Source organism: Eschscholzia californica, unplaced genomic scaffold, assembly GCF_041429995.1.
Source record: "Eschscholzia californica isolate CP2 unplaced genomic scaffold, dmEscCali1.0.p SCAF_1, whole genome shotgun sequence".
NCBI lineage: Eukaryota > Viridiplantae > Streptophyta > Magnoliopsida > Ranunculales > Papaveraceae > Eschscholzia > Eschscholzia californica.
Genome location: NW_028238198.1, coordinates 18,043,981 through 18,155,743, shown reverse-complemented (window position 1 = coordinate 18,155,743; position 111,763 = coordinate 18,043,981). Strand labels below are relative to the sequence as shown.

Genomic DNA, 111,763 nt, shown 5'->3' with positions numbered 1-111,763 from the left:
TTTTAACAAAAGAAATACAAAATTTGGGTTTTTAACAAAAATTTAAACTTGTCTTTTTAACTAAAAAAAAAATATTTAAGATTGGGTCTTCGGCCCAATTTCCTGTTTATCCAAGTCGAGGATAACTCTGTCCTTGGGACAATTTACACCTTGTATATTAATACCAACAGTAATGGCGTATGTCTCCCAAGATAGAACGCATCACCTATCAAGTTAAGGATGATACCTCTTATTTTTGATAGTTTGTCGAACTTTGTAAGCAATACGAACATCTGAAACAACGATCATTAAACTCTAATGCTTGAAAATGAATGCTCAAAAAATGCTAAAAAATTATCTTTTTATTTGCTGAATTCTCATGGTTTTTTTAGGGACAATGACAACATTTCGTATGGGTGCCTATAGACGAATGGATGTATCCAACAGTCACACTTGACATTTGGATTTCAGGTTTAATTTCGACTATCAACTCTTATCGGATCTATTTAGATCTAGTGCCTCGAACGCCTATTGTTAGATCCCAAACAGATCTTTCATAGAAGGCGCCAAACATCTTGACCGTCAGGTCGCCCAGATTCGTCACCGTCGGATCGAATCTCTGATCTTAAAAACCATTGGCTCCTAGTGATGATGCGCACATGTGTAGTGCAAAGTGCGTGTGGGCGCCTCTAAAGCGCCCTATACTCCCACGCCACGCGCTTGCGCAGTTTGCACCACGCGAGGCACCTCATCGTCTCAAAAGGAATCTACCATAAGTATCAAATTAAGTCTATATAATAAAGCAGAACTTTCCTTATTTATCCAATATGGTACCAATAATAAAATCACACGTTGTAGTTATCCTTATATACAAGGAATGAAATTTCAGTTTCGGTGAAAATTTCGTTTGGTACAAAAGTGGAAACGTTTCGGTCTGTGTGGGAAATTTACAATTTTACAGAAATGATAGGAATATAATGCGATTGTGCATAACGAGTCTCGTTAACCATAATTATGCATAAAAAGATGTAATCTTTACTCGAACAATAGTTGATTAAAGAGAAATGTCGATTAGTGGGTTTAACTACAATAAATTGTCAGCTAGAGGGCTAATATGCAATAAAGTCTATTAGTTCAGGAGTTAAAATGAAACCAGACAATAAAATTAGATGGCTAAAATCAAACCCGACTTTAAAATTAGGGGGCTAATATGAAATCTTACAAAGAAAAACACAAAAATCTTGATGTACGTGCTCAACATTAAAATAAAATCACTCCCTATTAGTTTTTTTTTTTTGAAGGTCGACTACGATCTACGTATTTGGCACTTGATACATCATAGATGTGATAAGCTCGATAATCGCCCACTTCAAACACTAACAAGACCGGGCCTATAGCCCAACTAGACAGGCCTAAAGCCCAACAACATTATTTACACCTAATTAATCAAATAACCAAAGATTTTACCTTCTCTGAGATTCGAACCTAGGACCTCTAGGGCTTTCTGGAGTTTATGTCAATACCTTGGAACCACTTAGGCTACCAACTGCTGACACTCCCTATTAGCCTCTTCCCCCCATCTCTATCTCTCTCTAGATTTCTCTATAAATTAGGCAACAAATTTCTTGAAGAAGACTAAGTTTCGATTCAGTGAAGAAAGATGAAGAATTTCGTTGAAGAAATTAGAAGAAAATATCAAGAAGAACCCTATTAGAGAAAAAAACTAAGTTTTTGATTCAGGGTTTCCAATTCTCCACGAAATCATACTATTGACCTCAATATTTTCTTTTTTTGAAAATAAAATTGTCAGAAACTCGTATCTTTCGAAGCCCTAATATCTATTTCAAAATTTCGTGTTAGATTTGCACGAAATCTGGCATGAAATTTTTGTACGTGAACTTTCGTGTCGGTGGAACGAAAAATTGACAAATCTCGCCCATTTCGGTTGAAATTTGTCGACATTTCGTTTTTTCACAAACTTTATGTCTAAATTCAAGAGCTCGACGAGACGAATCCAATGGTCCATCTTGATCCTGATTTGGACAATATCTGGTTGCCCAAATTGACCAAAAACATATCCGGTTTCTACAATCAATTCCTCAAAGTCTCTCTTTAACAATCGCATTAGCGATTTTGTTCAACTATGACAGAGAATCTCCCCCCACCTTACATAAATGGATAAGATGGGTTTGAAGACAATATCGTCATTTCTCTCCGTCATATTTTACTGTCACGTAGGAAATAAACTAAGGTAAGAGGTATCGTACCATTTTTCAAAATAAAAATAACAAATCAAAACCAAATTATCCTTCAAATAGTGGTGGATGGCGCGTTAGTAAATTACTTCATTCCCTAATTTCATTTCCCTTTTCCACTCGTATTCTTCATACATGTTGTGAAGAGACTAATGGTCTCTTAATACTAATGAACCAAAATGAGAAGATGATGAAACAAAAGGAAACCAGAGAACAAAGAGATGGATATAATTTGAATTTAATCTTTTGTATTTCTCTGTATGTATTACAACTAGTATTGGTATTATATATATAGGTATATATGGATATGGTAGAATATACATAAAATGGAAACTTACATGAAATGGAAACTAATAGGAAATGGTAACATATTATACATGGAATATTATCTAGTATGGTAAGTCTAAGCTATCAAGAATTTGGTTTTATCCTTATCTATTCTTGCCGAGTATAGCCGAGTTGGATGGGTTGGTGACAACTCTTGCGGTGTCCTTAATACTCCCCCTCAAGTCGGAGCAGAAATTGAGATGATGCCCAACTTGCCAATAGTCTTCTGAAAAATGTCGCCACCCAGTGGTTTTGTGAAGATGTCGGCTAGTTGATCTATTGTTGATGTGAAACGGGGAGCGATGGTTTTGTCTTTAATTTTTTCACGAACGAAATGACAGTCTATTTCAATGTGCTTGGTTCGTTCATGAAAAACCGGATTGTCGGCGATGTGAAGTGCCGCGCGATTGTCACAATAGACGGACATTGGTGAAGGATGAGTAATACCGAAATCTATAAGAAGGGATTTAATCCATTGGAGTTCACAAGTAAGATTAGCAAGTGCTCGATATTCAGCTTCAGCTGAAGATTTTGTAACTGTGGGTTGTTTCTTTGACTTCCATGACAAAGGGCTTGAACCTAGCATAGTAAAGTATCCTGTAGTGGAACGTCGAGTCGTGGGACAACCTGCCCAGTCAGAGTCACAATAGCCGGTGACGTGGAAGGAGCTATTGGCGGAAAGAAATATGCCATGGTTAATGGAACCTTTCAGGTATCGAAGGACACGATGTGCCGCTTCAAGATGAATATTAGTAGGATTTTGAAGAAATTGACTAAGATTATTAACTGCATAGGTAATGTCAGGACGAGTGACGGTAAGATAGAGTAATCGTCCAATTAGACGACGATAGACAGAGGGGTCGGGAAGAGAATCACCATCTGAAGGACTGAGACGGAGTTTTTGTTCCATCGGAAAGGAGGATGGTCGTGATGCAGTGAGACCTGAATCTGCGAGAATATCAAGTTGGTGAAGTGACCAACCCTTGATTGCGACAATGGAGAGAAGAATACGGACAGTGACCAACTTAGCTACCGGAGCGAATGTGTCATGATAGTCCAGACCTTCTATTTGAGTATAACCTTTGGCGACAAGCCGAGCTTTGTATCGTTCAACTGATCCATCAGAGCGAAATTTGATTTTGTAGACCCATTTGCAACCAATGGGTCGTTTTCCAGGGGGTAGATCAACGATGGACCAGGTTTTATTTGATTCCAGTGCCAAAATTTCTTTTGACATAGCATTTCGCCATTCCGGGGACTTCATAGCTTGTGAATAAGAAGTGGGTTCCACAGTTGAGATGACAGAAGCAAGGAATACTTGATGATTCTTTGAGAATACATCAAGGGACATGTAATTGGTCATAGGATAAGGAATGGATGAGTGAGTAGACGATTGACAAATGTAGTCTGATAAATGTTTTGGTGGGCGTCTTGAACGTTGAGGCCGCTGTGTGTCCATCTCGGAGTCACTAGATGGAACCGGTTGAGTGGGTGAACCTGCTAATGAGGTGTCGGAATGATGAGGAGACGTGAGGCGTGGAGGGGCAGGATATGCCCCATGAGACGGTGATGAAGGACCTGACGTATTAGGATGAGACAGGTGGGAGGTGCCTGTAGTCAGGTTTTGTATTGTTGAGGGGACAGGAGTGCCCGAAGTGGGTGATGAAGGACTTGACGTTGAAGGATGAGGCAGGTTGGAGGTGCCTGCAGACAGATTTTGTGTTGGTGAGGGGACAAGAGTGTCCGTAGTGGGAAGCTCCACTGTTGGAGCCGTTGGTGAAGTAGAACGGCTTCTGAGGGCAGCCACCCGATTAGAAACTGTGGTGGATGAATGTTGAAATGAGCCGTCATCATTAATTGATAAAAAATGCCGTTTCTTAGAAGCGGTAATAGAAGTCATTGGAAATCGGTCTTCGTGGAAAATAACATCACGAGAAGTAATTATCTTTCGTGTAGAGAAATCATATATACGAAAGCCTTTTTGGCCATTAGGATAGCCGATAAACATACCCGGAGAGGCTCGAGGATCTAATTTTGTCTTAACGATTGGATGACGGAAGTAACATAAACAACCAAAGACTCGAAGATGGTTGAGGTTAGGTGGAGAACCTAACAATTTTTCGTGTGGAGATTTTCCATGTAAAACGGGAGTGGGTAATTTGTTTATTAAATATACTGCGGTAAGGACACATTCACCCCAAAAAGAAAGAGGGAGGTGTGCTTGAAGGCGTAAAGATCGTGCCACTTCCAAAATGTGTCTATGTTTGCGTTCTACGACCCCATTTTGTTGAGGGGTGTAGGTGCAACTTGTTTGGTGGGAGATTCCATGATTTTGGAACCAACTTTGTAATTCATGGTTCATAAATTCAGAACCATTGTCGGATCGGAAGGTTTGAATTTTGGGAATCAAGATTGAACCATTGCCGGTTTTGAATTTGTTAATGTGATATTGAAATTGATTTGAAACAAATGTTGTGAAATTAGTGACGTACTTGGTAGTATCGGATTTATTTGGGAGAAGAAATATCCAAGTGCATCTAGAATAATCATCAACTATTGTTAAAAAATAACGACATCCCGAGTTTGATAGGACCGAAAAAGGACCCCATAAGTCGGCGTGAACGAGTTCAAAGGGACGAGAAGTAATGGAGGTGCTAGTCGGAAAAGGCAAACGTTTATGTTTAGATAAAGGACAAACATCGCACGGTTTATTATTTATTGAAATTGATTTCATACATTGAACATTAGAAAGTAAATACTTAAATCGACTAAGAGAGGGATGTCCCAATCTCCAATGCCAAATATTAAAATTAACATTATTACTACTACTAGGAAAGAAAGATGAGCAAATCCTAGGGTCCGTACGAAGAAAATAGAGTCCATCCGATCGATCACCAAGTCCAATCGTCGTTGCTGTCGCTAGGTCCTGAAAGACACACGAGGAAGGATTAAAAATTACCTCACATAATAAGGATGTAGTTATTTCCGAAACAGAAATCAAATTGATTTTGAAATCCGGAACATGTAGAACATTTTTAAGAAAAAATGATTTTGAAAAAGAGATGGAACCAATATGGAGAACACGTATTCGTGTGCCATCGGGAAGTCGCACATAATAGTCGGGAGGTGCCTTAACGTAAGAAGTAAAAGAAGATAATGTTGAACAAATGTGTTTGGCCGCTCCCGAGTCGACTACCCAAGAATGGTTATTAAAGAACATACCGGTCAGGTTGATGATGGGGTCGGTGGACTGTTCTGGTGTAGCAGGGGTGCCTGTAGACTGACGGTTTTGCTCCAAGAGAGTAATCAAAGTCTGGTACTGTTCCTTGGTTAGAGAGGTGGCTGGAGGCGCTCCCTGTTGGGCTGCTGTGGACGTGACAGAGGCAGCCATATGATGCTGCTGTGGGCGCCCCCGAGAACGAGATAATGGGCCTGACCGACTTGTGTTTGCTGGTGGATATCCATGCAATTGATAGCATTGGGCTCGAACGTGACCATGCGTGTGACAATAGTCACAATAGGGACGTTGTCGCTTTGACCGTTGTGGTTCACCACGGTCAGTACGTGATCCTTGGCCGACGGCTAAAGTAGCCGCTTCAACACCATTGGAGTTAGAGTTGACAATATTTTGTTGAACCTCCTCCTGCTTAACGAGTGAATGAATACGTAAAGTGGAGGGGAATGGATCCATTAGAAGGATTTGACTGCGAATTGCAGAGAAACGATCGTGGAGTCCCTGAAGGAACTCCATTGCACGATCCTGATTTAACCTGTCAATCATAGACTTACCATGAGTACAAATACATGGTTCAACTGTTGTAAGTGATTGAAGCTCGTCCTGGAGCGATTTTAACTGAGTGAAGTATGTGGAGACATCTAAGGCCTCTTATTTCAAACATGAGATGGCTCTTTTGAGTTGGAAAACCTTCGGAGCGTTGGTTTGAAAAAAACGATCATGGAGATTTTTCCATGTCTCAGCAGCAGATTCATCATAGAGAATTGATGACTGGATATCTGGAGTAACTGAATTGAGTATCCAGCTTGCAACAAGATCGTTGCAACGTTCCCATGAATGTAACTCAACGGGAGAAGTCGGTTTCTCAATAGTCCCATCCACGAAACCAAGTTTGTCTTTGGCACGGAGGGCTTTTGTCATACCACGAGACCAGGAGGCGTAGTTATCTCCGGTAAGAAGTGGTTGAATTAAAACAGTGGTTGGTGAGTCCGAATGGTGGACATCGAAAACTTGAGTAACATTAGTAGCGGATTGAGTGGTGGTATCAATGGTTGAAGACATTGTGTATTTAAAAAAAATCAAGTAGGCTCTTATACCATGTGAAGAGACTAATGGTCTCTTAATACTAATGAACCAAAATGAGAAGATGATGAAACAAAAGGAAACCAGAGAACAAAGAGATGGATATAATTTGAATTTAATCTTTTGTATTTCTCTGTATGTATTACAACTAGTATTGGTATTATATATATAGGTATATATGGATATGGTAGAATATACATAAAATGGAAACTTACATGAAATGAAAACTAATAGGAAATGGTAACATATTATACATGGAATATTATCTAGTATGGTAAGTCTAAGCTATCAAGAATTTGGTTTTATCCTTATCTATTCTTGCCGAGTATAGCCGAGTTGGATGGGTTGGTGACAACTCTTGTGGTGTCCTTAATACATGTTGAATCAAGTAAGGAAGATATGACTTTCAACAACAAAAAAAAGATATGGATAAGGTGACATGGATTGAGTTCATATGGTAAGCTACAACAATGGTTAAAGAGCCCAATATAGCCAGGTTGAAAGATAATTGTGGGTGCCATGGCTTATCTTAACAGACTAATAGGCGTGCCATGGCTTATCTTAACAGACTAATAGGCAGGAGGCCTGTGGTTAACAGGCTTATGCAGTGGGCCTCTTTGCAATGAAATAGGTGGCCTTTATAGTTGTTTTTTCAACGGTGTCTTTATAAAATCTTAATAGAAGAATAGATAAGAGGGCCCCTAAAAATTTGGTCGGTTCTACCCCTCTCCCATATACCTTTTCGGGGTTGGTTCTTCTTCCTAGTACGACGAGGAAGACGATGATGAAAAGACAACGATGTTCAGTACCGATCAGCCTCCTCTTCGACGATGTCATCACTGAAATACTTTTAGGGAGAAAGAATGGTAGAGAAATCATACCTCATCATCATTAATGATTCATTGGCATCATCTAGTAATAAACCTCTCAATTTTATGGATTACCCATTCATCTCTTTTAGTCAATCCACCAAAATCTCTATTTTGGGTTATTGTAATGGTTTAGTTTCCTACATTTCAAGTAGTGATAATAGGTTTTACATCTGGAACCCTTCTACTAATGAATATAAAACACTACCAGAACCACCATACCATGACCTAACAAAATTTCCTATTATCCATGTGTCAAGGGGGTTGGGTTATGAGTGCAAGCTTGATGATTACAAGTTTCTGATTATTTGTAGCTTATTGGACGGAGATAGTAATTTTTTAGTGAAGTCTTGGTTCACAGTTTAGGCTCTGGATCGTGGAATATCATTAAAAATATTCCTTATAAAGTCTTGACTCGTGGTCATGGTGTGTTTCTCAATGGAGCTCTTCACTGGATAGGAACTCGAGCCACTGTCCCAGGGAGATGCTCCTATGACGTTATACTTTCATATGATATGGTTCACGAGACTGTTAAGGACGTTCCATTACCTAAAGAATTGACCATCAAATCCTCATCCTCACTTAGTATGGGTGTTATGAGAGATCGTCTTTGCATATTTGATAATAACAAAACTCACATTCAAACTCAAGTATGGGTAATGAAGGAGGAGGAGCATGGTGACAGTGGTGGTGGGTCTTGGACTAAACTGTTCGCCATTCAAACAAACAATGACACTCCATTTAGTTATTACCTGAAGCCGATCAAGTGTTTCAATAACGGTCTCATGCTATTACAACAAGGTAAAACGGATCTAGTTTTATATGACCAGAAACAGAAAACTTTTACTAAACTAAGTTACTTGTCTCAAGATATCCAAGCAATCGGTTGTGTTGGGAGCTTAGTTTCACTAAATTCTAAAACATATTTGAAGAAAGAATATCATAACCCGGTGTAATTCTAAGTTTAAACGTGGAAATGAGAAATTTATGTGTTCCATTTGACTGTATTTTAAATGAAGTAATGCACAAAGTTACACCTGGCGTCAAGAATTAGTCCTTTAAGGTAATCTCTGTTTCTTGTTAGTTCTTGTTTCTTGTTAATCTTTGTTTTCTTGGCTACGCGTGTTCTTTCTCATTTTCATCTGGATGTGTGGGAGTAATGTTGAACTTTTATAAAGGATGTTGGGTTAGGGATGGTGTTGGAAAAAACAGAACCATGTAATTGTTAGCTTTTAAACAATGTGATAATAATGAAACATTACTTTGCCGGAAAAACATATGTTTGCTTTCCAAACGGAGGAAGATAAACTAGCACCTGATAGACACTCCGGAGGATATCGGCGATGGGGATGTTCATTTGACTGCTGCCATCTTTTGACGAACGAACTTATGTCATAGTGGCCCACACGCTACCTGCCTGCCCCGCATGTCCTTCTTTGTCTTTGATCAACTAACTTTTACCAGAACTCTGACCTAGTCTATTTTGCTCATCCAGACTCCGATCCGACTCCCGTTTTCGTAGTCGGGTTTGTCTTTGACTCTACATTTCATTCGAGCACTAAAATTTCTAGAATACCCTAACGTCCAAATGACCAAAATGCCCTCAGAAGTATCTTTCTCTCGATTTTATCCACTTTTGCGCTCAACTTCTTAAAAAACACCTGAGTAAGAAAAACAAGCAAATCATCAGAGTAACTGCTCGAAATAGACTAACTAACCCAAATTAAGAGACTCAGATAAGGCATTTTCATGACTCATCAGATACCGTACGATAAACGAACATAGAAGTTCGGAGGGGCAGGGGCATTAAAGTAAACAAGGAGAAAAGAGAACAAATATTCCTTGCCGCCCCGGAGTCGACGACCCACGGTTTGGAGTAATAAGACGTACTTGTCAAATTGATGGAGGGGATGGAAGGGTCGGCTTGAGGAGTGCATGTAGGCTACTTTTTCAAAAGCAACACAAGTTGGTGGTATTGCTCTACCGACATTGATGTTTCTGCATGCACCTCCATGTCCTGTTGGATCGTGTCAACCGAGTTTGAACGGGTTTTGCGAAGGTTTTTCGGGTAACCGTTGAGTTGATAAAAAGTAGCTCGAACATGGCCATGAAGACCACAGTAATCACAAAGTGGACGTTGGTGTTTCTGTCGAGGTTTGTCAACCTTGTCGGTGCGGTTTGGTCGATCAGATCGAAACCATGAGGACGAGTACGGTTGGCCGAGAGCAAGAATGGCAGAATCCGAGACCATAGGTGTGTCAAGCATGAGAATTTGCTGAATTTCTTCTTGGTTGACGAGGCTATGAATGTTAAGAAGAGACAAAAAGATATCCACGATTAAAATTTGACTACGGATAACCGAAAGACGGGCATGTTGTCCTTGCAAAATTTCCATTGCTCTTTCTTAGATGTCCAATTAACTTTGTTTGTATTATTGTGTATAAACATGATTACAATGTGGGTATTTATAGATGTCTATGAAGTAGAGTCCTAATCCTAGTAGGAATACAATTACATAAGATAAGTATGAGGAGATCAGTATTATGGTTGGTGAAGCGTATCTCTCTAACCCTTGAATCTTGGACGTGTTTGCGTAGGGCCTTGGTCGGTCTTGCATGGGACCGTCTTGGTTGCATGGCCTAACCCTAACGGTATCCATGAGTTCTAATATAAACAAAGATGGGAGGTATCCTACTACTTTTTGAAAAAAAAAAAACAAATTATCCTTCAAATAGTGGTGGACCTAAATACCTTATGACACTTCAGTGGATTACTTAATTTCTTTTCCACTGGTATTTTTCAAACAGGTTGAATCGGGTACGAGAAGATATTACTTTCAACAAAAAAAAGAGAAGAATAGGAAGATAAGGATAAGGAGACATGGAGTGCATATGGTAAGCTACAAGTCTGCAACAAGGGTTAAAGAACCGCTAGCTAGGTTAAAAGATGATTGAGCATGCCATAGCTAGGGGTGGGAATTGGGCGAGTATGGGCGTCCATGGGCACTTGAAGCATCGGGTTGGGCGGGCCGGACACCAAATTTGAATGGCTATTAAGGTATGCGAGTTAATCGGGCGGGCAATTTTAAAATTCGCCTTGCCCATTACCCGCCCAAGCCAATTAAGAAGCTTGGGTAATTCAGGTATGGGCGGGCGGGTAGCGGGTAATCTCATGACTTGAAAGAACACTTCTTCCTTTCTTTTTATAAAGTTTCCAAACACGTTTCCTGATTCTAAAGAGATTATGTGGGATTAAAACTAGACGTTATTTGTGTTGTTCCTTTTAGGAATTTAATCTCACATTGAAAACTAATGAAGAATTCTCATGAGTTATAATATAAACTTATCCCACTCTTTGTTTCCTCAAAGCCAAAGACTACTTCAGTAACCTACTAGGAATTCTCTTGTGCCATTGCGAGACAGTGCATTGGGTTCGTGTGATTGCCGTTAAACGTATTGTTTACCATCTCAACTAGGCCTAATAAAATGGACTATTGGGCTTCATCAACTCAAAAAGTTGATGTAAATTGGTTGGTTATTATTGGGTGAGGTTAAGTGGGTGCGGGCATGGGCGGGTGCGCAGGTAGAGGTTTGACCCATGCCCGCCCACCAAAACTTGGCGGGCTTGGTGGATTGTGTCTGAGACAGGCGTGGGCGTTCATGGTCCTCGTTGGGCTCAGGTGCCCATGGGCGGGTTCGGGCTCATGGGCGAAATTCCCACCCCTAGCCATAGCGTATCTTAACAAACTCAACTTTACTCAACTATTTTTGGATTTGATTAAACTCAACTATTTTTTATCCAGATCTTATATTTATCTCTTGCTTCGGCGTTTGATTTTTCCCTTGCTTAGGGCGTGCTTTTTCCATCTTGCTCAATTTTTGTCTGACTTGCAATCCTTTCTCATTAGCAGCAAAACAGGAGCATTAAAAGCACCAATCGCAGGGTCTTCAACAAGTACATCTTTGTTCTTTCCTCTAATTAAATTAGTTTTTACAAGTATTATGATATTAACATTGTTTATTGTTATAAATCAAATCAGTAGTAGTACAGTGTAACGAAATTTGTAGGAAAGCTAACTTTTTACGTGTTTTCTTAACTGCTGTATTTTACACACATGACACATCTACTTATGCTTAGCTCTGGTTTCTGTTTTCTTTTATACAGTCTATATTTGAGTTGCATTTTAAGTCGTCGTACATATAGTTTGATTTAAATATAAAATTAAGAATTGATTCAAATGTTGGTTGATTCATAGTTTCCCCCACTTTCGCACCCAAGGTCATTGCCTCGACGCCTTTCTCTCACAGGAAAAAAAAACTGACTCGGCTCTTTCTTTTGATCCAGGTTAGGTTACTTACATTAGTATTTCTTCAACTGTTTTTTATCCAGATGTTATATTTCTCTCTTGCTTACGAGTATACGAAGAAGGATTAGGTGCATTAAATTTGTTGTTTTCCTAGATTTTTGTTTATTAGTTTGTTTTCCTAGATTTCAAATTACATTAAGGTTATTCACATTAGTCGTCTGATTTTTGTTTATTAGTTTCACTATTCTCCAAAAGTATAAATAAGCTAGAATACAGTGCTGTTTTAGAATTTGGTGTAAAAATAGTTATGCGATGGCTCAATTACTTTGCCTTTTTTTTTTCTTTTCATCCAGTTAAGGTGGCTCACTATCTATTTTCTAAAACAGATAGTTGCCTTATTTCTGAATTTTTTGTGCTCTTTCATCCAGGTCTATTAATTGAGTGGGTTGCTTACATCGGCTGCCATTTCTTTTGATCCAGGTTAGTTATTCACATTAGTTTTCTGGTTTGTATATTAGTTTGACTGTTTTTTTTCTTTTCATCCAGTTAAAGTTGCTCATTTTTTTCTCTTTCTTAGGAGTTAGATTTCTCTCTTGCTTAGGTGTAATAAAATCTTAAGTGAATGGCTTCTAATCCTGAACAACTGAGTCCACCAACAGAAAGAAATGAAACACGTGCAAATGTAAGTATAAACATCACTCTATCTCCCTCTCACTCTCAGTCTCTCTCACTCACTCTCTAGCTATTAATATTTCAGCTATTGGTTTAACTGGTTTAATTTTGATTGTTGCCAGCTCTCAAATTTATCTGTTTGTACTACGTCTGGTCAAGTTCCCAAAGGAATTAGGAATGTTTGTACTACGTCTGGTCAAGTTCCACAAGGAATTAGAAGATTTACACGAGAAGAGAAAGGAAAAAAAGAAAAGCAACAGATTCTGATGTAAGGATTAACTATAATGAATTTAATTTAATTTATTTTGTTTAATATTTCACAGTGAGCTAATTTACATTCAAATATTTTGGTAGGATATTTCGTAACACCGCACACATTATCCCAACGAAGACGACGTGAAAGATAAATCTTACAAAGCAGAAACCGTTCATCCTTGACAATTCGTGAACCAAACAAAGCATCTGTACTAGCTTCCCGAGCTTATATCAACAACGAAGCTTTTGAAGAGGTTTTGACCTAAAATTGAAAACACATATATCAATTTGTAATTTTGAATTATCACAATTTATGGCAAAAACGTTAGTTACATGTAATTATTAACTTTTCCTTATTTCTTATAGATGGTAACAGATCCTCATGTTAATAATGATATTCCTGAAGAGGTGTCGACTGTGCATACTCTTCCAAATTCAGAACATGGGAATGGAATTAATGAAGTATCACCGGTCAACCTTGAATTAAATTCAAGTCCAAATAGTGATGACAATTCAATACCTACTGTTACCTCAAACAACTCCCGACACTCGAATGAACGTCATTTCGTCGGTGCAATGGACATAGTTTGTCCTCTGTGTCAGGCTTTACACTGGATTGAAGAAAGATTGGTGAGGTCGTCTATTGTAGACCAATTGGAACATGTTTCTTGCAAGGTAAAATACGTCTTCCGAGACTCTTAGAGCCACTTTTAGCTTTAAAATGATTATACGAAGGAAATGATCATCTTTCATCCTCATTCCGGTCAAATATACGATGTTACAATGCGGCGAACGCGATTACAAGCCTTGGATGCTCATTGCAGTCGAGAACTTTAAGTGGACGTGGTCCGAATTCTTTTACGATAAATGGAGAGTTGCGTCATAGAACAGGGTCTCTCTTACCAGATCGAGGCATGGAAGGTTCATATGCGCAATTGTATATTACGACAAATGTCGTCTATCCAGAAGTATTATTGCGAATTATTGTGATGATTCATCATTGAGATATTATTTTAGATTTTTTTTTTAAATTTCACTATGAATTACGTCAATTTTCATTATAATTTTATTTATTTTTACGATGAAATACCTGAAAACTAGATTTCCACTGTGAAATTCATGAAAAACTAGGTTCCCACCGCGCCATCCCTCTTGGCTAACGCCGTTGTGGTTTTATTACGTCCTGATTTTAGGAATAAAGTGTTTTCGAGCATTCCCCGAGTGAGCGTGTATTTTGGGATCATTGATCACACGCCGTTGACATCACGGTGGGTCGAGCTTACCCAAGAAGTGCATGCGCCATGATGCTCATTTTCACACTTTTTGGTGTCATGTGTTTACTTGTCATTCGAAATCAGTACGTGATTTCATTCGAAATCAGTACATGATTTCGGATGACAGGTACTCGCGTGACCCCATATTGTGTGAAAATGAGCATCATTGTGCATGCACTTCTTGGGTAAGCTCGACCGACCGTGATGTCAACGGCGTGATCAATGATCCCAAAATACACGCGCACTCGGGGAATGCTCGAAAACACTTTATTCCTAAAATCAGGACGTAATAAAACCACAACGGCGTAGGGTATATCCCATGCCCTAGGGCACGGACACTTGTATCAATCAAGTGTTACGAAATTTATTGTTAATTATATTTTATTGAGAGAGAGGGAGATTTTTATTAGTTATTATTATTTTTGTTTATTTTCTCTTAAATTAGTTATTATTTTATTGAGAAAGAGATTTTAATTTCTTTTTTTAACCCTTGAAATTTATTTTGTTTCTTTTTTTGTTAAAGTAGAATTTTTATTTCTAAGAAAGAAACGATTATTGTTTTTTAAATAGGTAACTTTATCTCTATGAAGGACTATATTTTAAATTTTGAGAAGGGCTTCTAGACAATATGCATAATTAAATAAGGATGTTTGTCCCAGTCATCGTTTTCCCTTCTGTTTTATATAATAGATAGTTTGGGGACCGACTGATTGTGTGGTTATTCTCTAGTACGAGGAAGACGATGATGAAAAGTCAACGATGTTCAGTGCCGATGAGCCTCCTCCCCGACGATGTCATCACCGATATACTTTTAAATTTACCAGTCAAATCCATCCATCGATTTAGGTCAGTATCCAAAACGTGGTGCTTTTTATCTTCTAACCCTAATTTCATTAAACTTCACCTTAATCGTGCTATTGAACAGGACAATTCTAGCATCATTCTAAGTGGCCGAATTGTAGAGAAATCATACCTCATTATCGTTAATGATTCATTGGCATCATCTAGTAATAAACCTCTCAATTTTATGGATTACCCATTCATCTCTTTTAGTCAATCCACCAAAATCTCTATTTTGGGTTATTGTAATGGTTTAGTTTCCTACGCTTCAACTAGTGATAATAGGTTTCACATCTGGAACCCTTCTACTAATGAATATAAAACACTACCAGAACCAGAATACCGTGAGATATCAAAAAATCTTTTAATCGCTTCTTCAAGTGGGTTGGGTTATGATTGCAAGCTTGATGATTACAAGTTTATGTTTATTTATGGTGGCCAATACGCGGACAACCGATTTGCTTATATGGACAACTATCTTATGTGGACAACGCAAAAAAATTTAATTTTTATATGGACATCAGTTTCTAAGGGGACAACTCTATATTATTTTCACTCAAGTCCTCTTAGAATCAGATGTATTATTTGATGACCTCCCTCTTTCTCCATAAACCCTAGGTTAGTTAGTCTTCATCTCTTCTATTACTTGTTCTTCGTCATCACCTAAATTTCTAGAGAGAGAAATTCCATGGAGAAGCAATATTGGTGGTTATGGCATCAAACAAAGGCAAGGGAGTTGTTGTAGAATCTTCCCAAAGACAAAGGTTAGAACCCTAAAACTCTAAAACCAACCATGAAGAAGAAGATAGTACTGATGGGAGAAAAAATCAGAGAAGATGTGGAAGACGAAGATGGATCTGTTGGTTCCGACTCTGAAAACGATGGTGAAGAGGAAGATGAATCTGGTAATTGGGGTTGTGCAAATATATGGCATAACAGAACATTACTTGCGACGAAAATCTGGCATAATCAGAAAACTTGCCAGATTTTCTGCGAAAATATGGCATAACAGAAGCTAAGTTGCTACGAAAATCTGGAAAACTGTCCGATTTTGCCAGATTTTCGTCGCAAGTTATGTTCTGTTTTTGCCTCATCAATTTCATTAATGTCTATTATAGAAACGTCCGGAAGAACTTCTTCAGGTGCAGATTGAGGGATTTTGTCTTCTTCATCCATCTAGGGTTTGATAAAAAAATGGTAGAAACTACAATTTACTTTTAGTAGAAGTGAAGTAAGAAGAATAAGACTAAGAAGAGATTTTGTCTTCTTCATCCATCTAGAGTTTGATTAAAAAAAATGGTAGAAACTACAGTTTACTTTTAGTAGAAGTGAAGAAAGAAGAATAAGACTAAGAAGAAGGAAGAAGATGAAGAAGAAGACAGTTTAGGTTTTCAATCTTTAACTATTATTTTTGTCCACAAGTTACTAATTATTAATATTTAAGACTTTATGGAGTTGTCCCCTTATTAAATCAAAGTCAACTAAGTCAAGCATAGTTGACTCACATCGGGCCCGAAAATAGTTGTCCATATAAGAAAAACGATTGTCCGCGTATTGGCCACCTTATTTATAGCTTATTAGATGGAGACAGTTTTCTTAGTAAGATCATGGTCTGCACTTTAGGCTCTGAATCGTGGAATATCATCGAAAACATTCCTTATAAACTCTTGAGTCGTGGTCGTGGTGTGTTTCTCAATGGAGCTCTTCATTGGATAGGAACTCGAGCCGCTGTCCCAGGGAGATGCTCCTATGATGTTATACTTTCATTTGATATGGTTCACGAGACTGTTAAGGACGACACCCCATTACCTAAAGAATTGAACATCAAATCGTCATCCTCACTTAATATGGGTGTCATGAGAGATCATCTTCACATATTTGATAATAACAAAAGTAAGTCTCAAACTCAAGTATGGGTAATGAAGGAGGAGGAGCATGGTGGTGGTGGTGGTGGTGTGATGCAGGCGCATAAAGGCGTGTGGGCCCACGTCCACGCGTGCCCACACCCTATTAAGTCTTAATAGTAGTCTATTTAGTAGAATAGAAGTTACTTTAATTTGATGTTTCTTTATTTTAAAGTTTCTATGTTTGAGTAGTTTATTATTTTAGGAATCCTAGTTTGAGTCTATCTAGGAAGGTTTATTATCTTATAAAAGGGGATCTAGTCTATGTTATTATTCACCTTGAAGAGAAAAACCATTGAAGTTATTAAGAATTTAAGTTTAGTTTATCGTTTCTTACAGTTTTCTTTAATTATTCTTAGTTTATTTTATTGTTCTTTAATTATTCCGCTGCGTCTACATCAAGTGGTATCAGAGCCATTTTTTTTAACCAATCACAATGGTTAATTCTACCGTTCCTACTCCAACAATCAAAGAGAAGACACCAACTTTTGCCTCCGAATGGGATAACATCAACAAGAAGTTATCCTCGGTTACAAATTTGGAAGAAGCTTTCGAAAATTTCAAGAAGGAAACAATGGATAAATTCGATCAAGTCAACGATTCAATCATGAAGCTATCCAAACAAATCGAAGGCATATGTAAGTCTCCCTCTTTTACCACTACTCCTTCTTCTTCTACTTCAATTCAAACATCATCTCAACAACCACCTCCAACCACCACAAACACAACCGTTGACACCACCACACCAATTCCAATACCCCAATTCGGTCACACTATCACCAACCCATGCCCGACTACAATCCTACCACCGATTTACACCAATCCTACAATCCTTCCATTCAAACATCACCACCACCATCCACCGCCCAACAACCCACTTCTTACCCGACTTCCATTAGTCCACCAACAGTACCCACCAACACTTTTCTCCCACCGATTCACATCAACCCTACATCACCACTCTTACCGGTTTTCCCACTCACATACATAAACCCCACAACACCACCTTTTTCCTTCAACGAACAACTAACATCGAACAAACCTGAATCGTTCTCCCATTATTCCACTACCAACCCAAGTACCACCCAAATAACACTACCCCAATATCACCAACATGTTCCTGGTTCCCACCCAATCTTTTGGTGTCAAACACCATCACCAACACAACAAACCTCTCCTTATTATTCCATATCCCCAACACTTCTACCACAAAATTTTGAATCTTCTCATCTAGTTGAAACTCAGTTATCAACACACCCAAGTAATCAAAACCCAGAATTTAGTGAAGGAAAAGAAGAACAAAAAGAAATTATCAAAACCCATCAAAACCAAGAAGAAGAACAACAAGAGAAACACCCATTAGTCACTACACACACTAAGTTTGATGATGTGAATGATCAGTCTTTAGTATTCGGTGGAGGGATTCATGATGGATTTTCGGATTCATGTGACTGGGATATGTCAAATATTGTTAAATTTGATGATTTGATAGTTCCATCTGGTTCAAATCAGGCTTTGCCACCTTATGATGGTTCTTCTTCATCTTCTTCCTACCGTATTCGCATGGAAGTGCCTACTTATGATGGTTCGAATCATAAAAATTTTCTGAATCAATTATGTCTCACATCGCCGCTTTCTCTATCAAATCTCTTCCTACAAAATTTTCTTCAAACAATTAAGAAAAAGAGGATCAATTTCCCAATTCTTACAATGAACCTATACTCAATGGTCAAAGATCACATACCAATTGAACAACTTCCATCTAGGTTTCACATATTAATTGAAGAAAACAAACAGTGGGCTTCAGGTATTGATCACGTTAGAGTACATAAACTACATGAAGATGAACGTGGAAAAGTCAATTTTGCGTGGCATATCTACACTACGTGGTTCCATATCGATATCTTAGTTGGTTATGCTTATACTTGGGCTATTGATGAAGTATTTTGGAAATTTGTTACAATTACTCTTACTTCACACTTGCTCATAGTACTTCACACTTTCTTGAAGATTAAGTGGTTGAGCCTACCGTGGGAAGATGGCGAGATGAACATTATTTATTCACTAAGGTTATTTTTGCGAGAATCATTGGCATATGAGTTTGGGTACGAGGTTGATGATTACTTGCACATTAGTATCCTTCCATTCCAGTGCAAACTTCGTTCGAAGTGGAAATTACGGATCGCCATGACAAAGTTCATCGTCTGCGGGTGCATCAACTTGTTTTCTTCATCGAAATCGGTTCGGGACGAACCTTCTGGGGAACAGGGTGCTGATGCAGGCGCATAAAGGCGTGTGGGCCCACGTCCACGCGTGCCCACACCCTATTAAGTCTTAATAGTAGTCTATTTAGTAGAATAGAAGTTACTTTAATTTGATGTTTCTTTATTTTAAAGTTTCTATGTTTGAGTAGTTTATTATTTTAGGAATCCTAGTTTGAGTCTATCTAGGAAGGTTTATTATCTTATAAAAGGGGATCTAGTCTATGTTATTATTCACCTTGAAGAGAAAAACCATTGAAGTTATTAAGAATTTAAGTTTAGTTTATCGTTTCTTACAGTTTTCTTTAATTATTCTTAGTTTATTTTATTGTTCTTTAATTATTCCGCTGCGTCTACATCATGGTGGGTCTTGGACTAAACTGTTCACCATTCAAACAAACAATGACACTCCATTTAGTTATTACCTAAAGCCGATTAAGTGTTTCAATAACGGCCTCATGCTTTTACAACAAGGTAGAACGGATCTAGTTTTATATGACCAGAAACAAAAAACTTTTACTTAACTAAGTTACTTGTCTCAATATATCCAAGCAATCAGTTGTGTTGGGAGCTTAGTTTCACTAAATTCTAAAACATATTTGAAGAAAGAATTTCATAACTCGATGTAGTTCTAAGTTTAAACGTGGAAATGAGAAACTTTTGTCTTTCATTTGACTGTATTCTAAATGAAGTAATGCACATAGTTCCTGTTTCTTGTTAATCTTTGTTTTCTTGGCTATGCGCGTTCTTTCTCATTTTCATCTGGATGTCGGAGTAATGTTGAACTTTTATAAAGGATGTTGGGTTAGGGATGGTGTTGGAAAAAACAGAACCATGTAATTGTTAGCTTTCTAAACAATGTAATAATAATGAAACATTACTTCGCCGGAAAATCATGTGTTTGCTTTACAAACGGAGGAATATAAACCAGCACCTAATAGACACTCCACAGGATATCAGCCATGTTCATTTGACTGCTGCCATTTTTTGACGAAGGAACTTATGTCATACTGGCGTAATAGCCAGACCAAACATGAACTTATGTTCTTTTGGAAGCGAAAAACTATGTTGTTTAAGTTCAACCTCATTATATCAAAATTGACAAACAAAATGATGAGCATTAGATTACTTACATTTTTAATTTTTGGGAATTGTTTGTGCCCTATGGGCATGGGGTTATACCCTAAGAATAATAATAATATTTGTAGAATTTTGAGGAACATATTCCTAACCGGCTCACCAATTAAAAAAAAAATATTTTGAGGTACATAATTCGAAATAGCAAAGTGATTTTATTCATGTTAGACTCTAATATTATAAATTGCAATTGTTAAAATATGTTGTAGATAGAATTATAAACGTGTCTTAATAAAAAAAATTCTTTTGTTTGCACAATCAACCATATAACAAAAGAAGCTCCATTAACTCAAAAAAAAAAAAAAACTCCTCCCCACATATAGTAGGGTTTCCCCTACTTATCATGCAACAAGGAGATATCATCGTCTACAAATTCTTCTTTTTTGCTTCTTCTTCCTTCAACTTTTTGGTTCAAGTTTTTACAACTTAGGTGTTGTTTGTTTTTTCTTTTATGTCTGAATCTAAATTGGTTGGGTCTGAAATATCTGAACTGAATTGGCTGAATCTGAATTGGTGAGTTATTTTAAATGTTAGATGTTTGTTTTCGAAATCTGAATTAGTGGATCTGAATTATAATTTTGACATATATACCCCTACTTGATATTTTACACAAACAAACCCTAACCCTCCACCCTTCTCTAAAATGAAAACCCTAAACCTAAACTCTTTATCCTCTCTCTCTCCAAGTCTCCAACAACCTCTCTCTCTCAACCTACCTCTTTCAAACACTTGTTCCGGTGACAAAGTCCGACAAATGGAGGTCCGGCAAAGTTTGGACTCTCTGAATCCCTTTCTCCTTTTGTCCCTTTTTCTCTCTCTAACAGATCCGACACTGTGTGGTGGTGGTGGCGGTTTGTGTTCATTTGGTGGTGTGGTTTGTGTAGTTGTGTGGTTGCGGTTGTGGTGGTGGTGGTCTAGGTTGTGTGGTTGTGGTAGTGGTTTCGATGGTGGTGCTGATTTCGATTGTGGTGGTTATGTGGTTGTGGTGGTGGTGGTCTAGGTTATGTGGTTGTGGTTTCGGCGGTGGTGCTGATTCCGGTTGTGTGGTTGTGGTGGTGGTGGTATAGGTTGTGTGGTGGCGGTGCTGATTTCGGTGGTGGTGGTGGTGGTGGTGGTTTCGGTGGTGGTGGTGGTGGGTAGTGCTGGTGGTAAATAAAATAATGACATTTTATTTACCACATTTCAGCAAATTTATGGGAGTATAAATGACATTTAGAACATTTCAGCCATAGAGATTTGTTTTCAGACTTGATTTGAAGTCTGAAAAATATGGGCTCCTTTTCAGCCAATTGACCAAATTCGGACGATATTTCAGATTTTTTTAAATACAAAAAACAAACATCTGAAATCTGAATTGATCCCAATTCAGATTTCAGATCTGAAAAATTAAAAAAAAACAAACAGCACCTTAATTAGGGTTTCAAAAACAACTTCTGTCAATGTAATCCTTTTGTGGCTTCACTCTCCAAAGTGGTCCACTGGTCGTCGACCCATGTCATAAGATTGGGCATCCAGAGCCAGGTTGAGAGTGAGTTCGGGACACCATTATTAACCCCCAAGCTTAGTCAAAAGGTTGGGCATCTAAGAGCCAGTTGAGAGTGCAGTCGGGCCACCATTACTTAGCCCCAAACTCATACTTGACTTCGGCCCTTGAGCCAGGTTGAGAATGAAGTCGGGTCACCATTGTTTAGCCCCGAGCAGCCGAGCTCATATTTGACTTCGTCTCTTGTGTCGTGTGGTTCAGTAAGCTAAGGCAGCTAATCTTATTATATGCAGCAGCCGCTACTACGTACAATCTTCTTTATTAACAAAGTCTCTCACTGAAAAAAAGAAAAGGAAAATATTGGAAACACTAAAATAGGAAATATTGGTACATTGATTTCAATAAAAGAAAATGAGCCACCAACCTTTGGTTGGAGTGGTAAGAGGTATAATCTTCTACTTAGAGGTCAAGGGTTCGAGGCAGACGCTGACAATTAAAAAAAATAAAAGAAAATGAAATATTGGTAGAATTGAATTGATTTGAATGCTTAAGAGAAGGCAAGAATACAACCAGTGAGAAGAAATTTAGTGGAAGAAGAACCTTATGGAATATGTTTACTAGCATTCTTAGGTAATTCTCTTTCACTCTCTACAACAAATGCTATATTCCGGTAGCCATATAGTCTATATATGATTTTTCTACGAGTAATAGTTTAGTTAGTAACTGTACATATTCGAGTAAAATGATTCTATCTTTATTTTTGAAATTCATTTTAGTTGAGTAGTAAAATGTACGTCTCTCTGGCTTATTCACAAGGGACCACGCTTCAAATCTTTTCGCCTTTCTCTTAGCTTCAAGGAGAAGTCTAGAGTTGTCATGTCCTCTTCCTCTCTTCTCTTACATTCTTTTTCCCTATTAGATTATCTCAAAAAAAAAAAGTGAAGCAAGATACACAATAAAAGGTGAGAGAACTACACAATTGAAAGAGAAAAGAAAATAATAGTAGTATTAGGTATACTATATATTATGTATAGTAGTATGTATATATTATACTATGTAATAATGGCAACAATTATACATAAAAAATAAATCACCTAAAACCAAGGTCATATTGTCATTAGGAATTTCTTAGAACTTAATTTGGAAGTGAATAAGGATGAGGTTGACCTTGGTTGACTACTACTACTTCACCAGAAGAATAATCACTGCTAGATGAAGGGTCAAGTCCATAAGTACTTGTTACTCCACTATTATATCCAACACTCCCTATTTCTTCACTTGTACCAGCCATTGCCATCTTCCTGAATTTCTCCATGTTTGAATTGTATGACTCTTCATCATGCTCTGAGCTTGTCATTTCTGTCATTTGCCCTAGTTTTCCTCCCTCATTCAGCATCTCCAATGATATATCTCCCTCTAATGCCCTTACTATCTGTGTAATTTATATACACCAAATTTTATTACCCTAAAAGAAAATATATATACATGTCTTTGTTGGTTCGATTTCTATTCAGAACATTATATACTCTGTCCCCATGTTTGGTTCAGTTAAGAATAGGCTTTGCTGTCTTTTCTGTTCAATTTATATCATGGAACGGGACTGGCAAGTCATTCTAGTAGACGAACCAATTCATTTGGAAAGAAGCAAATACTAGTTCTTTTTGGGGCGTCTTCTGGCAGATTGGGGGATGCTTGCAACAGCACATGATACCATACACGACATTTCACCGACACCGTAGTTGTTATCCAAGCGTGAGTCCACCAAATCACGGTAATCGCCATGAACCCTGGTTAGTACAGGCCTAGCCTGTAGGATGTCCAAGTATGAAAGAATAAACAAGATAGTCAAATAAGTCATGGCTCTAATACATAAAATAAAAATAAATAAGTATGAACTTTGCGACCTCATACACGTGCATTTGATGATACAGACACCCACCCACACATATATGATATATGTATATATAGTTTGGAAAAAATATAACAAATAATTGAATAATAAATCTATATTACTAAGTAATTACGGACCCAAACTACTAAGCTGTCTTCCATGTGTCTATTGGAAGTATCAGCGGGCCGTCGTCCAGTTATCAATTCCAAAAGCATAACACCAAATGAGAAAACATCAGACTTGTCTGTTAGCTTGCCGCTCGAAGCATACTCTGGAGCCAGGTACCTGTATTTGGTTAGAAGATAATTTGAATTACTCCCTCCGTCCCAAATTAAGAGTCCACTATTCCTTTTTTGGATGTCCCAAATTAAGAGTCCCATTCTAAATATATCATATAAAATCCCTTACTTTTCCATGAATACCCTCTCTTTGATATTTTCAATATATTGTGCATTAGTTAAGCTAATTAAGATAGTTGACATTTTCCAATACAAAAGTTGGTTTTTATTTGTAATCTTTCAATTACTTCAAGAAAAGTTAATTACTTCAAGAAAAGTTACATGTATTTCTAGAATGGAAACTATAATCCTTCAATTATTTCAAGAAAAGTTGTCAAATAAATAAGGGTAAATCTGGAAGAAGAAAAAAAGTGAAAATAAGTTGGATTACCAATATGGGACTCTTAATTTGGGACGGAGGGAGTAACATATTTCTTACCCAAAAGTATCCATGATACGTGTGGATACAAGAGTATATGTGTCTGATGATTGCTTCGCGAATCTAAAATCTGCAACCTATATGTATTATGTAATTTCTCTCAACTATTCACTATTTAGATTGAGCTAAAATTGAAGTTTTTGTGGTTGATGTTTTGAAATTTCATCATCATAGAATACCTATTAAACTTGTGCAATCACTTGTATTTCGAATTGCAATTGTTATGTACTACTCGGCTACTTCTGCAAATCCAAGCTGCTGCTTATCTTACTCAGCTTGTTCTAAGAAAAATTCTATATTCCAATCGCCATGTAGTCTGTCTATATGTTTTTTTTTTTATTTAGCGTGTCTCGAACCCTTGACCTCTAGGATGGAATACTATACCTCTTACCGCTCCAACCAAAGGTTGTTGACAATCTGTCTATATGTTGGTTGATATATGAGATTAAATACCAGAAACAATTTAGTTAGTAAGTGTATCTATTCAAGTAAAATAATTCTTTTGGCATGTATTGCGAGAAGACGAGTTGGCCCATAATCTGCTTTAAATCTTGTATTTTCTGTTGTTGCAGTCCTTCCGTTAACTGTTTGATTGTACTTTTAGTAGCCTGTCAGTGGCCCTTAAAGGAAGTTACTATCATTTGCAAAAAAAAAAGTGTTTTGGGGAAATAAGAAAAATTTATGGGGCAGTAAGTTTTGAGTGGAAACAAAATTTTTTCGTTTCCTCCAAACATCACATTAAGGTGTCGTTTGGCAACACTAAAATAAGTTACTTTTTTGCTTATTTAAGTAGAAAAGTCAAAAAGTTAGTTTGGTACGCGAAAATTATCGACTTCATTTAAGTTAAAATTTGACTTTTTCTAGAAGTTAAAATTTTTAGCTTTTGACTTCAAAGTAAAGTAACTTTTTTTTTGATACATGCATAAATTTTACTTGACGAATTTTTTTTGTCTATCTCAGCTCCACTACCACAACTAAACTTCTACCACACCATTCTACCCTCACCACCACCCTACCTCAACTAGCACCACCACACCTTAACCACCACCACTATACACCACCACACCTCGACAACAACCACCTCGTAGCTCCACCACCACCACCACTATCATTGTACCTTCACCACCACCACGGTACCTTCACCACCACCACCGTACCTTCACCGCCACCGCCACCACCACCATACCTTCACTACCACCACGGTACCTCCATCAGTACCACCTACGTATCTTATCCACCACCTTTACCACCATCACCATACCACCACCACCATAACTCCGTCACTATCACTCACATACCTTATCCACCACCACCAACGTATTTCCACCGTTACCACCACCGTACTTCCACCACCACCATCGCCACTATCATACCTCCACCACCACCACCATAACTCTGTCACTATCACTCACATACCTTATCCACCGCCACCACCGTATCTCAACCACCACCGTATTTCCACCACCACCACCACAGTACTTCCACCACCATCACCACCACCACCACCGTACTTCCACCACCATCGCCACCATCGTACCTCCACCACCACCGATGCACCATTATACCTCTCTACCACCACCACAATCAAACCTCTCTACCACCACCACCATCAAACCTCTCTACCACCACAACCCATAACCATACCTTCTAGCACCACAACTACTACCAATATCACCACTACTTCGTATACAAGACTAATCGTGGAAATCTTGAATAAATCCAAATTAAAATCAAGTATCTCTATGAGAAAGAAAAATAAAATTATCAAAAGTAAATTGAATTACCAAACTAACTTTTTGACTTTTTTACTTATAAGTAACATTTTTGCCAAATATACTTTTAAATTTTTTTTACTTTTTTAAAGCAAAAGAACTTCTACTACAAGCAAAAGTACTTCTACTTCTGGTTGCCAAACGACACCTAAATTTTTTTTTCAATTTTTTATTCTTTCTTCTTCCCCTCCCCTCAACTAGAACTCCGGTGACCTTTACCATATTTCGGTGACCTCCCCCATTAATGTCTCCGATTACCATCACAAATCCGGATGACTCTTTTCTTCTCTCTTCATTCTTCACTCTCTCCTCTTACCCTCTCATCCCTCTCCTCTTATCATCTTTCCCTCTCATCCTCTCTTACTAAATTCAGGCGAAGAATTAGGTCCCCTTCCTCAGGAACTCGTCTGGAAAGACGCCGCCGGCTATTTTCGCAAGAAAGTTTATGCCCGCCACTTGAGGAGTTTGGTGGGTGTTATTTGAGTTTTCAACTTCTTTTTCTCCCCCAAACTTTTCTTTCTCCCGCGGAGCACCCACCAAAATAGGAATGGGTGGCCTTTATACTCGGTTTACTCCCCCTCCTATATATAATATAGTTTGGGGATTGACTGATTGTGCGGTTAATTCTCTAGTACGAGGAAGACGATGATGAAAAGTCAACGATGTCCAGTGCCGATCAGCCTCCTCCCCGACGATGTCATCACCGATGTACTTTTAAATTTACCAGTCAAATCCATCCATCGATTTAGGTCAGTATCCAAAACGTGGTACTCTCTATCTTCTAACCCTAATTTCATTAAACTTCACCTTAATCATGCTATTAAACATGACAAATCTAGTCTCATTCTGAGTGACAAAGAGACAGAGAGATCGTATATCATTGATTCTGATTTATTGGCATCATCTAGTAATAAACCTCTCAATTTGACGGATTACCCATTCATCTCTTATAATAAATCCAAGATCAAAGTTCGGGGTTATTGTACTGGTTTATTTTGCTGCACTTTTGATCGCGAGCTTCACATCTGGAACCCATCAACTAATGAATATAAAACACTAACAAAACCACCATATGATGACCTAACAAAATTTCCTTTTATCGCTGCTTCAAGTGGGTTGGGTTATGATTGCAAGCTTGATGATTACAAGTTTGTGATTATTTGTAGCTTATTGGATGGAGATAATTTTTTTAGTGAAGTCATGGTTCACAGTTTAGGCCCTAAATCCTGGAATACCATTAAAAACATTCCTTATAAAGTCTTGACTCGTGGTCATGGTGTGTTTCTCAATGGGGGTCTTCACTGGCTAGGAACTCGAGCCTTTGTCGCAGGGAAGAGAGTCTCGTTTGATTGGAAGGAATTCTCGTTTGATGTTATTGTTTCATTTGATATGGTTCACGAGACCGTTAAGGACGTCCCATTACCTAAAGAATTGAAATTGAAAGACGGATCCTCATTATCACTTAGTATTGGTGTTATGAGAGACCATCTTTGCATATTTGATAATAACCAAAGTAAGTCTCAAACTCAAGTATGGGTAATGAAGGAGGAGGAGGAGGAGAATGGTGGTGGTGGGTCTTGGGCTAAATTGTTCTCCATTCAAACAGACAATGACACTCCATTTAGTTATTTCCTAAAGCCGATTAAGTGTTTCAAAAATGGTCTCATGCTCTTAAGGAAAGGTAAGACAGATTTAGTTTTATATGACCAGAAGCATAAAACTTTTACTAAGCTAATTTATACGTCTAATGAGATCCAAGCAATCAGTTACGTTGAGAGTTTAGTTTCACTGAATTCTACAACCTATTTCAAGCAACAATTTGGTAATGTAGTGTAGTTCATCTGCCCTGGGGCTATATAGAGTCATGACGACATTCATCCACAAGAGTCAATGTTAACATTTCGGTGCAGAACTGGTCATCTGGCTTCAACCATAAAGCCTTATGATAGTATGTAATTGCAGCATTAAGATTATCCTGTAGATGATATGTGTATGCTAAACCTGCATAAGTGCTCAAACTTCTTGTTTATAATGCAAGTGCTTTCTCATAATATGGCACAGCATCATGGTACTATTTTAGCTTCCTTACAGCATGTGCAAGATTCACAACAGTCGGTTCCCACATTTCACTTAATGACGATGGAACGTGAGTCAAGGTCTTCTCGAACCACCACCCTGCTTTTTTATACTCCATCTGATAAGCAACGACTCCATGTTCATTGTATACTAATGGGTCAGATGGACAAATTGTTTTTGCCTGCATCAAAAACTGCTCGGCAAGTTTAAAGCTGTGTGTTCACATGTATTCCATCCCAATGTACAAAGTCGGCAAATGACACCCAGGAAACAAATGAGCTGCAGCTCGGAAAGAAGACATTGCTTGATCACCCTCTTCTCAAGCAGCATACACGTTTCCAATGCCTATCAAGGCAGGGGGGGAGGTTCCATCCAAGTTTGAAGCTTTGCTGAAAAAGCGTCGTGATTGATCATATTTCTTGAATAGCCATGAGATAGAGCTCATTTGAATGGCCAAGCTCCAAAGCTGCTGATAAATGCACCAAGGTACATTTTGAATGGAAATGGTCTCTTTCAAGTAGTAAAGAAGTCAGGTCAAAGCACTTCTGATATTCTCCACATTGCTGATGATAGTATTCAGCTTTGCAGACCAACATATCAGAATTATTTTTAAGCGCGGTTAAATGATGAAACCAACGGGTTAATATCACAATTGTCTTTTTCCAGTTCAACGAATTTTGCTTCTACGACACTTTCCTTGTCATTCTTTTTTATCGAACATGAGTAAAATTAAGAAAGCCATCCTTCTTCAGAAGCAAAGTGCAATCATGATAAAAGACTTGGTTCTTCCTCACAAGTAAGCATGTGATCATCAACAAGACACTCCAAAGCCTCATAACATAATGGATCAGCCTTGATAGCAGCTTTGTACCATTTGCGAGCTTGGGCAGGGTTCTCCAAAGCTTCATATGCCTTGCCTCGTAGAAAGCATATTGCTGAAATATTTATTTCACGGTCTTCCCCATCCTTGTCCAAGTACACAACATTAGAGTCCTTTATGTCAAGAACATTTCTGTGTTCGTCAACCTTAGCATCTCCGAGCATTACTAGACATTGATCCTACTCCCTTAGTTCTTCGATGCATTTGGCAGCGAGGTAGCGGAAGCCAAGGTCGCGTAGAACAATCTGAGACGCATTAAGGAGATGGAAAGCGCGGCGATAATAACGACCAAGGAAGAAATACAAATAATTCTTTTTTTAATGTTGATGTATGAAGTTTCTATTTATTTCAATTTATGTCTTGAGGAAATTTCTATATATGTTCCTTTTTTCATCTTTCATTAATTTAAGTTGAATACCATGAAAAATTCTGTATCGTTTGGCCATGATGAATTACTTCCAAGAACTTGGGCATTTCTTGCTTCCATACTTCCTGCTATATGTTTCTTTACTGACAGACGAAACCACTTTCAGTAAACATAACTATGTTCTTGAATTTTTCTTACCCGTGGATTGTCGAGACAGTGAACTACAAAAGATAATGCTCAAATACTTGTCTCTGATCATACAAAGTGTTTGCCGAAGCTTGAAGTTGCCATGGACAGAGCCACAAGGAAAACTATTTTGAGAAACAATGAAGTAGCTGCACTTGGAAATCTAGGACCAGTTAGATATTGGATGCTAAATCTAACAGCTGCTCCTTCAAAAGGATCACTCAATTGATTGATGTTCAACGTGAGGAACGGTAAAAGCGTGCTGAAATAAGAGCCAGCAGAAGGTTTTAAGCTAACAACTCATTGGGATAGTTCTGAGGTTGTACTACAACAATTATTTTGAGTTTAACTTAAAATGTATCAATAGTACAATTCAATACGTTGGATTTACACTAATGAGATTTTCAGAAACTAGCTGAAGTCGTAGCATTCTATGAGATACAAATCACTTTACTTGAGATACAAATCACTTTACTTCTATGTAGTGAAGAAGTTATCATGGCCTAAATATTCATGACTAATGTTGGTCTCCTAGTTCTCTTTTTTTTATATAACAAATCTTAGTTTTTCTGTTTTAAATAAAAACAGAGTACTATATTTTTTTTTTTTTTTTTTTGTTAAGAGGAAAACAGAGTACTATATGATAAATCAGGGAAAAAATTGTCTTCCTCTAAACTAATTGACAAAGATGACAACATTGAAAAAATAAAATGAAAATTATATGTAACAAATATCCGAGTCGAGGATACTTCTGTCCTTGAGACAATTTACACCCTGTATATTAGTACCAACAGTAATGGTGTATGTCTCTCAGGATAATGGTGTATGTCTCTCAAGATAAAATGGATTACCTATCAAGTTGAAGATGGTACCTCTTAGTTTTGATAATTTGTCGAACTTTGTAAGCAATACGAACTTCTGAAACAATGATCCTTGAACAGAAATGATTGAAAATGAATCCCAGAAAATGCTAAAAAAAATGATTTTTTATTTACTAAATTCTCATGGTATTTACAGGGGTAATGGCAACACTTCGTATGGGTGCCTATAAACGAATGGATGTTTCCAACCGTCACACTTGACTGTTGGATTTCAGGTTTAATTTCGACCATCAGATCTCTACGGATCTATCTAGATCTAGCGCCTCGAACGCCTACTGTTAGATCCCAAACCGATCTATCATAAAAGGTGCCAAGCATCTCGACCGTCGGGTCGCGCTGATCCGTTGATTACATCTCCACCGTTGGATCCAATCTCTGATCTTAAAAACTAATGGCTCCAATCGCTCCTAGCGATGATGCGCAAGTGCAAAGTGCTAGCGGATGACTCTAAAGCGCCCTATACGCCCACGCCACGCGTGTGCGCGGTTTGCATCACGCAAGGCACCTCATCGTCTCAAAAGGAATTTACTATTAGTATCTGAAAAAGTCTATATTAAAGATGTAGAACTTTTCTCATTTATCCAATATGGTACTAATAAAACTACACCACGTAGTTATCCTTATATATTCCCCAAGTAAATCAATGAGGAGACATGTTGGATAGGCTTATGCAGTGGGCCGGGCCTCTTCGCAATGAAATAGGTGGCCTTTATAGTTGTTCTTTTAATGGTGTGTCTTTATAAAATCTTAATAGCTAAGAGGCCCGTAAATTTGGTCGGTTCAGCCCTTCCGATATATATTTTAGGGGGGAGGGGGAGTTGATTCTTCTTCCCTGGTAAACTAGTACGAGTTCGACGATGATGAAAATACAACTATGCTCATCAGTTCCGATGAGCCTCCTCCCCGACGATGTCATCACCGATATACTTTTAAATTTACCAGTCAAATCCATCTATCGATTTAGGTCAGTATCCAAATCGTGGCGCTCTTTATTCTCTAACCCTAATTTCATTAAACTTCATCTTAATCATGCTATTGAACAAGACAAATCTAGTCTCATTCTTAAAGAAACAATGGTAGAGAAATTATACCTCATCGATTATGATTCATTGGCATCATCTGGTAATAAACCTCTCAATTTTATCGATTACCCATTCATTGAATCCACCAAAATTAACATTGCCGGTTATTGTAATGGTTTAGTTTCCTACGCTTCAAGTAGTGATAATAGGGTTCACATCTGGAACCCTTCTACTAATGAATATAATACACTACCACAACCACAAATACCAAAATTTCCATTTCCTATGATTTCTGCCTCCTGCGGGTTGGGTTATGATTGCAAACTTGATGATTACAAGTTTACGATTATTTGTAGCTTATCGGACGGAGATAGTAATTTTTTTAGTAAGATCATAGTTCACAGTTGCTCCGAATCGTGGAAGATCATTGAAAACATTCCTTATAAAATGTCAACTCGCGGTGGTGGTCCTAATGGTGTGTTTCTCAATGGAGCTCTTCATTGGATAGTAACTCCGGTTGTTGCCGCAGGGAAATGCTCTTATCTTGTTATACTTTCATTTGATATGGTTCACGAGACAGTTAATGATGTCCCATTACCTAATGAATTGAAAGACATATCCTCATTATCACTTAGTATGGGTGTTCTGAGAGACCATCTTTGCATATTTGATAATAACAAAACTAAGGTTCAAACTCAAGTATGGGTAATGAAGGAGAATGAGCATGGTGGTGGTGGTGGTGGGTGTTGGACTAAACTGTTCGCCATTCAAACAAACAATGACACTCCATTTAGTTATTACCTGAAGCCGATTAAGTGTTTCAATAACGGTCTCATGCTATTACAGCAAGGTAAAACGGATCTAGTTTTATATGACCAGAAAAAGAAAACTTTTACTAAGTTAAGTTACTTGTCTCATGATATCCATGCAATCACTTGTGTTGGGAGCTTAGTTTCACTAAATTCTAAAACATATTTGAAGAAAGAATTTCATAACCCGATGTAGTTCTCAAGTTTAAAACGTGGAAATGCGAAATTTATTTGTTTCATTTGATTGTATTTTAAATGAAGTAATGCACAGAGTTACACCTTGAGTTAGAATTAGTCCTTTAAGGTAATCTCTTGTTATGATGATCGAGGTCACTTCCCTAATAGTTCATGTTTCTTGTTAATCTTTCTTTGCTTAGCTATGCGTAGTCTTTCTCATTTTTATCTGGATGTCTAAGTAATGTTGAACTTTTAAAGAGGATGTTGGGTTAGGGATAGCGTTAGAAAATACATACTCCCTCCGTCCCATTTTGTTTGGGTGTTATTCCTTTTAAGGAAGTCCCAAAATGTTTGTCCACTTACTTTAAATAAGACTCATTTATTATTAGTTTTATTGATGTTTCCCAATCTACCCTTGCTTTTAATACTAATAAAAAGTTTCTATTGGTTCTACACTACTTCCAATGTGGTTTTCATTGTAATATTTTAAGGTAAATATGGGTAATTTAAGAATAAATTTTGTTAGGAAGCAATAAATGAAAATCTTTAATAAGTTGGATCTCCCCAAAAGTCAAACAAAACGGGACGGAGGGATTAGCCTTCTAAACAATGTGATAATAGTGAAACATTATTTTGCCAGAAAAACATGTGTTTGCTTCACGAGCTGCAGAAGATAAACCAACACCTAATAGACACTCCGGAGGATATCAGCTCTGGAGATGTTCATTTGACTGCTGCAATTTTTTGACGAAGGAACTTATGTCATATTGCCGTAATAGTCAGACCAAAACATGAAGTTAGATTTGTTTAACAAATGTTGTTTTGGAAGCGAATAAACTGTGTTGTTTAAGTTCAACCTCATTAAATCAAAATTGACAAACAAAATGATGAATTTTAGATTACTTACATCTTTAACTTTTTGGAATTTTGAGGAACATAATTCGAAAAAGCAAAGTGATTTCATTCATAATAGACTCTAATATCATAAAGGGTTATTTCCCTAATGGCCCCCTACTTTGTGACCAGCTTCCCGCCTGGCCCCCTACTTTACAAGAAATACCCATATGGCCCCCTAAAACCGTTAACTTTAACTTTCCGTCACTCTCTCTCCTCCATCTCTTTTTCTCTCTCTGCCATGTCACGCCACCTCATCTGTCAGGCCACCTCATCTGTTAGGCCACCTCATCACCATCTCCGGCAGAGGTCGCCGACCGGCCAAATTTCCGGCCGGCGACCTTCAAACTAAATTTTTTTTTTTCTCTCTTCCTCTCTCTCTCTCTAAAATTACTCCGGCGAAGGTCTCCCTTCGCCGGAGTAATTTTAGAGAGAGAGAGAGGAAGAGAGAAAAAAAAAAAAAATTTAGTTTGAAGGTCGCCGGCCGGAAATTTGGCCGGTCGGCGACCTCTGCCGGAGATGGTGATGAGGTGGCCTAACAGATGAGGTGGCGTGACATGGGAGAGAGAGAAAAAGAGATGGAGGAGAGAGAGTGACGGAAAGTTAAAGTTAACGGTTTTAGGGGGGCATATGGGTATTTCTTGTAAAGTAGGGGGCCAGGCGGGAAGCTGGTCACAAAGTAGGGGGCCATTAGGGAAATAACCCTATCATAAACCACAATTGTTAAAATATGTTGTAAATATTAAAAGTTTTTTTTTTTGTTGAACAAAATATTAAATATTAAAAGTTTGCCTTGACAAAGTTGTTTTTTCTTTTGTTTGTGCAATCGACCGTATAACAAAACAAGCTCTTCTCTACTTATAGTAGGGTTACCGAACTTATCATGCAACACGGATATATGATCGTCTACAAATTATTATTTTTTGCTTCTTCTTCCTTCAACATTTTGGTTCAATTCCTTACAACTTAATTAAGGTTTCAAAAACAATCTCCGTGTCAACTAATAGACTGTTTCAACGAAAAAAACTAATAGACTGTCCATGTAATCCTTTTGTGGCTTCACTTTCCGAAGTGGTTGACTAGTCGTCAACTCATGTCAGTCGGGCATCCAGAGGCAGGTTAAGAGTGAGGTCGGGCCGCTATTATTTAGCCCCGAGCTCAGTCAAAGGGTTGGGCGTCCAGAGATGGGTTAGGGCAATTTATCATCGAAACTGACTCTATGGTTCTAGTTGATTTGATCACAATTGTTGAATCCGTAGTGTCAAGAAGTGATGTTAGCTAAAACATTTTGGGTCGGCCCAGCCTAATGAAGTCTTTTTACCATTTTTTAATATACTAACAATTACTTGTATAGATAATGAACCATCACTAGTATGAGTGTATGACTCATTAACCTAACCATGTATGCATACAAAAACAATTATAGTATGAAATCCAACATAAGATCTAAACAAGGTGAAGAACTTTCTGTTGTAGTGGTTGGAATTTAGGTAGTTGGTCGGTTGAAATACCAACTGAAACAATTTAAATATTTCCATTGCTTCATAGAAACGGCAAGTAACTTGAGCTACGTGGTGGTCAATCATTGGCTATGTATTTCTTTTACCTACGTCATTCTTGCCTAATTGATCTCGGGCGACCGGATCGGGTACTACTTCGGGCGGGCGTATCGGGTGCTACTTCGAGCGGGCGAATCGGGCGATACTTCGGACGGGAGGGTACCGGTTGCCTATCGGGCGGGCCTGATAGGCCGGACCTCGGGTAAGACACCTTACCCGAGCCCGACTGAAATTTCGGCCCGGCCCCGCCCAAACCGGGTTCTTCTCGGTTGTCGGGCGTCACGGGTCCGGGCGGTTAGGGTCGGGTTTCGGATTTCCGAACCGTTTTCCCGACCCTAGTCGTGGCACCTTTATACGGACATCATGGAGCTACATGCTTCGATCTCAAGGCAACAGATGGAAATATCTCATTGCTCAAGATTTCATAATCAGGTCGCACACAACCTCACTGCTTCGTGTTTGGTCCTTGACTAGATCGCCTTGCTTTCTAATCCCCCTGGTGATAACTTTAGTTACAAATTTAGTCCAGTGTACTCTAGTCCGTCGGATTAGGACTCAAACTTTGTAACTCTTCTTTTTAAAAGAATGGTTCTTGCTAAAAAAAAAATCACATTGGCAGTTTTCTTCAACTTTTTAATAGAAGTGTCATACCATTTCTTAAAAACAAAAAGAAATCAAAACCAAATTATCCTTCAAATAGTGGTGGACCTGTATACCTTACGACCCTTTTAATAAAGAGAAATGCTACCTTTACAAAAACGTACTAACAATTGTTGATATGAGACCGACGACACCTCCAGGTATACTATGTCACTTTTGTCAACATATCCTCTATACATTTTTCAACATAAAATGAGCAAAAAACAAAAAATGTTCTGAGATTAAATAAGGAACAAATATACACATTGTTAAACTTCGATGAGGGAACTCCACTGGTTCTTGTCAAGCCAATTGATATCGACTCCCGTGATGCTAATAATTCGTTTGGTTGAGAAGAAGGTAATTTGCTTATTTGAAAGCCGCCTTACAACAACATGTCTTAATAAACAATCATAAGTAAAACAAAACAAAAAAAAATACATAAATAAAATATATATACCAACTGACCTTTACTTTTCCCTTGGTTTGATAATAGTCGATTTTAGCCTTTGGCTTCGTGGACGACCTCGACGTTTCACTGATACTGGATCATGTATATTTCTTGTTTCATTATTTTCATAACTGACAATGTTGCAAGTGGTGGAGAGGGATTTATGCTTTGGAAGTGTTGACATCAATTGCTCTTTTATAGAAGATATCATGGTAAGTACCGTTTTGCAGCGCACTTCATCGATGGACGCTAAGTCACACATCTTGGAACATGTTTGAGACATCTTTTCAAACCGTTTTTGTTCAGAAGTAACTACACAACCATCACTATTGATCCTCACTCTCGTATAGGTTCTAACAGTTTTTTCCATCTCCTTAAGATGTACTCTTCTAGAATTAACTCTACGTGGTGACGAATTAACACACAGAGAGCATGTCTGCATAGTATTCCTTTGAATTCAAACATCTGACAACTACAATTAACTTGACATCCTTCCTCTACAAATGAAACGTTAAAAGTCATCCTTTTTTTACCATCTCCTATTTGGATACTCTCCACAGAAGTATACTTTAATGCTATTCGTCCTTGCTCGACTGACATAAACTCGCAATATATTTTTCCGGTTAATCTTGAAATTTTGATTTAGTATAGACTTCTTGGATTTGTTTTTCTATTGGAAAATCTGTCGCACAAGGGATTCTTGTGTTGAATGAATTAAACTCATCTTTCCTTTGCTTTTCAATTTTAAACATCAATGCATTGTTATGTTGTTCAAAAAATTGTGCTAAAGTTGATTTTGAACTTAGGTAACCATCAAAAAATGCATTGATACCCTCACTCCTTTGTGTTGAAGCCATGCCTGCCCAAAAATTTGTATTTACTAAATAGGGCACTCAAAGACATCTGATCTCATATATGCTATTCAACCATGTGTTTTGATGTAAGTCAAAATCATTAATCATACGATTCCATAGTTCCTCAAACTCGAGAGAGTTTTGTGTATTGTAAACCCCATTTCGGATTGCATAACTTATTTGATCATATTGTTTGTGATAACTTCGTTTCTCCGGCAATTTCTTCATCAAGTGCCATATACACAACCGATGACTCGAATCGGGGAAGACTATCTTGATTGCAATCTGAATCGCTTGACATTGGTCCATAATTATTCCTTTCGGAGCAGAATTAAACATGCACTCTTTCCATGCTTCAAATAACCATACAAATGTCTATGTGTTTTCATTTGAGATCAAACCACAACCCAACAGAACGGAGTGTCCATGATGATTAATACCAACAAATAGAGCGAAGAGCATATCATACTTGTTTGTTAAGTATGTGGTATCGAATGTAATAACATCACCAAATTTTTTACAAGCTTCTCTACTCCTAGCATCAGCCCGAAACACATTTTTCAGTCTACCTTCATCATCTAAATCTAACCTAAACCAAAAATCTTTGTTCTGTGATTGCCTCTTGTATAAATGATTTTGTAGTGCCATTACATCTCCTTGCCCATGTCTTAGCTGACGCACTTTGTCGATATGATTTCTGCAGTCTTTTTTTAAGAATGACAAATTTTCATGTCCGCCAGCTTGAACTACAAAGTGAATGAAAATTTTTGTTTGTTCTTATCCCCGCCAAATTATTTATTTCAAGTTGCCTTTTGACATTTGAATCAATTTCTCTTTTACATTTGCAGGATCGTAACTTCGTAGGAGTACTTAATCCATGGTTATGTTGAAGATGGAGAGATCGAATTTTCCATTGTCCCTCTTTGTCTAAAGTTGTTGTAACTTTGGCATTGCAACCTAACTGGCTAGTTGGTTGTGTGTGAAAAATATTACTATTAAGGGATTGTGAACCAGCTCTGGAGCACTCATACATCACCCATGTCTTAATACCATCAATATCTTTTTTAGATGATCTTTTTCTCACAGCAAATCCTTTTCGTTGTGCACAACTTTTATAATAACAGTAAAGTTCTTCTACATCATTGAATCTCGTCCCAACCTCAGGGTCTGTGACATTAGTAATATTGTTCTTACCGTCTCCGTTATCTAGTACAACTGTATTACTTCTTATTTCTTCATTTGAAAGTTCCCCTTCCATATCTGGATAATAGAAAAATAATACAATGCGACAATGAGATTCTGGCGTTATGTAACCCAAAAAATTGTTTCTAAAATATGTAATAAGTTAATATGTAGTATAACATCTCTTACAAAAAAAAAAGTGCCAAAAAATCTGGAGTAATTTATCAATCAATTTCTAACCTAATTTATCTAAAATTAGAAATAAGATAAACAATATTTACCTGAAATTGGTATCAAGTGACAACACCCTTGTCTCTTAATCAAGAAGATGGCTCAAAATTAAGATCAATAAAATGAAATTTCCTTATATTTTTCTTCTCACAAAGATGAATAGACAATCACATTACTTGTTTTACTATGGTTTTGTATGGAAAGAAACTATTTTTAGTGGGCATACCAAGAGTTTTTGTACAAAAAAGTTGTTATTATTATTTAATTTTTTTGACTTAAAAGGTTATGTTTGGCAAGAAAGATTCATTTCTTATTTGGGATGATTGAAAGTCAATCACCATTAATTGTATTCTTCTATAATTAATTCCCTTCCTTGTTAATGGTGTCAAAAGTAATTGTAGGTTTGGAAAAAATTCCACTTAGGATGCCAACTAGATCTAGATTACCTTTTCCAGATTTACAGTTGTAAAGGTAGCATTTCTCTTTGATAAATTACTTCATCCCTAATTTCATTTTCCTTCGCCTCATATTCTTCATTCGTGTTGAATCGAATACGAAGATATGGACAAAGAGTCATGGAATACATATAGTAACCCACAACAATAGTTATAGAGCCAAACGTAGCTAGGTTAAAGAGATACTTGAAAATGACATAAACTCCAAAATCTGGAGGTCTCGGGTTCGATTCTCAGAGGAAGTGGTTCCCATGGTTTATTTGTAACGCCCCAAGCCTTAGTAGTTGCTGATATTGTCCCCCGCTTTAACCACCTCACACAGGTACGGGGTTTTGTCCTTGGCGAAGGCACCACAAGCCTACCCAAAAGGCCTCGGTACTTACTAAGCTTGAGCTTACACATATAGCCCAGTCTCTGGACACTCTTGTGAGCAATGTGGGACTATTACAATCCCCCAGCCTCAGCGAAGAGCCGTCCTCGGCTCTGATACCACTTTGTAACGCCCCAAGCCTTAGCAGTTGCCGATATTGTCCCCGCTTTAACCACCTCACACAGGTACGGGATTTTGTCCTTGGCGAAGGCACCACAAGCCTACCCAAAAGGCCTCGGTACTTACTAAGCTTGAGCTTACACATATAGCCCAGTCTCTGGACACTCTTGTAAGCAATGTGGGACTATTACAATCCCCCACCCTTAGCGAAGAGCCGTCCTCGGCTCTGATACCACTTTGTAACACCCCAAGCCTAGATTTCCACGTCGGTCGCCATGAAAACCTAAACTCAAAGCATTTCTCCGCAGAACAGTAAACATAGTTGATATACCCATCAAAAGAGACAAATAATATCAAATGTGAAGCTCATAAGAATCAATAAATCATCTAAAAGAAATCCATTAAACTTTCTTAACTCAAACAATGGTTCTGAATCATCGACACGTAGGTCGGACAATAACGAATGAAACAAATAACTATCTAGAAAGTGAAACTCCAAATAACTACCTAATCTCGAAAGCGAAAACTAAGAAAGAAGCTCTGAGCTGACGAACTGGGATCAAGCTGGTGGCGCTCCCCGATCTCTATCACCTGAAAAATAGTAGGCTGGGTCAGAACCCAGCTAGTAGATTTCTAATTACCTAAGGTCTAAATAGACCAATTCAACACAAAACCAAGTATCGAACAACAGAACAATAATAACAGTCCATTATGTTACACCTTTCGTGCTAACACAATTGAAGTCAACCTGTTACACGGTTGAAGAGATTCATACAATACAACTTCCCTTTTGGAGGGGCATAACCAATTTTGAGGTCCACAAGATAGCGTCACTTACCATTCGTGTTTGCATCGACTTAAACCTCTCAATAGACAAAGGATACCACCCAAAAAGGGAATCCGTGCAACACGAGCACAGTGCAACACGAGCACTTTACATATGAGCAGGAGGCGAGCCAACCTCTAGTTGGTAATTACTTCTCACACTAGAAGTATGTGGTCCACAAGAATGATCTTGTGTTTGCATCGATCATCCTGTCGAGCCAACCACCTATGGATTACAACCGTCAATCCATATTAGAACCCAAGCCCCTGGTCCACTAGGTTGTCCAATATCAAATTGACAAACCCGTGTTTGCAATCGACCCACATGTCGAGCCAACCAGTCTTAGTTCAATGATGAGACATGAAAATGTCCCATCTGAATCTCTTAACTAGGGTTAGTTAGTCCAGTTCGAGCGGTTACTCTGATGATTTGTTTGATTTTCTTTCTCAGGTCTCATTTACGGAGTTCGATGCGGAAACATCGTGATAAAGACATATTTGAGGGGCATTTTGGTCATTTTAATGACAAGGGTATTCTGGTCAATATTAGTGCTCATGTGAAAGTAGAGTCCAAGACGATCCCAATGGCGAAAACGGAAGTCGAACCGGAGTCCGGGAGAGCAAATTAGAGCAAGTCAAAATTTTAGTCAAGTATTATTAAATATCGGGACAATTTCGGGACAGGAAGGATTACGTGGCGTGATTTTAGTTGAGAGTTGTTCCATATTTGCATGGCCGCAGTGCACATTAGTCTATTGATTGAAATTGTGATACTATGTGACGTGCCAGAAATACTCCCGTACACAAGGAGAGATCCAACGCTCAACTTAATCTCTGCACACGTGGCAAAATCTAAAGAAGTCTCGTCCCGCTTTCCAACTCAGGCCGAGAAGCACCCGATCGTTCGCCAGCCAGCAATCACGTCCAGAACCGGTAAAGCTGTACCTTCCTCTTTCTCCCTTATCTCATCTTCTCACTTTATTTTTTAAGAAGGAATTAAAACAGAGAGAAGGAAAGAAGGAAAATGGATAAGAGGCTGAAGAAGGAAAGTGAGATAGAGAGGAATCGAAGTTGCCATCTTAAGGGATTTTGTGGTTTAACCGAGAAGGAAACTTGCATCCTCTCGGCTATAAGAAAACAGGAAAGGGGATACTTTGAAGATCATCTCCACACAGCTGAAAAAAAAGGAGAGTTTTAGAAAGAGAAGAAGACCAACCTCCATTGTTAGAGCCGAGAGCTAGAGAGAGAGAAGGAGAGTTTGAATTTTCTTCTGTCTTTGTTTCTTTTTCGCATTTTAATTCTTCTGATTCCTATCTTAGTGAGAAAGAGAGAGAATTGGATTAAGAGAGTTGAGAGAGAGAGAGAGATATTGTAGAGAGAGAAAGATTGAATAAAAATTATAAATCCCCATTATCATCTTCTTCTTCTTCTTTCTTCATCATACTCGGTTATAACTGTTAGAGAGTGTTCATAACTTCATTAGAGAGAGAAAGAGAGAAGTTTGGAAAGAAAAATAAGAGAAAACAGAGAAGGAAGAGGAAGAACCAGGGAAGGAAAATTATTTTCTCACCTGGAAATCGTTTCCAGGAAGACGAGAAAATTATTTTCCTTAAAGGTCTGTTTGGCAGAAAACAGGAAAAACAGAAGAAAAATCCCTTCCTTAAGGGTCTGTTTGGCTGCGCAGAGGGAAAATCGCGAGAAAAAGGTTGTTTCTTTGCCGATTCCTTATCTTTCCTTTATTTTATTAAATTTTTATCTCTCCCATCATGATTATGATCAGTAGCTAAACACTTAGTTTAGGGTTTTGATGACATTTTTGTATTATGCATGATTATTATGATTATTTCGACAACTTAGGTGCTTAGATTTATTTCAATTTCTTTTTAAGTCTTTCATTATTTATACTTCGTTAGTCTTGATCCATTATATTTAGATTAGGTTCTTTAATATTGGATACTTGATAGTTGATAAATAATAGTTAGAATCCTTAAGAATTGATTATTAGTTTAGTCACCAAAAGGTAATAGATTTAAATCGATGTTTATGCATGATTAAAATAGATTCAAAACCCTAGACTTTTCCTCCATTCATCCGTTCTCCGTTATTACTTATTTACGTTATTTTAAAAACTTTGTTATTTAATCGTTAAAAAATCAAAAATCAAATTTTTAAATCTCTATAGTTTTAAGGTTAGAATTTAGTTTAACTTAGTCTCTGAGGAACGAACCGGTCTTACCGGAAACTATAACTTGACACCCGTGCACTTGCGGGTGTAGACCTATTTAGGTAACTTTTTAGGCCCATCAAGTTTTTGGCGCCGCTGCCGGGGACTTAGTTTGAATTGAATCTAATTTTATTTCTATTTTTGGTAAGTTTTTATTTTTGGACACTTTGACTTGCTTTTCCATTTTTGGTGTGTAGAAACGCTAAGGAGCGAAGGAAAAGGCGCAACAAGGAGAGGAGCTCAAGAATGAAAATTTACATTTTATTTTTAGTAATTTTTTATTTTTGGTGAGAGAGAGACTTTTAGACTTTCTAGTTTTTATTTTTGGTATTAAAGTTTTGACCCTAAATTGGAGGGCTTTATAATTTGTAACCGAAAACCAAAGTCGAAGCCTCGGGTTGGAACACTCAAGGGGAGAGTGGCCCGGGTCGTCTGCAAGGGTCATCGCCCGTCTGGAACGGGAGGTAATTTCTCTAATCACCCACGAAGCCCCTGTCAGTGGGTAATTGTGTGTTTTGTGTGCCTAATTGCTTGATCGAATTGCTTAGTGTAAGCATTATAGTAAGGGCAATAACCCAATTGTAAGATAGGAGACGGATTTCATCACCGTTCTCTTGCCCAAATAGGTAACAACATTCACGATCCCAAACTTCACCTAAAATCTAAAATCTGAATTAGACATCAGCCCTTAAGGTTTCGAGCTCATAGGATCTTTGAAACAATTCAGGGACTTAATTTTTATTTGGGCATTCCTCAAAGGAAAGTGTTAATCAATTCTTTAAAAGGTCACCTCGAGAAGAGGCAACGCTACCGAAGGTTGGACGGCTATCACAACGTTCATCGTTGGTCGTCACCAAGAATTGTTTGACCATATTACTTTGACGGAGTAACCCTCATAACAATTATAGTTCAAGCTTTGTAACGAAGTAGGAGCTGTCTAGAATTTTAGGGTGAATCTGACCAACTTGTCTTTCGTCTAGATTCTGTTTAGGTTGCTTGGTGGAGTCAGACTGATTGTGTTTGCTTTCCTTTAGGGTCTTCGTAGTGATTCCTCGGTTTTCGTTTTTTTTTAAAAAAAAAAAAAAAAAAGAAAAAAAAAAAAAAGAAAAAGTTTTTGTTGAGAATATCCTTGGTCATTGGGCTCTAGTTTATGCCCGATAGATATCGTGATAAGAGAGGTCGTTTCATCAGTAGAGAAACCCATCTAAGTAATCTTCTAGCCAACCTCTCTTTGAGTGACACTATGGGTGAAAATCTAAACCAAGCCAGGGATGGAAATCCACCTATGACACTCAGGGATTACATGAACCCTACTAGAACATCTCAACCATCATGCATACAGTTACCCCACTCCACGGCTCACTTTGAGTTAAAGCCGAGCATTATCCAAATGCTCCCACTCTTTCGTGGAGTTGAGAACGAGAATCCCTACCACCATGTTAGGGATTTTGAAGAAATCTGTGGGACTATAAGATTCCCCAATATGTCTGATGAAATAGTGAAGCTTAGGTTGTTCCCTTTCTCTTTGAGAGAGAAAGCAAAATCTTGGTTGTATGCCTTACAACCTCATTCCATCACCACATGGGAAGAATTAACCAGTTTATTCCTTCTGAAATTCTTTCCCAAACACAAAACCACCGCTTTAAGGCAAAGTCTTAATAATTTTGTGCAACAAGAAGGAGAGTCTCTCTACAATTATCTAGAGAGATTTAAAGAACTGGAACTACAGTGTCCACACCATGGTTATGAAAAGAGTAGACTAGTCCAATTTCTCTATGACGGACTAAACTATCCCACTACATCCATGGTAGAGTCATTCTGTGGTGGCGGATTTACTTATAAATCCGTCGATGACTGCATGGCGTTTCTAGAAGATCTAGCTGAGAAATCCCACCAATGGGAAACTTCTAGAGGACCTCCTACTAGGGCAAATCCTACTCCAAATAAAGGCGGCATCTATAGATTTGATGAGTCCGAACTTAAACTCGCCGCCATGACGAGAAGGATAGAAGCCCTAGAGCTTGGTCAACCTAAAGCAGTTAGGGAGGATCCCACTCAGGCCATGAGTGTTGGAAATGAATCCATCTCTTATCCGTGCTCCGTCTGTGGAGACCCATCTCATACAGGGAATAAGTGTACCCTATTCTTTGTTTCTGACGAAAAAGAGCAAGCTAATGCTCTTTATCTAAACTCTAGGCAAGATAACCGTCAGAAATATGATCCTTACTCAAACACTTATAATCCGGGTTGGAGAAATCACCTCAATTTTGCTTGGTCCAAGGGTCAAAATCAGGGTCAATCTAGTACCCAATATCCTTCTCAAAACAGTGAGTCTTTAGAGGAAATCATGAAGCAACTAGCTAAAGCCCATAAAGAGTCTTTACAACAGACCAACCAGTCTATACAACAGACCAACCAGGCTTTACAACAGACTAACCAGACTGTACAAGAGACCAACCAGGCTGTAACTAGTTTAAGAACCGAGGTAGGTCAACTTAGAGAAGCCCTTAGGCAGAGAGAACAGGGTAGGTTTCCTAGTCAACCAGAACCAAACCCGAGGGGTAAACAGTCGATGGACCAGGCCAATGCAGTAACCACCCTTAGAAGTGGTAGGGTAATTGATAATAAGGTAGGAGTTCCCGAAGATAGTGAACCAAACTCTGAACAACCCACCTTACCAACTAGTATCCCTGGTAAAGAGCCTGAGAAGGCTTCTGAGTCTGAAAACCCACCCATTGTACCTGAGCCATATGTTCCTAGAGCCCCATATCCTCAGCGTTTGGTAGAGCCAAAGAAGAAGTCCCAGTTCGAGGAGATAATGGAAATGTTCAAACAAGTTAGTATTAATATTCCATTACTAGATGCCATTAAACAGGTTCCAGCTTACGCTAAGTTTCTTAAAGACCTATGTACTAGGAAGCGTAAGATGAATGTGCATAAGAAAGTCTTCTTGACTAACCAAGTGAGTTCCATCATCCAACAGAACCTCCCACCTAAGTACAAAGACCCAGGAAGTCCTACACTGCCCTGCACTATAGGGGACCATAAGATCGAACGAGCTTTGTTAGATCTAGGTGCTAGTGTCAACCTACTTCCTTACTCTGTGTACCTGCAATTAGGTTTAGGAGAGATCAAACCCACTTCGGTAGTTCTTCAGTTAGCAGATCGGTCTGTTAGGAGACCACGTGGCATAGTAGAGGATGTTCTGATAAAAGTTAATGAATTCATCTTCCCTGTTGATTTTATAATCTTAGATACTGAACCAGTTCATGATACCCAGAGTCAAATTCCCGTCATTCTAGGGCGACCATTCTTAGCTACATCAAATGCTATCATATATTGTAGGAGTGGACTATTAAGATTGTCTTTCGGGAACATGACTGTAGAGATGAACATCTTCAATGCCGGACTTCACCCAGATGATGTTAATGATTTTAACGAGTTGAATTTGATAGAGTTATTCATCCAAGATTCTTTACCTCAAACTCTATCTAATGATCCTTTAGAAACATTGTTGGCCCATTTTGGTTTAGATTTTGATGAGGAGGGTAGTATCAATGAGGTGAATGCTTTATTAGATTCTACCCCATTACTAGATCCTAATAAGTGGATAGAAGAACCCCTCAGCTTGTCAGAGCCAATTGACTTGCCAACTTTAGAGATGCCTCAACTATCATCCACCAGTGAGTCCAGTGTTCCTTCCATCCCAGAGTCACCTCAATCCACAGAGAAACCACCTCCTTTAGAGTTGAAACCCTTGCCTGACAACATGAAGTATTCGTTTCTAGGACCATCTGAAACCTTACCTGTCATCATTGCTTCCGAGTTAGAGAAAGAACAGGAAAGTAGACTATTAGATGTCCTTAGAGACCACAAAGCGGCATTAGGGTGGTCAATAGCTGATCTAAAGGGTATAAGTCCATCTGTTTGCATGCACCACATCTATCTTGAGGAAGATGCTAAACCATCAAGGGAAATGCAACGTCGACTTAACCCTCACATGAAGGAGGTTGTTAGAGCCGAAGTCCTGAAATTACTAGATGCGGGTATTATATACCCTATTTCAGATAGCACTTGGGTCAGTCCTGTTCAAACTGTACCCAAGAAATCAGGCATTACTGTAATCAAGAACGAATCTAATGAGTTAATACCCACCAGGATGACCACTGGTTGGCGTGTTTGTGTTGATTACAGGAAACTGAACACGGTCACGAGGAAAGACCATTTTCCTCTTCCTTTCATTGATCAGATGCTAGAAAGACTAGCTGGACATAGCTACTATTGTTTCTTAGATGGCTATTCTGGCTATAATCAGATTCCAATAGCCCCTGAGGACCAAGAGAAAACCACTTTCACTTGTCCATTTGGAACTTATGCTTATCGTCGGATGCCTTTTGGGTTGTGTAATGCACCCGCTACATTTCAACGATGTATGATGAGCATATTTTCAGATATGGTAGAGAGGTTTCTCGAGGTCTTTATGGATGATTTTTCAGTCTTTGGCTCATCATTCGATCAGTGTCTGCATCACCTCACACTCGTGTTGGTTCGATGCAAAGAGAAGAACCTTGTTCTCAATTGGGAGAAATGTCACTTTATGGTTCGCTCAGGAATAGTCTTAGGGCATGTCATTTCTGAAAAGGGCATTGAAGTAGATAAGGCAAAAGTAGAGTTGATAAAAAGCCTTCCAGTCCCTAAAACGGTCAAAGATATTCGATCGTTTTTAGGACATGCTGGATTTTATCGACGGTTTATTAAAGATTTCAGCAAGATATCTAGACCTCTTTGTAATCTTTTGGCAAAAGAGAACAAATTTGTCTTCGATAAGCCTTGTTTAGAAGCCTTTGAAAAACTCAAACTTATGCTTACTTCCGCCCCTATTGTCCAACCTCCCAACTGGAGTATTCCATTTGAGATCATGTGCGATGCATCTGATTATGCAATTGGAGTCGTGTTAGGTCAACGTGAGAATAAACTTCTTCACGTTATATACTATGCCAGTAAGACGTTGAACGATGCACAGCTAAACTACTCTACCACTGAAAAAGAGTTGTTAGCTGTAGTGTATGCCCTAGAAAAGTTCAGATCATATCTTGTGGGTTCTAAGGTTATAATATTCTCTGATCATGCTGCATTAAAATATCTCCTTTCTAAAAAGGATGCAAAACCTAGACTGATTAGATGGATATTGCTGCTACAAGAGTTTGATATAGAGATTCGGGACAAAAAGGGTTCCGAAAATTTAGTAGCAGACCATTTGTCTAGACTTGTAGTCGAGTCTGTAGAAGACAAGTTACCCATGAGAGAGAGCTTTCCTGATGAGCAACTTTTTAGTGTCTCTCAATTACCTTGGTTTGCTGATATAGTGAACTATCTTGCTACTGGTCAAATGCCCAAACACTGGACCAAGCAAGATCGTGATAAATTTCTATCCGAGGTAAAACGGTTCTTCTGGGACGATCCATACTTGTTCAAGTATTGTCCCGATCAGATCATTAGGAGGTGTGTTCCTGATAGTGAACAGTCCAAAATCATTTCCTTTTGTCATGATCATGCATGTGGAGGGCATTTTAGTGGTAAGAAGACGGCCGCAAAAATTCTACAATGTGGTTTTTACTGGCCGTCTATCTTTAAGGATACCCATGCATATTGTCTGGCGTGTGAACGATGCCAGAAGTTGGGAAGCATTTCACGTAGGAACATGATGCCCCTTAATCCTATATTGGTAGTTGAGATTTTCGATGTATGGGGCATCGATTTCATGGGTCCCTTCCCAAATTCATTTGGAAATCTGTACATCCTAGTTGCAGTTGACTATGTGTCAAAGTGGATAGAGGCGGTTGCTTCCAAAACGAATGATCACAAAGTTGTGATCAATTTCTTAAAGGAAAACATATTTTCACGTTTTGGTACACGCGGGCAATCATTAGTGACGGGGGAACACACTTTTGTAATAGGCAGTTTGAGCTTCTAATGAAAAAATATGGTATTACCCATAAAGTGTCTACCCCATATCATCCACAGACTAGTGGCCAAGTCGAGGTGTCTAATAGGGAGATCAAACGCATTCTCGAGAAAACGGTTAACACTAATAGGAAGGATTGGTCTCTACGACTAACCGATGCACTATGGGCCTACCGTACAGCGTTTAAGACCCCTATTGGAATGTCTCCATATAGACTAGTGTATGGCAGAGCATGCCACCTACCCGTTGAGTTGGAGCATAGAGCATATTGGGCTATCAAGCAATTAAATTTTTCACTTGACAAAGCGGGTAGAGAGAGAAAGTTACAACTCAGTGAGTTAGAGGAGTTAAGAAACGATGCATATGAGAGTGCTAGGTTGTATAAGCATAAGATGAAAATGTTACATGATAGGAATATTTTAAGAAAAACGTTTTCACCGGGTCAGAAAGTTCTCTTATATAACACTCGTTTGCATTTATTTCCTGGTAAACTCCGTTCTAGATGGACAGGACCTTTCACGGTCAAGCTCGTTTATCCTTATGGTGCAGTCGATATCGAGGACAAAGATGGTAGTGTGTTCAAAGTGAATGGACAACGGCTAAAACCATTTTTAGAGATGTTGAACGATACAGAGGATGTTTCTATCGAAGATCCTGTCTATCCAGACTGATCCGCTATGATCAGTTTCGTCTGGCTGAAGACGTTAAACTTAGCGCTTTCTGGGAGGCAACCCATGCATAGGACTTCCGAATCTGGTAACATCTTTCCTTACATCCTATTATTTTTGCATAGTCTTCTGAACATTGAGGACAATGTTCGGTTTAAGTTTGGGGATAGGGGATTGAATTTTTAGTCCTTATTTCAAAAATTCGAAAGGGTTCAAAATTTTTAATTTTTGGATTGAAAATGTGAGTCTAGTTGTTTTTGCTTGTTAATAGTTATAGAGTCTAGTTCGTCAGACTATCCGTTTGCTAAAGGTTTTTCCATGAATTTCGAGTCTTGAAGTTGTCTGTGCACGAGCCATGTGAGTGTTAGATAGGTGAAGAGTGGATTTTTCTGAGAGAACTTGATTAATCATTAGTGGAGACTTAACCTATGTGAGATTCTGAGCCTTTCTTGTTGCTTTGAGTGATCTCTTCTGAGCTAATTCCGAGTAGAATGAAGAGCTACTCAACCTCGCAATATTCATTAGAGCTCAGTTGATCTCTTGAGTTCAAACTTTACAACCACTAGGGATGTCATCAAGAAGTAAACCCTTCTCTTGTAGTCTGAGAAACTTGAAAGCAATGTCAACTAGAGGAAAATAGATCCAATCCATTTGTTAGAACCCTGAGAATAAAACATGAAGCAAAGTGGAGAAAATTATACCCAAGGAAATTGTTGAGAAAGTAAGATGTGTATTTTGAGTTGTATTACCAGAGGTAACAAAAAAAAAAAAAAAAAAAAAAAAAAAAAAAAAAAAAAGAAAAAAAAAAGAGAGAGAAAAGAAAAAGAAAAAATGTGTTTATGTGGCTTTGTTTAAGTGTTTATCCCTTGAAGTAGTTTTTGAAGATTTGAAGACGTCGAGTTCTCAAGAGTTCCAGTGACATCATCATTATAGTCTATTAACCTCTAGGAAGCATTGTTAGATAGTTGATCAGGTGAGAAGAGTTGGTTAGCTTCCCCATTCCGTATTAGTGGTTGTTTCCTTTCTATGAGATCAGTCGTTTACCAAAAATTCAGTCCGTCTTTTGTAATGTGTTGAGTTTTTCCTTCATACTCATACTCGCACATTGAGCGAACCATTTCTGAGTGACTTAAATTTTTGAGTGTATGACCGTGAGGCAGTAGTCGAGGCGAAATGTATTGAGAAGGTAATCGAGGTCTTGTCTGTTCGGAACCGAAATGATACTCATATTGGCTGGTCATGTGCACTTTAGGTCTTGATTACTAGTGAAGGGATTTTTAGCATTTGTATGGTTTGGTCAACTTTGATTCCATTTCTATTAACTTTCGAAAACTTACCGGATAAACATTTTTAGTCCATACCATATTTAGACCCTTCTGCATTTTTGAAATTTATGAATTTTGTGGGTATATTCACTGCAAACCCTCACGAGACAAAACTCGTCCTTTAGGGTAACCTAGAGGTTTAACGGCTTGTTGCACGAGCTAAGTGCAATCGTGATTCCCTACGAAAGTGGTGAACTGGGCTTAGTTTTATTTTTCTGTTTTGCTCGAGGACTAGCAAAATCTAAGTTTGGGGATGTTTGATGAGACATGAAAATGTCCCATCTGAATCTCTTAACTAGGGTTAGTTAGTCCAGTTCGAGCGGTTACTCTGATGATTTGTTTGATTTTCTTTCTCAGGTCTCATTTACGGAGTTCGATGCGGAAACATCGTGATAAAGACATATTTGAGGGGCATTTTGGTCATTTTAATGACAAGGGTATTCTGGTCAATATTAGTGCTCATGTGAAAGTAGAGTCCAAGACGATCCCAATGGCGAAAACGGAAGTCGAACCGGAGTCCGGGAGAGCAAATTAGAGCAAGTCAAAATTTTAGTCAAGTATTATTAAATATCGGGACAATTTCGGGACAGGAAGGATTACGTGGCGTGATTTTAGTTGAGAGTTGTTCCATATTTGCATGGCCGCAGTGCACATTAGTCTATTGATTGAAATTGTGATACTATGTGACGTGCCAGAAATACTCCCGTACACAAGGAGAGATCCAACGCTCAACTTAATCTCTGCACACGTGGCAAAATCTAAAGAAGTCTCGTCCCGCTTTCCAACTCAGGCCGAGAAGCACCCGATCGTTCGCCAGCCAGCAATCACGTCCAGAACCGGTAAAGCTGTACCTTCCTCTTTCTCCCTTATCTCATCTTCTCACTTTATTTTTTAAGAAGGAATTAAAACAGAGAGAAGGAAAGAAGGAAAATGGATAAGAGGCTGAAGAAGGAAAGTGAGATAGAGAGGAATCGAAGTTGCCATCTTAAGGGATTTTGTGGTTTAACCGAGAAGGAAACTTGCATCCTCTCGGCTATAAGAAAACAGGAAAGGGGATACTTTGAAGATCATCTCCACACAGCTGAAAAAAAAGGAGAGTTTTAGAAAGAGAAGAAGACCAACCTCTATTGTTAGAGCCGAGAGCTAGAGAGAGAGAAGGAGAGTTTGAATTTTCTTCTGTCTTTGTTTCTTTTTCGCATTTTAATTCTTCTGATTCCTATCTTAGTGAGAAAGAGAGAGAATTGGATTAAGAGAGTTGAGAGAGAGAGAGAGATATTGTAGAGAGAGAAAGATTGAATAAAAATTATAAATCCCCATTATCATCTTCTTCTTCTTCTTTCTTCATCATACTCGGTTATAACTGTTAGAGAGTGTTCATAACTTCATTAGAGAGAGAAAGAGAGAAGTTTGGAAAGAAAAATAAGAGAAAACAGAGAAGGAAGAGGAAGAACCAGGGAAGGAAAATTATTTTCTCACCTGGAAATCGTTTCCAGGAAGACGAGAAAATTATTTTCCTTAAAGGTCTGTTTGGCAGAAAACAGGAAAAACAGAAGAAAAATCCCTTCCTTAAGGGTCTGTTTGGCTGCGCAGAGGGAAAATCGCGAGAAAAAGGTTGTTTCTTTGCCGATTCCTTATCTTTCCTTTATTTTATTAAATTTTTATCTCTCCCATCATGATTATGATCAGTAGCTAAACACTTAGTTTAGGGTTTTGATGACATTTTTGTATTATGCATGATTATTATGATTATTTCGACAACTTAGGTGCTTAGATTTATTTCAATTTCTTTTTAAGTCTTTCATTATTTATACTTCGTTAGTCTTGATCCATTATATTTAGATTAGGTTCTTTAATATTGGATACTTGATAGTTGATAAATAATAGTTAGAATCCTTAAGAATTGATTATTAGTTTAGTCACCAAAAGGTAATAGATTTAAATCGATGTTTATGCATGATTAAAATAGATTCAAAACCCTAGACTTTTCCTCCATTCATCCGTTCTCCGTTATTACTTATTTACGTTATTTTAAAAACTTTGTTATTTAATCGTTAAAAAATCAAAAATCAAATTTTTAAATCTCTATAGTTTTAAGGTTAGAATTTAGTTTAACTTAGTCTCTGAGGAACGAACCGGTCTTACCGGAAACTATAACTTGACACCCGTGCACTTGCGGGTGTAGACCTATTTAGGTAACTTTTTAGGCCCATCATTCAATCCATTAACGAAACTCAAGATCATGGTCCACCAAGTTATCCAATATCGTAATGGTAACTAGTGTTTGCAATCGACCCACATGTCGAGCCAACCATTGTTGGTTCCGACTAGCCTATGCTTTCTAGGTTAACAACCTAAAGCAATATATCACACACAACTATTGATAGCACTTATGCTCCAATATCATACACATCATCTCATACAATCAATTATCAACATAAATAACATAAACACAAACAATTCTTAATATCTAGGCTGCTGTCCGGGTGTATATATATACCATATTTATATAACCTAAATAACCTAGGTTGCTGTCCGGGTATATGTATACTCCATTAATATAACTATAATGATCTAGGGTTACTATGTTGTTGTTGTAATTAGTTTCTAATCATAATATATATCTATGGTATCACTAATTAGTACTAATTTGATGATAACCTAACAAAAATTCATGGTTTAAAGTTGTTATTGTTCTAACCATCAATCTAGGTTTAAAATTAAAGAGGGCTATATAAACCCTAGGGAAAAAGAAACCTACTTGATAATGGAGCACAAAGAAGAAGAAACCAAATCCCTAGCAAAACCCCTTTGTTGTTTCCCTCTTAGTCTTCACTTTCTCTCACTACACCTTCAATTTCCCACTAAACAAAACCCTCACTTTAGAGCTTCTCACAATCTCACGGGTTGACAAAGAAGGAAATAGGGAAAAGGATAGGTTGTTGTTTGGGTTATTTTATTAGGTGCTATGCTATAGGGAATCCCGTTTTTGCTTTAGGGAAAGTGACCCTAAATAAACCTGGCAGCACATGGGCATGTGAGTGATGTCCTGTTATAGGCACTCCTAAATTTTTTTTTCTTTTCTATTCAAGGCTGTTACATTATTGAACTTGGGTTATTAAGGTATAAATAATGTTGTTGGGCTATAGGAATGGGCAAATCTACTTGAGGGGCTATCCCTGACTACAGCCAGGGATAGGGTTCGTAAAAATCTCTTAGGGTATAGGGCATCAACTAAGGCATCCAGGGATGGAATTTATAAAAATCTCTTAGAGTATAGGCATCAACTAAGGAATAACTTGGTGGTAAGGACCCCACACGAGGTCCATGCTTCAAGTCCCCCTCATAGCACTTTAGTTTGTCAATTTTCTTCTTCTCAATACTTAGAGTGCACTCATTGATTCACTTAGACTATATATATGTGCTCATAATTTCAGCTTCTTCATAAGGACATGCGTCTTTCTAATTTATTTAACATTTTGAGGTTTTTTCCTTAAATTTTGAATTAATTCTATTTTTTTTAGGTTTCATCTTCGAATATAATTACTCATACATATTTACAGTCGTAAGATTTACTAAGATCTATCAAGACTAATAAGAAGTTGTAGTAAATTCCGTAGATAGATGTGTAGAGATCAATCTTTCAATTTTCTTTTTTATCGTAGAGATTGACTTTATTTGTTCTCGCTACATTAATCCTTTTACGTTATAACTAAACTCTAGGCCTCTTATAAAATACAGTTGCACTACATTTACCATGGAATCATAAGGATGACAAAATTAGATCCGCTATAATCTCTGCAATATTTTAAATCAGTGTTAAGAAATCCATTATTCTTAGGGTTAATAATATTTTCAGCTTTCTAAAATTATCGACTGGCCTTTGAAGAAAAACATTAGGGTACATGTTCGTTGATTAACTTAGCTAACTGATTGTAAATACATTAAAAATTGTGTTTTCCAAACAATAGTTGTATCGAACAAATTTTTCTTTTCTACTGTTTGTTTTATAGAAATTTCAGGCTAGCCAGTTGTGATTTTAAATCCTGGCTCCGCCCTTGGCTATGGGCCCGTTCTTTGTAAGAGTTTAAATTGGGCAATTTCGTGCTTATCACATCTTTGATATATCAATGTCAATGTAATGACTATAGTAGTCAATTTCAAAAAATAAAGGGTTAATTTCCGTTTTGGCCCCCGATTTGTGACCAAGTCGCCGTTTTGACCCCAATAAGTGTCTGGTAGTTCGTTTTGACCCCAGGATCCACTTTTCGGGCAGTGCTGACATCATCAAGGCATAAGCAATTCTTTCCTATACCCGAAATACCTCTTTAACCAAATCAAAATCAAATCCAAGTTGTCAAATCAACTAACCCTTCTTTTTAACTATATAATTTTGGCTATATAAAGTTAAAATGAAGAAAGGGATCAAAAGAGAGAAGTAAATGAATCGGAATCTGATGATTTATAACTTTCCAGCCTATCAAAATCAAACAATGAATAGATGATTTGAATACAAAAGAAGTAGATCTACCTGTCTATTTCAGTTTTCTCTCTCTAAAAAACAATATAAGTGTAGAAGAAGATCTATCTAGGTTTTGTCTAGCTGGAAAAAGATTAATAGAAAGGATTAGGAGGAGTGAGGGGATTTCTAATTTTATGAAGAGGTACTGTTGTTTGGGGGAAAAGAAGAATTGAGTGATACTGATGCCGTAGTTTTTCTGCCATTGACTGGAACCAAATCTGTGGTTTTCGATTGTTGGATCTGCTGATAAGTCTGGTCTTCGTCTCTTACGAGCACTTTGAGAAATATATCATCTTAGACCGTCGATGTAGTCTTCCAAATCTCTTCGCCCAAATCTCCTTCCATCTGAATCTGTATCCTTACATCTTGTGACAAAGTAGTATATCAACCAAACAATCATAAAGTAAACTTCCACAATTGATTGAAACATGGAAGCTAATCTGTTTCCACATATTTGAACTAAGACTGTAATAGTCCCACATTGCTTACAAGAGTGTCCAGAGACTGGGCTATATGTGTAAGCTCAAGCTTAGTAAGTACCGAGGCCTTTTGGGTAGGCTTGTGGTGCCTTCGCCAAGGACAAAACCCCGTACCTGTGTGAGGTGGTTAAAGCGGGGACAATATCGGCAACTGCTAAGGCTTGGAGCGTTACAAAGTGGTATCAGAGTCAAGGACGGCTCTTCGCTGAGGGTGGGGGATTGTAATAGTCCCACATTGCTCGCAAGAGTGTCCAGAGACTGGGCTATATGTGTAAGCTCAAGCTTAGTAAGTACCAAGGCCTTTTGGGTAGGCTTGTGGTGCCTTCGCCAAGGACAAAACCCCGTACCTATGTGAGGTGGTTAAAGCGGGGACAATATCGGCAACTGCTAAGGCTTGGGGCGTTACAAAGTGGTATCAGAGCCGAGGACGGCTCTTCGCTAAGGGTGGGGGATTGTAATAGTCCCACATTGCTTACAAGAGTGTCCAGAGACTGGGCTATATGTGTAAGCTCAAGCTTAGTAAGTACCGAGGCCTTTTGGGTAGGCTTGTGGTGCCTTCGCCAAGGACAAAACTCCGTACCTGTGTGAGGTGGTTAAAGCGGGGACAATATCGGCAACTGCTAAGGCTTGGGGCGTTACAAAGACCCACCTCATAAACCATCCACAAAGAAGTGTTAACTCATAGCAGCATAAATAATGGAGTGAAAATCGACATAATGCCTCGTGTTCAATTTAGCAGTTCCTCGGTTTCTTGGGTTTTTCTCATTTCTTGGTTAGATTCAAGGAATTATTGCCCAATTTGTAGGTTTGAGTTAGATTCAAGGAATTCTTGCCCAATCTGTAAATTGAAGAGAGAGAGAGGAAAGAGAGAGGAGAGAGAATATACAAATAAAAGTTAGAGTAAAAAAAAAATTAAAAAGAAGGGTTAGTTGATTTGACAACTTGGATTTGATTTTGATTTGGTCAGAGGGGTATTTCGGGTATAAGAAAGAATTGCTTATGCCTTGATGATGCCAGCACTGCCCAAAAAGGGAATCTTGGGGCCAAAACGAACTGCCGGACACTTATTGGGGCCAAGACGGCGAGTTGGTCACAAATCGGGGGCCAAAACGGAATTAACCCAAAAATAAATAAATAAAAAATAACTAGGAGGGCTGGTTAATAGACTTAAGCAGTGGGTCGTGGCCTCTTTGCAAGAAATAGGTGGCCTGTTCTTTTAAATACGGTGCCTTTATAAAATCTTAATAGAGAAATAGCTAGGAGGCCCTTAAATTTAAGAAGTTTAGCCCCTCCCACATATATTTTAGGGGTTGATTCTTCTTCCCAAGCGAATGGCGATCTGGTAAACGAGTACGAGTTCGACGATGATGAAAAGACAACGATGTTCAGTTCCGATGAGCCTCCTCCCTGACGAAGTTGTCATCACCGAAATACTTTCAAATTTACCAGTCAAATCCATCTATCGATTTAGGTCAGTATCCAAAACGTGGTGCTCTCTATTGTCTAGCCCTAATTTCATTAAACTTCACCTCAATCATGCTATTAAACATGACAAATCTATTCTCATTCTGAGTGACCTAATGTTAGAAAGATCATACCTTATAGATTGTGATTCATTGGCATCTAAGAAACCTCTCAATTTTATCGATTACCCATTCATCTCTTTTAGTGAATCCACCAAAATCTCTATTGTGGGTTATTGTAATGGTTTAGTTTCCTACGTTTCAAGGAGTGATAGTAGGTTTCACATCTGGAACCCATCTACTGATGAATATAAAACACTACCACTACCACAAGTACCAAAATTACCATTTCCTATTATCGCTGCGTCGTGCGGGTTGGGTTATGATTGCAAACTTGATGATTACAAGTTTCTGATTATTTGTAGCTTTTCAGACGGAGATAGTAATTTTTTTAGTAAGATCATGGTCCACACTTTACGCTCTGAATCGTGGAATATCATTGAAAACATTCCTTGTAAACTCTCAACTCGCGGTGGTGGTTTTTGTGGTGTGTTTCTCAATGGAGCTCTTCATTGGATAGTAACTCCGGTTGTTGCCGCAGGGAAATGCTCCTATCTTGTTATACTTTCATTTGATATGGTTCACGAGACTGTTAATGATGTCCCATTACCTAATGAATTGAAAGACAAATCTTCATCCTCACTTAGTATGGGTGTTATGAGAGACCATCTTTGCATATTTCATAATAACAAAACTAAGTTTCAAACTCAAGTATGGGTAATGAAGGAGAATGAGCATGGTGGTGGTGGTGGTGGTGGTGGGTGTTGGACTAAACTGTTCGCCATTCAAACAAACAATGACACTCCATTTAGTTATTACCTGAAGCCGATTAAGTGTTTCAATAACGGTCTCATGCTATTACAGCAAGGTAAAACGGATCTAGTTTTATATGACCAGAAAAAGAAAACTCTTACTAAGCTAAGTTACTTGTCTCATGATATCCATGCAATCACTTGTGTTGGGAGCTTAGTTTCACTAAATTCTAAAACATATTTGAAGAAAGAATTTCATAACCCGATGTAGTTCTAAGTTTAAAACGTGGAAATGCGAAATTTATGTGTTTCATTTGATTGTATTTTAAATGTAGTAATGCACAAAGTTACACCTTGAGTCAGAATTATTCCTTTAAGGTAATCTCTTGTTATGATGAGGTCACTTCCTGTTCATGTTTCTTGTTAATCTTTCTTTGCTTGGCTATGCCTAGTCTTTCTCATTTTCATCTAGATGTCGGAGTAATGTTGAACTTTTATAAAGGATGTTGGGTTAGGGATGGTGTTGGAAAAAAACAGAACCATTTACGCGTAATTGTTAGCCTTCTAAACAATATGATAATTACGAAACATTACTTCGCCGGAAAAACATGTGTTTGCTTTACAAACTGAGGAAGATAAACCAGCACCTAATAGACACTCCAGAGGATATCAGCGATGGGGATGTTCATTTGACTGCTGCCATTTTTTGACGAAGGAACTTATGTTATACTAGCGTAATAGTCAAACCAAACATGAAGTTAGATTTGTTTAACAAATGTTGTTTTGGAAGCGAATAAACTATGTTGTTTAACTTCAACCTCATTATATCAAAATTGACAAACAAAATGAAAAATTTTAGATTACATACATCTTTAACCTTTTTGGAACCGTTCGTTCCCTATGGGCACGGGCTTACCCTAGTAATCGTAATAATAATAAAGTCCACTCCTTTTAGGTCTATGAGGTCGTAGGATCGAGTCTCGGTGGAAGCGGTTTGCCATCAAAATTTATCCCATATAATTTAGGCAATACATATAATAAATAATATAATAAAATTGTCGGCTTTGAGCCTCTTTCAGGTTGTCGGGCTCTAAGCTCTTTCATTATAGGTTAACTTAGGCGGTTATCGTGCTCATCACATCTTTATAATGTATCAATGTCGTGTAACGACTAACGTAGACCGTAGTCGATTTCTCGAAAGAGAAAAAGAATTCTGGAATTTTGAGGAACATAATTTAAAAAAGCGAAGTGATTTTATTCATATTAGACTCTAATATCATAAATTGCAATGTATGACTCTTCATCATGATTCTATTTACAACATATTTTAACAATTGCAATGATTCTTCATCATGATCCTATTAACAACATATTGTAAATAGAATGAGGGAGGAATACCGAATACGTGCCTTGATAAAGTTGTTTTTCTTTTGTTTGCACAATCGACCATATAACAAAACAAGCTCTTCTCTACTTAATAGTAGGGTTACAGGCTTATCATGCAACACGGATATATGATCGTCTACAATTATTATTTTTTGCTTCTTGTTCCTTCAACATTTTGGTTCAATTTCTTACAACTTAATTAAGGTTTCAAAAACAATCTCCGTCACAACTAATAGACTTTGCATGTAATCCTTTTGTGAACTAATAGACTGCATGTAATCTTTTTGTGGCTTCACTCTCCGAAGTGGTTGACTGGTCGTGGACCTCTGTCAGTTGGGCATCCAGATGCAGGTTGAGAGTGAGGTCGGGCCACCATTATTTAGCCCCTAGCTCAGTCAAAGGGTTGGGCGTCCAGAGCCAGGTTGAGACAAGGCCATATTGGAACAATTGAATTGATTTGAATGCTTAAGACAAGGCAAGAACACTACTAGTTTAATGGCTGCACCTTTATTGAGAAGAAATTTAGCAGAAGAAGAACCTTATGGAGTATGTTTAGGAGTGTTCTAAGGTAATTCTCTTTCACTCGTTCTACAACAAATTCTATATTCCGATAGCCATACAGTCTATATGTTGATATATGCTTTCCTTTGTACGAGTAATAGTTTAGTTAGTAGTAATTGTGCATATTCGAGTAAAATGATTCTCTTTATTTTTGAAATTCATTTTAGTTGAGTAATAAAATGCTAAGTGGTACGACTCGGACTCGGCTCGGCCAAGATCCGAGTCCGAGTCAGGGTTCGAGTCAGCCGAGTCACTCGGCCGAGTCAGCCAGAGTCGATCTCATTGCTTCCCATAAGTAGTTACTAATGTATGTACTCCATATAATATGATTATTACGGCAATTCAAAATGTAATCGTGTTCAAACTTCAAACCTGAAAATTAACAACTAATCTGCAACTTTCTAAAACTATATTTTGGTAGTTTAAATATTTTATTCAGAAAATCCTTTGGTATATTTTGAATACTTACTACTAATAAATTTTTCTTTTTATGTCTAAAAAATCTTTTGGTATTCTAAAGATTTTAAATACTTACTACTAAATTGCAACTTTCTATAACTATGTTTTGGTATATTTCTAGAAAATCTTTTGCTATTCCAAAGGTTTAAATACTTACTACTAATAAACTTTGTAATTGCAACTTACTACTAATAATCTTTTGAAAGAAACAGAAAATTTTGGTATTTCTAGAATATTTTCAAAAACAGAATTAATATGTGACAAATAAAGGAAAAAAAATTGGCATATACTAGTAACGACCCGAGTCAGATCTGAGTCAAGACTCGGCTCGGTGTATGTCCGAGTCCGAGCCGAGTCCGAGCCGAGTCCCGAGTCACTCGGCTGACTCGGCCGAGTCGTACTGCATAGATAAAATGTACGTCTCTCTGGCTTATTCACGAGGGACCATGCTTCAAATCTTTTCGTCTTTCTATCTAGCTTCAAGGAGAAGTCTAGAGTTGTCATGTCCTCTTCCCCTCTTCTCTTACATTCTTTTTCCCTATTAGATTATCTCAAAAAAAAAAAAGTGAAGCATGATACACAATAAAGGTGAGAGAACTACACAATTGCAAAGAGAAAAGAAAGCAATAGTAGTATTAGGTATACTATATATTATGTATAGTAGTATGTATATATTATACTATGTAATAATGGCAACAATTATACATAAAAAATAAATCACCTAAAACCAAGGTCATATTGTCATTAGGAATTTCTTAGAACTTAACTTGGAAGTGAATAAGGATGAGGTTGACCTTGGTTGACTACTACTACTTCACCAGAAGAATAATCACTGCTAGATGAAGGGTCAAGTCCATAAGTACTTGTTACTCCACTATTATATCCAACACTCCCAATTTCTTCACTTGTACCAGCCATTGCCATCTTCCTGAATTTCTCCATGTTTGAATTGTATGACTCTTCATCATGCTCTGAGCTTGTCATTTCTGTCATTTGCCCTAGTTTTCCTCCCTCATTCAGCATCTCCAATGATATATCTCCCTCCAATGCCCTTACTATCTGTGTGTTCATATACATATCAAATTTTATTACCCTAAAAGAAAAGGTAAAATTGTTGGTTCCACTTCCGTTCAGAATATTATATACTCTGTTCTGGTGTTTCGGTCAATTAAGAATAGGCTTGCTATATTTTTTGTTCAATTTATATCGTCGAAAAGGATTCGCAAGTCATCCTAATAGACGAACCAATTCAGTTGGAAAGAAGCAAATACTTGTTCTTTGCGGGTACCTGGCTCATTTTGGGGCGTCTCCTGGCAGAATGACGGATGCTTGCAGCAGCACATGCTACCATACACGACATTTCACCAACATCGAAGTTGTTCTCCAAGCGTGGGTCCACCAAATCACGGTAATCGCCATGAACCCTGGTTAGTAGAGGCCTAGCCTGTTGCGTGTCCAAGCATGAAGGAATAAACACGATAGTCAAATAAGTCATAGTTCTTAATAGTTAATACATAAAATGATAAGAATAAAATGACAATAAATAAGAATGAATTTTGCGACCTCAAACACGTGCATTTGATGATATAGACACCCACACACATTATATATATATATAGTTTGATATAAGAAATAATTTGATAATAAAATTATATTAAGTAATTACGAACCCAATCTACTAAGCTGTCTTCCATGTGTCTATTGGAAGTATCAACGGGTCGTCGTCCAGTTATCAATTCCAAGAGCATAACACCAAATGAGAAAACATCAGACTTGTCTGTTAGCTTGCCGCTCGAAGCATACTCAGGAGCCAAGTACCTGTATTTGGTTAGAAGATAATTTGAATTATAATTTAAGTTTATTATGAAAATTTTCCAGTTCAAGGTTAATTATATCAGGGTATATGAACATATTTCTTACCCAAAAGTACCCATGATACGTGTGGATACATGAGTATATGTGTCCGATGATAGCTTCGCCAATCCAAAATCTGCAACCTATATATATTATGTAATTTCTCTCAACTATTCACTCTTTAGATTGAGCTAAAATTGAACTTTTGATGAATGGGGTAATGCTAATATACCATGGCTTCAAACTTGTTGTCAATGAGAATATTGGCAGTTTTAATATCACGGTGTATGATTCGAGGATGACCTGCATGAAGTCAATAAACAAGAAGTATGATATTGATTATAGAGATACCAAAACAAATGCCATTTAGGGTTCATATGGTGATTCGTATGTAACTCCTAATCCCAGTTCGTTTGCTTCAATCAATGACTTATCTGACTAATTTGATCGTTTAGGGTAGAAGCAAATTGGGGCAGAGTCAGTCCCGTCAATACTAACGAGAGACGAATTTCCAACTTAAATCTATCTTACTTAATGCATAAAAAAAATAAAAATCAATTTAACAAATCAAAATATTCAAATCTAACATGGCTTGTTTAATTCCTAAGTTGAGAGCTAAGTTGTCGATTTGATACAACGGTCATAAACACGATTTATGAGCTCCATTATGGCATAAGATAATATTATATAAACTGATAAATACTTACAATCTTCGTGCAGGTAAGCGAGACCTTTTGCCGCTCCCAATGCAATCTTAATTCTTTTAGACCACTCCATGGTTGGACGACCTTTTCCTGCAACAATAATGTAGTCTATCTCAAATGGCTCATAAAAATATGTATCTGATTTAGGTAACGGTCGAGTTTCACATTATGTGGTCAGATAACATGGCCCTTGTAGCATTTTCCAGTGCATGAGCGAATAGACGATGATATAAGAGAATACTGACCGTGGAGGTGATACTCAAGCGTCTTGTTTGGAACAAACTCGTAAACAAGCATCCGCTGGCCACCAGCAATACAATAACCGACGAGAGAGACAAGGTGACGGTGATGAACACGGGTGATGATCTCAACCTCGGCCTGAAATTCCCGTTCACCCTGTCCGGAACCGGACTTGAGGCTCTTAACAGCCACCACCTTGCCGTTAGGCAGCACCCCTTTGTGAACGTATCCAAACCCACCTTGACCTAATAAGTTATCCTGAGAGAACCCATTTGTAGCTGCAGCAAGATCGTCATAGCTAAAGCTACTCTTGCTTATCGAGAGGCCACCACCAGGAGATGCAGGCAGCACCATATGTTGTGGCGGGTTGATTGCGTTTGATCCAGATTGATAACTACTACTACTATTCACAAGATACTGCTGCTGTTGCTGATTACCCCATCCTGCACCAGGCGGTGGCACCAATAAACCTGGTGGAAGTGATGGTGCCATCATATTGCTTCCATGTTCCATCATTTGTTGATTATTACTATTGTACCATTTCGGTTGGTTCACGCTGTTACTAGTGTAATATCCCCCACCTGAACAAAGCACAGAAAATTCTAAACTAAGAGCTCTCTCTATCTGCCTATAAGGAAGGCGATACCTTGGTATGCATCGATTAATCAATATATAACTCGACTTATTAACGTTATTGCGAGTCAATTCAGGTTTGAACACATTAATGGTGGTGATATTTTTGTCGAGGATCGTCATGTCACATAACATTACATCCAAAATTTAGCCTACATCTGTGACTTAAACCTTGAATCATGAAAGTTAGATGAATTTTGTATAAGGAGAAAGAAGATGGAGAAGGTTGAGAGCTAGAGTTACCTTCAGAGGTAGGGAGATTCCCGTAATACTGAACTTGACTATTTGTAGGTCCTCTCTTCTTTTGCTTCTTTAGGCAAAGCAGAAAGACTGCAATAAGAGCAATAAATAACAAACCTGCCCCTGTTGTGATCTCAATTATAAGGGGTAACTTGTCACCCGCCTCAGTATTGTTAGACGCACTGTTTGACGATGAAGATGGTGTATGCGGTGGTGCTTTTAATGTTGATGGTGCATTTGGAGCCGAAAAAATTGAACCCGAAGATGGTGTGAAGGGTAGTGGAGGTAATGGAAACAGATTTCCTGGTGAGGTCGGTGGAGTAACGATAACGTTAGTACCGGGCGTGGGTGGTGTGAGTATTACAGGGTTTTGTGAAGGTGGTGGTGGTGGTGGTGGAGAAAAGGTTGTTGGTTGTGGTTGGGCCGGAGTATTTGTTGATGTCGAAGGTGGTGGAGGTGATGAAGGTTGTAGTGGTGATTGTGGTAATGTTGATGAAGGTGGGGGTGGTGTATTTGAAGGAAGTGTAGGTGTTGGTGTCGGGATGGATGGTGCAGGAGGTGTTGTTGTCGGTGGTGGTGGAGGTGATTCGTCGGGTGGCGGTGATTTTTTAGATTCATCGGACGGTGGTGATGATAATGGTGGTGGTGGTGGTGAACTTTTAGGTTCATCGGGTGGTGGGGGCGGTGATGGTGGTGGTGATGGGGATTTAAGTGGTGGTGGTGTTTTTGATTGGTCAGGTGATGGTGGTGGTGTTTTTGATTGGACAGGTGGTGGGGATGAAGACGAAGGAGGTGGTGGTGGTGGGGAAGAAGAATTAGAAAGGGGTGGTGGTGGTGGTGGTGGAGGGGATGATTTTGGGGAGGGAGCAGCCACAGGGGGTGAAGATGCCATGATATGGAAATCAAGTATTAGTATAAGTATAATTCAGGCAGGCAGGCAGGCAAACACAGGGGGGGTGAAAATCAAAATCTCCTCCCCCTCCCCCCTCTTTGTGACTGCTCCTCCTCCTTGAAACAATAATGCCCTTTCCGTTTGGAGTCCCCTGAAAATTGATTTATCATTTGGAAATAAAAGAGACATCTTGAATCAATACAAACATTAAGAACAAAACTCAAAATTGTATACAAAAAATCATGCAAAAAAGATACTAGTATGAATCAAAAGATTGTTCTAATATTATTAAACTACCCCAAATGATAAACCAAAATCAAACATGCATATCAACCAGAGAGAGAGAGAGAGAGAGAGAGAGAGAGAGAGAGAGAGAGAGAGAGAGAGAGAGAGAGAGAGAGAGAGAGAGAGAGAGAGAGAGAGAGAGAGAGAGGGTACCTGCAGTTTGAGTGGAGAAGAAAAGATGGGGTGTTTGTTACAGATGAAGAGAAGAAAAATTGGTTCTGTTTTGGACGGAGGGAAACATTTTTCTCTTTTGATTCTATTTTTAATCAATCAAACATGTATTCTGTAGAATTCCCTCCTCTATACTTTCAGTTGGATGAGACTTTGGAAAGACCCCATCCCTTCCTTTCCTCCTCTCGACCACTAAAAATGGCACCTGCTTCTCCTCCTCTCTCTCTCTCTCTCCCTCTCTCCCTCTCTCCCTCTCTCTAGATTCGTCTCCTTCCATTTCGGCTGAGTTTGTTACCTTCTTCCCACCCATTTCTAGAGGAAGTCCATCTTATGTAAGACTAGTATATTCATTCATTATAAAAAAAAAAAACCCACCATTTTTTCAAATTCTATGAAGACCAAAATAATACAGGAGTCAGAGTCATTGATCCCTACACATTTTCACCGACTTCCAATCACCACCACCACAATTCTCAATGCTTTCCTTTTTATTTATGTGACAGTCTCACATCGCTCGTGAAAGTGTCTGGAATAATTCCATGTATAAGCTTGGAGATGGGGTGTCAAATGCAGTGACAATATCCTTAATTGCTAAGACTTAGGACGTCACTATCTCTCACTCTCATACATATGTTGCAAGTGATGAATGGAAGACCCTCCAGGAGAGTTTCCTGCAAAACCTCATGGAATGTTCCGTCCAAAACCCACTTGTTTAGTCACCGACAAAGGGATTATCCCTTTCGTCACTTCGCATGGGTTGTGAAGGAAAGAGAAAGATATGAGACAGGGTGATTAATCGGGGTGGCTATCAGCGACGATAATGGTAAAGAAGATGAGCGATGGGAGAAGAAGGGTTGATGGAAGAATAAAAATAAATTTTGTTTTAAATTCTTCCATTATATCACATTCTAACATAAAATAGTCAATTGGGTCAAATTAGAATAATCAGTTTCTTACAAAAGTCTGTGATATGCATAGTGAAACCTTTCATGCCTTCCGCATTAGAAGAAAAATCTTATGTAGTACAGGAAATCTCAATATGACACAGGCATCTATGGAAAATTTACAGAATTCTTATATGCTAACTTTTAATTTGTACTTGGAGTCAATACTCTGAAAAATGCATTGAAAATGCTATCTGTCCCCCAAGCGAGATCTTCGGTTGTACCTTTTGAAAATTAACGTTTAGGTAATCTCAACCTGTACATGAAATCTCATAAAGTTTAAGTACTACCCCAAATATTTTCTTTTGCCTAGCTAGATTGCTCCTTTTTCACTATATATATCGAAGGTTTTCTGTCTACTTTTCGGCACCTAAGTTTGCAGAATATATGCAATCAGGAGAACATGAGTGACAAACATGGATCTTCTTCTTCATCATCTTCCAAGGGAACAAAAATAGTACTACTAAGGAATGTGGACGGTAAGGTGTTTGAGGTGGACGAAATGGTGGCAAAGGAAATACAGATTGTGATAAAGGTCATGGAAGAACGAGGCAGAGACGAAAACAAGACATTGGTGCCGATACAAATCTTTAGAGTGGAGGGGATGGTGAAGGAGTTGAAGGAGATGTCCTTCGACCAAGGTGACAATGCGAACAATTTGTCGGATAGGACAATTGATGTGGAAGATCATCAAGTCCGATTGATTTAGGGATCGTAGAGTTGTAGCTAGAGACCAACTACGATCGTCGAATTACGAAGTAATTCGCGGCTAACTTCGATCGGATCCTACAACGGGTTACACATAAGAGTGACAAATTGATCTAGGATATGACTAGTGGGAGTGAGATATAATCATGGGAGTGTCCCATAAACATATCTCATAGGCCTAAAAAGGAATTAGGCAAAGATAGTACAAAAAGGCCAAAAACAGGGTTTTTGGGCCTAGACCGGTTCGGGTACTTCTAGGACTCGGATTGGGCTGAATTTTGGAGGGTTAGTTGCTGATATAATAAACATTAAATCTGCCAATTTTCGTGGTGTTTGGGCACCTCCTCCTTAGGGAATTGAGAAAATACCAATAGTTGCTATTTTCGACTATTTCCCTAAATCTTATTCTAAAGGGTGTTTTAGGAAACCTAAAAGGAGGTGGATTCTTATTAGGGTTCTATATAAACACTCTTAGGGCAGAGAATAAGGTGTGGAATTTCTCTCTAAGCTTTCTTACTCTACCACATCAAGTAGAGAGGAGAAAGTGAGCTAATTCCCATTACTATCAATCTAGTCAAGAAGAAAGGAGTTCTTCTTCCAACCACCATTGGTGTGCTAGCTATACAACAAGGTGGGAGATCAAATTGATTGCTCGTGTCCCAAGTAGAGGAGCTACACTTGAAGCTCTTGGTCTTCTTCAATCAATTCAACTAGTTCGAGGGAAAGCGATTAAGGTAATCTACTATCTCCATTAGATTAATTACTAGTTTTGCATGTGATCCTGGGAATACTAGTGTAGACATTAGATGTCATATTTCCGCTATAAACACTAGTAGAAGGGTGTAAATCCCTACAGTGGCGTCAGAGCCTCTTGCCATTAACTAGTTTTTGCTAAGAATCGAACTAATTAATATGCCTAATAGTTTGAAAATTGAGTTTATAAAAGTATTTTAAAAGATGTTTTTAAAAGTATTTTAAACTCATAATTTGATGGGATTCAATAAATTTTCAAATTGAGAATCAAATTGATGATTAAAAGTGTTTTAAAAGACTCAATTTCATTGAATTTCAAACTAATCCATGCTTGATTATGTTGATAGTTATATTTAAAAAGGTTACAAACATAAAATTTGATTAATTATGAATTGGATTCAAAGATTTTTCAAAATTGATTTCAAAATTGTTCTTTGAAAAATTTCAAAAACCTAGATTTTGATCCAAAATTGGTTTGATTAAGAGTTGTTTTTAAGTTTTGGAAACTTTTGAAAAACAAAATTTTAGAATTTTAGAATTTTAGAAGTGTTCTAAAAAGAGTAGTTTTGACTTTAGGAAGCTCTCAAAACAAATTTGGAAAAATTTAAAAGTTTCTAAAAGTTTTAAAAATTTTTTAGAAGTGTTCTAAAAGGAATTTCAAAAATTTAAGAAAAGTTTTAAAATTGGAAAATAGCAACTTAGAGTTGCATAAGAAAAAAAAATTTTCTTTTTGGAAACTAGGGTTTTGAAAAACCCTAGTGTCCGGCCAGGAAGCTTCCTGGCCGGACCAGAAGCTCCTGGATGCGTCCTCTGGACGCGTCCAGAGCAGCTGCTGAGACGCGTCTTGAAGACGCGACCAGCAGCTGCGACAGAAGCTTCTGGACGCGTCTTTGAGACGCGTCCAGAGCAGCTACTAAGGACGCGTCTAAGACGCGACCAGCAGCTGCGAAGGAGCTTCCTCGACGCGTCTAGGACGCGTCCAGAGCACTCGACCAGACACGTCTTGGAGACGCGTCTGGGAGGTTCTGGGTGTCTCGGACTAGTCCGAGACACCTAGTGCTGGTCCGGTCCAGTACCAGACACGTCTAGGACGCGTCTGGTACATGGACTAGCGTCCTGGCTCCGGCCAGGACGAGACCAGGCCTTGATAGGCCTCGGCCAGGACATGCCGGCCCTATGGGCCGTGCTATGTCCGGACCTTGTCCGAGCCCTTTTTGGGCTTGGGCCGGGACTTGTCTAGGACTTGTCCCGGGCTTTTTCGAGGTTTTTCGGACCACGAAAAGGGATCATCATTCGAGTGGGAGTTTTTGCCAAAAAATTATTTTTCGATTTCAACCAAATAATTCCAAAATCAATCCGGGCCATCCAATAGCCCAAAACGGATTTCTCTTTAAATTGATTTATGAAATCATTAAGAATCGAACCAATATTTTTTCCGAAATTGACCCGGGCTTTCTCGAGCCCAAAAACGGAGTTTTTCTTAAAGATGATTTTAGAAATCATAAAAGATATAACCGGAAAGCACCACTAGTAGAATTCTTCGAATTTAGACTTAAGGTCCGTAATGTGACATGTGATGTCAACAAAAGTATCTCCCAAGATAATCATGCATATATAATTCTTAGCCTTGATATATTATATGATTGCATGTGATGTGAATGCGGGAAACTAGTATGGCCATAGATTTATTTTCTTATTCTTGTTTTAAGCACGGATGGGTGCATGTAGGGGTGGGATAACGGCCCGGAGGCCCGCTACCCGCTTGGGTCCGCCCGGGTCCGTTAGGTACCGCGGGTACCCGATACCCGTGACGGGAAAAGCCCGGCCCGTAAGTCGGGTAGTTAGCAGGCGGGAAATGGTCATAGCCCTTTGACCGGGTGACCGGAACGATTAACCCGTCCGATTAAAGACCGATGGTTAATACCGATAGGACCGAAAATTTTGTACCGAATTAACAACCTACCGACCGACCGCCCGCTACCCGTAGTAAATTAGGGTTAATCCAACGGTTGATATTTGGAGCCAATCGCGTATGATGCACAACCGTTGGATTAAAACCCTAGAGTCCATACCCTCCTCTATATAAACCCTCTAAACATCTCCTTCATTCCTTTTCCTGCCGCAGCTTTAGGGGTGGGATAAGTCAGCTTAATGCTTCATCTGAATCATCCCTCTAAGCATCTCCTTCATTCCTTTTGCCGCACCTTAATCCTTCATTCCAATCATCATTTTTTCTGTTATAAGTTGTAAGAAACTTCATTTCTTTGCCTTCCCCTTTCGATCCGTCGACTACTCGACTCTCTTCTTCCCTCTCTGGAGTCTGGAGCATAGGATCGCACGAAGACGAAATATGAAGGTATTCAGACTTCTCTCTTGCTCTCGTCATTTTTTGATTCGTTTTTTTCAGTTAGTTTGGATACTCACTCTTCTTCTCTTCATCTTTTTTTTTTTTTCTGTTTCGACTATAATACTTTAATCAAACACATCCCTTTCATGTGATCTGTTTGATCAAACAGATCTTACCACTCGATCTGTTTGATCAAACAGATCTGGTCATTTGGCCATGCAGTGTGTTTGATCAAAGTATTATGTCTTTCATTTTGTTTCTTCAGGAATGATTGTTAAATGAGGTATCCTATAATCACGTGTCTCGACTTTCGAATGTCATATGATAAGTTAAACTGACTTTGATGGCTTGTTATAAGTTATAACTTGTAAGTTGTAACTGAAAGGTAAAATCTCTATCCATTATTCCATTATATTTCTGTTTTTAGATTGTTTGATCGAAGTACTTGTAAATAAAATCTTTTGATGACTTGAATACTTGGTGTCTTGATCTGTTATTTACTTTGATCAAACAGATCTGATCACTTGATGTCTTGATCTGTTTGATTAAACAGATCTGACTATACGATCTGTTTGATCGAAGTAGTATGTTCATGTGCTATTTTTATGTTACTTGACTTGAATACATGATGTCTTGATCTCCACTTTACTTCTGTTTTTCTTCTTTTGTATTTAAAATAGTATGATGGTTTGACAAATAGATACCATACAATCTGTTTGATCAAATGAGTATGTTCATGTGCTATTTTTATGTGACTTGACTTGAATACATGATGTCTTGATCTCCACTTTACCTCTGTTTTTCTTCTTTTGTATTTAAAATAGTTTGATGGTTTGACAAATAGATACCATACAATCTGTTTGATCAAATGAGTATGTTCATGTGCTATTTTTATGTGACTTGACTTGAATACATGATGTCTTGATCTCCACTTTACCTCTGTTTTTCTTCTTTTGTATTTAAAATAGTTTGATGGTTTGACAAATAGATACCATACAATCTGTTTGATCAAATGAGTATGTTCATGTGCTATTTTTATGTGACTTGACTTGAATACATGATGTCTTGATCTCCACTTTACTTCTGTTTTTCTTCTTTTGTATTTAAAATAGTTTGATAATTTGATGGTTTGATCAAACAGATCCAATACTAATGCTTCTTTGGAGCTTTGACGAACCCCTCTGTTTAGTTCTTCGAACAGATTGAGGTGATGGCCTTGATCATCATATATAGCCATCTTTGTTGGGAAAATAGATTCGGATTTAGGTAATAACCTTGATCTGTCTATTGCCACAGATGAAGGTTAAATGATATTGATCCTGTTGTTATGCCCTCTGTTTGTGAACTAATATGTAGGCTGGTTTGTTTGCTTTCATCGAATCTTCTATGTTCTTAATTCAGGTTGAAGGAAATGTTCTGTTCTGTAACTTCTACGTGAACGATCAACCTTACCTGTCCACTTAAACCAATGATGTTAGTTCTTCTCTATCCGATTATGATGGATGTGGGACTTTGATTCAAACTAATATTTCTTATGGTTTGGATTCAGGTTATGGATCCATCTCGTAGTGCACCTGCTGTTGTTCCTGCAAGTGTGGGGACTGCAGATCCTGGTGAACCTTCCATCCCTTTAACTGATGTAATTGCTCCTGCTCCTGCAGTTGAAGCGGTTTCTACAGCTAAAAAGTCCCACAAAAGAGATAGATCTTCTGAGGTTTGGCTTAATTATGACTTCCTTTACATTCCTGATGCTGATAATCCTGGCCAAAGAAAACAAATGGCCAAATGTAAGATGTGTGGGGTAATTAAGCCATCTAAGTCGAGCATTGGTACTACTGGTTTCAAAAGGCACACCCAATCTTGTGCAAAGAGACATAAAATTGATCTCAACCAGTCTAAGGTTGTTGTGAACAGACTTGGAAACATGGCTTCTTTTACATTTAGCCAAGCTAGGGCCAGAAAGAACACAATCAAGTTGTTGGTTTTAAGAGAGCTACCGTTTCAATTTGTCGAGGACCCGTACTTCGAGTTTTATATCAATGATAGTTTTCATCCAACTTTTAGATCATTTTCAAGAGCTACGGCTCGAAATGATATGTTGAAATATTTTAAAGAAGAGAAGGAATCTCTGAAATTGGCTCTTGTAAATGCTCCAGGTAAAATTAGTTTGACTTCTGATTTGTGGTCTTCAAATCAGAGGTTAAGTTATTTGTCACTTACTGCCCACTTCATTGATAAAAATTGGTCTATTCAAAAAAAAATTATATCTTACTCTTTGATGGACAAGAGTCATACTGGTGATAACATTGCACAGGCTCTTTATGACAGACTTGTTGAGTGGCAAATTTCTGATAAAATTTTTTGTCTGTCAATGGATAATGCAAGTGCCAATACTGTTTCTGTTGGTAAGTTGATTCAGTTGTTGCCAAATTTACCTCTTAGTGGATCTTTGTTTCATGTTCGTTGTTGTTGTCACATACTCAATCTTGTAGTTCAGGATGGTTTGAAAGTTCCTCAATTTCAACAAATGCTTGATCATCTCAAGTCAAACATTGAATTCATTAGGGTTAGTGAGACTAGAAATGCTCAATTCAGGGCTTTGCACGGCTAATGGGTTGCCTCCAAAGAAACTTCAACTTGATGTGAAACACAGGTGGAACTCGACTTACTTGATGTTGAGTTCGGCTACTCCATATAGACATGTTCTTACTTCTTTTTTAGCAGATCGAGCTGCCCCTAGTCTTATTTCAGAATCTGATTGGAAACATGCCGAGTTGTTATGCAAGTTTCTTGGGACTTTCTATGAAGCAACTAACCACTTTTCTGGTGTGAACTATATTACAACCAACACTGTTTTAGAATACTTGCTTGATATATGCTTGGTCTTTAAAGAACATAGACATGATGAGTTATTTTCTGATATCATTTCTTCGATGGAGGTGAAATTTATTAAGTATTGGGGTCAGACTCCCCTTTTATTTGGGATTGCTTGTGCTATTGATCCAAGGATCAAGAACAAGGTTGGGTTAGTTTTGAATGAGCTTGAAGCTTGCTTTGATTCGTCGAATTCTGTTTTTCAGTGTTCTTCTATTCAGTCCACAACTATTTTAAGTAAGTTGAGTGATATGTTTTCTGAATATACAACTGCTGCTGCATTAGCCTCTTCTTCTTCTTCGGCTACTACTAGTTTGGTTGGGTCTTCAGGGTCAGCTACTTCCATTTCAGTAGGGTCTTCTAGCAGGGGTGCCTTGTGGAAAAGGATTAGTCAGACTCGAAGAGATCCTTTGGCTTCTGCATCAGAGGAGATAGCTCGCTTTAACTCGGAGCCTGATCCTATTGAAGATGAAATGGAGTCCTTTGATGTTCTTGGATGGTGGAAGGAGAATGAGAAACGCTATCCAGTTTTGTTTCGAATTGCCCGTGATGTTTTGACGGTACCTGTGTCTACTGTTGCCTCCGAAGCCGCATTTTCTCTAGGTAAAAGAATTCTTGGTGATTATAGGAGTAGTCTAACTCCTGAAATGTTAGAGTGTACTGTTTGCCTCAAAGACTGGTGGCAAAGCCAACTTAAAGAAGGTTTTGTTCATTTTGATCCTCTAACCGATTTCTTACCCGAAGTTTGTGACGAGACCAATCCAATTGGGTCTCAAGACTCTCAACAGAGTCAACAGACTCAATCTCTTTCTTGAAGGTAATCAGTAATGGCCTAATGGGTTAATGGAAATTCAAGTCTTTTGAGTTTTGAATATGGGGAGGTTGGAAAGCTAACTTAACTCTACAACTTCAGTCTACAAGTGAATATTTTGTAACTAATATACTAATATCCCCCTTTTCTCTTTTGTTAATTTAAATACCCCAATATTGTAATGTTACTTTTTTTTTGTTGAAACTTGAAAGTATTGTAATCTTACATGTAAATTGTAAGTGACAAAGTCTAAGTGGTATTTAAAAATAGTTAATGAAATCTAATTTTAACTTTTCATTTACTTATTATTTAATTGTAAATTTGGTGGTTTTCCCCGATACCGTCCGACCGATACCGGTGAGTCCCGACCGGTCTCTCGGTAACAAGCGGGATTTGGTCAATGAAAATGTTGGTTTTGACCGGACCGGACCGACCGAGTAAATAGGCGAACATTGATTTTGAGTTCCCGACCGAGACCGACCGATGAAGTTAAGGCCCGCGGTCGTCCCGACCGGACCGATTCCCACGCCTAGGTGCATGCTTTGTAATTAATTTTAATTTCAAGTTTATACGATCTGCGAATCGTTAGAGTCTTGTAATTAGAGTTTAGGGTCTATGAGTCCATTGAAGAAACTCGAGGATGAAATCCAAAGGCGAGTGGGAGAAATCAATGGAGGTTCAAAGATGGCGATCTAAGACGAACCAAAAGGCGAAACAAGAAGAAAACCAAGGGTGATTAGATCTTCTAGGTTAGGGGCCATACTAGGATCCATGTCTGCTTGATTTACTTTCTCGCGCGCATTTACTTACTTATTTACGCTTTATGTCGTGGATGTTAGTTAGGCTAAATAGTTCACTATAACAAACGCCAGACTAGCGTAAAAGTCCCCAAAAGTAATCATGAGTAATCGCCTATCCAGATTAAGACACTCGTTGCGCCCTTGTTCGAGGAAGGTGGGTCGGCCTTCGCAGAGTACCTCCTCTACCTTGGGACAATGCGGGTAGGTCTATAGAAGAGGCCTACACGTCTAAATGGTTCTACTCAACGAGATCAGCAAGAGAGTCTTGGATACTCGAGGCAAAAGGATAGATTAGTCATTCATTAATGAAATCTATTAACCAAGAGTCATAAGGTATGATCAGTGAAGGAATTCACTCACCCGGAACGACGGAGTCAAAGGGTAGGGCCTTCGTCCGCTTTACTTCGAAGAACTGGGGTCTTGGAATCACTTATTCAATCGGGGACGATTTTTATTGAATAATGTGGGAAAACTAATGTTTTTCAAAACGATAATGAGTTTTAAAACTTTGCCATTTCTTTATGTAGTTTTAAGATGACACAAACGATTTCAACATTGAATCACACCTAAGGGAGGTGCTGATCCACTTCCTAGAATGGAAGAATGAATCCGAGAATAATTCTCAGATTCAAAAGGAAGGTCACTAGAATACCCAATCCCAATGTTGACTCATACAAGAGAAGGTCAAAAGCCATTTGCAAGCAATCGTATAACATTCTCTTTGGAAGAATAATGAATGCTAGCATAACCATTAAGACAAACTGAGGAAGAATTTCCCACAGAAGTCATAAATGGAGAGGTACGAGACCTCCAAGGCAATCTGAAAGTCATCCTAACGGAAGACAACAGAATACATCTATCACCCAATTCAATATTGATTGAACAAAGATAGATAAGACCTTAGATGAGTCACTCAGGTTGTTACAAACAAACTGAGCAAAACATACGGGAATATCCAGTCTAAGAAAGGTTCTTGAGATTTGGTACAAAGAATCTAAGAAATAGATTCAAAAGGGCAAAAGGATCAGTCAAGTGAGACAAACATTTGATCAAAGAAAAGCAGCTACCGAGTACATGATCAAGAGTATTTCTCATTACTGTGAATGTTTCTGAACAATGGCTAGACCATTTAAAAGGAAACTACCTTTAGCACCTGGAGAACAAAAGGAATGGAATTATGAATTCCGATTCCGTATCCTTGTTAACAAAGTTAAAAACAAGTATCGTAAAATTCCTTCATCAGGTATTTAAGACCAGATGAGCGGCTCAGTGGGAGCTCAAGGAAATCACATACTTGACTAAAAGAAGTAAAGATCCAAGAGGGAGCAGAAGCAGTAATGCTAGGGATGTTGAAAGGGATCGAAGTCTTCTTTTAGACACTGGTCTAGCTTAGAACTTAATAGTGATTATTTTGTTCTTCTAGAAACGTCTGATGTTTTAAACCAGTGATAAAATTAACTGAAGGTTAACATTGATAATGGCTAAAATCAAGAGATTCAAACTCATTAAACTTCAGCATTGTCAATTGGGTCTTAAGGACTAATTGACAAAGTCACCCTTTTCAAAAGGCATAAAGACTAGTAATCTATTAGGACTCATACGGTGTTATGCAGACCTATAAGTTTACTTGCAGAAGCTAACGAGAGAAACTTCAAATACGTACTCTGACAACTTCATGAAGTATGGAAACGTACAAATCATAAAGTATAAGTCAGAATGTTTGAAAGGTTCAAACAAAGTACAAACCGAAGTAAAAAATCACTTTGACAAGATAGTGAAAACTTGAGTCAAACACTTGATAACCATCAAAGGAGTTGAGAAACAGTTTCCCAACTCTGCTCCATGGAACACATCCGACGGATGGTGGATTCAGTGGGAGCAATCGAACATTGCTATGCATAATTCGATCAAAGATGGGTTTAAGCCAGTCTTCCGAATATTTTGGGACATATTCTATAAACGATTATTTTCACACTTACCAAAATTCCGTCTAAAGCTAAATTTGTAAAAGCATTACATAACTAGCTAATATCTGCCGCAATTTCTTTTAAAAGAAATTTGGGCTTCTTCCATAACTAATCAAGAGAACAAAGTGTTTGTTGCTCATGATAGTATTCTGCTAATAATTAGCACACCTAGTAGTCTGGGAGAAAACACTAATTATTAAAAGAATAAGTGGGAGAAAAGTACAAGTCGATTTAATTCGATCATGAGAAAAATCATGGAGGATCATGAAGAACAATCATGAAACTTGTACAAGTCGATTAAATTTGACCAAGAGCAACAAACTGCGGCTCCTCGGAAAAGGAAAGGTTAAAGACATGATCTAATAAACCCACCGCACAAAAGCGAATGTCATTCGCCGGAGAACTCTCAAAACAAGTGAAAGTGTCTCTAAAGGAATATCTCAAAGTAGTTGAGAAAATTCCAAATTGTTGTTCAAAAGCCCTAAAAGGTCAAATCTCAAAGACACAGAAAATAAAGGTTATTTCTGAAGAGATAAAAGACCTGCGCAGAAACGGAAACTGACTCTAGATTTTGGCTAGAAGCCAAAATCATCGTGGAATCCATATCTCGTCAAGACATGAAGCTTGATAATTTAAGTCAACAAAAGACCTAAATTGGTTTTCCAAAATAGAAAACTGAGAAGGATGGAAACATTCGTGTTTCCCGAAACGAGACAAGAAGAATAAAGATTCTTCCAATCAAGTTATGTCCACAAGCATGCTTCAGAAATCTATCGACAGATTAAAAGCACGCAAGAGTTAGAATCTTCGATTCAAAAGACAATCAGAGAAATTTGATTCCTGGAGAATGAAGAAAATCTTGAATCACGAGTTTCAAGAAGGTAAGTGGGAGTAAACAAACCTTCCGGGTCCGTATGCAGAGTACATACAAAAGATTGAGTACGACATAAGGTGTTGTATAACAGTAACGAACTGACTCAATAAAGGACCACACACAAAAGGATAAAATGCCTTTTTGGGCATCTGAAGATCTATAAGCATAGATCAAAAGGATGATAGGATTAGAGAGACTCAGTACGCTGAGATGCTTGAGATCCGAAACAGAAAATCTAAGACTCGGAAAGTCTAAAAGAATTTCGACCCAAAAACTCATGACAGAGGGCGTTGCAAAACTCGGAGTCTAAAAGATACCGATGAGCTAGCACGCATGAGAAAGACATTTATGTTCGAAAACATAAAGTCAATCATGTTGGACATGATTAGCATTTAAACATCCGAATTCGGATTGGAAAACCGAAACACTACTTAGTACATCCTAGAAGGCTAAAGGATGAAGTAGTACAAAACTGAACATGTCATCGTAGCAAACTTCCAGACATGGAAGGAAAGTATGCTAAAAGTGTTTTAAGCCGGGAACTGTTGCAAATACTACACAGAATTAAAGGCCTTAACCCTAGTAAAGATTACTAGATATTATCAAGGTTGAAGATAGTAATCTTCAAATTAATTGATAATAAGCAAAGTTTAAAACCGACTACCACGGTAGTCAAACTAAACTGTCACCTTAGACATAGTATGAGATTCATACACAGTCTAAGGCATGAGGTATAATTTTAAACCTCGACAAGTAAAACTGAGTGGGTAAAAGGAGTTTTACGGAAGAGGCTCAGACTTACAACTCTCGTTATCAGAAATAATAAGAATTATTTCACCAGTCGTCTAAACTTGGTTTAGTGTTTAAACGACAGTCCATCGATAATAAAACGTTCCGAATAGGTTTGTCAGATACGTGATCTGATGAATGAAACCCTATTAAGTGAACTTGGAATAATTATTATCAAAAATCCCTGGTCCAGGTCATTGCATGGACAACAATGACTCACGAAGACTAGCACGGGAGTCGATGGGATAGCGCAGTTTCATGGGCTATATGAATAGTATATTCTATTCGACTACGTGGGTGTGTAAAAGGTTTATACACTGGATAACCCTCAAATGAGAAGTACATCATTCGTGATGAACGTCAATACTTCTCATAAAGACAATTGGAGAGATTCCTCAAAACATGAGTGCTCCACTCATCTTATGTAAGGAATGCCCGACTTTGGTTCCGTTAAACGCCGCGCCGTAAAAGGAGGTTATAAAGACGGATACTGAGAAGGACAGGATAGACATGAATTTAAGTGGGAGCGCAAGAATGGATTGTGTCACCCTAATCACATTAGGTACAAAGTGTCTCAAGGCCACTTGATGAGTAGCAACTGAAAATGCGTGGCCGCGCTCAAACGGATTAAAGTTAATCGTTTGTCTTTTACAGTTGTACTCGGATATCAAGAAAGTCTGAATGATGTGACGTATCAGATGGGATACTAAATTGACACGGGAATCGAGGCATTGCACTTGTTCTAAGTCCAAGTGGGAATCTGAAGGAGTTGAAGGAGATGTCCTTCGACCAAGGTGACAATGCGAACAATTTGTCGGATAGGACAATTGATGTGGAAGATCATCAAGTCCGATTGATTTAGGGATCGTAGAGTTGTAGCTAGAGACCAACTACGATCGTCGAATTACGAAGTAATTCGCGGCTAACTTCGATCGGATCCTACAACGGGTTACACATAAGAGTGACAAATTGATCTAGGATATGACTAGTGGGAGTGAGATATAATCATGGGAGTGTCCCATAAACATATCTCATAGGCCTAAAAAGGAATTAGGCAAAGATAGTACAAAAAGGCCAAAAACAGGGTTGGCCTAGACCGGTTCGGGTACTTCTAGGACTCGGATTGGGCTGAATTTTGGAGGGTTAGTTGCTGATATAATAAACATTATATCTGCCAATTTTCGTGGTGTTTGGGCACCTCCTCCTTATGGAATTGAGAAAATACCAATAGTTGCTATTTTCGACTATTTCCCTAAATCTTATTCTAAAGGGTGTTTTAGGAAACCTAAAAGGAGGTGGATTCTTATTAGGGTTCTATATAAACACTCTTAGGGCAGAGAATAAGGTGTGGAATTTCTCTCTAAGCTTTCTTACTCTACCACATCAAGTAGAGAGGAGAAAGTGAGCTAATTCCCATTACTATCAATCTAGTCAAGAAGAAAGGAGTTCTTCTTCCAACCACCATTGGTGTGCTAGCTATACAACAAGGTGGGAGATCAAATTGATTGCTCGTGTCCCAAGTAGAGGAGCTACACTTGAAGCTCTTGGTCTTCTTCAATCAATTCAACTAGTTCGAGGGAAAGCGATTAAGGTAATCTACTATCTCCATTAGATTAATTACTAGTTTTGCATGTGATCCTGGGAATACTAGTGTAGACATTAGATGTCATATTTCCGCTATAAACACTAGTAGAAGGGTGTAAATCCCAACAGATGGCACTGGGTAAGGTTCTTGAATACTGCGAAAAGCATGTAAAGGTCTATGGAGGACTTGTTAAAAAAGAAGAATCGAATGAGGAGATGAAGATATTCAACAAGGAGTTCCTAAAGAAGATGGATGAAGCTATGGTAGATATGGTTGCAGAAGCTGCGATTTCCTTGGGAATACTAGGTTTAATGGACTTGTGTTTCCAGTATTCGGATTTCTCGGCGGGGTCTAGGGAACGGCGGCTCATACTTCTTTGTGACCGTCCCAGGCGTAATAACAAATGCAGTTTACTATGCATAGTCATTAGATCTTTACAATAAATATCATGTAAGAAAGTCATCTATCTACCTAAATATATAAATGATAGCATCCTCTCCTGTGATCCTTCTCCTTTCAAGATAATCTCTCAAGTATCAGCTTCCTTTCAACTATATAATTCGATCTCTACCCCGAGATTGGTAGTATTCTCAATCCTCATCTAATTCTTGTATCTAATTAGTCATGTAATTACAGTATTAGAACTAGTATAAGTAATGCGAGGAGCCGAGGAGCCAATAAGGAAAATATCAAGAACAAGAACCACTTAAAAACTTGAGTAAACAAAGGGAAAAAAATGAATCTTTCTAAAGATCATCAAGTAATGAAGTGATCAAGAGATAGAGAAGCTTATTAATTACTCTTATCAGCCAAAGCATTGGCCACTAGGAAGGGGTCCGGGGATGGAACCCTGGTCCAAGAATTGCAACCCAAACACAACCAAGATAGCAAGCAAAGACAAGTAAGATAGACCTTCCACAGCTCCTAACAAACCAAAAGGTCCATTAGGTAAACCTGATCCAGTTTTAGATTTAGTATATAATGACCAACCAACAATGCCCACAATGGCTAGATAACTCACACCTTCAAGTGCACCGATCGAACCACCTGGGCCAGGTGGGAGACCACAACCTGTAGTCTTTAGTGTGTAGAGAGACCAGCCGATAACCGGTGTCGAAACCAACCCACCGGCTATAGCCACTTTCTCAACAATCCCGTCTCCGCCACTGCTCTCTTCAGCCATGCTTACTACTTTAAGTTTTCCTCCTCTTCTGAATCTTACTTGATTGTTGCTACCAATTTGTCGCCTCCATGACGGAAGAACTAGAGTTGCTTGTGATGATAGGATCACCTTAGAGGCCTCCATGGATTCAGAATCAAGAAAGTTATAGCTCTTCCTCTTCTGATATTCTTGGGCCTTCTTATTTGATGGAGGAAATAAGTTGCATTTTATTATCTTATCTTGATTTGACCCCACAAGTAGATGTAAGAGAGGTGTAAGAAAAAATAAGACTACATCGTTGACTAGTATTTGACAACTTGAGAAGAAGAAATGAAGAATAGAGGGAGAGATGAAGTGTCCATATTGCTCCGGTGCTCAGGGGCGGTGCGCCACCACGCCAACGGGAAGATCGGTGACGGAATGTTGCGCATGTGGTCGAGTAGTAGAAGAAAGACAATCACAAGTTCACGAGCACTTCCATCTCCGAGCTCAAGATTCCCCTCTCTGTGTCGTCACTTCTGATCTTTCCTCCATGATTCCATCTCCCTCTGTCGTCGGAACTGGTATCAAAGATGAAGAAGATGAAGACCCATTTGAACCCACTGGATTCATCACAGCTTTCTCTACTTGGTCACTTGAATCAATCCCCATAATGGGTCGATCTTCTCTCTCTTTCTCAGGTCACCTTGCCGAGCTCGAACGTGCCCTCGATTCTTCCTCTTCTAGTTCGTCTGGTCCAGTTGTTGTGGTTGACAACTTAAGGGCTTATCTTCAGATAATTGATGTTTCTTCTATATTAGGTTTAGATTATGACATCTCTGATCATGCTTTTCAACTATTTAGAGACTGTTCTTCTACTACTTGTTTGAGAAATCGAAGCGTTGAAGCACTTGCTACTGCTGCTCTTGTTCAAGCCATTAGAGAAGCTCAAGAACCTAGAACCCTTCAGGTATATAATCCATTTTTTCCCTTTTTTTTGGTTTCTTGGGTTGTTTTAGAATCATGGGTTGATGTTGAATATGCTAGATGATTAGGGTTTTTGAAGCTCCTTTCTCTCAAAATTTATCATTTTTGGGGTATTATAGTAAAACAATCTCATTTTCATTTAAGGAACTTATTATGTATATAGTAGCATAATTGTGATTTTAGAGAGCTGACTATTTAATTACACAAGCAGCTTGAATCATGGCTTTAGCCTCTTTCATTCCACATCTTCTTTAGCTGTTATGTATCATGTTCGGAAATAAACCTGATACGAAGACAGACCGAAATGGGTCATTAGCGATCGAGATTTACCGGGAGAAAATCCGTCAAGAGAGAAAGGATAGACCCATTCTATCCAACATTGCTTTGGTATGGCGTTGTCTTTGGCTTTTAGCTTTTGGCTCCTGCATAATTTTCTGTTCAGAAACTTGTTTTTGGAAAGAAGGATAAAGTTTCAGAAACTTGGGTTCGAGGCAAATGAAACTGGGTACTCTCACTATGTAGCTAAACAAACTTACCGTGTCGATACACGAGAACCAGAGGTCTTCCTTTTCAACGCTCCCACTGGTAGACCTCAAAACTAGCATGAAGAAATGCGGTAAACCTTTGATACGCGAGACTGGACATAGTTCGTGTTTATGAATTCATGGACGTTTAAGATACTAGTCGTTGCATTTCTCGATCTTTCATTAGAATGGGAGTTTCATTTGGGTCCAATTGTTTAAATCCTATATTCTTTGCAGGAAATATCAAATGCAGCTAATGTTCCTCAGAAGGAGATAGGGAAGTACATTAAAATATTGGGAGAGGCTCTGCAGCTTAGTCAACCCATCAATAGTAATTCTATATCGGTTCATATGCCGAGGTTTTGCACCCTTCTTCAACTAAACAAATCAGCTCAGGTACTCCTTGTCTTGAGAACTTGACGGTATTATCATAGCAGAGATAATCCTTTTACGGCTGTACCTAAATTTTCATTATAAACTTACTCAGGAGTTGGCAACTCATATAGGCGAGGTTGTAATCAACAAATGTTTCTGTACTCGTAGAAACCCTATTAGTATCTCAGCAGCTGCTATCTATTTGGCATGTCAACTAGAAGATAAACGAAAGACTCAGGCTGAGATTTGTAAAGTGACAGGACTCACTGAGGTGACTTTGAGAAAAGTTTACAAGGAGCTATTGGAAAATTGGGACGATCTGCTACCATCCAACTATACACCTGCTGTTCCTCCAGAGAAAGCGTTCCCCACTACTGCAATTACCAATCGTTCTTCGTCAGCAGCGCCTAGAACTGAACAGGTAGTAGAGATTGCTTCTTCAGACAAAGATAAGCCATCCGAAGTTACTGCTAAACTCAAGAAACCATCCGAGCTTATGGAAGTTGATCGTCGACCTAATATAAAAGAGGAGCCAGATAATACTAAAGCCAAAACACACGAAGCTCATGGAGCATCAAATACCGAGGATTCCACGTTGAATCATTCAACACCCTTTTGGCAACATCAGATTCCGTATAGTAACCCTGATACCAAGCTAACAGAAAGAGAAAGCAGACGGATTTCGGATAGAGGCATCGACATGAATCAAGCTCAGGTGAGCCCTCCAGAATTTGGGAAGAAGGAAGGAGATCCTGTATCAAGTACCAGTTCCCAAATGTTGTACCAGTTTTCTACTCCATCTTCGTCAAAAACGCGTGGGCAGCCACAACAAATGGTATCAAATTTTCCAGAAGTAACAGGAAATGCAAACCAAAAGAGAAGTGATAACAATTGATGTGAGCATATGGAGAAGCAGACGTTGTTATACGAATACTACTATGAAACAAAGCTATGGTTGTTCCTTTATTACCTTCAATCTCGTAACCTCTTCATGGAAATCAACAATGCCGGAACCTAAAGAAAAAGGGATACTTCGCTTTTCTTTTAATTGGATTAGCAGACATAGGAACACATTTGGAAACTATATGAATTCTGAACTTAACATAATTGGCTTTTGATCCCTAAACTATCAAAATCAAATGAATTGTCTAAATTACCAGCCAAATGCATGAAGAAATCAGGTGATCAGACAGTACTAACCCTAGATTGGAGGGGAGGTGGTTGAACGAGATGATGGAAGCCATCTTTACCAATCTCAGAAATGGCCGCTTCTCGGACACCTGGTACATATCCTGGTAGGCAGCTTCAAAAGCTTCCTGGTAATCTGATCCGTAGGAGTGTGGGTCTACACACCCCACATATGTTTCACCACTTTCTCTCGCTCCTCAATGTCATGTCAAACACAATTGCCTTATAGTTCTAGAAACCTATAGAGAGAGACGGAACTAGTACTACTGACGAGGACGTCGAGATGATTAGGGGTGTGCGAAAATAGACCAAATCGACCCAAACCCGTGTGGTTTGGTACAGTTGTATATTTCCACAAACTGATTGGTTTGGTTCGGTAAGTGGGTGCATTTTCTAGGAACCATCGAAACCAAACTAAACCAATTAATTCAATTTATATATATATGTAAAGAATAATATGGTAATGTGACGAACGGTCAAGATTAAATTACATATGAGAGGAGATGATAACCCTAACCTAAGTCCCTTCTTTTACGTTATTCTTTTACTTTGCTTGATTTACGTTGCCTATTGACTTCTTTTCACTTTCTTTGGTGAACTTATATTATGTCTGCATTTCTTCAATGTTTGAAATGTTATTTTATTTCTCGTATCATGTTAGTTTGAATGATAAGAAAACTAAAAGTTCTATTCGACTGTAACTGACTCTGATTTTATCTAAATGTTTGTTAAAGTTTGGAGTTGTTCAGGATGGCTCAACAAGTGTGTCGGTGAGTCAGGGAGGATTGCCCACAAAGGTTTTTTTTTTTGAAACCATCGAAACCCTTTTCATTCATAAGTGAATAAATCACTGATTTACATGGAAAATGTTAATTCCCTCGATTCAGCGACATGAGAGTTACATAATCAAATTCTAAGAACTTTGAATATAAAGTACCTCATGAGGTGAGAGAATTTGGACTAGACTCTGACGAGAAAGAAAAAAAAAAGATGAAAGGATCCTAAAGATCACGAATAAAAGGACCCTAAATGTCAACAAAACAGAAAATACATGTAATAAAGAAAAATACTAATTTACATCCCCCGTTGTCGCCAGAAAACCTCCCTTGTCGCCGGAAAACCGTCACCGGAAAACCGTCGCCAGAGAATCGTCGTCATCACCGGTAAAACCGCCGCCACTATAATCATTCATCACCACCAAATCCGTATGTATGATTCAGATCCGGTCTATGTCTTCTCACTGTTTTCTATCCCTCACTGGAAACCATATACAATACCCTAGTTTTTGAAAGATAGATCAAGGTCTCAAGAGGAGGAGAGAGAGAGAGAGTAAGAGTAATACTCATGAAGAATAAGGAGTAACACCACATTAACAACATCACCCCTTTGTTAAACAAGATAACCCTTGTTGTTCAACAAGATAACCCTAAATTCTTCTTGACAAGAAAGAAAAGAAGCATTTCAATATCCCTGAAGACATTGTTTCACTTCCACCAATGATTCAACAATGACTCTAGACACTACTAATGGAAGGAAGACTAACAAACATCGAGAAAAACAAGGGGATCCGGCGAAGGGGCTTCCCTTCGCCGGAAGAACAAACTCGGATCTAGAAGATGAAAGAGAGGGACGGTTTTTCCTCACTGAAAGAATTCCAAAGTTTTTCAGTATTGACGTTTGCCCACAAAGGTTATTAAATCTATATAATAAAACAGGTGGATGGGTGCTGACTGGGACAAACCTCCTGATAAATCCAGCCGTTCATCCCACATCAGCACATCCATCCACCATTGGCACATCCATCCACCATTGGATTCACATGGGCACCTATAGACATATCTTCTCAACAGACATATCTTTAGGTTCCAACTCATAATCACCGACCATATCTTTTCGGTTTCTGGTTTCCCTAAAATTCACTTCTTCTTCCCCCTTGTAAATGATTGACTTCTCCTCCCTCACCAAAATTGTTTCTTAAATCCATTTCCCCTTCAAAACTTCTTCTTCTCCTCCTTCACCAGACACATCTCCTCTCCCTCACTAAAATCCACACTTAAAAAATCATTTACAAATTTGAATTTCCTTCATCGTTTTCCTGCGGTGGGTTCGGCTGAAAGGTTACTATTCAATCTCTTCTCTCAATTTCTGGTAAACTTCATCTTCCTTGTAGAAATTTATTCAATTGGTTTCGTTTCCAAAATTGTTCATAACTTTATCTTCCTCGTAGAAATTTATTCGATTGGTTTCGTTTCCAAAATTGACTATAAATTTATGTGGGTTTGATCTTTGTGAATGTTTCTTTAGGTAGTTTTTGGGTAGATATTGATTGAAATGTTGAATTTTGGTTTAACTCTTTATGTGTTTGATGTTGCCATATATGTGTTTGATGAACTGTTTGTCGTAGTGTTCTCTTGTAGTTTTTCATGACACTCTTTAGGCGACCCTTTCCAACACAAACCTGAGACTAATCCTTTATGGCTTTGATGAAAAAGTTTCCGACCCCTCGAATAAAGTGGATGTGCCGAAGACGTAAGTTAACTATGCTTTATAGACACCTAAGCCAATGAAAGACCCATTTGGTTTATGTGAGCGACATCAAGAGATAGGTGTTTTTCCATTCTTCATTGATATTTATTTATTTTCATTTTTTTCTCTAATAACCACTTTGTCATCCTTACCTTAGATAAAAGGATCAAATTCAATGACCTCCACAAATCAAGCTTTTAAAGTTATATTCACCTCTTATATTATTGGTGTATGTAATAGTTCCATCTTAGAAGATCATTTGTTTTTCTCGCTTTTTTCTGTCTCTTTAGGAATGGATTCTATGTCTGGAATAGATGTTACAGCCAGAATACACAAGATAGAAGTTATGGTTGTTAAATGATCTAGATGGACAAACATTAGGACATTTTTATGGTTTGGTTGCAGCTTCTCCAAGGACCTTAAATGGATTGTCACCTTTGTGTTTGATTTTATTTTTCTCAATTGTTGGTTTCCTTCTCCGATATTACAATCATATTCAGTCTCAACGCAGGCTAAACTTATTTGGATTTCATCACCCATTGCTTGAATACCATTTCGGTTTGGTATTTCGATTTATGATATCCTTTGCTCCTTTTGCTGCAAATTATGTTGAATGTATTTATCATTTGTAGTTGTGAATGGAGTTATTAAATCAGAAATTGTAAGTGGACAAGGATGAATAAATTGAGGTATCTCTCTTTCGCTATTTTTACATGCTTATGATTTTTCTCACGCGTGATTTTGTACTAAAAATTACCCCATGTAAGAGATCAGTTGAGATCTAACTACTCGTGTCAAATAAGACGAGATTTACATTTAAGTATAAGTATTCTGTTACCTAATTTTTTGGCCAAGTACATTTAGTTTATATACTCTATTTTCTATTAGTAGCAACGAGATTCACACTGCACCTACCTTTTCTTTTCTTTTTTCTGTTACCGTTGTATCTATGCCTTTTCAACTTTTTACCTAATTACATTATCTTGCTTCACCTAATTACGTTGTCTTTCTAACAGAAAATTAAAATATCTCAGTTTTCAATAGTTATTTCTTTTGATCTCTTATTTTTGTTGTCTTTCAGAGAGGAGATTAAAGAAATAGAATGGGGGAGGAGGTTAATGAAATAAAGGAATAGTTGTCACATTTGGTACTATGATTTCTTTAGCTCTTCTATTTATCTGTAGATTTGTTCACCGGTTGTTGAAATTCTGCCAGTTGTTATAGGAAATGCAAGTGGGCTCTACGGGCCAAGTTCTTGGGTGTTTCGACTAGAACCAACCACCGATCCTCGGTTATTGAAAATTACGCAATTTAATTTGTAAGAATTTCCTCATATTTATATTTGATGTTGGCTGTGCCGGAGGCACGTGTTACGCCTAGAACACTTGGACCACATAAATGCGATTCACTCATTTGTGTTCCTGTTTTAACTCTTTTTATTCCAGTTGTAAAACTCAAATCGTTTCACCTTCTCGTGAAATCGTATCATGTTTTCATTTAGGGAAGAATATTCACCTAAAGAGAAGGATCTTTTGGTCAAAGACGTTGAGGTAACCGTATTTGATTTTTTTCTATTTCATTCCACTTATTTGATTCAAAAAATCTCAATTGGGTTTTGGACTATATCTAAACTCCCTCTTCCATAATCTATTTTGCAGAATTGGGGGAGTTGTATTTACGAATCTCTTTGATTCAAATTTCATGGGTTTTAATTGATTCACTGATTGAGTTCAGTAATGGTTTTTTTTAGAAATGGGTGGTTTTTTAATATGATAATCGATTATTATATCGTCGATTAGACGCCATAAGGTAGAGAGAAGGATCAAAGATCAAGGCTTTGTTCATCGAGTTTGTTGCTAGACGGTGGTCAGGAACAAAATTGGAACAAACTCAATTAAGAATAGTTCAATATTCTGCCATTACAGAATAATAACATTTTCCCTTCTCCAACAGATTAAAGGTGCGCCACTCATATTCATGGTTATTTTTTTCGCAATTAAAGTACTATTCTTAATTTTCTTCAACTGAACTTGTAGGTGTTCAAAAGCACAAATGATGAAGGAGATGCATTTTCATCTGCTGTTGAAGCTGTAGAAACTGTTATTGGTGTTGCTAATGCAACCAAAGTCTCAAGGTAAAACTAACATTTATTCCAGTCTCATATGCCTTTTGCTCTCGAATTATGCTCTTCTAGTGTCAGTGTTTCATGAGAAGGAGGTAGACGTCTGCCTTGCACTACTACAACGGTATTCGTGGAAAAAGATGTGTCAAAAGTTATGACTCCTCTGCCTGATGCGCTGAAGTTTATTAGTTCATTAGGTGCTCATCGGAAATTTACGGCAGTGTTTGTTGATCGTGGTGGTGTTCACAAACTTCTTGCAAAGCTAAGATCTGGTCGTTCGTTTTTTGGTCTGTCATCATGCTTATTCACTATCTGTTCTCTTCATGTAAAAGTTTGGTGTTCAAGTTGATAATTCACTCTTATTATCAGGGTTATATGGTTTTACTCAAGGCTCTTAAGTTATGACTTTACTTGCAAGGGGTCATGGAACGTGTTTGTGCATTTCCTGCTGAGGTTGTCTACCAAGTTGTTGAGTTACCACTTCAGCTTATTGAGTGCAAGCAATACCTAGCAAGGAAAAATGTTGCTTTATTTTTTGCTGCTGCTTTTATTTTCAGGGCGATTGTGGATTCTTTTGATTCCGGGGAGGTTGCACAAGTTATTGAACGTTCTACAGGATGCAGCTTTTGTGAGATCAGGAAGTAATTTTGGGGCATTTGGCTTATCTAATGGGGGTTCACTGACAATTTCAGAGAAGCAGGTAGTTTTTCACACGTGCAATGAGGCAGTATTTCGGACTCATCATCTTCACTGACAACTTCATCCTCACTTCACAATTCACCCTCTATCTTTCAAGCTGAGATCCTTTTATGATGTTGTTACCAAGTCACTCAAGAAGAAGCATGGGCTAAGGTTTCTATGCTTGAGCTTGAAATGGATGCCGCAATTCAGGACAGGGTTTCATCAATTTTTTAAAAATAAGTCTGTTAAAAATTACAGTTTTGAAGTTCCACATTCTCTTCAACATCAGTGTCCGTGCCGGAGGCGCGGGTCATACCTAGTTATAGATATATTTAGTAGACTTAAGCTACCTTTGATCTTATTGTGGTTAGTGTTTTATCTTCTAAATTCTAATTCATGTTAGAACTTTTGATTAAGATTAAATTTTGTTCTGCTGTTTACTTGGGGAATTTTATTTTGTAAGAGCAAGTCCAGTGAGGGTCAGGTGGCCTCAGACCCTAACATTAGGGGTGACTGAAGGTCCCCAACGTGACCGTTGGGGATGATCTGGGTCGTTGGAAAAAATCCAACGGCCAAGATCTTCTCCTTTTTTTTTTCGTTTTTTAATGTAGTTAGTTTTAATTTTTTTTCAACTCTAAAAAAACTTCCACATTAATAATTAAAATACGTTGAACGAAAGTGTCGGTCCCCGAATAATTTTTCAACCTTGAAAAAAAAATATTATTTCGAAAATAGTTTAAACACGTGTTTTGTATATACACAAAACCACACACGTTTCTCGCACACTAACAAAAACGCCACACACGAATTTCTCACATAAACAAATTTTCGGCCTCAAGAGAGGCTGAGGTTGTAGCTGAATTTTTGAGGCTGAGTTGAGGCCAAAAATTTGGGGTGAAAAGGTGGTTTTTTCAGCCTAAGACAGACTGCCATTGAACTTGCTCTAAGTACTCAGTGAATGTGTTTATTGGCCGAGTTGTTGAGGTTTTTGTCTACATGTCCACAAATATTTTTTGGATTTCTTTTTGAATGAGTTGAAATTTTTTAATCTTTTTGTTTTGATGATCATTTAATATCTTAAGGTTCTCATATGTAAAAGTTGATTAATTCAATTGTTAAATTCCAATGGGACAAGGTTAATGATGAAATTGTATACAAGCTAAATCTCTTAGTATTTTATATATTAGATATTTTTTTCCAAAAGCATTATTATATTTTATTGTGTCAACCAACACCCGGATGGCCCAATGCCCGAATAACCTGCCTCCATAACCGGGTTTGGGCGGCTTTGATCATTCAAATATTTAAATTTGCCCACCCGATTTACCCAGAGTGTTCAAGGAGTACAACTACCCGAGACCTAGCTACCCGTGGGTACCCATACTCGTCCGACTCCCACTCCTAATTCAAACACAGGTCTCTCATTAGATATTGAGCTACCTAGCAGATATGTTGAATCTACTCTGGATATGGTCATATGGGTTGATGTCTAATCTAATTTGCAACACGAGAAATAGTTTTCAAATTTTTGGGTTGCAACGTTTACTTATGTGCGTCCTAGCTTATAAAAGTTGAGAAAAGGCTTGCAATTTTTCTGAACATTTCGCAACCAAAAAATTGGGATATTTAGGAGCTTATGTATAGTGACTGATTTGAACTTCACACAGTCTTGACTCCATTAAACGTCATGCAAGTCGATAAGAAAAAGACAAGTTAAGCGACGGGACAAGATATGTGAGAAGAAATTTCTATTGTAATCCCCCAAAAGTTATCCTGCTACGTGTTGGGTCAATATCTAATTCAATTTGAATCCGAAAGATAGTTTTCAAAATTTTGGCTCGCAGCGTTAATTAATGTTTGTAGTCTTATAAAAGATTGTTATCAATGAAACTGGGTATCTAGTTTTCGATTTTAGAGAGAGGGAATTAAAGGTGACTGAGTGCGAGGATTTTAGAAAATTTACACAGTAATTTTGTTTTTTCATTCGTAATGAAGATCATAGCATCATTGTCCCTCTTAGAGAAGGTGTCGTCAACAAAACTACGTAAATCTATTATATTATATTATATTATATTATATTATATTATATTATATTATATTATATTATATTATATTATATTATATTATATTTATTTATTTACTTTCATTAATACTTTGCTTAATTTATTTGTTTTTTGTCATAACATGACGACAAAAGTAGGATATTTAAGAGCTTATATATAGTGAGAGAATTGAAAAGGCTCCATGACCCCATTTAGACGTCAAGTAAACAAAAATAAGTCAATCCAAAAAACAAGTCAAGCGAAAGGACAAGAAATGTTGAAAAAGAATTTCTTCTAATGGATACCCTTCGTAAAGTTGTGGACGCAAATATAGTAAGCGGGTCAAGCCGAGAAATACGAATTTTGAAAATTAACAAAGAAAAATATCTGAAAAGAATCTCGAGAAGAATAGTCTTCTAATCTCTATAAACATATAGGGGAAGGATTCTGACAATAGGAGAGTAAACAAAATTGAGTCCCATTAGGTATGGTTGCAGTAGAGCACTCATCAGTAATGCTTCTACCCATCTTAATATTACTAGTAGTACCGATGACACTGGTGGCGACGATGATGATCACCGCCACAAAGCCTGGGTGCAAAGAAGAATGCGGTGGTATTAGCATTCCCTACCCATTTGGCATCGGCGCCAAAGGTTGTTACTATTATGAACCTCAGTACCTGGATGGGGAGGAGCACCAACCGTTTGTGTTAAATTGCAATTACTCTTCCAATCCCCCAAGGTTGTTGTACGGTAATATGAAAGTCACAAACATATCAGTATTGGACGGGGAATTAAAAGTAGAACTACTCATGGGCACCGATTGTTACGGTTATAATGGAGAGACCTGGGCCGGACTTGTCAAATTCTCATTCTCGGATACCAAAAACGAGTTTTTTGGTATCGGCTGCAACATTTTAGCCTTATTACAGGGAAGATCAGGAGGTAATATTGCCACAGGATGTCTGTCTACTTGTGAGAGTATAAATGATGTAGTGAATGGGACTTGCTCGGGCATCGGTTGTTGCAAGACCTCCATTCCGGAAGGAATCGCCTTTTATAATGCTACCAGTATAAAAGTTGGAAGTATTGGTAAGGAATTGGGTACATGTAATACTGCATTTATAGCCGAAAAAAATTGGTTTAAATTTATAACATCACATCTAAAGGGATTTGATTATTGGTATGCTCCTGCAATAATGGATTGGACTATTGGGAACGAGACATGCACTCAAGCTATAAAAAACTTAACTAGCTATGTGTGTGGCCCGAATGCCCAATGCTACGAGCCAGGAGGTGCCTCTGGTTATCGTTGCCAGTGCAAGAACGGATATGAAGGTAATCCGTACCTTACGAGTACTCCAGGTAGTTGTCAAGGTAATCACCCCATTCATCTCTAATATCAACTTAATTTTGAGAATAATTTTGATTATGAGGAGATTGTGATTATCCCAATTTTTCTCGTCAGATATTAATGAATGCAAAGAAAATTGTAAAAGAGAGTTCCAAATTTGCTCAAACATAGAGGGTAGCTACAGATGTTCCTGTCGGCATGGTTATCATCCTGACAACGTGTCAAACTCCGACACAAACTCCGACAAGTTTAATTGCTATCGCCCAACGAGGTTTCGACCTATTCATATAATTATAGGTAAGTAATTTTTTAATATGAAAAAGGAACTTCTTTTATGACACACAAAAAAGGAGATATCCCTCTTCATAGGATTTCACTAAAGAAGTAGGAGGAAATTTCCTACTTCTAGTTCCAAATACACTTTTTATGATTTGCCTTATCGGTGCGTCTACGCCTCTTTGACGGTGGTAAATATATTATGACCACTTCGGATACTATAGACTCCAAATAAACCAAAATAAAAAAGAACCCTTAGATGTCGTTCTGTTAAGATTATTTTGGCATGATAAACGTCATAACAAGGTGAACTAAAAATTAGTCCCAAAAGTTATGGTTTGGTTGCTAAATGCAAATGTTAATTGATAAACATGAATTGGGTACCATTCTATGCAGGTAGTTGTGTAGGCTTGATAGTCTTACTTGTGAGCAGCTTTTGGTCATATTTGTGGTATATGAAGATAAAATACCTCAAAGTTAAAGAGAAATTTTTTATGCAAAATGGAGGTTTAATGTTGCAACAACTCCTTCATGAACGAGAAGAAGCATTCGAAGATAATAGGAGTGGCAGAAATGGTAGAAGTAGTAAGTCAATTGCGAAAATATTTACTACCGAAGAACTAAACAAAGCCACCAACAATTACCACGAGAGTCAAATTCTTGGTCAAGGAGGATATGGTACCGTTTATAAAGGAGTTTTGTCTAACAGAGAAGTCGTCGCTATTAAGAAATCAAAAGTGATTGACAGGACTCAAATTGACCAATTTATAAACGAAGTGGTTGTTTTATCACAAATCAACCATAGAAATGTTGTCCGTCTTTTGGGTTGTTGTCTAGAATCTGAAGTTCCTTTACTAGTTTACGAGTTTATTATGAATGGAACTCTTTTTGAACATTTACACGACAATAATGAGAGGAAAGTACCAAATCTTGTATGGAATGACCGCTTAAGGATAGCGGCAGAGGTGGCAGGATCACTTGCATACTTACATTCGGATGCTTCAATACCTATAATTCATAGGGACATTAAGTCAAGTAACATACTCTTAGACGATGATTATAAAGCTAAAGTATCAGATTTCGGAGCATCAAGATTAGTCCCTTTCGATCAAACACTATTAAATACGGCAGTTCAAGGAACTTTTGGGTACATGGACCCAGAATACTTTCTTACGGGACAACTAACAGAGAAAAGTGATGTTTATAGTTACGGAGTTCTACTTGCAGAACTACTCACAGGGGAAAAGGCAGTTTCTTTTGCTAGACACCAAGATCACCGTAACTTAGCTAATTATTTCCTCTCTTCGATGAGAGAAAGTCGGTTGTTTCATATCCTCGACCATAAGTTTGCGAGTAATGAAAATAATGAGCAACGATATCAAGTGGAACAAGTTGCAGAACTAACAAAGAGATGCTTAAGAATAAAAGGAGAAAGTAGACCTGAAATGAAAGAAGCATTTATGATGTTGGATGGACTGATGAAAAGGTCTTTCAATCATAAGTGGGTTTTCGACGAGTTTGTAGGAAATGACGATGAAGACGAGAAGAGTTACTTGTTAGAAGAAGGAAGATCCGAATTATCTTACGTTGGTAGTACTAGTAATACAATTGGCGACAATAAAACAATGGTTCCTTTAGAAATTGGGGGCCGTTAGTGTTTGGCCGCAATGTATAACTAGCGTGTTATTCTTACGTTAGTGCGCGTCATTATAGTAACGGTGTAGAAGGTGTTCCTTTTTTTCTTATAAATTTAGTGTATTTATTATAACTTTTAAATTACTTTTTGTTTTCATTTGAGTCCATACAATTGTTTACCCCAATTAAGTAAAAGTCAAATAAGTCAATTACGTTTGAGTGCCCGATAATTTTTTGTCTAAATAAGATTTCTTTTTTGTCATATATTAGCCACCTTAAGCTAAAACTGTTTTTTTTTTAGGTTAAATTTTCAGATTCTAGTTTGCTTTCGAGATCTGTGAGTGATCCATCTCATGAGAAATCAATCTCTTATTTCAGAAATTCTTCTATATTCACCAAAGAAGAAGTATTTGTAAACTCAAAGAAATTAATCCCTTATTAGATCTTTTTTGTTTCTGTAAATTCTAAAGGTTGCCAATATATGGACAAACAAAGTTCTTATATGGATAATAACTTTGGGTGTAAACATAATTACATATTTGTAAGAGGGCAAGAAATTTTGTTGTGTCTTAATCTTCACGACCACCTTCTTCAAACAATCATCACCCATCGTGTTCTTCAAATGGCCACTATCACTCCTCTTAATTTCAAACTTACAAAAAGAAGAAGAACACATTTTTTCTAGGGAAGAATGTGATATGATTTTCTTGAGCAATTAAGTTGCCATGGTGATTTAATAATTTTTTATTTTAGTTAGGGTTTCTTATGTGAATCATCTACAAAAATTTCTCAGTTTTGAAAGAGATCTGATGAAGTTTCAACTTTACAGTTCTTACCGACTCTTGTTCATGTTTCAGGTTTCTTTTGTAAAAGGTGATCAAATATTCAAGATCTCATTCTTAATTTTAGGGAGATGATGATGGTGTAATAAGAGTGTAGTCAATATATGTAATAAGAGTGTTCGAGAGGTGCCTCTGGAGAGGGGTATTTTTGTCATTTCTTTTGTAAAAGGTGATCAAATATTCAAGATCTCATTCTTAATTTTAGGGATCTAACAAACTTTCCCTCCAACTCTTTCTTCCTCTTTCTCTCTCTAGCCGAACCTATATAAGTTGAAGTGCATTGGATCATTTGATATAATGAAATACACTTTTACTCTCAATCTCTTTCTCTGTCTAAAACCTCACATGGTATCAGAGCTCTAGGGTTTTCTTCTTCAAAACCTAACAATGAAGGAAACAAGCTCACACTCAAACTCTTATTCTTCTCTTAATTCATCAAATCATCTTCCTTCTCTAAATGTCACGAACTGTGTAGCAGAGAAATTGGATGAAACGAACTTTCTGTTATGGCGAGATCAATTTGAAACCATCTTGATCAGTAATGACTTGATCGGTTATGTTGATGGATCTATAATACCACCAGAAGCTTCGATCTATGAAGATGATAAAGAAATTGTAAATCCAGCTTATCAGATCTGGAGAAAACAAGATAACTTCGTTAAAAATCATGCTTGAAAGCAACCTTCTCCAGATCTGTTCATCAAATGTACTTGGATTGAAGACTTCTCAGCAAATTTGGGGATATATGACACAATTTATGCTGAGGAGTTTGAAGCCAAGCAAGATCTTCTTCGACGAGAAATTCAAAACACACGGAGAGGATTAGCTACAATTAGTGAGTATTTACGAAAAATCAAATCACTTTCTGATTCTTTAATTGTTGTAAATGATAAGATCTCTGAGAAAGAGATCATTCGAATTGTTCTAGCTGGATGAGGAAAAGATTATAGTCAATTTATAGTGGTTATTGATAATCGAACAACTCGAATTAACTTTCCTAAACTCAGATCTCGTCTTCTTCACCATGAGCAATGGTTATCTGCTCCGAAGAAGTTTGATGAACAATCTGCTTGTTATGTGAAGAACACTGATTATCATAGATCATCTTCATATCATCAGAAGAACAATTACAATCAAAACCAGTCAAATAATTCTAAATCAGGTTATACTAGATCTAATTCAGATAGATCTCATACAACAAATCAAATAAAACAGAAGAGTTCTTCTCAAATAAAGCCTCATATGTCAGAATCACCTCGAACACAACATCCATCACACAATCAAAAGGCTGAGAAGTTTGATTTCTCTAGCATTCCTTGTGGAATTTGTCATAAATGGGGTCATAAGGCTAGTAAGTGTAGATTTTGATATGCTCCTTCTAGACCTTCAAATTCTCAGTCCTTTGCTGGACTTCATATTGGAGAATCATCAAAATCTCCTCAAATTGATGGTGATTCTGAGCCTTCTTAAGAAGAATGCAACATAGCTTTCATTGAAGAAGGTCTTACTGCTAATCTAAGCTCCACACAAGTTTCAAAGTCTTGATTGGAGACACTGGGGCTTCAAGTCATATGACTCATGATTCGAAGGTATTAACACATTCTACTCCTTATCTTAGTATTGAGTCAGTAATGGTTGGTAGTGGTAAAACTATTAGCATTACAAGTATCGGTAGCTCAAAAATGATATTTGCATCTCAAGAATTTGATCTTGATGATGTTCTACTTGTGCCAAGTATTCGAAAGAAATTGTTGTCCATTTCTAAATTTACTAAAGACAATGAATGTTCAGTTGAATTCTTTCCTTGAGGATATAATATTAAAGACTTGGCTTCTCAGTCTACACTTTTAGAAAGACCAATGATTGATAATCTTCATCTTATTGAATTTACACCATGGTCTATTAAACAAATTGAGGCTCTATCTGCTAACTTGGTTGTTTCTCCCTCATTGTGGCATCAAAGATTGGGACATACTGCTCATAGTGTTCTTGAAACTCTGCATAAATCCAACCATATTCAACTTACATCTGAGGAGATATCTCACTTATGTGACTCATGTATGCTGGGAAAAAGTAAGAGTCTTTCTTTTGAGTTATCTTCCAGTTTAACTCCAACACCACTACATTTAGTTCACTGTGACATCTGGGGTCCTTCCCTTATATCATCAGCCTCTGGTTTTCCATATTATATTCTTTTCTTGAATGATTATAGCATATTTTTATGGATATATCCTTTGAAACATAAGAGTGATAGCTTGTCTTGCTTTAAGAAGTTCAAAATCACCACTGAAAACCTGTTGACACAAAGATCAAACTTTTTCAGACTGATGGTGCTCCTGAACTTACTAAAGGAGGATTTAAGAAGTTTCTTGATGAGTCTGGCATCACATTGAGAATTTCTTGTCCTTACACTCCTCAACAGAATAGAAGAGCTGAGAGAAAGAATAAGCAAATCACTGAAATTGGAAATACCTTATGTTTTCAGACATCTATTCCTAAGAAGCATTGGTTTGATGCATTCGAATATGCTACTTATATCATGAACAGACTTCCAACTAAGTTGTTGAAGGGTAAATTCCCCTTTGAGATGCTATTTGATAAAGTGCTTGATTATTTTGCTATTAAGGTATTTGGCTCAGCTTGCTATCCTCACTTGGGTGTTATTAGACAGGATAAGCTTAGCCCTAAATCAGTAAGGTGTGTGTTTCTTGGGTTCAGTCCTCTTTACAAAGGATATAGGTGTCTTGATATTCATTCTGGGAGGTTCTATTTCTCTCGACATGTTGTGTTTGATGAGGGTTCATTTCCTTTTGAAGATTTTAGTCTCTCTTCAACACAGACAGCAGCTTCTACTCAAGTTGTTCTTCCTATGCCTTCTCAGTATACACCTACTCCTATTTTGCCTATTCCTACTACTAATGTTTCTTTTGAACATTCTGTCCATACACCTGGAGAATCAAGATCTTCTTCTCTTCCAGCTACTTCTTCTAGCTCTCTTGCTCCTCAACCTATTCATCATATGACTACAAGAGGCAGAGTTGGTATTCATAGGCCTAAACACCTTCCTGAGTTTGTCTCTCATCATATCATTTGTCATCCTCTTCCTCAGGCATTTGTTACTTTGTTACAACAATCCATTGATCATACTTCTTATACTCAGGCTTCCAAGTTTCCTGAATGATGCAGGCTATGAATGAAGAAATAAGTGTTTTGCATAAAAATCACACTTGGTCTCTTGTTTTTGTTCTCCCTTCCGTGAATGTGTTGGGTTGCAAGTGGGTTTTTAAGACCAAATTAAAGGTTGATGGGAGTGTTGAAAGGTACCAGGCCAGACTTGTAGCTAAGGGATTTCACCAAGTTGATGGTTTGGATTATTCTGAGACTTTTAGTCCAGTTGTGAAGGCTACTACAATTAGAGTTGTTCTCACAGTTGTTGTCTCTAAGTCTTGGTCTATTAAGCAGTTGGATGTATCCAATGCTTTCCTTCATGGTATTCTTGATGAAGAAGTTTATATGAAGCAACCTCCCGGGTTTCCTGACCCTCTTCTTAAGGATTATGTGTGTCTTCTTCATAAGAGTTTATATGGCCTCAAGCAAGCTCCCAGGGCTTGGTTTACTCGATTTGCTGGCTTTCTCCTTGATTATGGGTTTCAGAAGAGTCTCACTGGTCATTTTATGTTTGTCTACACTGTTGGTGATGATACAATGGTGCTTCTACTCTATGTAGATGACATAATACTTACTGGATCCTCTGATTCTCTTCTGTCTACATTGATAGCTCAACTCAGCTTAGAATTCTCTATGAAGGATCTTGGTTTACTTCATTATTTTTTGGGTATTGAGGTCAATCTTGTGATTTCTTCTGGTGGATTGCTTCTTACTCAAACTAAATACACTCTTGAGCTTTTTCAAGAGGCATGATTACTAGATTGCAAGCATTTCTCTACTCCAGTACCTTTTGGTAAGAGATTATCTTCTCTTGATGGGGATTTGCTTGAGGATCCTCTTCTCTATCAAAGTCTTGTGGGTGGACTTCAATATTTGACTATTACCCGACCAGACATAGCATTTGGGGTTAATTATGTGGCTTGGTTCATGTCTGCACCCAGAACTGATCACTTTCACATGGTGAAGCGTATTTTGAGATACTTGGAAGGTATTGTTGGGTCTGGTATAACCATTCAGCCTGGGGATTTGACTTCTCTTCGAGGTTATAGTGATTCAGATTGGGCTGGTTGCCCTGATTCTCGTCGCTCCACTACTGGTTATGCTGTGTTTTTTGGTTCAACCTTGGTTGTCTAGTCTTCCAAGAAGCAGCCCGCTGTTGCTCGATCGAGCACTGAGGCAGAGTATAAAGCAATGGCCAATGCTACTTCTGATCTGCTTTGGATTTCCTATGTGATGGATGAGCTGGGACTTTCAATTGATCATCCATTCTTTTTACTCTGTGATAATATGGGTGTCAAACACTTGGCTGCTAATCCCATCTTTCATGCTCGTACCAAGCATGTTGAAATTGATTACCATTTTATTCGAGAATTGGTGGCTTCTGGTGTGCTCCACATTGATCGTGTTGCTTCCTCCTCTCAGTTGGCTGATGTTTTCACCAAGGGGTTAGCTAATCCCCTATTCTCTTCTCTCTTGTCCAATCTGATGTCTTTGGTTCAGATTGAGGGGGAGTATTAAGTGATAGAGAGATGATGATGGTGTAATAAGAGTGTAATCAATATATGTAATAAGAGTGTTAGAGAGGTGCCTGTAGAGAGGGGTATTTTTGCCATTTCAGTTGAGAGAGTTTGTTATGATCTAACAAACTTTTCCTCTAACTCTTTCATCCTCTTTCTCTCTCTAACGGAGCCTATATAAGTTGAAGTGTATTGGATCATTTGATATAATGAAATACACTTTTACTCTCAATCTCTTTCTCTCTCTAAAACCTCACATTCTCTGATCTTGACGGAGTGTCATCTCTCTCAATGGGAATGGGACTTGATCCGAGTCGGGGGCCACGTTAGCTATCGGGTTCGAGTCGTCCGACCAACTTGGGCCAAACGACATTTCTCAAAGAAATAATCCAGTTGGCTTTAAAATTTAAGGTGACCAATATATGGACAATCAAATATCTTATATGGACAAAATTATATACGGATAAATAAAAAAATTAGAAATCTTATATGGACAACAAATGTACAAGAGACACTAATCTAATATGTTTTGAGTCATAGCAGAGATAATCCTTTTTGGGTTGTACCTAATTTTTCATTATAAACTTACTCAAGAGTTGGCAACTCATATAGGGGAAGTCGTAACCAACAAATGTTTCTATACTCATAAAAACCCTATTAGATCATGTTTGGCGCGCGAGAATGGTGTGGGAATGGAATGTGATTCCCAAGAATCACATTCCATATCATTGTTTGGCTTGCGGGAATGGTGTGGGCCCGGGAATGTGATTCCCTTAAAAAGGGGTAATAGCAACCCCAGGAGGGGAGGTGGGTTTGTGATTCTCATTCTCCCGGAATCACATATATTAATATTTATTGACAAAATATATCCTTAACAAAATATTGAATTACCAATTTTATTTTATTTTTGTAGTATTTGGTATTAATAAGTACTATTTATGTTTATGAACAAAATTTAATTTGAGATAAATTTTTATTAAGATATTTATTTATTATCTTTAAATTCAAACCCTTTGATGTATCATGTTATTATTTCATATCTACGAATTTGAAAAAATAATACCGATTTTAATATATTACAAAGTTGATGTGTATATTTTATGCTAAAAAAAAGTTGATGTGTATTTTATATAGTCTAAGTGAGGGTAAAAGTGAACTTTTACAAATATCTACATTCTTATTCCTATACGAACCAAACACCTAATTAGGAATATGTCAGGAATCAAATTCCCATTCCTGGTCAAACCAAACATCAAACTACAGTAATCTGATTCCCAGGATCACGTTACGGGAATGTGTGCGCCAAACATGGCCTTAGTATCTCAGCAGTTGCTATCTATTTGGAATGTAAATTAGAAGATAAACGAAAGGGAAATGCTAAATGTACAAATAATCTTTGACAAGATTCTTGACAAAATGTCATTTGAACTGTCCCGATCAAAGTCAAACTTTGAAAAATTTTGATCAATTTTTGTCTTTTAGTGAAAAAGAGTCATTAAGTCACAAATTTTGTCAAGGATCTTGTACATGTAGCGCTCCCGTAAACGAAAGACTCGGGCTGAGATTTGTAAAGTGACAGAGCTCACTAAGGTCACTTTGAGGAAAGTTTACAAGGAGCTATTGGAAAATTGGGACGATCTACTACCATCCAACTATACACCTGCTACTCCTCCAGAAAAGCATTCCCCACTACTGCAATTACCAATCGTTCTTCGTCAGCAGCGCCTAGAACCGAACAGGTAGTAGAGATTGCTTCTTCAGACAAAGATAAGCCATCCGAAGTTACTGCTAAACTCAAGAAACCTTCCGAGCTTATGGAAGTTGATCGTCGACCTAATATAAAAGAGGAGCCAGATAATACTAAAGCCAAAACACACGAAGCTCATGGAGCATCAAATACCAAGGATTCCACGTTGAATCATTCAACACCCTTTTGGCAACATCAGATTTCGTATAATAACCCTTATACCAAGCTAACAGAAAGAGAGAGCAGACGGATTTCAGATAGAGGCACGACATGAATCAAGCTCAGGTGAGCCCTCCAGAGTTTGGGCAGAAGGAAGGAGATCATGTGTCAAGTACCAATTCCCAAATGTTGTACCAGTTTTTTACTCCATCTTCGTCAAAAACGCGTGGGCAGACACGACAAATGGTATCAAGTTCTCTAGAAGTAATAGGAAAAGCGAACCAAAAAAAAAGTGATAACAATTGATGTGGGCATATGGAGAAGCAGACATTATACTTATACTACTATGAATCAAAGCTTTGGTTATTCGTTTATTACCTTCAATCTCGTAACTTCATGGTGTAACATTAATGTTGTGTACTTTATTGCTTGTATAGTATCCTTCTTTTTATGCTAACAACTTGAACTGAACAATATCAACAATACCGGAACCTAAAGAAAAAGGGATATTTGCTTTTCTTTTAATTGGACTAGGTTTCCTCCCCGTCCTACGGACGGGGAAGATCCCTCTTGGCTAACGCCTTTGAGGAAGAGAAAAATAAATTTAAATTACAACATAAATTACATTAACTTCCCTTAATTTGTAAATAATATTCCAAAATCAATAGAGGATAGATAACCGTGTGTTTAAAGAGGAGAGGGGGGAAACTGTATTTATGGAAGAAATATCACTAACAAAAAAAATTTGATAAAAAAAAAGAAGGGAAATGCTAAAGTTACAAAAAATTTTAACAAAAGATAGTTCCCAGCTGATGTGGCGGTTGCGGTTTAAAACTTTGACCAAATCTAGGCCGTTGAGATATGAATATCACAACCACCACATCAGCTGGGAACTTTCTTTTGTCAAAATCCTTTGTAACTCTAGCATCTCCCAAAAAAATTTGGGAGATTTAATTTCAATTTTAAGTGAAATAGTTAGGAGAGAAATTAGGAAGATATGGGAGAATGGGTTAGTTATTTATATCTGCCACGATTTTCTACTGTAAAGTTGGTAGTTTCTAAGATGTAATCCGTGGGAGAATAAAATTGGGAGAGAATATGTGGATAGTTATTCTAACCAATTTTGTCTGATTTACATAGATGCCCTTCTTTTTTTTAGTGTATTTACATAAAAAGATTTTATATTATCCGTCGGATGTGTTCCCAACTAAATCTCTAAAATAAAATGGACGACCAGACTTATCCCCTGGATAACCGACTGATCTGTTTTAATATAATAGATTAGCAGTAATAGAGATATGAACATTTGGAAAGTCTACGGTTTGTAAACTTAACAAAATTGACTTTTGATCCCTGAACTATCTGTTGAAATCGGTACCTAGCTCAAAAGCAACTGGACCGTATTTTGGTTAATTTGGTGTACCTATATGCATTATAATCTCGAGCAAGACGTCTTGTTGGATTCGTCTCGTCGAGCTCTTGAATTTAGACTCAAATTTTGTCCAAATCCGATTCCGTACGAGTGAGTTATTACAAAATTCGTTTCGTATGGGTACCATTAACTCAAAACCGGGATTTTGAGTTAGTACCACATTTATGAAGGAGGAAATGGTTTATTTCCTTATATAGAATCTTCCATATATTTATGCTATGTTCTTTAAAATAGAAAGGTGACTCACGTGGTTTGCACCACGCAAACCACGCACGCGCGGCGTGGGCGAATGGGCGTTTAGGGTGCTTTTGAGGCGCCCGCACTTTGCACTTTTCACGTACGCATCGTCGCGAGGAGTTATTGGAGCCTTTGATTTTATGGTCATAGATTTGATCTGACGGTCAGGATGCTTGGCGCCAGTAAGATAGATCCGTTGATGATCTAACGGTGGGCGTTCAAGGCGCGAGATCTTGATAGATCCATTGAGATCTGACGGTCAAGATGGCACCCGAAAACCAACAGACAAATATGACTGTTGGGAAGCATCCAATCGTCTATAGGCACCTGTCTGGAGTGTCAGCAATACTCATATAAATACCAAACAGTATCTAGCAAACAAAACACGAAAGGTTTAGCATTCAAAGTTACAAAAACATTTAGAGTTTAAGAAGTCAATTCATCTATCGTTCTTACTGCTTGTTCTAAGTTCGCACGCTTTCAGAAAAACGAAGTACTCTTAGTCGTCACACTGAAAGGTACAGCCGTTGTATCCTGGGAGACAAACATCTTACTAGTTTTGGTACTAATACCAGGGTGTTCACTGTCTTAAGGAAAGAGACAACTCGACTCGGCTTTCTCTCTATAACCTTTTAATTGATCATTGTTTTAAATTATATTAGTTTTTTCAGTTTAATCTGTTTCGAATACTACAATAATTTTTAGACATAAAGTTATCTCTAAATTTATTTGAGAAAGACACTCTAAAGTGTATCTCTGTTTTTATTAAAACATGAAGACTAGATTCTTGGTTTTTCATAATACCAGATAAACAACACTATCAATATCAAATGAATTTTCTAAATTACACGCCAAACAGAGGTGGTTGAACAATATGAATGGAAGCCATTGACATCTTAGCAATCTCAAATGGATGGAAGCCATTGACATCTTAGCAATCTCAGATGAATGGAAGCCATTGACTTCTTAGCAATCTCAGAAAAGGCAGATTCTCGACTGGTACATTACTAGCCATGTCCTGGTAGGCAGCTTCAAAAGCTTCCTGGTAATCTGATCCGAGGGTGGGTGTGTACATCCCACATATGCTTCACCATTTTTTCTCGCTCCTCGGTGTCCTGTCAAACACAATTGCCTTGTAGTTCCTGAAATCTAGAGAGAGATATAACATATATAGAGAGGGAACTAGTAGCGCACTGACGAGGACGTCGAGTTGAATTCAAAGGTGTGCAAAAATAGACAAAACCGATCTATCCAACTTGAGCCAAACTAGTCAGTTGGTATTCAAACCGAACCAAACAACGAGCGGTTTGGCACAGTTGTATATCCAATTGGTTTGGGTCGGTAAATGGATGCATTTTCTAGGAACCATCAGAACCTAACCATACCAGTTAAGTCCAATTTATATATATGTATATAATATAATAATATGGTAATGTGACAAGCAGTCAAGATTAAATTCCATATGAGATGAGATGATAACCCTAACCTAAATCCCTTCCTTTACCTTATTCCTTTACTTTGTGTGATTTAAGTTGCCTATTGACTTCTTTTCACTTTCTTCGTCTCAAATTTGTTTGGTGAAATCATATTATGGCTTGTGCATTTTTTCAATGTTTGAAATGTTTTTAGTTTCTCGTATTATGTTTCTTCAGGTTTTCAAAGAGCGGTGTCTTGATTTAATGCGTCAATATATGAAGAGGGTAATTCGATTCATCAACTTACATAGAGAACAAATACCCCTTGTCTTATTAGCCACGTAGTAATGAAGTATGCCAGGAGTAAACTGGAAATCCGAAATAGATTAGCACCCTTATTAGATTTTTTTATTATATTTTCTACGATAGTCATTACAAAGACATTGATATCTCCAAATTCAATAAATTCTGGATTTGTACTTCCATGGTATTGATCTCGCCACTTCCGTATTGCAGAGTAGATGCATTACCAACCGGGCTAACATTTGTTGGGCTTTATTAGATTTCTTGTGTTTGGGCGTTATGTCTGTATAAAATTTTCCTTACAAATAAGTGTTAAGCCCATTCTTTTAACTTAGTTTGGCCCACGTATATGTAAGTCCTCTACTAATTAATCTTAACCGTCAGATCTGTGATATCTGCAACAAAAACAGAGATTGAAACCCTAACATAATTTTAGGATTTTTAGGGTTGACAAGGGTGAACAAATAACCCTATTTAAACACTTTAACGAAGCCATTTGTTCTCAAACCAAGTCTTCCCGATCTACTCACTATGGGGATTACAATTCATTTCTATCTTCACACGAAATCGAGTATTTTTCTCATCAAATCATTTACTTAGTAGTAGTATTTTTAGTGTTTAATTTGTTCATTCTATGATGTCTTGAGATTAGAATCGCATCTGTTTTACCCTCTTCTTCTATATGTCAAATTACAATGGCGAAGGAGATATAACGGATGCATAAATATAATTTTAGGGTTGGCTTACCAGCTCATTGCAGTTTATAATAAAAACAATTGCATTAGGAGTCAAATGGTCCAACCCAAATCTCTTTTTTTCGATCTAGGAATTCCTAGGGTTTGTATTTGTTTTGATTGGCAAATGATGTAAAAACAGTATTTATGCTTAACACTGAATCACTGTGTTGACTACAATCTCCGCTTATTATCTGATGCCAATTTAATTTCTTCTTTTAGGAAAGATTTTGATAACTGATTTAGGGTTTTGGTAGTTTGATATAGGAAAAGGGCAAGTGATGGAATGATAATCTTATGCTACACACTGAAATTATCAATGTGGAAATCTATCTCTCTAATAACTTAGAATAATCTGATGCCTTTTGATTTTGAATTTTGATAAAATTTGATTATAAGAAAGAAAGAAGGCTCAATGATGAGAAACAGCGGACGGGCGGTCTAAACTTGATGCCGTGTTGAATGTCTCCAAATCTCTACACTTTTTGTGTGGCCCTGAGGGTTTTCTTCTTCTTCTTCTTCTTCTTCTTCTTTAGAATTAGTATTTCTCTAGTAGTTGATTTGGTTATTAAGAGTGGCAGTGATGAAGTAAGCTAATTAAATATCTATGTCTGGACGTATGAGAATGTCTATGATTTGTTAATGCTTCTAATTCTGAGCTACTAATACTTAATCCATTTTAATCAGTTTTATTTAGGTTTAATCCTCTTCCTCTTGGAAATAACTAGGAGTATGAATTTTGTATGGATAGATTGGTGAAAGAAGATGTTGGATGATGAAAAAAAGACGGATTCCCAATGATTTTTAAATATGATCATTAACAACCAGCTACTTTTGACAACCAGCTACTTTTGACAACCATCTTCTCACCCTCCACATTCAGTTGCTTGTTGTTTTCGTGTGTATTTTTGCTTGTTTCTTTCTCTTGTAAGAATTTCATGGTTAAGTTGATTAACACTCGCTTAAGCTATTTATTGTCCTTAAATTATTTTGCATTGTTCAATTTTTGTTTGTAATTTTTATTACACGCCCATACTCAAAATTCTCACAGGCTTTCAAATTTTTGGTCATTTATGAAAATCACTTGTAAATAGTGATCGGCCTCCTCGAAGAACCTAGTGTGGTGGTTGGCAGTGCTTATCACCTAAAACCTGAACAAAATAAGGTGAGACTCGGTGCAGTGATTCTGCAAATGTGTAGAACCAAGTGTAATTTGCTGTAGTAGTAGTAGGAACTTTATCCCTACTACTACAGCACACTACTCTATGATGGTTAATTTGTTCATTCTATGATGTGTTGAGAGTATTAGAATCGCATCTTGTTTTACCCTCTTCTTCTATATGTCAAATTACATTTGCTAAGGAGATAGAACGGATGCATAAATATAATTTTAGGGTTGGCTTACCAGCTCACTGCAGTTTTATAAAAGAAACAATTGCATTAGGAGTCAAATGGTCCAACCCAAATCTGTTTCAATGAATTAGGGTTTTATTTGTTTTAATTGGCAAATGATGTAAAAACAGTATTTATGCTTAACACTGAATCATTGTGTGGACTAAAATCTCCGCTTATTATCTGATGCCAATCATTTTTTTCTCATGTTACTTCCTTATAATTTCCACTTGCACATAAATGGAAATTATTGTGATAGATTAGTGGTGAAATTATAAGAGTGGCAGTGATGAAGCTAATTAAATATCAATGTCTGGACGTATGTTTTTCGTGTGTTTGTTTTGCTTGTTTCTTTCTCTTGTAAGAAGTCCATGGTTAAGTTGATTAATACTGTTTGGGCTAAGCCATTTAATGTTAACTTGTAATTTTACTAGGGTATAGCCCGTGCCTCTCGGCACGGCAAATTTTGTATGATATTATGTCATTATCGTTTCTTACTCGAGCAAACCCTAGAAGAGAATAGTGTTCAAAATTAGAGAGATATTGATACGATGGAGAAAGACAATAAAAAGAAGTTTTGCAGAGGGGATAGACAATTTCGGAAAAGAAAATTGAAACTCTACAAATTTTCTAAGCTCATCTTCAATTTCAAATAACAACATGATATAAAAGGAAGTAACATACATGAAGAGCATAAACAAAACACAGATTAACAAAACAGGTGAAGCAGAATCCTCCTTTCTATTTCAAATAAAAAAATAAAACAAATAACTATACAAACATCAAACAAAATCCAAAATGTGTTTGTAGGTTGATATATGTTTCTTCAAATCAAATTAGTCTGCCAGAACGAAACTTACACATTGAAGCCTCGGTTAAGGGATATACCCTAGAGTTGTTTCTCACTTAGATGGATTTCAAAATTGGAGTGAAACCAAAAGATTTCAAATTGTTTACTTTGAATTAAGATTGCATCCTTAGTTGCAACTACTCATTCAACCAAAGCTGCAATCGCTTCCAAGATGCCAGAACAATGGCCAAGCTAAGAGACAAAAAACTTCAGTGATATAATCAAGTGAAGATCTTGAAAAGGAAATAAGTATAAGCAGAAAACACGACCAGTGAAGATTTAAAATCTAGCGGATCGAGAACTAATGCAAGATTTCAAAAGTAGTTTAATGAGAAACCAAAATCTAACAGTAAATCTCTGAAGAGCCAAGTCAAACAAAACTGCAGCAAGGACTGTAAGAACAAGCTACACAGTAGATGTCGAAGTGTAATATGATTATCCATGACAACAATGAACCATAAGATAAAACTTATCACATAACTTTACATTACTTATGATGGTACCATAAATATATCACCAAAGAGGAGAGAATGCTCCTTGATTGAATACACGCTTTACAAGTCCTACATAAAACAAATTTAAGTGCTACCTGGAAACATAAAAAAATATTGGATTTATGTTTGAAACTTGATGGACTGGACTGAAAGTACGAAAATCATATTATGATGCTCGGAATGTACATAGTTGCATACCTTTGAAACTTGATGGACCACATTGTTGGAGCTTAAGTTAGTACAAAAGAATCGAACAAATATTTCAGGAGAAGACTCGTACATGGTTATACCATTACCAATAGCAGCAATGGTACCAATTCGCATCAACTTAACACCAGCTGAATCTGCAAAAACAAAATAGCTTGTAAAGTGGAATGGTTGTAAAACTTTCTTCTCCATAATTCTTCTGTGGGATTTTATCTATCTTCCTCAATGAAGTTGATGAAGTAGTAGCCCCATATATATATATATATATATATATATACAAAGAGAGAGAGAGAGAGAGAAAGTGATGGAGAAAAACTCATCCAAAGTTAAATAATGTCTCAATCAACTCAAATCAAATACCTTCATCAAAAAAACTCAAATCAAATAGATTTCCGTCTAAGTATCAAATCACCATTGAAAATGTTTGCTTCATCTATGTACGAGACATTGATGCTTCTAGAATCTAGACTAAGAACATGGGTGATGCATTATAAGAAACAAAGTCAGAATAAGTCTAGCAATATTTATGTTAAAACCCGAGGCATCCATGCATGAAAAGAGTGCATCCGTGTATAAATTTAATAACCATATCAATGACAATCTTATGATGTCGATTCCATCATTTTGATCATCAAATAAAAAGATATTAAATGGAACCAAGAACATTGGGGTCGACGAAGAAGAAGCTTTGAATAAATCAGAGCTAAAGAGACATTCAAACTGACTATAAAAGAGAATGAGAACTTATGTCCTATAGATGGCACCCAGTTGTTGCTGGAGTTGGTGTCATGACCCTCCACAATGGTTATGCAGCAGTGTTGAAACAATACTTAACCCGAGCTTCGACGCTGACAAATGAGGCGTTTAATTGGGGTCTTACACAGAGCTGGAAAATTAGAGAAATATCTTAGTCGAACAGTTACAGGAGATGTTGTTGATTGCGAAGAAGTAGCCAAAGTACTCATTAAAGAAATGGTGGCATATGATGTTGATTCCATCATTTTGAAGCTCTTGAAAACGACAGATTAAGAGCTCATCTACAATAGAATATAATCTCTCATCATTCATAATTTTGATAATTCTAAAAAGTGCTTTCTTAATAATTTTACCTTTGACAACACAGGTCAACACTAATAATAAGAATGGTGTCTTCCTTTTGGCGGAACTGAAATTGAAGGAAAATAAAGGCCTTGTCTCAAACATACCTTGCTTTTATTCATTGTTGCATCAGTATAACTTTCCATGTTAAATGTTGGAATCTATTTTCACTAAGCACAACACACATTACTTGATCTCTCTGAGATAGAAGGAATACTTCATAAAACTGAAATAAGATAATACTCGTAACTATCCTATAATTTTAAGTAGATGGTACTCATGCTTTAAGCTTGCAATTTTGAAGTTATCTTCTACTTTAGAATTTGTCATTTTACATCAAGGGAGAAAAGGAAAATAGTTGATTGATCATACCTGCTGATCCTTGTCTTCCAATTAGAAGGCTTCTGAGTCGAGGCATTAGCATTGTTTCCATAACCACTACCTATAGTAAGTCCCAAACTTATAGCCATACTTTCTCGAGCTTTGGATTGTTCATAATGTCTCAATCAATTCAAATTAAATAGATTTCCGTCTAAGTATCAAATCACCATCGAAAATGTTTGCTTCATCTATGTACGAGACATTGATGCAACATGGGTGATGCATAATTATTGGTAAGGTTTTAGTTTTATTTCACATTCAGCCGCACATAAATGAAAAACGGAACTGTCAATGGACACTGTTGTTGGGTCTTATTGGCGTGCACGTAATCATCTAATGGACACAGTTAATGCATTAGTTTCAGGGATGGGGTTATGTAACCTCAGTTTAGCCAAGTTCTAAACTGATAAAAAAGCACTTCATGAAAAACATGATAAAAAAAATACTCTTCTGATCAACGGTTCAAGAACATGAAAATACAGAATACATCTACTCTGAAGAGGAACTGATTCTTCTATAAGACATTTCAGCAAACACTTCATCAGCAAAACCCAACTATGACTAAGAACACTAAAATCAACAGAAACTCAAATTGGATATTGGAACTCCACCAAATAAAATTGAAAAAGATGAAAGAAGCACACACCAAACAAAAATTCAGAGAACTCTACTTTGACCAAAAACACAAATCAACAATATTGGAACTTCCCAAAACAAAATACAGATCTTTCCAGACAGAAAGTATAGATATTTCAATTGAGTGGAACAAAATACTAACCTTGCAGCGGTGCATTGAATTCCCAATCAAACGAACCAAAAATTTCTTAACCAGAGAATCAAAAGAAGCAAATATATTTATTTTTTTTATGAAAGGAGAAGCAAATATTTCTTAACCAGAGAAGTTATGTCCCTCCACTCTAAAGATGTGTCTGTTAAGAAAATTCAAAGGTGCCTATAGGCGCGGTGATATCAGTGGCCCAATCTAATGGTTAGAATTAGTGGTGGTGTGGAACGGACGGCCAGATTTATCCTGGAGTTTGTCCCAGTCAGCATTCATCCACCTATTTTATTATATAGATTTTGTCTCCAAACTCCCATTACGAGTGAAAGGGGAACTCCCAAAGGTACGAGTAGTTTGCACTCTGCTCGGTACTGAATACGGTTATTTCCTTACTGCTGGCCCAACATTTCAATAGAGGCACAGCCACACTAACATATGAAGCCTAAGTGTGAACATAGGGCTAGACAAGCCGAGTGGCTGCCCATGTGTGATCAAGAGAAAGCAGAGTAGGAGTAATCACATTCATTACTCCGCCAACTGGTTCCCAAACATGGCCTCCTAGATACACTGGTTCCCAAGTCATGAA

The 111,763-nt window shown here is 37.7% G+C and overlaps 10 protein-coding genes, 3 long non-coding RNA genes, 4 other non-coding genes and 2 pseudogenes across 30 annotated transcripts in view; 13 read left to right on the top strand and 6 right to left on the bottom strand.

The window, feature by feature from the left end:
* Nucleotides 1–8,086: 8,086 nt before the first annotated feature.
* Nucleotides 8,087–8,782, top strand: LOC147564802 (F-box protein CPR1-like; the record flags this gene model as incomplete). The annotated part of the gene is made up of 1 exon (XM_086638659.1): nucleotides 8,087–8,782. A coding segment is annotated over one exon (618 nt), but the record flags the coding sequence as incomplete, so codon positions are not given.
* A 2,738-nt stretch (nucleotides 8,783–11,520) lies between these two features.
* Nucleotides 11,521–13,403, top strand: LOC147564801 (uncharacterized). Of its 3 annotated transcripts, none has more exons than XR_015228130.1 (6): nucleotides 11,521–11,702; nucleotides 12,004–12,092; nucleotides 12,483–12,534; nucleotides 12,656–12,736; nucleotides 12,849–12,994; nucleotides 13,081–13,403. It is a non-coding gene; the product is annotated as an uncharacterized LOC147564801 (long non-coding RNA). The 3 variants fall into 3 exon arrangements; XR_015228129.1 differs by having other exon boundaries at nucleotides 12,632–12,736; XR_015228132.1 differs by lacking the exons at nucleotides 11,521–11,702; nucleotides 12,004–12,092 and having other exon boundaries at nucleotides 12,216–12,534.
* A 9,579-nt stretch (nucleotides 13,404–22,982) lies between these two features.
* On the bottom strand, nucleotides 22,983–25,700 carry LOC147564800 (proline-rich receptor-like protein kinase PERK1). The gene is made up of 5 exons (XM_086638569.1): nucleotides 25,695–25,700; nucleotides 24,489–24,565; nucleotides 23,909–24,056; nucleotides 23,543–23,687; nucleotides 22,983–23,323 (listed from the first exon to the last, which is right to left on the bottom strand). The coding sequence occupies exons 1-5, from the start codon at nucleotides 25,698–25,700 to the stop codon at nucleotides 23,016–23,018; spliced, it is 684 nt and encodes a 227-aa protein (XP_086494695.1). The 3' UTR covers nucleotides 22,983–23,015.
* A 539-nt stretch (nucleotides 25,701–26,239) lies between these two features.
* Nucleotides 26,240–29,643, top strand: LOC147564799 (F-box/kelch-repeat protein At3g06240-like). Its single transcript, XM_086650045.1, has one exon. It carries the CDS (start codon nucleotides 26,906–26,908, stop codon nucleotides 28,094–28,096), a length of 1,191 nt encoding a protein of 396 aa, XP_086506171.1. The 5' UTR covers nucleotides 26,240–26,905; the 3' UTR covers nucleotides 28,097–29,643.
* On the bottom strand, nucleotides 28,113–29,703 carry LOC147564798 (anaphase-promoting complex subunit 6 pseudogene; annotated as a pseudogene).
* Nucleotides 29,704–31,488: 1,785 nt separating this feature from the next.
* Nucleotides 31,489–58,055, top strand: LOC147564795 (F-box/kelch-repeat protein At3g06240-like). Its single transcript, XM_086650038.1, has 2 exons — nucleotides 31,489–31,546; nucleotides 56,819–58,055. Exons 1-2 carry the CDS (start codon nucleotides 31,508–31,510, stop codon nucleotides 57,962–57,964), a joined length of 1,185 nt encoding a protein of 394 aa, XP_086506164.1. The 5' UTR covers nucleotides 31,489–31,507; the 3' UTR covers nucleotides 57,965–58,055.
* Nucleotides 39,754–53,325, bottom strand: LOC147564796 (uncharacterized). The gene is made up of 2 exons (XR_015228127.1): nucleotides 53,179–53,325; nucleotides 39,754–40,004 (listed from the first exon to the last, which is right to left on the bottom strand). It is a non-coding gene; the product is annotated as an uncharacterized LOC147564796 (long non-coding RNA).
* Nucleotides 44,760–53,135, top strand: LOC147564797 (uncharacterized). The gene is made up of 5 exons (XM_086651343.1): nucleotides 44,760–46,098; nucleotides 46,147–46,863; nucleotides 47,146–47,664; nucleotides 48,930–49,083; nucleotides 53,130–53,135. Exons 1-5 carry the CDS (start codon nucleotides 44,810–44,812, stop codon nucleotides 53,133–53,135), a joined length of 2,685 nt encoding a protein of 894 aa, XP_086507469.1. The 5' UTR covers nucleotides 44,760–44,809.
* A 2,695-nt stretch (nucleotides 58,056–60,750) lies between the features above and the next one.
* On the bottom strand, nucleotides 60,751–65,667 carry LOC147564794 (proline-rich receptor-like protein kinase PERK10). Its single transcript, XM_086650034.1, has 9 exons — nucleotides 65,101–65,667; nucleotides 63,774–64,813; nucleotides 62,903–63,478; nucleotides 62,661–62,747; nucleotides 62,186–62,256; nucleotides 62,020–62,096; nucleotides 61,770–61,917; nucleotides 61,388–61,543; nucleotides 60,751–61,158 (listed from the first exon to the last, which is right to left on the bottom strand). Exons 2-9 carry the CDS (start codon nucleotides 64,660–64,662, stop codon nucleotides 60,862–60,864), a joined length of 2,301 nt encoding a protein of 766 aa, XP_086506160.1. The 5' UTR covers nucleotides 64,663–64,813; nucleotides 65,101–65,667; the 3' UTR covers nucleotides 60,751–60,861.
* Nucleotides 65,668–66,465: 798 nt separating this feature from the next.
* LOC147564793 (zinc finger BED domain-containing protein RICESLEEPER 2-like) lies at nucleotides 66,466–73,559 on the top strand. The gene is made up of 4 exons (XM_086638365.1): nucleotides 66,466–66,669; nucleotides 71,227–71,304; nucleotides 71,420–72,371; nucleotides 72,466–73,559. Exons 1-4 carry the CDS (start codon nucleotides 66,466–66,468, stop codon nucleotides 73,557–73,559), a joined length of 2,328 nt encoding a protein of 775 aa, XP_086494491.1.
* A 6,698-nt stretch (nucleotides 73,560–80,257) lies between these two features.
* LOC147564792 (anti-muellerian hormone type-2 receptor) lies at nucleotides 80,258–80,876 on the bottom strand. Its single transcript, XM_086650041.1, has one exon. The coding sequence runs from the start codon at nucleotides 80,874–80,876 to the stop codon at nucleotides 80,376–80,378; it is 501 nt and encodes a 166-aa protein (XP_086506167.1). The 3' UTR covers nucleotides 80,258–80,375.
* Nucleotides 80,877–80,980: 104 nt separating this feature from the next.
* Nucleotides 80,981–83,566, top strand: PBRP (plant-specific TFIIB-related protein). The gene is made up of 3 exons (XM_086650037.1): nucleotides 80,981–81,681; nucleotides 82,460–82,618; nucleotides 82,710–83,566. Exons 1-3 carry the CDS (start codon nucleotides 81,082–81,084, stop codon nucleotides 83,490–83,492), a joined length of 1,542 nt encoding a protein of 513 aa, XP_086506163.1. The 5' UTR covers nucleotides 80,981–81,081; the 3' UTR covers nucleotides 83,493–83,566.
* A 1,956-nt stretch (nucleotides 83,567–85,522) lies between these two features.
* Nucleotides 85,523–89,554, top strand: LOC147564790 (uncharacterized). Of its 9 annotated transcripts, XR_015228124.1 has the most exons (9): nucleotides 85,523–85,933; nucleotides 86,944–87,000; nucleotides 87,393–87,458; nucleotides 87,536–87,629; nucleotides 87,757–87,861; nucleotides 87,970–88,271; nucleotides 88,348–88,720; nucleotides 88,803–88,886; nucleotides 88,991–89,554. It is a non-coding gene; the product is annotated as an uncharacterized LOC147564790 (long non-coding RNA). The 9 variants fall into 9 exon arrangements; XR_015228122.1 differs by having other exon boundaries at nucleotides 88,348–88,445; nucleotides 88,631–89,554; XR_015228119.1 differs by having other exon boundaries at nucleotides 88,803–89,554.
* A 1,912-nt stretch (nucleotides 89,555–91,466) lies between these two features.
* On the top strand, nucleotides 91,467–94,682 carry LOC147564789 (wall-associated receptor kinase 2-like). The gene is made up of 3 exons (XM_086650000.1): nucleotides 91,467–92,532; nucleotides 92,624–92,806; nucleotides 93,182–94,682. The coding sequence occupies exons 1-3, from the start codon at nucleotides 91,644–91,646 to the stop codon at nucleotides 94,438–94,440; spliced, it is 2,331 nt and encodes a 776-aa protein (XP_086506126.1). The 5' UTR covers nucleotides 91,467–91,643; the 3' UTR covers nucleotides 94,441–94,682.
* An 11,411-nt stretch (nucleotides 94,683–106,093) lies between these two features.
* Nucleotides 106,094–106,179, top strand: LOC147564788 (small nucleolar RNA R16). The gene has a single exon (XR_015231624.1). It is a non-coding gene; the product is annotated as a small nucleolar RNA R16 (small nucleolar RNA).
* Nucleotides 106,180–106,244: 65 nt separating this feature from the next.
* On the top strand, nucleotides 106,245–106,340 carry LOC147564787 (small nucleolar RNA R16). The gene has a single exon (XR_015231627.1). It is a non-coding gene; the product is annotated as a small nucleolar RNA R16 (small nucleolar RNA).
* A 400-nt stretch (nucleotides 106,341–106,740) lies between these two features.
* On the top strand, nucleotides 106,741–106,817 carry LOC147564786 (small nucleolar RNA R12). Its single transcript, XR_015231696.1, has one exon. It is a non-coding gene; the product is annotated as a small nucleolar RNA R12 (small nucleolar RNA).
* Nucleotides 106,818–107,474: 657 nt separating this feature from the next.
* LOC147564785 (small nucleolar RNA R16) lies at nucleotides 107,475–107,560 on the top strand. The gene has a single exon (XR_015231622.1). It is a non-coding gene; the product is annotated as a small nucleolar RNA R16 (small nucleolar RNA).
* A 968-nt stretch (nucleotides 107,561–108,528) lies between these two features.
* The window catches only part of LOC147564784 (polyol transporter 5 pseudogene), a 6,078-nt pseudogene continuing 2,843 nt past the window's right edge, over nucleotides 108,529–111,763 (bottom strand). Inside the window, exons 1-3 of one of the 3 annotated variants that reach the window (XR_015228111.1) lie at nucleotides 110,123–111,763; nucleotides 108,909–109,954; nucleotides 108,529–108,805 (exon numbers count right to left, since the gene is read on the bottom strand). The exon at nucleotides 110,123–111,763 is cut by the window's right edge and continues 2,843 nt beyond it. The product of XR_015228111.1 is annotated as a polyol transporter 5 pseudogene, transcript variant X2 (transcript). Of the gene's footprint in view, nucleotides 108,806–108,908 lie in introns of all 3 variants that reach the window. The other 2 variants (XR_015228112.1, XR_015228109.1) reach the window with 2 other exon arrangements.

Excerpts from the sequence above, each read along its gene's own strand:
- LOC147564792 (XM_086650041.1), bottom strand. The coding sequence starts at position 80,876 with ATGGAGGCCTCTAAGGTGATCCTATCATCACAAGCAACTCTAGTTCTT.
- LOC147564797 (XM_086651343.1), top strand. The coding sequence starts at position 44,810 with ATGAAGCAACTAGCTAAAGCCCATAAAGAGTCTTTACAACAGACCAAC. Across the intron at positions 46,864-47,145 it reads CGTCGGATGCCTTTTGGGTT|CCTTCCAGTCCCTAAAACGG; the intron begins GTGTAATGCACC and ends GTTGATAAAAAG. Across the intron at positions 47,665-48,929 it reads TGGATATTGCTGCTACAAGA|ATGGACAGGACCTTTCACGG; the intron begins GTTTGATATAGA and ends ACTCCGTTCTAG.
- LOC147564794 (XM_086650034.1), bottom strand. The coding sequence starts at position 64,662 with ATGGCATCTTCACCCCCTGTGGCTGCTCCCTCCCCAAAATCATCCCCT. Across the intron at positions 62,097-62,185 it reads ACAACAAGTTTGAAGCCATG|GTTGCAGATTTTGGATTGGC; the intron begins GTATATTAGCAT and ends TAATATATATAG. Across the intron at positions 61,159-61,387 it reads GACGCCCCAAAATGAGCCAG|ATAGTAAGGGCATTGGAGGG; the intron begins GTACCCGCAAAG and ends ATGAACACACAG.
- LOC147564793 (XM_086638365.1), top strand. The coding sequence starts at position 66,466 with ATGAGTGACAAACATGGATCTTCTTCTTCATCATCTTCCAAGGGAACA. Across the intron at positions 66,670-71,226 it reads TCTTTAGAGTGGAGGGGATG|GCTGGTTTGTTTGCTTTCAT; the intron begins GTGAAGGAGTTG and ends ACTAATATGTAG. Across the intron at positions 71,305-71,419 it reads TTCTGTTCTGTAACTTCTAC|GTTATGGATCCATCTCGTAG; the intron begins GTGAACGATCAA and ends GTTTGGATTCAG.
- LOC147564799 (XM_086650045.1), top strand. The coding sequence starts at position 26,906 with ATGATGAAAAGTCAACGATGTCCAGTGCCGATCAGCCTCCTCCCCGAC.
- LOC147564795 (XM_086650038.1), top strand. The coding sequence starts at position 31,508 with ATGATGAAAATACAACTATGCTCATCAGTTCCGATGAGC. Across the intron at positions 31,547-56,818 it reads GCTCATCAGTTCCGATGAGC|CTCCTCCCTGACGAAGTTGT; the intron begins CTCCTCCCCGAC and ends GTTCCGATGAGC.
- LOC147564789 (XM_086650000.1), top strand. The coding sequence starts at position 91,644 with ATGGTTGCAGTAGAGCACTCATCAGTAATGCTTCTACCCATCTTAATA. Across the intron at positions 92,533-92,623 it reads TACTCCAGGTAGTTGTCAAG|ATATTAATGAATGCAAAGAA; the intron begins GTAATCACCCCA and ends TTTTCTCGTCAG. Across the intron at positions 92,807-93,181 it reads ACCTATTCATATAATTATAG|GTAGTTGTGTAGGCTTGATA; the intron begins GTAAGTAATTTT and ends CATTCTATGCAG.
- PBRP (XM_086650037.1), top strand. The coding sequence starts at position 81,082 with ATGAAGTGTCCATATTGCTCCGGTGCTCAGGGGCGGTGCGCCACCACG. Across the intron at positions 81,682-82,459 it reads AAGAACCTAGAACCCTTCAG|GAAATATCAAATGCAGCTAA; the intron begins GTATATAATCCA and ends TATTCTTTGCAG. Across the intron at positions 82,619-82,709 it reads AACTAAACAAATCAGCTCAG|GAGTTGGCAACTCATATAGG; the intron begins GTACTCCTTGTC and ends AAACTTACTCAG.
- LOC147564800 (XM_086638569.1), bottom strand. Across the intron at positions 23,688-23,908 it reads AAGACAGCTTAGTAGTTTGG|GCTAGGCCTGTACTAACCAG; the intron begins GTCCGTAATTAC and ends GACATCCTACAG. Across the intron at positions 23,324-23,542 it reads ATCTGCCAGAAGACGCCCCA|AAATTACACAGATAGTAAGG; the intron begins AAAAGAACTAGT and ends TTTGGTGTATAT.